General features: G+C 38.2%; 1 protein-coding gene across 3 annotated transcripts; it reads right to left on the reverse strand.

Moving 5' to 3' along the window:
• Positions 1-15,009: 15,009 nt before the first annotated feature.
• TAB2 (TGF-beta activated kinase 1 (MAP3K7) binding protein 2) lies at positions 15,010-80,692 on the reverse strand. 3 transcript variants are annotated; one of them, XM_044917439.1, is made up of 7 exons: positions 79,693-80,692; positions 60,714-60,904; positions 48,783-50,283; positions 27,765-27,925; positions 27,460-27,553; positions 26,085-26,165; positions 15,010-15,541 (listed from the first exon to the last, which is right to left on the reverse strand). In XM_044917439.1, exons 2-7 carry the CDS (start codon positions 60,813-60,815, stop codon positions 15,399-15,401), a joined length of 2,082 nt encoding a protein of 693 aa, XP_044773374.1. In that variant the 5' UTR covers positions 60,816-60,904; positions 79,693-80,692; the 3' UTR covers positions 15,010-15,398. The 3 variants fall into 3 exon arrangements, with proteins under 3 accessions (XP_044773374.1, XP_021549065.1, XP_021549067.1); XM_021693390.1 differs by lacking the exon at positions 79,693-80,692 and adding an exon at positions 72,797-72,859; XM_021693392.1 differs by lacking the exon at positions 79,693-80,692 and adding an exon at positions 61,826-61,883.
• Between the last annotated feature and the right edge of the window lie 63,487 nt (positions 80,693-144,179).

Below are 144,179 nucleotides of genomic sequence, written 5' to 3' on the forward strand. Positions count from 1 at the left end.
GGGTTTGATTAAGGGAGCTAGGATTTAAGACTGGATAAGTAGAATTTATTGATTGGAGGCGCTTTATTGGACACATTTAACACCCTAGCAAGGCCTCCAGAGGAGGAGGCCAAGTCCTGCTGAGTGGCTGTTAGGAGCGGCCAACTCTGAGTGAAGTGAAAATGCCTGAGTTGCCCCAGATGGTAAAGGAAGGAATACAGAGACAGAGGGAACTGGTCATGCTGGAAAGCCTATCTTATGTGAGGCCGGAAGACCTGCCAGAGACAATGTTCACGGGAGGGCTCTGGGGTTCCCCAAGGCCATCAGGAATGCCCTGGTGACAGGGACTCAGCGTCACGAGGAAGTTCAGTGGTGGCTTTCCTCTGCAGCCTAGGGTGGATGGCAAAAGGGCTGGGCTCATTAGTATTCATTTTCCAGCCCCATGAAGTAATAGAGGTCAATGGCAGCACTTAACCACCAGAAGCTGGGAGTTTGCAATGACTACAATGACCAGCAAGAGGGAAGGGGTGGCCATGGGGACTTGGCCAGCAAGGAATCATGGAGATGGCTGGTAGAGCACAATGACCCTACAGCCAACAGGGTTGCTGCTCAACATCTGTAAGAGAAAAAGTCAAGAATGGAAGAGCAGAAAGCTAAGGGAAGTTGCCTAAATAAAGCCGTGGCCCCTTCTTCAGTTCCTGGAACAGAGTCTATTTTCAGATTTTCAACCCACTAACTGAAGAAGTGGCCATGTCCCTAGGAAGAAGGATCCTCTACAACCATGACAAATATATACAGTAATATTCTCCTGGTCCTTCCCTAAAGGGACCTGTAGCCATTTACTCAGGTGACTGTATACTGGGAAAGAACAATACCCAGACATTTTGAGAACTATGGACACAGGATCTGAGTTAACTTTAATACGCATGATCTGAAGTGTCATTGTGACCCTCTGTTAGAGATGTGACTCACTGAGGTCAGATAATTAGTGAAGTTCTGGCTAAAGTCTGGTCTACGGACCTATCCAGGGATCATTTCCCCAGGCCCTGAGTATATAATTGGAATCGATACACTTGGTGGTTGAAGTCACCACCATATTGGGTCCTTGGCCTGTGGGACTCGCCCCTCTCATCCTCACCACCTCCACTCCCGGCCAAGAAAGTAAATAAAACACAATATTGCATCCTGGGGGAAATGGTGGAGATTAGTAAAGCCATTAAAGACTTAGAGTGCAGAGATGGTGGTCCCCATCCTAGCTGCATTTCCTTAGCAGTCTGGTTCCTGCAGACACTGGCTGGATCCTGGAGTCTGACTGGAGACAACTATAGTTTCAACTGAGTGCTAGCCCTAATGTCAACTGTTGTGTCACATACAATACTCCGCCATAGCAATACAGGTTAATAAGGTCTCAAGGACATGGTATGCAGTCCCTGAGCTGGCCATGCATTCTTTCCTATTCCAGTTAGGAAAGAGGATCAGAAACAATTTGTAGTCATGTTGGATGGAAAATACTTATTTACGTTTTGCCTAAGGGCTATGTGAGCTCTCCTGCCTTCTGTCATGATTCAGTCGAAAGGAATCTGAGACGCTGATCCACTGCACTGATGATGTCATCCTGATCAGAGGGGAAGAGCAAGAGGTGACCAGTAAGCAGAAACCTCGGTAAGACAGGCTCCCCAGAGGTGGGAGATAAACCCTATGAAGTTTCAGGGACTTACCACTTCAGTGAAGTTTTTCGTACTGGCCAGGGGCATGATCAGATGTCTCCTTCAAAACAGGGGACAAACTGCTGTATTTTACTTCATCTATTCCCAAGAAAACGCCGTGCCTGATGGGCTCCTTTGGGTTTTGGAGGCAGCACATTCCACACAAAGACTCCCCCAGTCCGTACACCAGGTGACATGAAAAGCTGTCAGCTTGAGTCGGGTTAGGAGTGGGAAAGGGCTTTGTAGCAGGCCTAGGAGGCAGTGTAAGCAACCCTGCTGCCTGGACCATAAGATCTACGAGACCCTGCGGTGTTGAAGGTGTCAGTGGTGGAACGAGACGCAAGGTAGAGCTGATGGCAAGCCGCAGCGGGAGACTCCCAACACAGACCCCCAGACTTTGGAGCAAGCAGAGAATTATACCTCTTTTGAGAAATAGCATGGGGCCTTGGTTGTGGGGCACCAACCTACCATGCATCTAGAACTGTCCATTATAAGCTGGGTTCTGTCAGACCCATCAAATCGTAAAATCGGACGGGCCCGCCATCCGTCCATTTTTAGGTGGAAGCAATCCATCCAGGATCAAGGCCAAGCAGGACCAGAGGACACGTGTAGGCTACATGAGCAGGTAGCCAGGCCCCATGACACCACCAGGAGCCCTTCCCCAGCTCACCCTTAGGGCCTTAAAATGGGGATGGGTCCTATATGACCAGCAAAGGAGGAAGAAAAAGCCCAAGCTTGGTTTATGAATGGGGTCCGTTTGGTATGTGGGCGTGAGCTGAAAATGCCGGGTGGCTACTTTACAGCTGCACTCAGGGTGACCTTGAAAGACAGAGGAGAGGGAAAATCTTCCAGTGTGTGGAACTGTGAGCAGTGCAGCTGGCCATCCACTTTGAGTGGAAGGAGACTCATACTGATCGCTGGGCAGTAGCCAATGGCCTGGCTGTCTCATCAGGTGCTTGGAAAGAAAAGAACTGGACGATGGGAGAGAAGGGGATGTGGGGTAGAGGCATGTGATAGCTACATGGGAGGGGGCACGAAATAAGATTTCTGCATCACACATTATGTCCACTGGAAAGCATCACTACAGAAGAGGCATTGAACGACCACAGAGACAAAACGACTTAGTTGACATGGTCAGATGTTGTTATGGACCCCTCGGAACTGCCATGAGGGGCACACGAATGGAGTGGCTATGGCGGCAATGATGGAGGTTACGCACATGCGCAGCAGAGAAACTGTCACCAAGGCCAATGGAGTTACTGACTGCCTCTTTCTAACCTGTCAGCACTGGAGGCCAAAGTCGATCCCCTGATGTGGTCTGGTCCTTTTCCTTAAGGACGACAACCAACCCCTTGGTAGCAAGTCAACTACATCTGGCCCATTCTGTCATGGAGGGGCCAGCGTTCTTCATAAAGATAGATACGCAGTCTTGGTGTGGGTTTGCCTTTCCTTCCTGCCCACAGAGCTTCAGCCGGCATCACTGCTGGGGGCTTCCTGAATGCCTTACCCATGAGCACAGAACCCACACAGCCAACATAAGACAAGGGGCTCCTCGTCTGGAGAAAGGGGTGCAGGAGCGAGCCTGGAGCATGTGCTCCGCAGGGCGGTCACGTACTGCACCCGGCGGAAGCAGGGGGCCCGGGAGAAGCCTGTGGAAGCCCCCCCACCCCACCCCCCGGCAGCCCCGCTAACACACTGGCTGAGCAATAGTGTTCGGAAGGGACAGGGGCCACCCTTCGGGAAGCAGCTCAGGCGTTAAGTCAGAAACCTCGACCGGCAGTGTCCCCAGCAAGAGCAGCTGGGGCTAGGAAACGGGGGGGGGGGGGGAACACAAGTGGCTCCAACTCACCATCCCCACCCACGACCCGCCGGGAGGTTGCGTGCTACTCTTCCCCCAACTTTGGGCCCTTCGGGGTTGCAGGTCCTAGCAAGTCCCACTGACCTGCAAGGTACTGCGGTGGCCCAGCGGGTGAGGGGGCACCCTCCTGATCCGCGGGGGGAAGAGGGGCCCAGGGAGGTCATGTGCGTGGGGCCCGGATGATCCCCGCGGCCGCCTCGGGGCCCTCTCCCGCAGCGCGGCGCCGGTTCGCGCACGTCCGCCGCCCGCGGAGAGGAGGTGCGGGTCGCGCCGCCGGGGCCCCCTCACGAAGACCTGCCGGCGGCGGAGGAGGGAGGCGGCAGCCCTGGTTGCGGCCCCCGCGGCCTCCGCAGGGACGGGCGCCGACCTCGTGCTCGGAGCCAGGGGACGGCGGACTGCGGCGCTCACGGCCGGCCGGTGACGGCGGCAGGCGCTCCGGCCCCTCTGCGCCCCGCCGCCCCGTCCGCAGGGACGCTTCCCGCCGCCGCTCTCCGGCCCCCCGGTCTCCCGGCTCCTCAGGCCCAGCCCACGGGGGCGCGGGGCTCCTCGGACGCTCCTCCAGCGGCGGCGGCGGGCGGCCTCCCCGCGGCCCCGCCTGGAACGTGCGCAGGTCCCCTCCCGGCGCTCCCGGCCCCGGCCTCCCGCAGCCCCGCCGGCCTCCCCGCGCCTAGGAGGCTGGGGGCTAACCCGGGCGCCCCGGGCTGGGAAAGCTCTCCTCTTCGGCCACTTCTCAAGGGGCTGACGGTCTATAAAGAAGTTTATGGATGTTAGAACAAAAAGCAGACTTTGAACCGAAATCGATTTTGCTTTATGCAAATTCAGCACATTGTTCTCGTTTTTTCTCGGTGCTCCGGATCCCTGAAAGAGTCGGTGATGGATTGGGGGAGCGCGGTGGCGGGGGAGGAGAGCTCGGAGCTTGGCATCTGGTGTTCCTTGGCCTCTCCTGGACGGGATGCGGGCCCTCAGCGGGGCTTGCTTTGCTGCAGTTGCTATTGTTCGCGAGGATGGTGGGGAGGGGTCTGACTCAAGTTTAAGGCCCCAGCACAGCTAACATCAGTGGTGGGTGGATGCCCCCCGCCGGAAGGCCTGTATTCGCACGCCGTGGAGGTGACGACTTCACGTGGGTTTTCAAGCAGTCCCTCCTGGGATGGAATTGAGAGGGGCCGCTGCGGGGCGGTGGGGGGTATGCTGACGGCTCCGCTGGGGCCCAGGACCCTTCCCCCCACCCCCCAACCAACCGTGGCTTCCTCCGCTCGGCATTCGTGGCCGGTGATCAACATCAGGTGCTTTGGAGCCCACCAGACCATGCTTGTGCCGTCTTTTGGAATTAATCAAAACTTGAATCCTCTGCTCTACTAGTTTCTTTAGAGCAATGGAACTATCAGCCCTGTAAGAGAATAGTTCTGAAGGGAAAACTGAAAACAGCTTAAACTTCTCTCTGTAAAGTTTTTTCCGGGTGAGCAATGTTTTCAACTTAAAAATGTTCCCTTGTAATTATGCCTCTGTTTATTCAGCAGTTAGGAACGGTGCCACATAGGGCTCAGCTGATGAGAGACGCCCTCATGATGTGCTTAGAAAGCAAGAACGTGGAGCCCAAGGAAAGAAACCACACGTGTGCTTTTCCCAATGCGGCATTAGGTGGGCAGGAATCCACTTTTTGAGATACCCTCCACACTCCCTTCCTTATTAAAGAGAATATTGATTGAAAGACAGAGAGAAAGAAAAAAAACAAAAACAAAAACTGATGTCAGATTTAGGAATCCATCCAACTTAAAAAAAAGAAAATCAGATGCTGCTCAGCATACCACAAATGCAAGATACAAAGAGTGCACTATTTAGAGGAAAATGTACCAGCTTTTAGGGAACTATAAGGTCAATGCTCCTTACTTGCCCATTTCCCTTTCCCTCCCACTTCACCAATATACCACTAAAACCAGTTCTGAAGTGATTAAAAGCTAATGTTCTGGGCATTTAGTAACATCCCTTGACTGATGAGGTCTCTCTTATATCACAAAAGCAGAAGCCAGAGAGCATTAAAGTGTGTAGTTTTCAATAAAGGTAATGCTTGCTCACTTACAGAAATTTATTCTTCTGAATTTCAGCATATGCTATTTAAGAGGGAATCTGAAAACAAAATATAACAAGACCACTCTCAAAACAAGTGGGTAACATATACAAAAGGGACATAATGAGGCAGATGGCATGACAGTCCAGAGCCTTGGGAGATCCCAAGGGTAACACTGGGTCTTGTTCACTCTTACATACCAAAACCCAGTATGTTTGGCACATAGGACTGCATTTTTTGAATGAATAAAAAAGAAATTAAATTTCTAAATCAAGGTTTAACTTGAGAAAGTCGGAACGCCTGATAGTTGCTTGGGCTTTGTCCGCATAAGATGCTTCATAGTGAGTGTAAGCAGAGGCATTAACTTTACATATAAGAGAATTACTAGAATTAAACATATTTTAATGAAAACACACTTAAGACTGGGAAAACTAAAGGTGGGTAGCTCCCTGGAGAATTCTATTTGTACTGCAGAATTCAAGCCACAAGAAGGCCTCTTCACAGTACATAAGTGTGCACCAATTTCACACTGAGCTCCCTAGAAGAATAAGATGACAACACAATGCTCCTAAACCCAGGATGACCTCACGCAGTTACCTTAATTCAATAGTATTACAGTTTGAGAAGAAAACCAACCAGATATACTGGTCACCAGGTATATAGTGGTGATAGAAGAGGAATTGGTATATATACTACTAATAGGAAGTTGTCAAATACTAGTTAGCAACAGTGTGGATAATGGAAATTCCCCAGTAGGATGATGCTTTAGATATGACAAGGTTTTACCTTACACCTGATAATTACTAAGGGAGCATCTAGTTGGTAATTTGTTTTGTGTTTCTGCTTTTCCACTTACTTGCCTCTCTCATGGGTGTTTGTTCATCAGAATGGGGGAAAGGTATTGAAATATGTATCAGATGCTTCCCCTCCTAAAGCTTCTTTTAAAACAAATTTGTTATTTTAATTTACATACAATAAAATACATTGATATAAATTGCATAATTCTTATGTAACAAATGCATCCATTTATTTTTTTTAATTTAAATTTTGTTAGTTAAAATATAGTGCAATATTGGTTTCCAGAATAGAATTCAGGGATTCGTCACTTACATACAACACCCAGTGCTCATCATAACAAGTGCCCTCCTTAATGCCCATCCCCCATCTAGCCCATCCCCCAGCCACCTCCCTCCATCAACCCTCAGTTTGTTCCCTATCGTTGGCATTTAAGGCTTGTTTCCCTCTCTTCTTTTTTTCTTTTCCCCCTTCCCATATGTTTATGTTTTCTTTCTCCCTCCCTCCCTTCCTTCCTCTTTCTCTGTCTTTTTAGAGATTTATCCATTTCAGAGAGAGAGAGAGAGACTGCACGAGCGAGGGTGGGGTTGGGGGGGAAAGGGGAATCCTAGGCAAGCTCCACACTCAGCACAGAGCCCAACGCGGTGTGCGGTGTTTGATTTCACCACCCTGAGATCATGATCTGAGCTGAAATCAAGAGTGGGATGCTTAACAGACTGAGCCACCCAGGCACCCCCAAATGCATCCATTTTTCAAGGTTCTGACAAACGCAGACACCCATGGAGGCTTGCCATAATCAAGATGCAGAACATATGTGTCACCCCAAGAAAGTTGCCTTGTGCCCCTTTTCAGGGAATCCTATCCTACCGCTCCTGGGGGCACTATAGTTTTGCCCATTCTATAATGTTATGCACATGAGGTCATGCAGATGTTCTCCTGTGTCTCGCTTCTTTCACCCAGCAGAAGGCATTGAGAGTCATTGATACCATTGCACAGTGTTTGTTGCTTTTTAATGCTGAGTATTCCCAACATAGAGGCCGTAATCTGTTCATCCCTTCACCTATTCGTGGATATGTGGGTTGTCTCCACTGTTGGGCTACTAGGAATACAGCCACTCTCAGCTTCATGGACTTCCATTTTCATTTCTCTTGGGCCAGTTACTCAAATTATTTTCATGGCTCTTTTTACTTATCAAATCAAGCACACACTTACTCTTGCTTCACGGAATGGTTCAAATGACCCTTCCCTCCTGTACTCACTCCCCTTTCAGCCAAGTGAGCCTGCGGATCTCTGTGGGGCCCCTGTGGTTTCTGGGCTCTGCCAGGGCTCAGACGGTTTTCTGCCCTGTGGAGCATCTTCCCCCCTCTATCGATTCTCACCCGCCATTTGAGACCCCTCTCAAATGCCTCCCTTTCATGAATTGTCCTGGACTCAACCATTGGAAGTCATCTGTCACTCCACGGAGCTTTGACCCTCTGTGTTCAGCCCTTGCCTTATGTTCCATACACCCTATAAAGTCCTGTGAAGTCATCACAGGGAAAAATGCCCCGATAGGTAGAGAAGGATTGGTTCAGGATGGATTGTTAACACTGAGGGAGAAACTAAAGTTTAATCTCAAACATTAGAAAAAATGGTTCTATAAAAAGAACTGAATGAGCAAGTCCTAAACCACTGCTCCTAGGGCAAATAGAGGGTGAGGTTCCCACAGCCTCTGGTCACGTTTTCATCAGCCAGTCGATACATGACCTTGCTTTATATGTGTTTCTGTTTAAAAAAGATTATTGATTCACTAACACTGAACTCACAGGCCACGACACTAGGATTTGGGCTGAACAAAGCGCATTTTCCCCGGAAGACACATGGCAGCCTGCTCGCCCTTGGGAGCACTACACAGCACCTCGGCGCTGTGCTTGGGGACCGTTTTAAACAGCAAAATCGCCAGCAAGCAGCACGCCAATGCGGAAAGCGCGGCACCGACGAGACCGTAAACACGGACCCTTGTTTACAGCAGGAAAAGCTGCAGCAGGAAGGCAGAGCGTTGGCACTCGGTCTAACCTCAGCCCGGAACGTGAGGGGCAGGGGCCCCGGATGTTGCCCGCCCCGCACACGTCCACGAATGGCTATAGTGAGCAGGCAAATTCACAAGCCACAGAATCCGAGAACAGTGAGGACTGACCGTGCGTGCACACCTATTTCCCCTTGGTGAGCTCCAAGGTGGCGGCTTTCCCTCCCTTGTGTGACAGGCCATCTGGCCGTGGCAGGAATGCGCTCCTGAGAAGCATTTGGGGGAAGTAACAGAAAAATGAAGTTACACTAGGTCGCTGAATGTATAAGGTGAACTTAAAACTTATTGTGCGTCTGGTGCATGCCACGTCCACGTTGGGAGCAGGCTGCACGGAGGTGAACACGGAGGAGGGACCTCGGCCTCACCCGTCCGAATAAGATTAGGAAGACTGGCAAAGGAGGGAGAAAGGTGAAATGTCTCCTAAAATAGGAAGACGATTCCAGAGACTGAGAACTCATCGCTCACTGTAGCCACCTTGGAATAAGTAGGAATAAACATCCATTTCGTTGAAAGCAGGACTGGAGTGAGACTGCCCGATGTGGAATTCTGGTCCCGCGTCTTACCGGCTGTGTGACCCTGGGCAAGTCACTTACTCTCCCTCTGCCTCAGGTCCTTGTCTGTGGAATGGGGATACCATAACATCTACCACTTGGGCTCTTCTGAGGATCACACGAGCTCATATCTGTAAAGCACTGAGGAGCGTGCCTCATGTAGCAGGCGCGTGTTGGTCATATCTAAAAAGATGCATAGCATCCAATTTATCTGCTGAAGCAGCAGGTCCTGTCAGATCAATTTGTTTGTGAGAGAAACAGAGAAGTGGAATGTGAGATAGTTACTTCTGTGTGGCTAGGAAAATGCGGTCTTGGCCACTCAACGGTGTGCCGAGATGTTCTGACCCCACGGGAGTGAACCACGGTTGGTCCTGAGGCGAGAATCAGCACAGCCATTCTGCTCAGCGCTCTGGTGAGTGAGGTACAAACCTACTGGAAAAAATGCCCAGATACGTAGAGAAGGACTGATTTAGGATGGATTGTTAACACTGAAAGAGAAATTAAAGTTAATAAAAGTTTACGTTAATTTAAGTTTTTTATAGAGCCATTACAAAAAATGGTTCTATAAAAACAATGTAAAGTCAACAGTCAGGAGATACGAGCACTGATGGGTTGAAAACAGACAACAAGAGCAAAGAGCAGAGGGAGTGACCGGAGAGCATCATCCCAAGGTCAGCGAGGTTCCATGGAATCACTCTGAAATGCGCACGCAGGGTGCTGTGCTGAGTACCACGGTAGGAAACCTCCCGTGTGCCCCCAACACATCCGCAAAAGCACATGACATGCAAGTGCCAGGAGACAAGTGTGAAGCCCGTTCCCTACGTGCATCAGGATGCCAAAGGCCCCATGTCCCACCGGAGTTCATAAAACATGGTTAGAGGAGGCTCGCCGCTATGTGAACGTGTATGAGGAACGAGGAACGGCTGGAGGTAGTTAGTCTGTCTAGAGAAGACGAAGCCGAAATGTTACTAAACCGCACTTTTTGAGAATGACAGGGAATTTCTTTCTCAGCGTCATGCCTATAGAAAACTGAGAACGAAGAATCAGTGAGACTCATTACAGTAACAAAATCCTTTTATTTGTGGATGGAGGAGTCTGTCAAAATGCTATGAAAATGAGAGCCTTGTACAACTCCAAGGGGGTCTCAAGATCTCCGCACTGCAGCAAATGTAGATTCCACAGCACAGATGCTCAGAAAAAAAAAATGACAGTTGGTCTAAAGTTTTCAGCGAGTCCTCCTTATTCTTTATTTCACTTGCCTTAGAATGTGGGGGCCATTTGTTTCATGTAATGTGAACCCATTGCATTTAACTGTAGGTTATTAATGGTTATGAACGGTAGGAGAGAGAGGTTGTGGTGGAGAGAGAAATACAAGTGGCAAGGTTCAGAAACTTAGCTGTATGTTCTTGCCATTTGATATTATACTTTGGGATACTTCACGATCTTAAGAATTACCTATTATGCACTGCAATGAGGTTGCACGGCTTGCTTCTCATTCAGTCGCTTAGTAGAGCTTGGTTGCTTAGGTTAGTGGCCTTCTAAGAATGTCTAGACTGTTCTGTGATATGTATCTGGTTCTTCAGCATGTGGGCTTGTGAAATAATTCTATTAAAAGCCAAAAAGGTAGTCATCATTAGGCTCCAAGCCGAATTGTATAAAATGTATGCTTGTTTCATGGTGTGCATCACACAGGAAGTCTTGGTCTCTATTATTCCTTTAGTCAGAGGCTGCCTTCTCACCTTTCTTGCTAAAGGGGAGGAGAGGGTTATTACACTGTTTGCATTTAATTTTCTTTTTTCCTTCTTCTCTTGACTTTTTTTTTTTTAAAGATTTTATTTGACAGAGAGAGACACAGTTTAGAGAGGAACACAAGCAGGGGGAGTGGGAGAGGGAGAGGGAGAAGCAGACTCCCCGCTGAGCAGGGAGCCCAATGGGGGGCTCGATCCCAGGACCTGGAGATCATGACCTGAGCCGAAGGCAGATGCTTAACCGACTGAGCCACCCAGGCGCCCCTCTTGACCAGTTTTCTCAGGAAAAAATATTCTCCCATATCCCTCTGCTTCAATTGGGAGATTAAAAAAAATTTGAGAGGTGCCTTTGAAGAAATTATTTATTTTCCTGGAGAAATAATTTGTTATACTCCATCATAAAATGTACATTCTTTAGATAGCTGGACATACAACAGAAATATAAACACACCTGATCTTCAGGTCAGCCTTTGATAATTTTATAATCTTTGCAAAGCAACTAACCTTTTCACATTAAAAGGCAAGAATTTAATCGCAGTGACTGAAATACCAAATTCTGATCCACTGAGATGTCCCTAGCCCAATTCAGAGAAATAATTGCAAACTTACCGTTTCATTTACTGATACTGTTGAGAAAAATGCATCAAAGTCCATTCATTCAAAAACATAACCCAGTTTAAGGACAACAAAATTCCTAGTGAGAAGGGGTTGGCTCAGCTAGTTTCACATTCAGTGCCACAGTGAGGCGGGTTAAACATAATTAATATAATTATCTTCATTTAACAAGGCCGAGAAATAAAAGCAACGAACTAATCTAGGGTTACAGGATAAATCTAGGGAGATGCCCGAATTGGACTTCAACTGTCCTGATTCTTACGATTTGAGTGGTCTATCTAGGGAACAAGGTGCCATGGTGTTAAAAATGCAAACACATTGAGTATAGAATTGATGAATCACTGTATTATACATCTGAAACTAATATAACACCATATGTTAACTCCACTGGAATTTAAAAAATTAATAAAAAAATGCAAGTGCTTTCATAAACTTTCTAAATAACTAGGCAAGTCAGTGAACTATTATAATGTAACACGGCAGTTCTATTTTTGAACATATAATATAGGAAAAAATTTATAGTTGCAAAGACAATGCATTACCAAGCATTTTTGTATGATTACACTCCCTTAAAACAAAACTACCAAAACACACTGGGGTAGGGTGGGGGAATCCCACTTTAACAAATATAAAGCTACAAAATTCTGTTTTCTTTAAAAGTCTTTTCTCTCAAGTTGCCTTATTTTCAGATGGAAGTAATAAAAATTAAAATGCAGCCCTAAACCATTTCATCTTCAAATAATATGGCTATAATAATTGTAGCTTCTAAAAACTGGAGCCAAAAATATGTTCATTTGTCATAGAGAAATGTAAGTATTTTGTTAATATTATAAGGGAAACTATGCTAATACCCAGCATGAAGATACTAAATCTGGAATGGCCCTTGGTGCCACTACAGATCCAACAGTCTTTTCTAAGGCAATTCAGCCGACTTCAATTACTCATGGACTGGACATTACACCTTACACCACTCACTTCTTAAACCCATCATTGCTCACTGGACGGTCCCATCAACGCTCACTGGACTGTCCCATCAACATTCAGCTGGGATAGAGGTAATTGATGAAATGTCAGTGAAGTCTGCTATTTATAACGCTTCAATTGAAATACGTTTGAAGTTAACAGCTAATATGGTTTTGACTGTCCATGGATTTGATTTTCTGCACAATTTCAATTCTCTAATATAAAGTCAATTAATATTGGGCTACAGACTGGTCTAGATCAGTCATTTAAAAAAGTAAGTGGAAATTTTAAAAGAAAAATTAATTTTCGTATTTCCCACAAAAATCTGCAATACAACATGCGTCTTTGTAGGACGTATTAGTTATAATAGCAATACTGGCCACTGTGCTGTGAATATAAAAGTTTTCCTGAGAAGTCCAGGTTACATGAACTGCTAATTGCCCACCTCACCTTTAAATATAGAGAATGTCAGCACCCAAGGATAATTAGTGATGAGAAACAGAAGTCTATCGTTCTGAGGTTCTTCGTACCTGTAATTCTATTTTAGTGCAATAATTCCTGAAGGTGGTTTCCAGACCACCAGCCTCATATTCCTTGGCAAAGAATATTTCTGTCCCACTAAGTTTAAAAGACCAACGGAGGCAAGGCAGGGCTTTCCACAGTTATAACAAAGAAATCAGTGAATGCTACTTTGCCGTTTTCAAGCTCAGAAAAGCTGAGTGATGTTTTCTGAAAATTCTTAATATAAAGGTTCTCTCCAAAAGAAGCACCACTGAGATCCCCAGCACCTACACATTATGGAATAAAACAGATCTTAACTGAATGACTCCCCAGGCCAAATGGCCCAAGATATCCTGTTTTCAACGAGGTAAACTTTAAAACCCCCAAAAGAAACTAAAGGAAAAGCAGTAACTATGAAAAAGCAACATTCATTATTTTTGGCTCAGTTTGAAACACGGTCGCTCTCTTTCATTAGTTAAAAAGCTTGGGGGAACTGAGAACAATAATCCAAGAAATGCAGCTGAATGCCATGATGTCACGAGAAGACTCTAGAGAAGAATGAGTTTTCTCTGATTTCAATTAGCTATCAAATGTGCTGCTGGGGTATAAATTGTCTTCTATCCCACAAACTTTAAAAACAAGTCACAAAATCCACATTAGAATATAAGTTTTTTAATTTTTATAAATAACTTATCTGTTACAAAGATAGTTTACCCAGCTAAATCACAAAACCATCAACTCAAGATATCCAAATTACGTTTTATTAATAAAACAAGTAAAAACTGATTTATCAATCTTCACATAGAACTGCAGATGAAGCTGAAAAACAAGGCCTAGTTTTAAAACAAAATGCATCAAATGTAAGGGCTTTGGGTCTATGGTCTAATTAACTAGGATTGTCATATTTCTTCCCATATACAAGATGCAAAGCCCGGAAGTCAAGGCTTTGACATTCATATAGATCACCTGTAATAATCCTGCTTATTTAAAAAATATCCATTTGCAGACATTTACAATGGGTGACAGTCAACATTATCTCCTACCTTTTGCTATATTTCAGCACTTCCCTTAGCCCCATTCTAAGCACTGATATATAATTTCATAATTCTGTTTTTTAAATGCATACTGTTATTTCTTTTTCTTGATTTCATTTAGTTATATACATTCCCGATCATCTGAATATTTATTTTCCTTATAAAAATATATCATCAAAATAAAGAGATGCTTGAGGTTGCTTCAGTGTTCAAGTTTGCTTTTCTTTTTTCCAGCTTTCCTTCAGTTGTCCTAAATATGACTAGCCTCGTTTTATAAATACACATGATACTGCCACCAAGTCAGGTTTAGAAATGGACTGCCCCGACAGTAAAGCAATTACGCTTCTCCCCACACCAGGGCTGTAGGTTCTGCTGCTGTGGCTGGTTTTGAAAACTGTACTTTCCCCATAGTAATCTCTTGTGACAGTTCTGTGGGACACCAGGCAGATGAAGCAAGCTTAACCTTGTTGCTCTGTCAGTGGGTTAAAAATACCTTTCGTTTTAAGCTTCCCTGTGGAAGATCAGTGTGCTGTGTGACCCACTGCTGAAGTTGGCAGATATAGTGTGACTTAGAGAGACGCAAGTCTTGTAGTACATTTCCTGCAAGTCAGTGTGCAGCATCCCCACGTCTTCACAGAACATCGGCACTCATGAGGACAGAGTAGAGTAAGTAGAGGAAAGTTATTTTGTGCATAGTTTCATTGCATTAATGCTTTTTTATTTTAAGGCATTGCTTCTCTCAGGTAAGGCTTAAAAAGGGACATGATCGTGCTTAATCACTAAAAGGAGAAAAGAAAATTAGTTAACAAAAGACTATTACACTATACATATAGAAATATAAGAAAATAATAAAGAAATCACTGAAAGCAGACTCGAGAGATCTGTACAGTAGGAAAAGCTTTGGGATATCTCACTGCACGTTTGTACAGACAACGCATGCTGCTTTCCTTTTCATCTTTAGACCCCAGATGCTGGCTTCACAGAGTGGAGACGTTTCAGGGAAGACAAAGACGAGGCCACGAGTACCACAGATTCATGAAGTTCTTCCCCTACTCATTGGCACCGTGCGGCAGCAAACAGTTTTTAAATAGTTACATCTTGTTCCTTTTCTTCATGTTTGTAGTGTTTCACCGAAAGCTTTAAAAAAAAAAGCCATCGTTCTATTCCTTCCTCCTGTCAAAATTCAGTAGTGACATGAGGGGGAAAAGGTCCTGGGCACACCTAGGCATTAGTATATTGAGAGTTATCCACAATGGGCTACTGGTAACACTGTACGTGCTTAGGCAGCAGGCAACCGGCTCTCTCAGCAGATCCCCTTTCATGTGATGAATTTCAACTGCCCATGACATTAGACTGAGGTATCACTAGCTCTGTGGGCTGACATTTAACATTAGCACAACACCATCTCGTCACACCTTCAATTTGACAAAATCCTATGTAGCAGTGAAACTTTTCCCCTGATGACAGACTCGTTTCTTGAACTTCCAATGTGGTTTTAGAGCTACAGGGCCTTTTGGCTCAGAAATGCCTTGGCATCTCACACTGTTCACAGCGGATTAAGGCTGGATGGTTCAAAAAAGTACAGGCGGTACAATTCCACTGAGCCCCCTCATCATCTTCTGTGTCTTGAGTCTTTGGTGTTTTGACGGTAGACCTTTGATCTGTAAGGAAGCAAATGAATTGTCTTAGAAGCAAAAAAAAATGGCAAAGTCATAAATGACTGGCAATGTGAAGCACCATCTGGACTGCACAGCACGGAGCAGCCTGTTAACCAAATGACACGTGCGCTCGGGTCCCCCACCTCCAGCAAGCCGGTGCTTCTCTGCTGGGGAACACCAACACGGACACGATGGCATCACCTCACTGTCTCCTTTAGGGGGAGGAGAGCGTCATTTTCTCCAGTTGAGAACCGGAGAAAAGGGAAATCAATTCATAGGGGACCCAACAGCAAAGATTCCCGTAATGTCATTGCAGGACTGTGAAAAGGTGTCCTACCACCATACTGACAGTGAGCCTGTGTCTCATTAAAGTTAGATTTGCGTTCCCCACTGAAGAAGTACTTATATTTCTGTTTTCTACCAGGAATGGACATTTTTGTCAAATGTTCCCTGTTTGCTAAAAATGTAAGCCGTGAACACCACAAATAAAAACAGAAAGATGAGCTAATTTCTAAAAACCTTAACTATATATCAACAATAGATTTGGAGAAGCAAATCAGTGTAAAGATTCTACCACTCTTTATTTCTCAGTTTATTTTAAAACCATATTTATTACAGAACACTTAGAAAGAACACTAGATTGAGGGCTGCGAGAATGGAGTTCCGGAGCTGGCTCTGCTGCTCACTCATGACTTCTCTGTTCTGTGATCTTAGATAAACCCACATACCGTTCAGGTCTGAACTCTCCTATAAAGTGAAGCCACTGCAGCCTTAAGAGGCCAATGTTCTAGAGTGTTTGAAAGGATTAATGTATGTTAAATATAAGGAATAATTACATTCCTTCAAGGCTGTGTCTAAGATGAAATTACATTTATGAAACTACTTTTTTTTGAGGGGGGATCCCATTAGAAATTTAGGATAATATTCCTACAAATTAGTTTGGGGAGGCTTAAAGTAAAAGGAGCATGCATTGTTGGAGCTCTCTTGTCAAGGTTTACAATATAAAGATTCAAACTATGTTAAAACACTGTATACTAATTTGCAAATTCCACCTACTCTACTGAGTTGGTAACTAAATGGTATCTTTTCTGATAATTTAAAAGATAAACTTACTGTATCTAGTAGGCAAAATAGAGGAAATCAAGCTTTTATAACAAATCTAAAATAATTAAGTGATGTTTGGTATTCTGCCCTCTTTATTTTTTAAAATATATATTTTAAAGATTTTATTTGAGAGAAAGAGCACGTGTGCATGTGCACACAACTGGGGGGGTGGGAGACAGAGAAGGAGACTCCCCGTTGAGCAGGAAGCCCAACTTGGGGCTCTTGGTGCTCGATCCCAGGACCTGATCCCAGGACCCGGAGATCAACGACCTGAACCGAAGGCAGACGCTTAACCGACAGAGCCACCCAGTCGGTCCTGCCCCCCTTTAGCAGCATCTTATTTACTGATTAGTCTTTTTTTTTTTTTTAAATATTTTATTTACTTATTCATGAGAGTCAGAGAGAGAGAGAGAGAGAGAGAGGCAGAGGCAGAGGGAGAAGCAGGCTCCCCGCCTAGCAGGAAGCCTGATGTGGGACTCGATCCCAGGATCCTGGGATCATGACCTGAGCCGAAGGCAGACGCTTAACCATCTGAGCCACCCAGGCGCCCCATCTTATTTACTGATTAGTCTTAAGGAACACTTTATTGCAAAACTATCAACTTTAGGCATTGGTCATAATTTTTAGGCATCATGACACTTTTTGCCACATTCAAGAGCAACTTGAGAATGCTATTTATAGAACAAATACTTTCTTTAATTGGGTAATATAATTGAGTAATAAATTTTCTTTATATTGAGTAATTTAAAAATATCTAAGGCTTATGTAAGTTAAAATATTTGAAAAATTGAGGATCTGACAATACTAGGTAATATTTCTTAAACCACATTAAAATAAATACTTAAAGGGGCGCCTGGGTGGCTCAGTCGTTAAGCATCTGCCTTCGGCTCGGGTCGTGGTCCCAGCATCCTGGGATCGAGCCCTGCATCAGGCACCCTGCTCGGCGGGAAGCCTGCTTCTCCCTCTCCCACTCCCCCTGCTTGTGTTCCCTCTCTCGCTGTGTCTCTCTGTCAAATAAACAAAATCTTTAAAAAAAAAAAAAAGTTAAAATTTTGACTTTTTACCATAGAAAATGATTTTACACTTCATACCTGGGAAACATTTTATCGAATGATTGTTTTAATCTGGGGATCCACCCTACTTAATAGAATTTTGGTCTCACTTAGGTGTTAGAAAACATTCCCACCTGACACATTTAAAAAACTTTGTCTATCCTTTTTAACTACAAACGTTTTTAGGAAAGTGGACTATTTGTATTAACACTTTAATCTATTATTAAATACTAGCACCTTCTTCGTTATTTAAGTAGTATCTAAGGTAATCAACAGGGGACCTACATTTTTTTTTTTTAAATGAAAAATCTCCAATGGTTTTCTTATATCTGCACAATTGCATTTGGTACTTAAACTTACAAATCTTTTTATTAGAAGTATTTGGAAACCAGAATTTAAAGAGGAAGTTAGACTGCAAAGGATGGCTTGTGATTTCCACACTAATTTTAGCTGTTAAAAACAAAACAAAACAAAACACTGCAGTGTAAAGCAGAAGTGCAAAATTTTTTCTAACTAAATAAATCTCTATAAATGAAACTAATAATTCTCTATTTTAGCTGAAGGCAAAAATGTTTGATTCTCTATTTCTCCAAAATAGCATAAATAGATAGAAGCACACAAAAGCTTCTATCTTTTGTGAGAAAACTTTTAATAGATTTTTTCTTTTTTCCCTTTTTTTGGGTAATAATTGCCATATTTCATATTTGACATATTATAAACTTTTTAAATTGTAGTATAGTTGACATACAATGTTATATTAGTTTCAGGTGTACTGCAGAGTGATTCAACAATTTTATACATTATACAATGCTCACCACGATGTAGTTACTATGTCACCGTACAGAGTTATTATAATATTGACTATATGCCCTATGCTGTACCTTTCATCCCTGTGAATTACCTATTTTATAACTGGAAGTCTGTACTGCTTACTCCCCTTCACCTATTTTGCTCATCTCTTCCTACCCCAGTTACCATTAGTTTGTTCTCTGCGTTTATTAGTTTCCATCTGTTTTGTTGTGTTTGTGTTTTTTGGATTCCACATGTAAGTGAAATCATATGGTATATTATCTCTCTTATTTCACTTAGCATAATACTGTCTAGGTTCATCCATGCTGTTAAGAATGGCAAGATTTCATTCTTCATTATGGCCGAATAATATTCCATTGCGTGCGCACACACCCCACATCTTCTTTATTCATTCATTTATCAATGGACACTTAGGTTGCTTCCGTGTTTTGGTTATTGTAAATAATGCTGCAATAAACACAGGCATGCATGTATCTTTTCAAGCTAGTGTTTTCATTTTCTTTGGGTAAATACCCAGCAGTGGAATTACTGGACTGTGTGGGATTTCTAATTTTTGAGGAACTTCCATACTGTTTTCCATAGCAGCTACACAAATTTAAATTCCCACAAACAGTACACAAGGATTCCCTTTTTCTCCATATCCTCATCAATACTTGTTATTCCTTGTCTTTTTTTAATTAAGTTTAAAATTTTTGTCTTTTTGATACTAGCCACTCTGACTGGTGTGAGGTGATATCTCATTGTAGTTTTGAGATTGACATTTCCCTCATGATGAGTGATACTGAGCATCTTTTCATGTTGCCATCTGCATGTCTTCGCTGGAAAAATGTCTATTCAGGTCCTCTGCCCATTTAAAAATTGGATTATTTGGGGTTTTTTTTGGTGTTGAGTTGTATGAGTTCTTTATATATTTAAAATATTAATCTCTTATCAGATATATCGTTTGTGAATTATCTTCTCCCATTCAGTAGTTGCCTGTTTGTTTTGTTGATGATTTCCTTGCTGTGCAAAAGCTTTTTAGTTTGATAATTGCTTTTGTTTTCCTTGCCTGAGGAGACATATCTAGAAAAATGTCCCTAAGGCCAATGTCCAAGAGATGACTGCCTGTGTTTTAAGAGTTTTATGGTTTCAGGTCTTACATATAGGTCTTTAATCCATTTTGAGCTTATTTTTGTGTATGATATAAATGGTCCAGTTTCATTCTTTTGCCTGTAGCAGTCTAATATTCTCAATTTATTGAAGAGACTTTTTTTTTTCTCCATTGTATATTCTTGCCTTTGTTTTAAATTAATTGATGGGCACTCTATTCTGTTTCATTGGTCTATGTGTCTATTTTTGTGCCAGTACCATATCTTGAAATCTGGGATTGTGATACTTCCAGCTTTGTCCTTTCTCAAGGTTGCTTTGGCTGTTTGGGGTCTTTTGGGTTCCATGCAAATTTTAGGCTTATTCTAGTTCTGTGAAAAATACCATTGGTATTTTGGTAGGGACTACATTGAATCTCAATGTAGATTGCTTTGGTAGTACAGACATTTAACAGTATCAATTCTTGCAATTCATGAGCATGGTGTATCTTTCCATTTGTTTATGTTGTCTTCAATTTCTTTCATCAATGTCTTATAGTTTTCAGAGTACAGGTATTTTTCCTCCTTGGTTAAATTTATTCACAGGTATTTTAGTTTTCTTTGATACAACTATGAATGGGATTGTTCTCTTAATTTCTCTTCTGCTACACTGTTGTTAGTGTATAGAAATGCAACAGACTACTGCATATTAATTTTGTATATATAATAAAATTCAACTTCACTGAATTCATTTATTAGTTCTAATAGTTTTTTTGGTGGAGTCTTCAGGGTTTTCTATATATAGTATCATGTCATCTGCAAATAGTGACAGTTTTACTCTTTATCAATTTGGGTACTTTCCTTTTTCTTGTCTGATTGTTGCAGCTAGGAACTACCAGTTGAATAAATGTTGAATAAAAATGGCAAAAGTGGGCATCCTTGTCTTGCTCCTGATCTTAGAGGAAAAGCTTTCAGTTTTTCACCAATGATTATAATGTTAGCTACCGGTCTGTCATATATGGCCTTTATTTTGTTGAGGTATGTTCCCTACAAACCCACTTTGTTGAGTTTTTATCATGAAGAGATGTTGAGTTTTGTCAAATGCTTTTTCTGCATCACATTGTTAATGTGGTGTATCATGCTGATTGATTTGTAGATATTAAGCCATCCCTGCATCCCTGGAATAAATCCCACTTGATTGTGGCGAATGAGTGTATTGTTGAATTGCATTTGCTAATATTTTGTTGAAGATTTTTTGCATCTATGTTCATTTGGGATACTGGCCTGTAATTTTCTTTTTTTTGTAGTGTCTTTGTCTGGTTTTGTTTATCAGGGTAATGCTGGCCCTAAAGAACAAATTTGGAAGTTTTCCTTCCTCCTATTTTTTGGAATAGTTTGAGAAGGATACTAACTCTTCTTTGAATGTTTGGCAGAATTCACCTGTGGAGCCATCTGGTCCTGGACTTTGGTTTGTTAAGAGTTTTTTGATTCTGGATTCAATTTTGTTACTAGTAATCGGTCTGTTCAGATTTTCTGTTTCTTCCTGATTCAGTCCTGGAATAGTGTTTATTTCTAGGAATTTATCCATTTCTTCTAGGTTGTTGAAATCCTGGCATAAAACTTTTCATAATCCTTTGTAACACTGTAGTGTTGGTTGTTACTTCTCTTTCATTTCTGATTTTATTTATTTGAGCCCTCTCTTTTTTCCTGATGTGTCTGGTTAAAGGTTTATCAATTTTGCTTATGTTTTCAAAGAACTAGATCTTGGTTTCATTGCTCTTTTCTATTTTTCTTAGACTCTATTTTGTTTATTTCTACTCTGATCTTTATTATTTCCTTTCTTCCACTAACTTTGGGATTTGTTCTTTTTCTAGTTCTTGTAGGTGTAAAGTTAGATTATCTGAGATTTTTCTTGTTTCTTGAGGTAGGCCTCTATCACCATAAACTTCCCTCTTAGTACTACTTTTACTGCATTCAAAAGAATTTGAACCTGTGCTTCCATTTTCATTTGTCTCCAGGTTTTTCCTCTGTGATTTCTTCACTGATGCATTGGGTTGTTTAGTATGTTGTTCAGCCTCCACATATTTGTGTGTTTTCCCAATTGTTCCCTTGTAATGACTTCTAGTTTTATAGCATTGTGGTTGGAAAGATGCTGGACATGATTTCAGTCTTCTTAAGTTCATTGAGACTTGTTCTGTGGCCTAACATGTGATCTATCCTGGAGAATGTCCCATGTGTACTTGACAATATGTATTCTGCTGTTTTTGGATGAAATGTTCTCTATTTATCTGTTAAGTCCATGTATTCTAATGGGTTGCTCATAAGCCACTGTTTCCTTTTTTTTTCTGTGTGGAAGATCTCTCCATTGATATAAGTGTACTGTTAAAGTTCCCTACTATTATTGTATTACTGTCAATTTTTCTCTTTATGTCTGTTAATATTTGCTTCATATATTTAGGTCCTCCTTTGTTGGGTGCATAAATATTTACAATTGTAATATCCTTTTGTTGATCTCTTTATCATTACATAATGCCCTTTTTTTGTCTCGTTAGTCTTTGTTTTAAAGTCTACTTTGTCTGATATAAGTACTACCCAGTTTGTTTGCTTCTATTTGCATGTTTTTTTCCATCCCTTTCTTTTCAGTCAGTATCTTTAGGTCTGAAGTGAGTCTCTCGTAGGGAGCCTATAAATGGGCCTTGCTATTTTACCATCCAGTCACCCTATCTCTTTTGACGGGAGGATTCAGACCATTTACATTTAAATTTTTTTTTTTTTTTTAAGATTTATTATTTGAGAGAGAGTGAGCGAGGGCGAGCACACAGAGGGAGAGGGAGAGGGAGAAGCAGACTCCCCACTGAGCAGGGAGCCCGATATCTGAGCCGAAGGCAGACGCTTAACCGACTGAGCCACCCAGGCGCCTAGACCATTTACATTTAAAGTAAAGTATCAGTAGATAGGTATGTACTTATTGCCATTTTGTTGTTTTCTGGTTGTTTCTGTAGTTCTTCTGTGTTCCTTTCTTGTGCTGATGACTTTCTTTAATGTTATGCTTAGATTCCTTTCTCTTTATTTTTTGTGTATCTATTATAGGTTTTTGGTTGGTGGTTACCATTAAGTTCATATGTAACACCCTAAGTATATAGCAGTCCATATGAAGTTGATGATCCCTGCAGTAAAAACACATTCTAAAAGCACTACATTTTTACTTTCTCCTCTATGTTTTATGTATAATGTCATATTTTATGTCTTTTTATTTTGTGAGTCCCTTAACTAATTTTTTTTTTTTTTAGATATAGCTGATTTTACTACTTTTGTCTTTTAACCCTTCATACTAAGCTTTATAAGCAACTGATCAACTATCTTTACACCATATGTTTGCTCTCACCTGGGAAATTTTTTCATTTCATTATTTTCTTATTTCTAGTTATGGCCTTTTCTTGTCCCTTTAACATTTCTTATGAGGCTGGATTAGTGGTGATGAACTCTAACTTTTGTTTGTCTGGGAAATTCTAGCTCTCCAATTCTAAATGATAATCTTGCCAAGTAGTATGTTGGTTGTAGGTTTTTTCCTCTCGCACTTTGAATATATCATGCCACTCCCTTCTGGCTGCAGTTTCTGTCCCAAAATCAGCTGACAGTCTCATGGGGTTCTTCCTTATATATAACTAGTTCCTGTTCTCTTACTGCTTTTTAAGATTGTCTATCTTTAATATTTGACATTTTATCTTGGTGTGGTCCTATCTGGGCTCATTTTATTTGGGACTCTCTGTGCTTCCTGAACCTGGATGTATGTTTCCTTTCCCAGGTTAGGAAAGTTTTCAACTATCATCTCTTAAAGTAAGTTTCTGCCCCTTTCTTTCTCTCTCCTCCTTCTGAGACCTCTGTAACGTGAATGTTATTATTCTTAATGTCCCAGAGATCCCTTAACCTATCCTCATTTTTTAATATTCCTTTTTCTTTTTGCTGTTCAGCTCGGGTGCCTTCCATTACCCTGGCTCTAGATGGTTGATCCGTTCTTCTGCATCCTCTAATCTGCTGCTGATTCCCTCTAGTGTATTTTTCATTTCACTAATTGTATTCTTCAGCTCTGATTCTTTTTATATTTTATATCTCTTAGGTTCTCACTGAACTCACCCACTTGTCTCTCAAGTTTGATGAGCATCTTTATGACCATTACTTTGAATTCTTTATCAAGTAGATTGTTTATTTCTGTTTCATTTAGTTCTTTTTCTGAATTTTTTTGTTTGTTTGGAGCACATTCCTCTCTCTCATTTTGTTTGACTTTCTGTATTTGTTTCTATGAATTAGGCAACAGAGCTACCTCTCCCAGTCATGAAGGAGAGGCTCTGTGTAGGAATGTCCCTGTATAGACTACATGTGCCTGGCAGCTCTGGCTGGCTGGTGGTAGCTGTAACAAGTGTGAGCTGAGTCCTAGGGTACGCCATGCAGGGATGCCCTGGTAGGATGGCTGGAGCTGTAGTGGGTATAGGCTGAGCATGCACTAGTGTGCGCTGCACTGTGGGCCACCTTGCTGGGATGGCCGGAGCTCAGGTGGGCACAGGTGCAGGGGGCTCTTTTGGAAGAATGGCTGGAGCTGACAGAGGGGAAGAGGTGCAATTCTTGCTGAGAGGGCAGGCTGGCTAGAGTGGCTAGACTCTGCTCCCATTTATGCTATCAAGGAGGTGGGACAAAGTAAACATAGCGCTTTGCACTTCTGACCCCAGAGAGAGTTCCAGCAGTTTTCCCACCATTTGGTAGATACCCTAGAGTTGGTATATGGGTTTTCTTCACTTATATTCTAGTTGCCCTTTATTTTATTTTTTAAAAAGATTTTTATTTATTTATTTGAGAGAGAGAGTAGGGGTGGGGCAGAGGGAGAGGGAGAAGACGACTCCTCACTGAGCAGGGAGCCCAGTGTGGAGCTTAATCCTAGGACCCCAGGACCATGACCGAACTGAAGGCAGACGCTTAACTGACTGAGCCACCCCGGCACCCCACTAGTTGCCCTTTAAATCACAGCTTTTTTGTGGGGGGTGGGCAAATCTGTGCATGGGTCCCTCAATGCTCTCTCTCCCCTCTGCAGTTCACAGTGTAGGGGGTGGGGGTCCCATGGTTACTGTGTCTCCATCTCTCCTTCCAATCTCTATGTGGTCCTTCTATCCTTTGTTGTGCAAAAGCTGTTCAATCAGCCCTCAGTGCTTCAGGAGGAATTGCTCTATATGTAGGTGTAGATATGGTATGTCCATGGGAAGAGGTGAGTTTAGGTTCTTCCTATGACACCATCTTGGATCCCTTCCCTTGACACACTAAATTTAAGGAAAGGCTTCCATCTGTGCGTTCTACTGTTCTACCTTTCCTTACTTTTTATCTCCATGAAAAATTTCAAATTTATATAGAGAGAATAGTAAAATAAACCCTCATGTTCTTATCCTGCTTCAAATTGTCAAGACCAATCTTATTTCATCTATTCTCCACCTACCCTCCATCTATATACTCCTTCCTACACTCAACACATAAGTACTGGATTATGCTGAAGTAAAACAGGAATCTTTTTATAAGAAAAATTCTAGTTTTTGAGAGACTGAAAAGGTTATATTAAAGCAACTCATTCAGAGTCTGGAAATACCCACTTCGCTTATTTTAAGGAGCTAGGCTATGCCATTGTTTTCTTTATTCCTTTACTCAATTAACATCCAAATGGCATCCAGTATTTTAACCACTGCTTACTGTGACAAATGCCCTAATCTCACTTTGGCTCTGCTGTAATAATAGTTCACTGCATTCCAGCTAACTATGTTTAGGAACATTTAAATTAAAAAACAAACAAACAAACAAACAAACCCATGAAGATACAGTTAGTCCTAATCACTTTATATTTAAACAAAAATGAGGGAGTGAGGAGAAAAGGATACTGAGACTGTGCAAAGTCTTTTAACGAACCAAAGAGTTAGTAACATACCTATTCTTTCTTGTTCTCATTTCTCTCTATATTTTAATTCCTAGAGTAAAAAAATCCACACACATATTTTGACATACCTTAGTTTCACGTGCATACAAATCTGATTATCAATGATATAAAATGATAGTAGGTAATAATTTTCAAAAATCATTCGTTTGAAATTCAGAGTATTGTGATTATACAGAATTATGCATAAATTAAACAGAAGGCTCACGAAAAATAAATTTTCCTAAGGTATTGTTCTCATCAGTTACCTAAATTTTAAAGAGTACAGATTTTTGCACCTGATTATTTTTTCCTAAGACTTGCTATTTTAGGAGTATATAATGAATCCTAAGGACATGCATATTACTTTTAAAGAGCTAAGTACATTAGACTTTTGCATCCTCCCCCATCCCCAGCATTTAAGTGAAAATAAGCAACTATCTTCCTAATGAATTCATCCACGAATGCCAAAGTTTGAAGCACTTCTAGAGTGGAAGGTTGCTAAAAACAGAATTTTCTAAAATCTTGCTTTTTAAAATGTAATGGTTTTCACACTTAATGAGTACACTAACCTTTGGGTTTTGGTGGCACAGGACCTACAAATCCAATATTGTCATAAAAGTTATGAATAGCGCTGGGATTAAAATGTGGTCCTGAAATATATAAAAAGTAAATATATCAATGTTTATAGCTCAAAAATATTTAATTTTATTTTTTAAAAAGCTAATATTTTCTTTCTAAAAAAGATCACAGTATAAATAGAAGAAATGCTTTTATTTATTTTGCACCTCTAATCTTAAATTACATGTAAAGATGTCAAAACAGCTGAGGTAGGTATAATACAGTACTCACAACAGAAGTCTAAGTGGTAAATGGAGGAAGAGGTCAAATTAAACTGTTAGTAACACAGTAACAGAATTACAACTAGACCACTGTTCTATGTGACAAGTTAAAATAACTTAAAATTTAACAATTTAAAATATAATTTCAAATGATCAAACATGGTCTTAAGCAACTAAATACCTTGGCCCCAAATAAGTATTAAAAACCTTGCACTAATTTAATATAATGGTTCAGATGACAAAAGGAACAAGTTCAAGAACTGTAGTTGCTAGACCAATACTTTTAAACTATGGCATCTTCAGTGAATGTTTCAAGATACATGATTTATTAAGGTTTTAAAAGAAAATACAACATTATAATCTTTCAGTTTGATGGACTTTCGGCACACACTTAAAAGAGTAATTAAGGACTTCTTTTTTGTTGGCTTCCTTCTCTTATCCTGTCTTTTCTATTTCATATATTTCTATTATTTCCCTAACTTCAGAATTAGGTGTAAGTTATAAAATTTCCTTTTAGTTGTCTGTGGAACTGAATTAAATTGTCAAGATTTTTTGCTACAATAACCAAGTACTGCTTATCACTAATAGCTCAAGCTTCCTAATAAGCTATCATTGTTCTAAAAAATGTATAAGCCATATTTTTATTCCCTTCTCTCTTTTATCAATTAAGATAGTGCCATTAGGGTGGGGATGTCTTTTAGCTATGATCTTAAAAGCATGATTCTTGAAAGGTAAAAGGAAAGAAGGGAAATAGGAAAAAGACATGAGTACCTATATTTTAACCTTATTAAATATTATACATGCTACTAATATATTACAGCAATACTTTTGACAATACAGCCATACTAATCATATTGTCTTTCCTTAACATGAGACTAAAGCAGGTTTGAATAATACAAATTTTATCAAATTATTCATAAACCAAATACATAGTTTCTTCTGGAAGAGGGGGCAGGGAGAAAAACCCAATAGTTTTTTAGTACTTTCTGGCTCCAAAGTCAAATCTGAGACAATAAGATTATAACTGATAAGTTTGTTTTCAGCCACAGGAAAAGAGTTGATAAATTAATACAATGATTTCAGTTGAAAATGCACTGAACTTTACCTCGGGCTTGAAAAAGATCAATTTCTTTGGTTAAGCAGTCAATGTCAATCTGGAGTTGTCTATTACAACTTCTCAACTGCTGCATTTCTTCGAGCTGAAAAATAATTCCATGTGAGAAGGATCTACGTTGAATTCTCTTGTCATTAGTTAAGAAAGAGTGGAGTTTGGCAGGGGAGGGTAAGGGCAAAGAAACAAGTGTGAATTAAGAGCATTTCTAGAAAACCAGATCAACCTTTTACACTTATGACAGACTGCCTATTCTCATGTTCAAGCACAGAGGTCACAAGAGTTATAGAAAGACTTACTGAAGGTATTTGGGATATGGAATTTGATCTTTTCAGGCGCCTTCTAGTGAGATTATTTTCCATTTCATTGACCTCAGATTTTAGTTTATCCAGCTTTTTCTTTTGAATCTCAAGTTCTCTTTGAAGTCGTTCCATTCTGGCCTTCTGGTGTACCAACAGAGCTGCAACACATATTAGTAAACATGAGGACCCACCCACTTTAGTCAATTAACCTTTAAGCAGCCTTGGTAAAACAAAACAAGTAAATATTTCTGCTACAAACAAGAGCATGTCAAGATACCTTAAAACAAACTATTCTGAGTATAAATGTTTACAGTTTCAAAATTTTTAACTTGAAAATTATTTTAATTATTCAAGCAGACAAATGTTGCTACTTGTTTAAAATATTTTTTAAAAAGTGTTCAGATAAACTCACTTTATGGCTAAGGACAGTATTTTTAGTAGCCTATTACTTCTCTGAAGTAATAGGTAGTAGTCTAGTCAACTAATCTACTAACTATTATTTAATTCACATCTGACCCTCTGAAAGGATAAGAAGCCTGACGTGTTTGGACTCTGCATAAGGTATTCTAATATGGACACTTTATAGACATTTCACAAGGGAATGTGGGTTAAGCTAAATCCATTCTGATGTATGCAACAAATAAAACAGACTGATTTCAATCCACATGAATGTTAACATTAAATTGTTAATTTTTTTTTAAGAGAGAAAGAATGCAACCATGTGAGCAGGGGTGGGGGAGGAGAGGAGGCAGAGGGAGAGAGAGAATATTAAGTAGGTTCCACACTCAGTACAGAGCCCAATGTGGGGCTCAATCGCAAGACCCCAAGATCATGACCCTAGCCAAAATCAAGAGTTGGACACTTGGGGCACCTGGGTGGCTCAGTCGTTAAGCGTCTGCCTTCGGCTCGGGTCATGATCCCCGGGTCCAGGGATCGAGCCCTGCATAGGGCTCTCTGCTCCGCGGAAGCCTGCTTCTCCCTCTCCCACTCCCCCTGCTTGTGTTCCCTCTCTCGCTGTGTCTCTCTCTGTCAAATAAATAAATAAAATCTTAAAAAAAAAAAAAAAAAAGAGTTGGACACTTACCCAACTGAGCTACCCAGGCTCTCCAAATTGTGAAAAATCACAAAGTAAAAATGATACCACTTAGAGAAATCACTTATATTTTATGAAAATATTTTCCTAAGATTTGTTTTTGTTTTTTTTTAGAAAGAGAGAGAGAGAGCACAGGGTAGGGAGGGGCAGAGGGAGAGGGAGAGAATCTTAAGCAGGCTCCATGCTCAGCGCAGAGCATGACATGGACCTCGATCTCACGACCCTGAGGATCATGATCTGAGCTGAAATCAAGAGTTGGATGCTTAACCGACACCCAGGTGTCCTTATTTTCCTAAGATTTTTAAAGAAAGAAATTATGCAATCAATCTTATAGCATGAATGATAAACTGCTTAGGAAACCTTATTAAGCCATAAAAATCAGTGTATGTTCTTGTGATTAATCCTTGGACAATGTAGGCCTCTTTTTTAGTATACTGAACTGGAAGTGAGGATACCTGTATCTACTTCTATAAAAAGTCAGCGTGGGATGATTTTACCATGAGAAAACAGGTGGATTTAGAAAAGTACAATTAACAACCTTTAAAAATGAAAACTAGTTATTAAAATGTAAAACTCAAGTAGATTAAACAGATTAGGTTAATGCTGAACAGTCAGATGAATCTAAAAAATAAGAAAAAGGCTATGGCATATTAAGGTATATTTGGGCCATTCAATCTAGTAATGTATTCTAGAACCAGAATTAGGGTATGGAGTGGGAGAGGCTGTTAGGCTCAAGTACTTAAAAACTAACCTTAAATAGTAGATAATTTTTCCCAACAAAATCTGACACTGTTATAATCCATAGATGCTTCCCTCTGTAATTCTCCTTTCTTATTTATTAGAAAAAATAAATACTAGGGCATAAATTAACCTTTCTCCCATTTTAATATATATTATGTGACTGCAGAGAGGTGTTTTTGGAGATAAACATGTTCCTGGTTGAAAACTCGCTGTGTCTTTGTTACTTTCCTATCAAGCTTGTTTTGTCAAGCTTTAATCAATTTGGCTTATTTATCTGAACTGCAGTTTTATCCCTCTATTTCCAAAATATAAGAATTCTACATTAGGGTTTGTTCATTCTTCTAAAAGAAGATGAGGATGTGGGCTGTTATTTTTTGAGTGGGACACAAAGAGAAGAAAAGCTGGAGGCAGGACTGCAGTAAGAATGAAGGACAAGGCAAAGGAAGATGAAGAATAATATACTTCCCTTCATTTCTAAACTCCAAGCATCTACCAACAATGTGTCTCAAGTGGCATTACTTAGAAATTTGTTCGAATTTGTGATTTTATTTAAAAGTAGCATTTCTTAAAATTAATACTCAAGATTTTCTCCCTAATGACTAAATTCAATATTCTCTAATGACTAAATGATGGTTTATATTTATGCTGAAATTATAAAACAAGATATACATTTGTGGTACTATTCAATATTATATTATGAAGCAGGGATCAGAACAGATTTCCCGAGAAACTGAAATCCAACTTATAACACATCTGAGTGATCAAAATTTATATTGTGAGGGCAAAGAGAGAACCTCAGGGTGAGAAATTATTATGACAATTATCCCAGGCTAGTGATTTCCTTGGAGTGCCTGGCAGAAGCAAATGCAAACTGCTCTGTCAACCCACTTCCACTACCAGGGAGCTATTACTATGGGATCCATACAGAAAAAATCTCAATGAAGAGAAGCTCTCAATAGAAAAGTATGACCAAAAAAGAAAATGATCTACCATGAGAATCAGTGGCCCAGAAAGAGCCCCCCAAACTTAAACTAAAAGGTAGCTTACAGAATAGGAAAAGATATTTGCAAATGGTGTATATGATAAAGGGTTAGTATCTAAAAACTACAATGAACTTATAAAACTCAACACCCAAAAAACAAATAATTCATCCAGTTAAGAAATGGGCAGAAGACATGAATAGACATTTTTCCAAAGAAGACATCCAGATGGCTAACAGACACATGAAAAGATGCTCAACATCACTCATCATCAGGAAAATACAAATCAAACCACATTGAGATACCACCCCCACACCTGTCAGAATGGCTAAAACTAACACAGGAAACAACAGATGTTGGGGAGGATGCAAAGAAAGGGGAACCCTCTTACACTGTTGCTGGGAATGCAAACTGGTGCAGTCACTCTGGAAAACAGAATGGAAGTTCCTCAAAAAGGTAGAACTGCCCTACAATCCAGCAAATTGCACTAGTAGGTATTTACCCAAAGGATACAAAAATACAGATTCGAAGGGGGTACATGCACCCTGATGTTTAAAGCGCATTATCAACAATAGCCAAACTATGGAAAGAACCCAAGTGTCCATCGACTATTGAATGGATAAAGAAGCTGTGGTATATATATATGTATGTGTACACACACACACACACACACACACACACACACACACACACGGAATATTACTCAGCCATCAAAAAGAATGAAATCTTGCCTTTTGCAATGATTTGGATGGAGCTAGAGTGGATATGCTAAGCAAAATAAGTCAGTCAGAGAAAGACAAATACCATATTTCACTTAATGTGGAATTTAGGAAACAAACAGATGAACATATGAGAGAGAAGAGGGTAGTAAAAAAGAGAGAGAAAGAGGGTAGCAAACCATAAGAGACCCTTAACTACAGAGAACAAACAGAGAAAGGCTGATGGAGGGAGGTAGGTGGGGGATGGGCTAAGTGGGTGATGGGCATTAAGGAGGGCATTTGTGATGAGCACTGGGTGTTGTATGTAAGTGATGAATCACTAAATTCTACTCCTGAAGCCAATATTACACTATGTATTAAACTAATAGAATTTAAATAAAAATGCGGGAAGAAAAAAAAAAGGAAAAGTACCACAAACAACCTCTAGAAATGAAAAATAGTCAGTGAAATGAAAAAGTCAAACAGATTAAGCAGCAGATTAGACATAGTCAAAGACACAGTTAGTGACCTGGAAGATAAATCTAAGATCATTACCCAGACACATAGAGATAAAGCGACAGCAAACATGAAAGGGGTTAAAAAAATCTCACATAAATCTAAAAAGAAGTTCCAAAAGGAGACAACAGAGGCAAAGGAGGAGAGGCGAAATTCAAAGAGATGCTTGCTGAAAATTTTCCAAAACTAAAGAAATAACAGAATCCAGAAGATCATGGCATAATTTGATCTAACTAGATTATCAGAGCATGGATGAATAAATACATTTTTAGATAAAGTTTGGGGGAATCTATCAACCACAGATTGCTGCTGAAAGAACTACTAAAGATGTTTTTGGTAAGAAGGAAATTAATACAAAAGGGAAGAATAGATGGATAAATCCAAATAAAGTTCTAACTCTAAAACAAAGGAGAAAGACCACGGCAGTGGGTGGGGTGGCATAAATTGCTTAGAAAAAAGTAAAACTGAAACATCAGAAAATAACAAGAAACTGGAAATATGAAGATCAGAGAAGCATTTTTTTTTTTTTTTAAGATTTTATTTATTTATTTGAGAGAGAGAGAATGAGAGAGAACACATGAGAGGAGATAGGGTCAGAGGGCAAAGCAGACTCCCTGCCGAGCAGGGAGCCCGATGCGGGACTCGATCCAGGGACTCCAGGATCATGACCTGAGCCGAAGGCAGTCGCTTAACCAACTGAGCCACCCAGGCGCCCGATCAGAGAAGCATTCTAAGGTCTTAAAAGTATTTAGGAAGAATACTCTCAAATGTTGCTAAACCAAATATACATGTTAGGGGCGCGTGGCTGGCTCAGTCAGTGGGGCATGTGACTCTTGATCTTGGGGTTGTTGAGTTCAAGCCCCATGTTGGGTGTGGAGCCTACTTAAAAAAAAAAATACACACACACACACACGTTAAGTATTTAGGAATCACTACTAGAGAAAGCTAAATAGAATGCAGTTTCTAAATTAAAAGACCAAACAAAAGGAGAAATAATAAAGATCTGATTAAACTTAGATGGCAGGAAAGGAAGAAAAAAGAAATAGAAAATAAAAAAATTATGACAAGAATAATTCCAAATATATCAGTAATCACAACTGCAATTTAGTTAAATGTATTTGTTTAGATACAAGAGATTTGCACATTAGATTTTTAAAATTTAGCTATATGCTGTTCATAAGAAACACATTTAAAACAATTCACTCACACATGCTTTTAATATATCGAGAGCCTACTTGTGAAATCAATGAACAGGCAAAAATCCTTGCCCTTGTGGAGCTTACATTATAGAGGTAGGAGAGATGGGTATGTGTGTGTGTGTGCATGCAAGAACAAGGCTCTAAACAAGTGGTCAGCAGACTATGGACCACTGGACAAAAACGGCCCACTGTCTGTTCTGTGAAAACAGTTTTACTGGAGTACAGCCAAGCTCACTTGTTTACTTATTGTCTGTGGCTGTTTTTGTGTTACAAGAGCAGAACTGAATAGCTGTGACAGAAATTGCATGGCTTGCAAAATCATACATAGTTTATTTACTATTTGGCCCTCTATCAGATCATGTGGAGACTTGATCATATTAGGAAGTTTGAGTAAAAAGGGACCCATCGTAGCACAGAAAGGTCAGGAGTAAAGGACTAAAGTAAAATATTTTGCGCTTCGGGTACCACTCTCAGAGACACAAAGTAAGAGCAGCCAATTGCTGGGGATATTCAACGTTTGTGGTACACTAAAGGCAGTATCAAAACCTGAACCCAGCTCCGCTCTTGACTAAACAGACCCAGCCCTTTAATAACCCGCAGAAAAGAGATGTGTTCTTGTTTCTGGGTGTAAATACTACTTATCCTAGTCTCTTCTGGTTTGTTTGTTTGTTTTTTTTTTTTACGCACAGTAATTGGCATTCAACAAGAAATCATGAGACACACAGAAAAGCAAGAGAAAAATCCAACTTATCACCAAGAGATATGGCAATCAATAGAACCATACTAAAAGATGACCCAGATGCTAGAACCACCTGACAGGGAATTTAAAAATAACTGTGATTAATATGTTAAAGGATCTAGTTAAAAAGGTGGACAACAGGCAGGAACAAAGAGATAATTTGAGAAATGGAAATTATAAAAAAGAGTCAAATGCTAGAAGGTAAATACGGCATCAGAGATAAAGAATTCCTTCAACAGACTTACCAGCACACTGGACACAGAAGACTCAGTGAACCTGAAAGACAGAAATTACCCAAACCACAAAGATAAAAGTGAAAAAAAGAACAAAGCATCCAAGAGATGCAGGAAATATCAAACAGTCTAATATACATGTATTCAGTGAAAAACAAGTCAGAAGAAATATCTGAAGAGATAATGGGTAAATATCTGATAAAATTAAGGAAAGACAATAAATCACAGATCAAAGAAGCCCAGAGATCTTCAAGTAGTATTAAAACAAAACAAACTAGACATATAGTCAAACTACTAAAAACCAAAGATACAAAGAAAATCTTGAAGGCCACTAGACAAGTGTTTTTTCTTCTCTTTCTTTCTTTTTTTTTTTTAAAGATTTATTTATTTTAGAAAGAGAGAGAGAGCGCATGTATGCGATTTGGAGGGGGACAGAGGAAGAGGGAGAGAGAGAATCCTCAAGTAGACTCCCTGCTGAGTGCAGAGCCTGACAGGGAGTTTGATCCCAGGACCCAGAGATCACGACCTATGCTGAAATCAAAAGCCAGCCACCCAACTGAGTGACCAGGTGCCCCACTAGACAAGTCTTGAAAGTGACATACCAGGTGAATATAAAATTGAAATAAAGCAAGTGTAGTAATACTCATTTCAGAAAAAAAAGCTGACTTTAGGGCAAAATATGTTATGAGATAAAAAGGCTTCTTTACTTAATGAAAAAAGGGTGGGGGGGGGAAGCTAGATCCAACTTAGTTTTGAAAACCATAGAAGAACATTCAAATTTATTTTCCAATGAAGGCATCTCAGAACATACATTCCAGGACAGGGGCTGAACACTCCCAGTCACAGAGAGCTCCATCAGTAATCCCCAATATGATATTTTCAATGTTTCTATCAAAATAGGAAAGTAAACCACAGAGTTGAGAGCTACACAGAAGAACAATATTAGCAGGAGATATCCTTTAACAACAGGCAGAAATCTGATTCAAAAAAGACTTAAGAGAAAAGAAGGAGCCAGAGCTGCTGAAGGTTGTGGGATATTTTGAAGTTAAAGAGTAAATTCTTCAAAATGTTTCTGAAATAAGAAAAATACTACATCCCTGGGAATTTACAAAGAGAGGAGTTTTTACAATGGCTAAAGATATGGCCTGCCTTTGGAAAATGGCAAGATATATCCTATGATTAGACTGAAGCCCTAAAGTAAAATACTGTGAATCCATGGTCTCAGAATTTATGAGATTTCTTTCCAGTGAAAACAAACTCTTAGAGCAGAGCTATAATGACTATATTACTTAGAAATGACAAATGTAATTTACAGACTATTCAGGATTTCTTAAGTATGTCTGTTAATTATAAAATAAAAAGTGCTCTGAAGATAGTAGGAAAGAGGTATGACCCTCTATTTCTTAGCAATTCTTTCTTCTAAGTGCCTGGATTTTTATGTGTCTAGTTCACTTTCATTTGTGGCTTGAGATTTTTAGATAGAAATCTGAGAAAGATGAATGACAAAGAAAAGAGGGGTGTCAAGGTGAATCACTATGAAAATACAGCTAGAGCCAATGAACTCTTTTTCTCTAGTTGTGGTCTCCCAATTTTAACCTTTACCATATAAACCATATACAGTACGTATCCATTAAGAACCATTATTAGACTCAAAATGAAGAAACATAATTACAGTGTTTTTATAAAGACACTTTTGCTCTGAATCAGGCTCCACCTAATGAGTTAGCTTTCAGTCCTTCATTCTTACATATGAACCAATAGCCATGGATCACAATACATTTCAGGAACACCTGACATGTAAAAGATCTAGATAAAGAGAAAGACTAAAACCAGATTAAGCACAGATAATTCAGGAGATAGACAAAAACTTAAATCCTAATTAGCTTCATTAAGAGATCTGAGATATTCATACACCCATAAAACAATCTCTCTGAGAAAGGAATTAGAGAACTGGCTCTTAGAAATTAAAAACATTATTGCTGAAATGAAAATTTCATACATGGGTTGGAACAAAAATTAAGGAAGTATACTCAATTACAGAATAAGAACGATAAGGAGGTAGAATATTTGAGGATATAATGATGGGAAATAGAAGGCTGGTCTAGGATGTCAAATAGCTGAATAAGAGAGGTTCTAGAAAGAGACAATGGAGAAACTGGGAATCAGGAGGGGATTTCCAGAACTGAAGGGAGACACTAGCCTTTAAACTGAAGGAGTTCACTGAATGTGGAACAAGGATAATTTAAAGAAAAACCTAAACCTAGATAATAATTGTGTCTATATATAGAAGATACATATATATTTTATATCTATTATAAAATGTTATGTATTTATTATTTATATATCTGTTATATATAATATATAGATGTTAAATATATTTTATAATATACAGATGTTATAAAATATATATAAATGTATGTATATAAGTATGTATACCTTGATAAAATAGTATCATCATATACGAGTAAACTATAATAAGGCATCGGTAAAGACTGTGCTTTAATTTTATTTGTGATATTTGCCTTGTAACAGTATTTCATTCAGCCAAAAGTACATTAATTAAATTTTTACTATTCTGGAATCCAAGATTTTCTGGATTGGATGTGGAGCCCAGTGCAGGGCTTGAACTTACAACCCTGAGATGAAGACCTGGGCTGAAGAGTCAGATGCTTTAACCAACTGAGCCACCCAGGCACTCCCAAGATAATTGTAATAGTAAAGGAGCTTAAGTTAATTTCTATACTACCTGTTCAAAGGGCATTAAATAATACCATGAGTAAAGTGTGAAGGAAGGAAACAAAGTTGAACTATTTCAAGAGATTATATTTTATTACTTTGTATTTATAAATCAGTATCCCACTAAAGGAGAAACTTTGTTAGATGAGTTCATTTCATTTCACACTTGGAAATATTCAGCATTTTAGATTTTTCATTAAGTACATCTCTCAACTAAACCTCAAGCTCCTTGAGAGTAAACACTGAATGCAATTTTGTACCACAGGGTATCTAGTATTAAACCCTGACAATTGTAGGCACTTGATAAATATCTGTTAAATGTAAAATAACGACAACAATTTGACTTTTAGTGAATGACAGAGTAAAATGCTAATTTTTGGTCCAAGAAATAGAAATATTGATAAAACAAAAACGTGAAATTTATTTTAGAGTCTCCTTGTTTAGTTTTAGTATTTATCACTTAGCACAACTGAATACATTTTGAAATATGGCAAGACTTTTAGGTTGCTCACAAGGCAGAAAGGTGGCTTTTTTTAGTATATGTGCTGCCGAAGAGAGCACGAAAGGTGGCTTTTTTTAGTATATGTGCTGCTGAAGCGAGCACGAAAGGTGGCTTTTTTTAATATGCTAGTTCTACCAAGGAAATAAAATAACTGATGTATTTAACATCTCGATCACACACTTTGTTTTCTAAACCTACCTATCCACTTTACCTTTGAAATACACAAAAAGGAAGGACGAATAATGGAGAAAAAAAAATTCAGTACCTTTTAAATCCTCTTTCAGTCAAAATTACATTTTAATAGATAAAGGTAATTTAAGCATGCAACTCCCTCTTGTGGTTGTTAAAATAAACATTAGTTAATTCGAATACTAGGGCCCTTAAACCACTCCTCTAGGCATTTTTTTTTAAGCCACAGTTTGAGAAAGCTTAGTCTTTACCCAGCTTTTGTCAACTTCCAGTGAACGATGGAAACAATTTCTTACTCAACTTTATTTGTAATTAGAAAAACACACTTCAAGTTTCAGATGGTGTTAGCTTTACTAATTTTAGGTATTTTATAGTGTAAATAACATCTGATTTCTCCAAAAGTTAAAAAAAAAGGGGGAGGATGCAGTGTGCATATTAAAAATACCTTTGCCACTGGAAAATGAACAGTTATTTATGGATACAAAGATCTTGGGCTTATTATAAAGAGAGAGAGAGAGAGAGAGAGGAATTTGCCATTGGAAACATAATAGGTATTTATTTCTAATGTCTTTTATACTTTTGTCTGTCGTGACAATTTTATATGCCTAAGTCAGATACATGCCTAAGTCACTGTACCTAACAAGGTACAATGTTAGCTTCTAAAATAAATCAGGACTTTTCTAGACTGTAACTGTTGACAGCAGGGGTATTTGTTTTATACGCCAATGTGTAATTATTGTCACTTATTTAGTGATGGAGTCACAAAGGATTCAGAGATGGCAATTACTCATTAAAGTAAACATCCTGATGTTTTCATCTATTTTGTCATTTTTAAGGAGAGTTTGAAATCAGATCTTTCAACAGTGCTGCAACTGGGCCTGTAATCTGGGCAAGAGAAATAACAAAACTATGAGGAATGATGCTTAACTCCTGTAATTATTTTTAAGAAACTTAAATTATTTATACTTCATATTAATAATAGGTGAGTATGAGGCTTCTGCTAGATAAACACCTTGTTGGCCTAATTTGTATATAAGTAAGATTCTAAATGCAATCTTATAGCATTAAGATATAGATACTGTCTAAAATTTTTGTGTTAGAGAAAAAGAAAACCAGGCCCTAGAGATACCAAAAGAGCCTCCAAGAAATACAACTGGATGAACCATTAAAGGAACTGGGGACATTTGTAGCTTAGAAAGGCTTATCCTTTTAAAGGGGTATATGGTAATTATTTTCAAGTTTTTGAAGGGTTGCCAGAGGAAAGAGAAATGAAGGCCAGTTCAATATAGTTTCAAAGAATATTGCTATAATTTAAGAGAAGATATGTGCAAGATTTCTGGTCTTTTGAAAACTTGGAATGTTGTGAAGGGCTAGTTTCTAAATAAGACATAAAACCCAGAAACCAGAAAGAAAAAAAAGACTTATCAAAGTCTGAATATATAAAAGTAAAAAATTATAAAACAAAAAAATTTATCAAGTTAAAAGTAATAAAAAAAACCCAGATATCCCACAACAGGCAAGTTCACAAAATACAAACGGCTTAAAAATTAATACATGAAAAGATGCTCAACCTCACTCATATTTAAAGATGCAAATTTTTAAAATCCAAAACAATACATTTTTGCCTACCAGACTGACAAAGATGTATTCTTTTTTTCAATCACCTACACAGTGATGAATAGAGGAGGGAAGAAGGAAAAGAACATTCTTATAAATGCTGCCAAAAGTGTTCCCTATTTACAAATATGAGAGTATAAACTGGTAGACAAAGAGTCTCAAAACTGGCAACATGTTCTGTGGTAGTCATCAGTGTCCTTCACCAAATATTTCTGGCTCTCTGCCTTCCAGGTATGTATGGTAGAATTATGCCTCCCCATTCTCTAGCAATCAGATGTGGTTAGGTGTGGTTCTGTAACTTGCTTTACTAAAGAGTAACATGTCAGGGTAGAAGCTTAAGGAGTCAGTACTGATTTGCTGTATTTCTTTTGTCTTGCCTGAACAATCATGGAGGCATGGAATGGAGCTTCCCTCAACCTGGGTCCTTAAGTGAGGATGATAAAGAACAAAGCCCATCAGCTATCTATAGTGGCAAGTGAGCTAGAGATAAATCTTGGTTGTTAAAGACAGTTTGTTACTGAAGCATAACCAAGCCTAAATGATGTATCTATCAAAATTAAAAATACACATATCCTTTGACACAGCAGTTCCACTCCTGGTAATCTCTTCTGCAAACATACTTGGACATGGGCATAAATATGAATGTATAGGATTTTTACTGCAGCAGTTTGTAAAAACAAGAACTTAAGGTCTATCTATCAAGAAAGGCCTGGTTACGGATTATGGTACAAAACACCATGCAGCCATTTTTTAAGAAAAGAGATCTATCTGCACCTGCTGACATGGAATACTCTCAAAGAGATAGAGACAAAAAAAATGATAAAAACAAAAAGCAAAATGCCGAATTTCATTTATATAAAAAGAGATGGAAATATATATATATGCTTGTATATAAATATATGCTTATATATAAATACATATATATATATATATATATACTTGATATACAGTTTCAGTTTTTAGAAGAATAGAAAATGAAATATTTGTGAATAGCTCTTGGTTGTCTCTGGTGAGGGGAACTTTTCACTATACAACCTTTTGTTCTGATTGCTTTTTTCTTTTTTAAATCAAGTACATGTAGGGGGCGCCTGGGTGGCTCAGATGGTTAAGCATCTGCCTTTGGCTCGGGTCATGATCCCAGGGTCCTGGGATTGAGCCCCATGCCTGGCTCCTGGCTCAGCGGGGAGCCTGCTTCTCCCTCTGCCTCTCCCCCTGCTCGTGCTTGTGCTCTCTCTCTCTCTCTCTGTCTCTGTGTCTCGAATGAATAAAATCTTCAAAAAAAAATTAAAAAAAAAATCAAGTATATGTAGAAAAATATTTTAGTGGAATTCCTACCAGAATCCCAGCTGACTTCTCTGTAGAAATTGACAAGTTAATTCTAGAATTTATAAATTATTATTATAAATTTATATGTTCTTGAAAAAGAACAATGTAGAATTTACATGTCTCAATTTCAAAACCTACTACAAAGTAACAATAATCAAGACAGTGTGGAATAAAGGCAGACATACAGATCAATGAAAAATAATTAAGAGTCCAGAAATAAACCCATGTGCTTATCGTCAACTGATTTTCTATGAGGGTGCCAAGACCATTCAATGAGGAAATAAAAGTCTTTTCAACAGATGGTGCTGGGATATCTGGATAAGCCGCATGTGAAAGAATAAAGTTAGGTCCTTACCTCATACTATTATATAGAAATTAACTCAAAATACATCAAAGACCAAAATATGAGCATTAAAACTATAGAACTCTTCAGAGAAAACATAGGAGTAATTCTCATGACCTCTGATTTGGCAACTGATTCTTAGATATGACACCAAAAACATGAGCAATGAAAGGAGAAACAGCAAAATAAGTTGGACTGCAGCTAAATTAAAAACTTTTGTGCTTCAAAGAGCACTATCAAGAAAATGGAAAGACATGGGGCGCCTGGGTGGCTCAGTAGGTTAAGTGCCTGCCTTCAGCTCAGGTCATGATCCCAGAGTCCTGGGATCGAGCCCTGCATTGGGCTCCCTGCTCAGCGGGGAGTCTGCTTCTCCCTCTCCCTCTGCCTGCCACTCTACCTACTTGTGCTCTCTATCTCTCTGTCAAATAAATAAATAAAATCTTAAAAAAAAAAAAAAAAAAGAAAATGGAAAGACAGGGGTGCCTGGTTGGCTCAGTTGGTAGAGCATGCAACTCTTGATTGCAGGGGTCGTAAGTTCGAGCCCCACACTGGGCGTAGAGCTTACTTAAAAAAAAAAAAAAGAAAAAAAGAAAGTTCACGGAATGGGAAAAATAGTTACCAATCATATAAGAGACTTACACTTAGAATATACAAAGAATTCATACAACTCAATAATAAAAAGACAAATTACCCAATTTAAAAGGGGCACAGGATATAGACATTTCTCCAAAGAAAATACATAAATGGCCAATAAACACATGTAGTTATCCTCAATGTCATTAGCCATCAGAGAAATGCAACTCAAAACCACAATGAGATACCACTTTATAGTTACTAGGATGGCAAGATTCAAAGTCAAACAATGGCAAATATTGTTGATGATGTAGAGAAATCAAAATCCTCATATACAGCTGGTGGAATCTGCCAAAAGGTGCAGTCACTTTTGAAAACAGTCCGGCAGTTCCTCAATGGTTAAACATAGAATTACTATGTGAATCAGGAATTCCACTCCCAGAGAGCGTATGTTCAAGAGAAATAAAAACAAATGTCCACAAAAAAGTGTAATGAATGTTTATAGTAGTATTCATAATAGCCAAAAGATGGAAACAACCAAATGTCCATCAAATGAGGAACAAACAAATAGTATATATCTATATAATAGCACATTATTCGGCTATAAAAAGGAATGAAGTACTAACACATGCTACAACATGAACGAACTTCTAAAACATTATGCTAGGTGAAAAAAGCCAGTCACAGAAAACTATTATGTAATTCCATTTATATGAAGTGTCTAGAAGATGTAAATCTAGAAGTAGATGAGTGGTTGCTTAGGACTAAGGCTGGGGGTACTGGGATAGGCAGGTGATGGCTAAAGGGTGTGGAGTTTCTGAGGTGACAAAAATGTTTAATATTGTGTTTATGGTGGCATGTAAGTAACTATACCAAAAATCATTGATTTGTACACTGTAAATAAGTGAACTTCATGGGATTAACTCTATTTTATTAAAGCTATTAAAATAATGACTAAACTTTTTAATTGACTGAGCCACCGAGGTGCCCCACGACTAAACTTTTTTTTTTTTTTTTTTTTTAAGATTTTATTTATTTATTTGAGACAGAGAGAATGAGAGAGACAGAGAGCACATGAGAGGGGGGAGGGTCAGAGGGAGAAGCAGGCTCCCCGCCGAGCAGGGAGCCCGATGCGGGACTCGATCCAGGGACTCCAGGATCATGACCTGAGCCGAAGGCAGTCGCTTAACCAACTGAGCCACCCAGGCGCCCCACGACTAAACTTTTTAAAAAAGAATGAAATAGATTTGTACATGCTGAAATGCAATGATCTTAAGATGTTAAGCAAAACCTGTGTATGTCTCTCTACAATGTTCATTATATATACCATAGGGTATGTATAGATTATAAAACCCTGCATATGTGTATTTACATATGCCCGTATATGGACAGTGTATCTGCATTATAGAAGGGGTGTGTGCATGTGATTATGACGACAAGGAGGATAAAGATGGCTAACTCTCAGGTTACCTCTGAGAGTTTAGTAGTGGGAGGGTTGGTGGGAAGATATAGGCAGGGGCTGAAAGGAGACACATTTTTATTCTATCTTCCTTTTTTGGGGGGTTGAAATTTCTTTCATCATATGCGTATGTTGCATAATACTTTTTAAAGAGATCAGTTTAATACAGGAAATAACTTGCTAGGAGGCAGAGTGTGGAGTGTGCTTCTTCAGGTATGCAAGCATGTACAGAATGGATTTACACTTACTAGGGACCTTGTAGGACCAAGTGTTGGATGGGCAAATGGCCTGGATAACCTTCGCAGAATTTGAGATCACTTTTAAAGTCTCTTCCAACCCTGAGATTTATTTCAAATTAAAAAAGGTAGTTAGTCTTGAGATTGGGAAGAACCTATGAAAATTCTGTACAGGTTTGATATCAATTAAGCTTAATTTTGATTTAATTACTTAACACAATCTCAAGGTCAACATAGTAAGTCAACATTCTAAAAAAAGGCATTTCCAACCAGCAGATGCATAAAATAAAGGCAAAATGCAAATTTAAAAATTTGAACTAACTGAAGTTTATATCTCCTCTTGAAAAGAATATTTAGCCCTCTCAATTTTTGTCATGATTAAGCATGTTTATTAAATCTTGCTAGATAGGAAGGTGTTGTGATTCGGAGAGAAGCACTGGTAAAAAAAAAAAAAAAATGACAAGGAATGAGAAACACAAAGTCCAAGAAGCTAATTTTCATGTCGTAAGTTTTCCTATTTATTTTCCTAATTTAGGTTCAAAGTCAAGGCTACTGCTTAACAATACGATAGGACCATAAATATAACTGGAAAAAAAGTACTGAGGTATCATTAAAAATGTTTATGACCTTATGTAATTTTTAACACTGCACAGATGGATTTCTGTAGAAATAACAGAGAAGAAATCATTTTTGGCAGCAGTGGTAGTTTGTAAGAGCTTCTGGCATAGAAAGCAGGCCCTTTCCCTCCCCTGCCATGAAAACTGGTTTGAATGAGTGAAGCATTTGTTCTCCATATCCATAGAAATTGCCAGTGTTACTAAAAGCATACTTCTATGAACAGAAAACACCAGAGAGTCTCAGAATACAGTGAATGATCAGGTATTTACTGGTACTTTCAGAAGTTAGGTAGAGTCAGGTAGTATGACTCAAGGGGGGGGGGGGATTGCGGGAGACGTAGCTATTTGGCCACACAGTAACCTTTACTACTGCTGAGAAATTTTCGCTTCAATATTTGTTCTTCTTGGCAGGTAAAATAAGAGTCTTCTTCATATCCATAGACTATGAAATGGAATTTCTCTCTAACCTGAATTTGTCTTTTCTATTGGGTACTCATTGGTGTCTCTGATTCCTGTGGTAGTTTAAAGACTCAAATGTAATTTATTTCCTTTCGCAGTGGTGGTGGGAGACTTGGTGACGAAATGAGCAGGAGAGTGGTAGAAGTTTCATTAATTTACCTTTTTCCTCTGCTCATTCTATAGCAGAGAGCATATCCAACAATGTATCTTTTATAAACATAAATTCTCATTTTTGAAATGTTTTATTGTAGATTTTAAATGTTAGATGAAATATAAATGAAAAATACTGCATTTTGTTTACCAAATTTATTTATGTATGTTCCCTCCTCAGTTTTTGAGAAAAATATTTTCCTAGGACTCTATATCTGGCACAGCTTCTTTTCCTACTCGGGAACAGTATGTTCCAGGAGCTTTGGAAAGATCAATTTCACTGCAGGAGGCAGAGAGATTTCTTTTCTCTTTATTACCCACACCACACAAATCAGAGTTGAGAAAAGATGCTTGCTTAAATATCAGTATTATTTGGGTTGCCACATGAAGTACGGTAGTGAGTGCTATATAAACTGTAGAGCATCACACACATGTAAGGTAACATCATAAAAGATGCATTTTCAGAAAAGAACAGTCCTTTGATCTTAATAGAACCAAGTCAAAGAAACACTCCATCAAGACTGTCACTGGATATGCATAAATCTGAGTCAACAACAGCAGTTCCATACGAAACAGAAGGAAACAAGATGAAAGGCTGCAAAACAGGACCTCCCCCAATACAGAGTGCACGCAGAGAGATAATACAAGGATGCACAGCCACATGAAAGTTATGGAATTCCATAGGTATGTAGATATGTTTAAAGAAAGTGAGTGTAGTTGTTTAAACTGTCTGAAGGCTGTTAGGGAAGAGAAGTAATTTGAGTGGCAGATTCTGAGGAACCCTGCTATTTGCTATTTGGGTAGGCTTTGAGCTCTCAAACCAGAGGCTTCACTCATCAGCGGTTTTTTTTTTTTTTTTTTTCACCTTTAGGTGCCTTTGGAAGGTGCTCCCCATACCACTCCAGGGTATTACTTTATTTTTCAAGTTGTTTTCCTAATTACATCTGTATGTTGTGATTTCTTTCCCTATAGCTGCCTGTTCTTGTTTTACTTTTTATTGAGTGATCTTTTAGCTTCACACTTCTTAAACTGGGGAACATGTGGCCCCCACAATGATGTACCAGGGGTTATGTGAAGCTATAAGACAAACTTAAACATCCTTCCAGAGGGCTTATTTTGCAAATGTGGGAAGATGTTACAGTGCTGCGGTTAAGAGTGTGGGCTCCATTGGCAACTTCCTAGGTTAGAATCTTTGACTCTGCTATTTGTCCTTTGGCAAGGTTCTTACTTACCCAGTCTGTTCATAAGTATTTTATTTATTTATTTATTTATTTATTTATTTGGGTGGGGGGGAGAGAGAGTGGGAGAGAGAGCAGGGGGAGGGGCAGAGGGAGAAGAGAATCCTAAGTGGGCTCCATGCTCAGTGTGGAACCCAGTGTGGGGCTCGATCTCATAACCCCGAGATCATGACCTGAGCTGAAATCAAGAGTTGGATGCTTAACTGACTGAGCCACCCAGGTAGCCCCTGTTCCTAAATATTTTAATCTGAAAATAGTAATAATACTAGTGTCTACATTATAGTTGGTTGTGAGAAATAAATGGGCATTCAGAAAATTGCCTAGCACATAGTAAGCTTTCAGTGTATTATGTATTAGTTATTATATGTCTTAATATTAAATTATTCATTTCCCCCCTCTCTAAGTAAATATAAGCAAAAATGGAGATAGGAATGCTGGGTGGAGATTAAGACACGAAGACCAGAGATAATCTCATGGAAAAGGTGAAGGTGACGTTTGAGTAAAGATCTGAAGGGAGTTAATTGTGGATTCTGGGAGAAGAGAATTTCGGACAGAGAAAACAGCAAATACGAAGATCCTAAGGCATGCCTTCCATGTTTAAGGAATAGCAAGAAGGCCAATAGGGCTGGTAAGCAGAAGGAAAAGAGCTGAGGGATGGGCAGTGGGTCATGCAAGGCTTCACAGCTTTTACTCTGAACGAAAAAGCCATCATATGCAGAGGAATTATGTTTTTTAACAGTGTCTCTCTGGCTGCTTATTTGAAAGAAGACCATAAGGAAGCAAGAGTGAAAGCAGGTAGGCTACTGCAATAATCCACTTGAGATGATGGTAGCTCAGACCAGAGTGGTGGCCATAGGTGGTAAGAAGAGAGAGAACTCTTAATACACCTTGAAGGTTAGAGGTGACAGATTTTACTGTCAAATTAGATGTGAAATATGAAAGAAAGGAGGAGTCAAGGGTGTTTCTGAAGTATCTGGCCTAAGCACTAAAAAAATTAAGTTGCCATTAACTGAGATGGGAGGACTGATCATAGGAAGAGTAAGCTGGGGGAACGTCAGAATGTATTTCAGATACAGAAAATTCGAGATGCCTAGTAAACATTCAAATGGAGATGTTAAACTGGCTTGAAATTTGGGGAATAAGTCTAGGTTAGAGTTACAAATTTGGGAATCATTAGCACATAATATTTATTTATTTATTTATTTATACTGTTTTTAAAAGATTTTATTTATCTAGAGAGAGAGAGAAAGAGAGCACACGCGCATGTGTGCGCAGGGAAGGGCAGAGGGAGAGGGAGAGAGAGAATCTAGGCAGATTGCGCTGAGCGTGGAGCCTGACATGGGGTTTGATCCCATGATCCTGAGATCATGACCTGAGCAGAAATCAAGAATGGGACGCTTAACTGAGCCACCCATGCACTCTGGCATTAGCATCTAATATTTAGAGTCATGAGGCTGAATGAGATCACCTACAGAATGGTACAGACAGAAAAGAGAAAAGGCCCAAGGATTAAGCTTTGAGGCTTTGATCTCATTTCTTTGAGAAGTGGAAGGATAAAGAGGTAAGAGATGAGGGAGGGAGAACCAGCTAAGAATAAAAAGAGAGGTGGAAATTCTAGAGTAGTATCCTAGAAGTCAAATGAACAAAATGTTTCACAGTGAAGAGGGTGCTTGACTGGTAAATGCTGCTGATACATACATCAAGGAAGATGAAGGCCGAAAGGAGACTGTGGGTTTTGTAACAATGCTGTCACTCATGACCTTGACAAGAGCAGTTCTGGGTGACTATAGTGGATAAAATCCTGACTGGATTAGATTCAAAAGAGAATGAGAGAAACTGGAGATAGCAAGTTTAAGCAACACTTTATATTCACACTCCAGTTAAAGGTGATTATGTCTATTTCAACTGAAAATTCCCTTTATCAAATTATCTTCATACAACAATTTACTCTCCATTTAAGAAACAGCAACTACCTAAATACAGGAAATCTGCTATTTGCTGGAAGGAGAGAAGGAGAAGAGGACTGTGGGAGAAGAACAGGAATTAAGTATCAGTGAAATAAATAATGGTATATTAAAATTCATGTATTGCCTGAAACTAAACAAAAACAAGTCCAGTTTTAGCACAATTTCTAGTGCAATTGGAATCACCCACGGACCTTTAAAACACACATGCACACCTAGACCTCACCATTCAGAGATTCTAACTGAGCAAGTTTGGGATGAGCCCTGGGCATCCTAATTTGAAAGCTCCATAGGTGTTTATGAAATCTGAAAGCATCACAGCCCAGCTTGAGTTGAGAAGCACAAGAATATAGTAGTTTAAACATAACAATCAGGCTCCTCTGAGAAACTCAGCAGTAAAATCACTATTTTAAGAAATTTTTAAAAGAACAAGTGGTACTAGTGGTCGTACAGGGCTGCATGTTGCAAGGGGGTGATAATCTATTCTTTTCCAACCTACAATACTTGGAACAGCTCACTGCGGATACAAAGATGACTACGATATGTTGTTGCTCTAAAGGACTCTCAGCCAATCTACAAACCTGCATCAATATTCAAGAAAACAAACACTTAACCTCCACTTTCATATCTGAAGGAGTTTAATGGTTTCTTACTGGAGATTAAGTAACTTAAGGGACCAAATAAAACACATATGACAGAAATTATCTCTACTTGAATTAATACAGATATAATTTAGTATTATGCCAATATCAACTAGTCTATTTCAGAAGAGGATAATCAAATGAGATAGACTAACTAATGTTTTTATCCACAATTCCAAATAAAGATAAAGGCTGCATTAACTGATGTTTAAGGGAGGCTGAAAGAAACAAATATTGAGAACAGAACTCAAAATCTCTCTTAGAGGTAAATTATTCTAGGACTTGTAAGAAGTTAGATTTTGATATAAAATAAGACTAACAATGTTATATTAGAAAAACGAAAATACTTGAAGAACAGAGAAATCGCCTGGTCAAAGAAGGCAGATTTACCGACTATACGAGGCCACTAATATCTTACTAAGATGTGTTTTTATGAATTTTTATTCACAAAAATTTTAAAGAGCAAGTCAACATCACCACAGAGAAGAGAATTAACTGAAAAGAAAGGGTTAAAACATTAAGAAAGTAAGCATACCAGGATGGATTATGCTGAAGATGTAATAACCCTATCCTTCAAACTTTTAAGTTATATGATAGTAAAAATGAAATTCACAATTTGTATGAATACTCTGAGGTTTTAAAAGTAGTATGATTTGACACTTAAAAAAAGATGAAATAATAATACTGATAGCCATTTCTACAAGTAAAATCAAATGTACACCAATAAGCCCAGCATGGAAAGTGACCCCACCTTCAGGATTATTACCTTGAGTGTAGGCAGCATCATCAGATCCCATACTCAACTTCCGTGCTTCACTTATTCTATCCACATGTGCTAAAGTAGGGTCCGTGAGGTGCTGAATATTCTCTGTTTCTACATAATGATCAGGATGGTTTAGAAGATTTGTAAGTTCAAAGGTAGGGGACACCACCCCTGGTGAAACTGCAGGGGGTTTATTAGGAGAAACTGTAATTTTGAAAGTATATTTTGTATTGGGTTGAGTGACCACGACTCGAGGAGAAGTTGCAGAGTTATTGCCTATTGCTCGACTTTTGGGAGGGTGGTGATGAATAAAGGCAGGACCCATGCTCACTTGCCCAGACATATTCCTGGAGGCAGCAGATGCTCCAGAGTTTGTGGATATGAAGAGGGTGGGCTGATTCCGCATGATCTGTTCATCTCCTGGGGCGGCATTAGCTGAAATATAGACCTTGGGTTGACTACGGGACATCACCTCATCAGTATTTGGGGGACTGGCAGCTATGTAAACAGTGGGCTGATTTCTATTTAAGGTCTGGCTGTTGACTGAAGAGGAACTGCTGGAGGTTCGAGGTCCAGAAGAACGCAATTTTGAAGAGCTGTTTCTTTGTGGGGGTTCAAGTTTGATTTCAATCTGGTTTTTTCGAGGTCCTGTTGAAATATTCTGAATGTTATATTGGCTATGGGCAGAAGACTGTGAGCTACCAGATGAATGAATTGTTGGTGGCTGTGGAGTAGTAGGTGAACTGATGGGCATGTAGACATGAGAGGTCTGGTGGCCTTGCTGGTTTGGCTGCTGGGCTGAGGTATGTGACATAGGATTAGATGCAGGATAAGTAGTCCAGGGACCAGGTTGTGAAGGTTGATAGACTTGTTGAGGGTTCATAGGATTAAACTGAGATACCCAGCCAGAATGCTGTTGCGTCTGTCGAGCTGTACCACTAGGAGTTGTGATGTAAGGCCTAATATAGATAGAATTTCCCTGTGGACTGTTAAGTACAGGTGGAGGGACACCATGTATGTGCAAAGATGTGGGAGTATTACGACCAGTCTGGATATTTGGGGCTAAAGTTACCATAATGGGATTAAATCTGGGAGTTTGCTGAGAAAGGTTAGATGTTCCTTTGCTGCCTAACTGAAATCCAAGATGTGGTGCTGAATTTGAAGCACCAGATGTACTAGACATTCCAAAAACATTAAAGCCTTGAGGAACTTGAGCTGGTGCTGTCTGTGGCTCCTGCTGAAAGAGTTCATTATTGGACTGACCACCTTGAAGTTGTCCATCACTAATGCTGTGCGTCAGAGTCCTGCTTCCATTCATTCTATTTCCTTCTCTTCCATGGTGGTAAACATTCTGTGACTGCAAGTCCAAGTTGAGAGAAGTCATGTGATTTCGGAGGCCAGAAATTCCAGAGTCATCCGAGAAATTCAAGTCTCCTTCACCATAAAGATACCTTGTACTCTCTTGAGAGAGAACAGCACAGCAAGCATCCAGGTTATTATTATTCTATAAAACAAAATAAAAAAGCTTGATGTTAACCACCTTCTGGTTGTTACACTCTCATCACTACTAAAATAGTACGTGATTAACGAGTGATTAGTTAATACAATTCTAACAGACATATTTGAACCTTTTTATTGAGAAGAACTATTTTTTTGTGCAAATGCTTGAATTACAAATCCTCACTACTAACACAGTGGAAAAGCTCTCTAACTAGCAACAGCTGACAGCAAACCAAGTCACTGTTCTGTTTAAGGAGCTATTTTACAGTAAAATGGATTCATGCAAATACAGTAAAAATTATAACCTAATTAAAAACATGATTTGAATGCTGAACAAAACATAACCATTAAGTATTATATTCATTAGGCATATAATACTATATACTTAAATGTTTTGCACATTCAAGTGCTATATGAATTGTTTTAAATTAATGACCTTTTAAAAAATGATATGTAGGGAGCGCCTGGGTGGCCCAGTCAGTTAAGTGTCCAACTCTTGATTTCAGCTCAGGTCATAATCTCAGGTTTGTGAGATCAGGCCCTGTGTCGGGCTCCACACTCAGCACAGCGTCTGTTTAGGATTCTCTCTCCCTCTCTCTCTGCCCCTCCCCCTGTTCGTGAATGCTCTCACTCTCTAAATAAACTCTTTAAAAAATTATATATGTGGTATTTAAATAGAAAAAGTCCTAAAATAACACAACAAAGTCATCTCAATTCATTATATGCTTCCTCTAAACTCAAGGTAGCACCTAGAGCAACTGAGCTCCTATCTCTGCCTTTAGATAGCACCATATAAATCTACTCCACAGAAATGAAAACAAAAACAAAAAAGCAACCAGATTATTTCTAAAGAATCCTCAAGAGACTGACCAATCACCAGTCATAAATCATCCATAAAAATATTTACTGAACATCTAAATTATGCATAGTACTCTGAGACTGTGGAAGACTCAATGACATGTGGAAGACTCAATGACATATAGAAACAAAATTTTCCCTAGAAAAGTTTTGCAACTCAATTAGACAAAACATGGATTTATGAAAAGGTAACACTATTAAAACATGACCTTGTGCCAAATAATAAGTGGTTTCTAAGTTCAACAGAAAGTTAGTATTGTAGACTACCGTACACAGAACTGTGTTAATAAGGGAGGCATAGTCTGATGGGCTTCATACACAGTAGTATATGCAGGACTTGAAGAGGGAAAAAGGACTCATAGTGAAGGGAACGGCATGAGTAAAGACAGATATTAGTGTGATAATAAGTAAAAGCATATTCTAAACAAGGTTAACTGGAACAGATTTAGTTGGAGTTAAAGGTTTGTATCGGAGATTTTGTGGAACAAATATTAATAAAGCAGATTGGGATTAAATACAGGTATACCTCATTTTATTGCGCTTTGCAGATACTGTGTTTTTTACACATTTAAAGTTCGTGATACCCTGCATTGAGTGAATTTTTTTTTTTTTTTTTTTGCATTGAGCGAATTTATTGGCACCATTTTTCCAACAGCATTTGCTCACTTCATGTCTCTGTGCCACATTTTGGTAACTGTTAGAATATTTCAAACCTTTTCATTACTATTGTATTTGTTAGGGCAATCCATGGTCCACTGATCTTTTTTTTTAAAGGTTTACTTGTTTATATGAGAAAGAGAGAGAGCATGCAGGAGAGCGCGAGTGGGGGGACGGGCAGAGGGAGACAGAGCCTGACTTGGGGCTCGATCCCATGACTCCGAGATCATGACCTGAGCTGAAATCCAAGAGTTGGATGCTCAACTGACTGAGCCATCTAGGCGCCCAATCCAGTGATCTTCGATGTTATTACCCTAATTGTTTTGGGGTGCTATGAACCATATCCATGAAGATGGTGAACTTCATTGATAAATGTTGTGTGTATTCTGACTATTCCACTGACTGTTTCCCCATCTCTTTCCCTCTCCTTGGACTTCCCTATTTTCTGTGACACAACAATACTGAAATGACCCTAATTAATAATAATAATGATGATGATGATGATGATAACCCTACAATGGCTTCTAAGTGTTCAAGTGAAAGGAAGAGCTGTACCTATCTCAACTGTCAATCAAAGGCTAGAACTGATTAAACTTAGTGAGGCATGTCAAAATCCAAGATAGGCCAGAGCCTGTTGTAAATGCAAAGGATTTTAGGTTCTTGAAGGAAATTAAAAGCGCTACTCCAGTGAGCACATGAATGATAAGAAAGCAAAGCTGTCTTATTGTTGATAGGAGAAAGTTTTAGTGGTCTGCATAGAAGATCAAACCAGTTTCACCATTCCCTTGAGCCAAAGCCTAATCCAGAGCAAGGCTCTAACCTCTCTTCAATACTGTGAAGGCTGAGAGAGGTGAGGAAGCTGCAGAAGAGAAGTCTAAAGCTAGCAGAGGCTGGTTTATGAGGTTTAAGGAGAGAAGCCATCTCCATAACATCAAGTGCAACGCGAAGCAGCAAGTGCTGATATAGAAACTGCAGCAAGTTACCCAGAAGATCCAGCTAAGATAATTAGTGAAGGTGGCTACACTAAGTAACAAATTTTCAATGTAGATGCAATAGCCTTATATTGGAAGAAGATTCCATCTATGACTTTCATAGCTATAGAGAAGAAGTCAATGCCTGGCTTCAAAGGACAGGCTCACTCTCTTGTTAGAGGCTAACGCAGCTGGTGACTTTAAATTGAAGCCAGTGCTCATTTACGATTCCAAAAATCATAGGGCCCTTAACAATTATGCTAAATCTACTGTTTTTGCTCTATAAAGGGAACAACAAAGGCTGGATGACAGCACATCTGTTTACAACGTGATTCACTGAATATTTTAAGCCCATTATTGAGACCTACTGCTCAGAAAAAAAGATTCCTTTCAAAATATTACTGCTTACTGACAATGCACCTGATCACCCAGGGAGCTTTGATGGAGATGTACAATGAGATTTATCTTGTTTTCATCCCTGCTAACACAATATCCATTTGACAGCCCATGGATCAAGGGGTCATTTAGACTTTCAAGTCTTGTTATTTAAGAAACAAATTTTGTAAGGTTATAGCTGCCATACACAGTGATTTCTCTGATAGATCCAGGCAAAGTAAACTGAAAACCTTCAGAGCATTTGATTCATGGGAAGAGGTCAAAATAGCAACATTAACAGAAGTGAGGAAGGAGATGATTCCAACCCTCATGGATGACTTTGAGGGGTTCAGGACTTCAGTGGAGGACGTAACTGCAGATGTGGTGGAAAGAGCAACAGAATTAGAAGTGGAGCCTGAAGATATGATTGAGTTGTGTAATCTCATGATAAAACTTTAATGAATGAGGAGTTACTTCTCACAAATGAACAAAAAAAAAGTGGTCTTTTTGAGATGGAATCTACTGCTGAAGATGCTGTGAAGATTGTTGAAATGACAAGAAAGGATTCAGAATATTACATAAACTTAGTTGAGAAAGCAGTGGCAGGATTTGACTGATTCCCATTTAGAAGTTCTCCTGTGGGTAAGATGCCATCAGATAGCATTGCATGCTATAGAGAAATCGCTTGTGAAAGAGTCAGTTGATGTAGCAAAGTTCATTGTTGTCTTATTTTAAGAAACTGCCACAGCCACCCAACCTTCAGCAACCACTATCCTCATCAGTCAGCAGCCATCAACATGGAGGCAAGACCCTCCACCAGCAAACAGATTGCTACTCACTGAAAGCTCAGATGATGGTTAGCATTTTTTAGCAATAAAGTATTTTTTAATTAAGGTATGTTCATTGTCTTTTTAGACATAATGCTATTGCACTATCAACAGACTATAGTATAGTGTAAACATAATTTTTATATGCACTGGGAAACCAAAATATTCACTTGACTGGCTTTGTTACGATATTCGTTTTATTGTAGTGGTCTGGAACCAAACCCACAATATTTCCAAGGTATGCCTATAATTAAGGATTTTGAAAAATGAGTCACACTAACGTCTGGACTCTGACATAGGCAATGGGGAGAAGCCACTTAACATGAATGAACCGAGAAGTAAAGACACAAGGACATTTTGGGGAGGCAGTCTGTTGATACTCGAGATGAATGGGAAAGGGAAAATTTCTTGACAAGACCACCACTGGAAGACATGAAATTATGACTGTTTGATAGTGGACACAAATTATGAAAGACTACAAATAAACAATGGATACAATTTGGCTATGAGAGAGAAAGAGACTTCAAAGAGGGTCGGAAGATTAGAAGTCTGACAGAAAGAGGTCAGTTTTAGACATAAAAAAGATGAATAACCAAGTTAAAATGTCTATAGGTGGTTTGATAGGAGATGAAATCTAATTAAAGGAAACTGAACTACAAAAGGCATCTTGAAGTCTTGTTAAGAAATGATAGTCCGCAGTTCGAATGGGTAATGCAAAAACAAAGTTAGTAAGGTTTGACTTTTTTCCTCCCAACCTAACAGTTCAAATCTCTCATGCTATAAAAATTCTCTTACCCTATTCCTCTGAATTGATATATATTAGTTTTTGAAATAAAATTTAAAAATTCACCACAATCTTTATCAACCAATTACTGTTATTACAGTTAGACTCTTGCCAAACCTAATTGGTGCTTTTTGCTTCAAGCTAACTTTATTGCTATTTCTGTAAATTCTCCCTACTAAACCAAAGCTCACAAAGACCCCATCTTCTCACCTCCTCTCAGCCAACATCCCCAAATTAAAATGTGTATTGTCTACTTAATCCAATCCCACACTTCCTTTTTGAAAGCAGATACTCATATTTACAAAGTCTTCCTCCTTAATTCTCTTGAGCTCTCAAAAATCCCTTCAATCCTTTATAAAATCTGATTTATAAAATCTAATATGTTCTAGTCTCAGTTATGCTAGTAACTCACATGGCCTTAGGTTATTTACCCTCTACAGACATCACTTTCTTAGCCACAATAGGATAAAAGAAAATGTACTTTTTATTAAATTTATTTAAAAAATTTAAAACATATTCAAAAATAAAGAGTAAACATGATAAACTCACCTATATTCATCATCCAGCTTTAACAAATATCAATATATGGCAAATCTTTTTTCATCTAATGGATGTGCCCCAGCTTCTCCCCCCACCAAGCTAGATCAAGTCTCTGACATTATTTCATTTTTATCTGTGAATACTTCAGTATGTATCTTTTAAAAATAGGGACCTATAAAAACATAACCACAATGACAATATCATACCTTAAAATATTCAATACTTAATGTCAGCTAATATCTAAATAGTGTTGAAATTCCGATTGTGTCATAAATGTCTTTTTAGTTAGTCTGAAAGAGGATCTAAGGAAGGTCCACATATTTAATTTGGCTGATATGTCTCTTAAATTTCCAATAATAATTAATCTTCCCCTCTTCTAAAAACTTTCTGGTCATTTGTTGAAAAACTTGATCACTTGTGCAGCAGAATTTCCCATCTAGACTGGATAGGTGCACTCTGTGGTGTCAATATCGGCTGTATTTCATTGTGAACTAGTAGTTGTAACTCTAAGTGTCAGCAGGTTCATGTATGAATTTTTGGCAAGACTCTTTATAGGGTCTGTTTCTTACTGCATCACACAAGGAGACACAATGTCTGTCTGTCCTTTTCTGATCTTAAAGCTGACGAGCAGATTCTGATGTTATCAGCCTGATCCAGCTAATGATTTCAAGCAGTTACTGATGATCACTTTAGAATCTTTATTTCATTAGGGGTTGCAAAATGGTGATATTGGTGATATCCCAATTATAAGATTCCTTCTTTGTGTATGAGCTGCAGTTCTTCCTCAAAGAACTTGCTCTCTTCAACTATTTAGTACTCTTTGCACAGAAGAAAAAGGATAAATAAATTCTCTCTACTGGTTTTTTAGAATAACGAATTGATGCCCTTAGCAACCTCTAAAAGTTACTAAGATTTATTTTCAGTATCCTCATAAACTCCAGTTATCTTTAACATTTTGATGTGTATCAACTGATTATGGTCATTATATCCTATCTTTAGGCTAGTGGGAATGATTTCAAGTTGGCTCATGTGTACATATGACATGAACCTAGTAGTCTTTCATAGCTTCTTTGTTTTCTGATATGACAAGAAGTCCAAAATCATCTTGTACACTTCTTACCCTAGACCTGGAATCATCTATTTCTCAAAGACACCCCAATTACTTTCAGTGAGACTCCCTTTAAGTGTAACAAAAGGCGTGGGATAAGTTTCTAAAAGGTTGAAAATCATTGCTTTTTTTGTATATATGCAAATCTGCATTCATTCTCTTCAAAGCTACAAAAGGTCTGACTCATTATTTCCAGTTCCTCTTGCATTTTTCCCCAAGCTTCTTGCACAGACACAGAGATTACAGATAGTATCAAGATATCTCCTAGGATCATTCTTCTCTAACTCTGATTCATTCACTCCTTCAACCAATTTACTGAGCTTCCATTAGGCAAGTAGGAAGGAAAACAACTGCTGCTAAGGATCTCATGGTCTAGTAGAGGACATTAATGTGTTCACAAATAAATATAATACAGACTGACAGGTGTTTTAATAAGAATATGGATAAGGAGTATGGGTGGAGGTCATCTGAAAAGGTCTCAACTAAGGATATGGTACTTAAATACTAAGTCTTACAAATACTGAATGAACACAACTAACACATTGCTTTGAAAAGGAATAGCAAATTTTAAACTTACAGATTAAATTGTCACTTTAAGAGAATTGAAAAATTCAGTTAAAAAAAGGGAAAAAAGTCAGAGTGTCAACTATGCAATATTTTTACACTATTCTAAGATTCAATTATCAAATATAAATAAAATTTAAAGATATGAGTTACACCTGCTGATATTATTGCCGTCTTAGAGAATCCACAGCACAAGGAAATGATATAAGTAGTTCCAAACAAGAATCTAAGCAGTAAATAAAGTCAAGAAGAGAACAGAGGGTAGATACTTCTGTTCTTCTCTTAGGAAGCAAGATATTTAAGAGCAAATATATAAAGTGGCAGCACAGCATGATCCTTTGATGACTAAATTTCTTATATTTTCTATACCACAGTTTTTTCATCTAGAAAAGTTCGGAACCAGTATTTTATAGGGAGGCTCTCTCCAGAGAAAGGACAGAAGCCTACCCAACTGAGGAAGGGAGAGCAGCTCCCAAAAGAAAAGTCCGTCACCAAGTAAGAGATGTTTGGAAGTACATTTAGAGGTAGCTAAATTTACTTTTACTTTAAAAATATCTCCCCAAATTTGGGAAGATGTACACCCTAGCTGTATTCCCAGAGGAGCCTTCCCCATTCCTTTCTTTAACATTTCTTGTTATATCAGCTAAAACCCACATTACTTAGATGCCCAGAATGATTATCAACTCAATTTAAAAGAATGGTAATGTGCAAGCAAAATGGATTTCATTTTAGTTATCACTAGATGCTGGGAAGCATGCCTTAGGGAGGTCTGTCTTTGTAAAACCAGATAAACATGGTGAAAGTGTTATTACCAGGTACCCAAAAGAAATTCAAAATCATTTATTTTCTTTTTTGGTAAAACTGAACACATGCTTACTTATTACATTTTTAAAAAGTAGGTAATTCATTTATACAGATCAAAACAATAGAGAAAGATATATGTTGAGATGTCTCACTTCTATCTCCATCCCCATCTGGCCTTTTCCCTCTTGCTCACTATGGATGACTATCTTTTATTAATTTTGTTTTTAATCCTTCTGGTATTTCTTTATGCAAACAAGGGCAAATATACATGTGAATATTTACTCCCCCATCCTCATTTATTATTTTTTTATTTTTAAAAGATTTTACTTGAAAGAGAGAGAGAATCTGTGTGCGTGCACACACACGAAGCAGGGGGCAGAGGGAGAGGGAGAAGCAGACTCCTCGCCAAGCAGGGAGCCCCTTGTGGGGCTTGATCCCAGGACCCTGAGATCAGGAGCAGACCCTTAACCGACTGAGCCACCCAGGCGCACCCCCATCCTCCTTTATACATACTACCCTGCATTTTGTTTTAATTTAATACACCCTGAAAACCATACTGCAGCACTCTATTTTTTTGAAAATAATTTAAATAATTATACAAAATGCTCCCAGTTAAGGTTCTTCAAAATCTCTACAGCTGTGCTACTGGGAAAGTGTTCTGGACAGTTCTTTCATATCAAGTCTTATAACATTTTATTGAAGAACCTATATTATTTTTCTATTTTTCAGTGACTCACTGAACTCTCTCGGTATAATGTTATTTTATTTTAAAGTCTATTTGGAAAGTTAGAAAGAGGTACCTGGGTTCTACGGGGAAAACACCCCCCACCCCCCAACTATCTCTGCTCCTCCCCATACTTCTGACTCCAGTCATTACTTTTTTTTTTAACTTTTCATTTTTTCTTTTACATACTGTATCAACTAATGTGGACTACTGATTCATTCACCAAATATTTATTATAGGTCTTCTACTATTATTATTGTTATTAGTAATGGCTGCTAACATTTACTGAGCACTCATTATGAATCAGGTATCCTACCAGTTGTTTTATCTGCATCATATTTAATTCACTGTGAAGTTTTTTATTCCCACTATACAGATGAGGAAAATGAGAGTCAGAGAGGTTAATTAAATTACTGCTAGTAACTGTTAAAACTTGAACTCCAGTCTGTTTATCACCAAAACATATGCTATTTATTATTTAATTTTTAAATTTTACTTTTACTTATTTATTTCTCCCCAGTTTTACTAAGGTAATGATTGACAAAAACGGTATATATTTAGGCTGTACAATGTGATTCTTTAAAGGTAAATACAATGTTACAACTTAATATATTTATACATTGTGAAATGATCACTAAAATCAAGTTAATCAATGCATCCACCACTTTACAGTCTTCCCCCACCCCCAAGTGTTTTTTCAGTGGTGGTGAGAACACTTAAGATCCACTTTTTGTGAATTTCAAGGACACAATACAGTATTATTAACTCAAAACATATTCTCTTAAACACTATACTATAGAAAAAGCCAGGCATATTCAGAGAATTCCAGTCAGTTGAGGACGTCTGCAGCACAGGGTGTGAAGAGGAAGGACTAGGCAAGAGACCAGGCTGCAGAAGAAGGCAGGATTCCAGATCACAGACCTAGTATGCCCTAGTCACGATATATGAACTTTATTCTGAAGGGTACGGAAAACAATCATGAGGTTTTTAGGCAGGTAAAAACATGACAAAATCTGCATTTAGAAAGACACCTTGGCAGAAGTGAGGTGGATAGACTGGAGAGACCAAAACTGGATTAGACTAAAGGCAGGTAATTAAAATGTACAGATAAAAGGTGGTAAGGGTGTGAACAAAATGTAGTCACTTGGCATCAAGTACAGGTGTTGAGCCTTTAAAAATTTCATATAATTTCAAACTTTAAAAACAATTTGTCAAGTAAATATATCTGAGCCCAAATTACCTTTTTATATCTCTATTTTAACAAGCTGAAAGATAGTTTTTTTCTTTTTTTTTTTTTTTTTTAAGATTTTATTTATTTATTTGAGAGAGAGAGAATGAGAGAGAGCAAGCACATGAGAGGGGGGAGGGTCAGAGGGAGAAGCAGACTCCCTGCCGAGCAGGGAGCCCGATGCGGGACTTGATCCAGGGACTCCAGGATCATGACCTGAGCCGAAGGCAGTCGCTTAACCAACTGAGCCACCCAGGCGCCCTGAAAGATAGTTTTTGATGGAAAGATTTCTAGTTTATCAAATGAGAAGGCACAACTATCACTAAATATTTAGAATTATGGATTTCTAAAATTGTACAGACAAGAAAAAAGTAAAAATTTATTAGATGGTTAGTGACAGTATTTGGAAAACCTACAGATTAAATTAAAAAATATAAAAACAAACTTTTTTCTTTAGAATTGGGACCTGAGGCATTGTCGAAGTCAAATTCCTCTGTTTTCCAGACAAGCAAACTAGAGTATAAAGAAGGCATATTACTCGCCAAATCAGCTTGGGGTGCTCATTTGGGATTAGAACCCATGTTTCCTGACTCCTTATTTAATGATTTTCTCACTTTCATATGAAGATGTGGAATTTAAAAACATTCTGGCAAAACAGGTGGGGGAAAAGTGAAGCAAGCTCACAGTAAGTATGGACCACGTACCAACACTTTCTATTGGGCTCCTGTTTAGTCCTCATACCTACTTTACAAGGTAGTTTCTGGGAACCATCACTGGATCGGTGGTTCTGAACCCAGTTCTGGCATATTATCTGTATGCCAGAGAGCCGAAATACCTCGTTTAAGTAGGCCACCTAACTATGAGACACCAAAGTTCATTTCTTTTCATCACAGCACACTAATGCCAACAAGAAGGTAAAAGAGTTTTCTTCCAATATGAAAAAAACCACCACCCAGGTTTACATGAATGAGTTCAGAAATCGATGCACACTGACCTGTAACATGCACCTGGATACAACAACTTCAGGTACTTCAGGGAATTTTTGTCGCAGGTCATGTAAAACCTGAAAATCAATTTGGTGGCTTCCTTGGGCCATTCGTATATTGCCTGATCAGGACTATTTGTACAGTAGGCAATTCTAGGCCTTAGTGGAAATAGTACTCATCTCTTCTGTCCAAGCATTTTCTGTGAAAGAAAGAAAAAAAATTTTAATGACAACTGATTAGAGAATGAATATTGTTGTGAATTTAAAATTTCAATACATAGGGTACGTGCTTTAGTAACTAACATTTAACATAAGTTATCAAAAAATTATTTAGTCCTATAATGCCTTCCAGATAGTTATGTCTTTTCGATTTATAACTCTTGCTGGCAAACTTTTAGACTAATTCCTATCTATTTGTATGCTTTATGATGGCTGTTCCAAAAGGCTTTTAAGAAATTATTATCAAGGATGTCTTCCCTCATTCTTCTAAAAGGGGAAAATGAATAACTTTCTGACATTTTTCTTAATAATCTGAGGACAGCCTGAGGTGCATAATCTTACTCTACTTAACATTTTTAAAGTCTGGATCCTGATAAAGTCTGGTTTTACAAATGACTTTGCATGCTTTGTCTAAAAATGATCTATAACCCAGTATGTTTGATACCTTAACTTTCAGATATACTTAATCCTTAAATATGCAATGAATTCATCCTCAGGAGATTAGTAGCATTTTACTCCCTGTTTTTAATAGAATTAATATTTAAAAAATACTAACGCTTGAGCCTCAACCCCAAAGGTCCTGATTTATTGGTTGGGGAGTAGCCTGGGCATATGGATTTTTAAAACTTCCCCAAGTAATTCTCATGTGTGGCCAAAGTTGAGACCTACCTAACTTGTTTTTATTCTTAATGCAAACCATGTTTAATCTTGAAAGCCTCTTTGGGATATAAACAGTATGTAAGTATATTAAACCTAAATAACATTAAAATATTTAACTATCATGCTATTTTCTTAATCATTTCAGTTTATGATAAATTTAACAATAAGACAATCTCTTTCAAACAGATTTCTTATGTGTAGTATTCTAATTTTGCTAACATAAGCTTAAAAAAAACACAGACCTGTAAACTCCATGAATACAGGCATCAGGCCCTCTGTCCCTTCTTGTGTAGCTAGCACTGTGTCGGCAGTATTCAGTGCAACACTATATACGAAAGTATTTTTTACCAAATTTAGTTATGGCAGAACTCCTGAATCCTCAACAGAATAGAAGCTCATTTAGATATGCATAGTAAAGCCTTTCAGCTTTTTATTATTATTTAATTAAATTCCTTGATTCGTTCATCTATGTGACTTTTCATAGGTAAGAGCTACAATGGGTTAGAGGAAAAAAGAGAAGTACTGAAAATTAGTACATGATACTTAAAAATAACTGAAGGCTGTTCAACTTGAGAAAGCCACCCTTGACTCCACCTCAGCTATCAGCTCATTTCTCTGCCCCTTCCCTCTTCTGGGCTACAACTACTTGAAAGGGTTGTTTATACGTAAGTATCTTCCCTTCCTCCCTTCTAATCTCTTTTAAACCTACCCCAGTCAGGCTTTCCCAGTTTTTGTCCACTGAAACTATACTTATCAAAGCTGTCGGAGAACTTCAGGTCGTCAGACCTAACGAGTAGTCCTCAGTCCTCATCCAGTGATAGCTTAGGACTCGGTCAACCAATCCCTCTTTAAACAAGGGCTTCACTTGGCTTCCGAGATTTATACTCTTCTGGTGTTTCTCCCACCCACCGGGAGCTCCTTCTCAGTTCTGTCAGATCTTCCTTTTCTGGACATCTAAATGTTGGCGGACAATGGAGTTCAGATCTAGGGTTTCTTTTCAACTATACCTACATTCCTCTGCAGGGTCAGCTCATCCAAATATACTGCTTTACACAGAGGCTTTGCAAATTTATTTCTGCAAGGCCAAGGGAGCTCTCTCCCTTGAGTTCCACACCAATATAGCCAGTTACCTGCCTGACATCTCAAACTCACTTCAAACTTAGCATGTCCAAAATTAAACTCTTAATTCCCCCCATCCAAACCAATCCCCCCCCAGTCTTTCTCATCCCGGTAAATGGTGCCATCATTTATCCCGTTGATCCTTCTTTCACATCCCGTATCTAATCCAGCATCAAGTCTTGTTCACTGTATCTGCAAACAATATTCCAAATCTGACCACTTTCTCCCACCTGTTACTGCTCTCGTCTGAGCCAGCACTGTAAGTCACCTAGAATGCCGCTGCAAAGGTCTCTTAACTGGTTTCCTCCCTGCCTTCACTTTCTGCTCCACTCCCGCCCCTCACTCTGTTGAGCAAAGTGATCTCTGTGAAAAGTAAATCAGGGCAAAATCCCCTGCTCAAAATCCTACAACACAAGGCCCCTGGCTAACTCCCACCCCTCAGACTTTTCACTTCTGTCATTCTCCTAGTTCCCTCAGTTCTGGCTAGTTCTCAAAAAAGCCACTCTGTCCTCCCTTAGTGTTTTTACACTTGTTGCTCCTTCTGCCTGGGACATTTTATCCTCAGATACTTGCATGGCCCCCCTCTCTTACTTCATTAAGATCTCTGATCATGTTACTTCCTCAGAAACAGCTTCCTTGACCCATCTCCCTAAAATAATGCCACAATGGTCTCCCCCCATCACATCCTCATACCCTGCTTTTCCTCACAGCAGTTGTCAATACCTGATATGTATTTATTTTTTACCTATCTATCTATTCCCAAAACGTTAACTCCATAGGATCAAGAACTCTGAAGTTCACTGCTACATCCCCAGGACCTACCTAGGTCAAAGATGCAACATTTGTTGGATGAAAAGGTTTTACTGTTTCTTTACATGGTTTCTTCATATTATTTTGCTTCTAAAACACATTTCAAATGATCTAGATTTGGAAATTTTTACACAATTTGAGGGAGAGGCAAATAAATTTTCACTCTAATTGAGTTAGACCACCTTTACTAGAGGAGGATGAACCATGAATATAAATTTCAACTGATTCCATCATTAAAACAAATTTCCAAGATTCTTTGTTCAAATGTACAACTGTATTTTAGGGATTCCACTTCCTGTAATGGCTGGGTAGCTCCTACTAGATCAATTCTCTCATAAACAACTATAAACATTAGACAAAGTATAAAAACAACTACTTGAGGGCAGAAAGCATAAACAGCAACAGAGGGATGGTGGGGAGGAGAAGGGAGTCAGTACTTAGAAGGTAACAGCATGGGGTGATTTTCCCTTTTTTAAATGGCATTTAGCCAGAGAGCAGGCCCCAGCTGGTTTGGTAGCTGAAACCTAGACAGAAAACCTACAGCCCTACTTGCTTAATGAACCAAAGGATAGACTTTGGCATAACCACACCAGCTGAAAACCTAGTAAGGTAAATCACAGGAAGAGAGGAGCACCAAATCCTATGTATAAATTCTGCACACATCTCTGATCCCCAAACTACACATATGTGAGATTCCAAGCAGCCCGGCCAAAGCTAAAATAACTGAGATTTCAGAGTTTGTAGTTGGGAGTTCAGCCAAGTTAACTGCCTACCTAAATGCAAGCAAGCAAGCAAGCAAACCAACCAAACATCAATGCTCACTACTGGAGGAACACAATAGAATCCAGAGTTTCTACACGTCCTTTTCTTAAGACACACGTAAGGAACGGGAAAAACTGACCCATACTCAAGAGAGAAGGCAACCAAGGGAGAGCAAGCCCAAGATGACCCAGATGGTAGAATGATTAGCACATAAGGATTCTAAAGCAGCTACTTTATGCTTAAAGCTGTGAGGGCAAATATGCTTGGATCTCAGATAAAAAAAAGCAAATGAACAGAAACTATATTTTAAAAAAAGAGAGAGAACCAAACTCAAATCAAAAGTGAAAAATAAAATGTCTGAGATAAAAAATTCCCTGGATGGATTTAACTGCATATTGGAAATGACAGAATAGTCAGTGAACTTGAAGATAAAGCAATAGAAATTGTTCCAACCTGAAGAATGGAGAAAAAAAAAAAAATGACCGGGGGTGGGGTGGGTGAGGGGAGGAAGAGAATCTCAGGAACCTGTGGGAAAATATCACAAAGTCTAAAGTACTTGTAATTGGAGATCCAGAAGGATAGGGGAGGGACAATGGGGTAGAAAAGAACTATTTGAAGAAATACTGACTAAAAATTTCCCCAAGTTAGTAAAAGATATAAATTTACAGATCAAGAAGATCTTGATCACCTCCCCAGACACCTTGGTGACTGCTTTTGGTTGGGGATCATCCCACACATAAGGCAGAAGATGGTGGCTGCAAAGACAACAAAAAAGTTGCTGGAGTCAATCAACTCTAGGCTCTAACTTCTCATGAAAAGTGGAAAGTCCTTGCTGGGGCAGGAGCAGACTCTAAAGATGATCAGCAAGGCAAAGCAAAACTGGTCGCCATCTGTAACAACTGCCCAAGCCTTGAGGAAATCTGAAACAGTACTAAGCCGCACAGGCCAAAAATGGTGTCCGTCACTACAGTGGCAATACTACTGGATTGGGCATAGCATGTGGAACATTCTGCGAGTATGCGCTGGCCATCACTGATCCAGGTGATTCTGATATCACTAGAAGCATGTGAGAACACACTGGTGAAAAGTAAATCATGCAAAATGTTTAATAAAACCAGCCAGAGCTTGTATGAAACAACAACAACACAAAAACAAACAAAGATCCTACTGAAGAATATCAAAACCTAAACAGGTTAGACTCAAACCTTAAACAGGAAAAGCCCGGAAAACCACACATAGGCATAACTGTCCAACTGCTGAAAATCAAAGAAAATGTTGAAAGCAGCAAAAGAAATGACAGAGGGGAACAATTCCAATGTCGACTTGTCATCAGAAACTGTGGAGGCCAGGAGACAGTCAAATGACAAAATGTAAGTGTTGAAAGAAAAAACATCAACCCACATTCAATATCCAGCAAAGGAAACTTTAAGGACATGGCAAGGTAACTGTTTTTAATGTAGCCTTTGTGGTGAGTAAATAAACTTTACAAATAAATTCATTGCTGAAACAAACAAACAGCAGGTGGTATTTGATTTCAAAAGGAAAACCATGCAATATAACTTAATCTGGAAAATTATTTCTAATAATAAATGGAAACATATTTTCTTTTTTTTTCTTTAAAGATTTTATTTATTTATTTGACAGAGAGACAGACAGCGAGAGCAGGAACACAAGCAGGAGGAGTGGGAGAGGGAGAAGCAGGCTTCCTGCCAAGCAGGGAGCCCGATGTGGGACTTGATCCCAGGACCCTGGGACCATGACCTGAGCTGAAGGCAGACGCTTAACGACTGAGCCACCCAGGCGCCCTGAAACATATTTTCTATAGTTAAGATGCAACATGACTGCTCTTTTGAGAAAATAAAGAAATCATATTTGCTAGAAATGTTTCTAGCATCAGGTGCAAACTTTTGGCACCTAAACTGTCACCACCTCAAATGATGTAGGAAGATTAATTTCTTAAGAATTCTAAATAGTAGCAGAATATATACACTACTACAGAATCTAACAGTAAATATACTGGAAAGCCTTATAAAATGTGCCTTATTCTTTCCTTTCTTAAAGAATACGTAAACAATTTATTTCTGACCCCTCAATAATTATCATGACAGTGCAGAGTACCAAATATGGGAACATGGCTCACTGACACCTCAAGCTCTGAGAGTTAGCAAGTCTTCACATTCACCATCATTTGTCATGGTGATTTTTTCCAGGACTGTAAGAGTATGTAACACAGCTGTTTAACTGTACCCAGAGTTTGTAGTTGGGAGTTCCCAATTAAAAAAACAACAAAGAGAAAAGCAACAGGACTTACAGGTCTGATCAAAATTTGGGCATTTATGAGGCAACTAGATATGGAGAGTATTTAAAATCGGACAATCATCCTCTAATTATCCACAACCCATACATTTAAGGAGTGCCTAGAATACAGCAGATAACTGTGCTGAAGATACAAGTAGGAGTCGTGCCCTTGCTCTCCAGGTCACAGAGGTTCCTAGGTTAGAGGCATACCGACCCAAGTTTTTAATTCAGATAGCTATTTGAACTTGCGCACTAATTTACCTTCTGTCTGCCTCCTGCTGCTAGCTCAGTCTAGCTTGTTGCTACCGTATTTGTTTCGCCTCTTTCATATTCAGCAAGAGATTGGAAGGGAGCATGGTACATGAGGAAAAATTGTAGAGAGCAGACAGCAAGAAAAATGTGGGGCCCAAGTCATGATGTGCCTTAGAGGCCATTAAAATTTGGAAGTTTTATTTTCAGAGTAATGGGAAGCCACTGCAGATTTAGGCTCAGAGGCAGGAAGGAGACCTGATCTAGAAATCATGTATGTATGAAGAATGGCTACACTATGGAGAAAAGGGTAAAATATAGGAGAAGCCCCGTTAGAAACCACTGCCGTAGGCTAGCCAGGAAATGCTAATAGCTCATCCCTGTAGAAACAGCAGTGGAGGCTGAGAAGGAAAAACTGAAGGGTTATTTAGGAAGTAAAAATTAATAGAACTTGTTGATGGATTAAATATTGGGGTGAAGAAGTTGGTGTCACGACCGGTTTCTGATGTGTAAATGATAGAACAGGACCGAGAAAACAAAGGGGTAGGTTACAGATTTGGTTTTGAATGCGTTGAGTCTCGGGCACCTTTAAAATATCTAAATAGATGTATCACAGAAGGAGTAGAGATTGATGGGTCTAGGGCTCAGAGAGCAGGTCTGGGCTGCAGATAAACATTTGATAGGCATCTCTGGTGCTGACATTAATTAAAACCTGAGTGCAGATAATCCTACCATATAATTTAAGAACACTTGAAGAAAAATACTGTTGGTTATATTAAGTATAAAACATTATACAGTCATTAATTTTTCCCTAAAGGCCAACATTCCTTCCAGCCTAAACAACTAAACAGTATATACAAAAAAATGATTTTAAAAAATCTTAATCATCATTTGTCCAGGCAATATTTTAACATGACATATCCTATAATGAAAAATTTAAATAAAATTGTAAAGACAAAAACATGTACACAGTTTAAAAGCCAAAGAGTACTACAAAATTTATCAGGGAAACCAGCAACTTCCCTACGTCATGCCTTCCTACTCTTATTCTACTCTATAGAGTAACCACTGTCAACACTGGGCTGTTTCTCCACATTCCTACACAAGGTGATTATAGGATTATTTCTTGATTTTCCAATTTTACACATTATCTATGGATTTCCTATTGTGGAAAATGAAGATTTAGCTTTGTAATTCAGTTCCCATATACACACACACAACCGTGCTTCTCGAATCCTATGCCCATCTGCCCAATTACTTATTTCACAATTTTTGCTTAAATCCGTATTTAGTGTTTCTATTACTTTTTTTGGTAAGTAGTGTTAGCCTAGCCACTTGGTCTATTATGGAGGATGAGCTCTATCTCCAAGGTGCTTTCCCACACTAGCATTTGGGGAAGAAAAGTGTGAGAGTTCTTAATGAAAAAACCGTAGAATATTAATCATATGTGACCAAAAGCTAGTTTTCCATCAAATACAATAAACAAAGCTTTTGCAATTCTCACCCCACAGGAAATGAGGAAAAGGGGGTGAAATGGGGTGAGGTGGGATGAAGGGGAGACACTACCATTCTACTGAAGTTACAGATTTACATGAGATATGTTACTTTCTAGCAAGCAAACTGCCTTGATAAGATAAACAAAAACCCTAAAGCAATGACTATGGAGATACGAAAAAGTGTATCAAAGATTAAGGTTGACTGTTCCTGACCAGGAGGTACCAAAGTAAATGATGGAGCAAACTTTTAAAATGAAAGGAACAAATGATGAGATCCAACTTTTAAAATGAGTAACTCGTAATGTACCTTGTATAAGCTTGACAATCAAAGTACTGGCTTTTACTATTAAAGTCTTATCAAAAAAAGATATCAGTGAATAAATTAAATGTCACTCTGAGATAGGCTTAAAATTTTCCCAAAAAGTAGAATTTCAAGAAACCGTATTCTACACTTTAGCCATTTGTTTCCAAAATTTTCAGGCAAAAGAGCATGTTAATGGTTAAAGGCAGAGATAACACTGCTAAATATTTCAACCTGAATTCTGTATTAGTGGGCACTGTCCATTTAATGAGATAAACAAATGAGATAATGTACATAAAGTGCACAGCATTTGACACATAGTGGTGGCTGCTTAAGTATAAATTCCAGGATGCTATAATTTGTGCTCACTTACTTATGAAACTGAATCTGCCACTTACGCACAGTGTCTTCTTGGGCAAATCATTTAACTTCTCTGTGTCTCAGTCTCCTCATCTATAAAATGGTGATGATGGAGTAGCTATCTCATATTATTATGAAATTAAATGAATAATACATGTAAAATAATTAAAAATAGCACAGAGTAAGTGCACAATAAAGTAGCCTATGTAAGTGCTAGTCACTAATACTATCATTTCTTCTTTGTAAAATGGGGAAAACAGCTCAAGGAATTTTAAGGATTTCACACAGTGAAAGTAAATTGCATTGCACCTGCCTGACCTGTAGCAAACAATACACACTGGTAGTAATTTTCATTCTAAATACCATGAATTCCCACAAAGTACAAAGGAACAAAACCTCAGCAAAAACACGGCTGCATGCTACCCTGGCTGTAGAATATCGAGAAAGCTGACTGAACCTTTGAAGCCTTCCCCTTCCATGTATATGGACAAATACCTTGTGTAACTAAAACTCAGGCAAAGCTCCCTGAGAAAGCAAACAGTACTAGGCTGTACATGAGTGCCAGATAAGTGGTATAAACTGTGCTGTATGTGTTTAAAGGGCTCTCTGGGCTGAGGGAGAGAATGGGAGGCTCTAGAATCATGGGTACTTAACAAGTTTAAGAACATAAAAAAGAATGAAGTGTTGCCATTTGCAACAACATGGAGGGATCTGGAGGGTATAATACTAAATGAAGTCAGTCAGTCAGAGAAAGACAAACACCAAATGATTTCACTCATATGTGTAAATTAAGAAACCAAAGAACAAAGAAAAAAAGAGAGAAACCAGAAAACAGACTCTTAACAATATAGAACAAACTGCTAATTACCAGAAGGGCAGTGGGGAGGGGGAGGGGTGAAATAGGTGAAGGGGATTAAGAGTACAGTTATTGTGAGGAGCACTGAGTAATGTACAGAACTGCTGAATCACTGTATTGTACACCTGAAACTAATCCAACTGTATGTTAACTAAACGGAAATTAACATTTTTTTAAAAAGTTAAAGTATGAGGCAAGACAACCAAATAGGAGGCAGATCCTGGAGATGGTGAATCAGTCACCTATCTGACTAGAAGAAAGGAGGGATAGAGGGAAGAAGGGGATTTTGAAGCACGAGTTTGGGGTGGGGAGTAGTTACAGGAGAAGACGAGAAAGGCCTTTATAATAGATGACCTTCCTTGAGAGACAATAACACTAAAGTTTTAATATTATTATATAAAACTATATACATATTTTATCTTTGCCCCATTCTTACATGATTGAGTTTTATTGGAACAAATTTAATTATTCTAACAAAGAAGAATATAGTTTATGTTGAATATCAAAAAGAAACAGAATGAAATATATACAACTACAATTCACTTCTCAATTGCATTAGGATTCTCCTTTAGCTTATGGACCAGAAGATAAGGAGGTCTTCCCATTTTAACATATGTACCATCTCAAAATTTAATTCTGCTTAATAACCTCAAGAGATGGTAATTTTTTCTGTAAACAACGGAATCTTGAGTGGGAGAGGATCCCAGGAAATTATCTTGTAAAAGTATACAATTTAAAAAGTTAGAGGAAAGCCTGTTGCCCTGTAGACTCCTTTATTAGACTTCTCTTTCATCTACCTAATTTTATTTCTTAAAACCAAACCTTGATGACAAACAAAATTCTTTACACAAGTCCCGTTAGTCCCAAAGTGGAAAGACGACCTTGTTCACTGCTGTATCCTAAATACTTAAAAAGTGTAGGCCAAATAGTAGACGCTCAGTAAATATTTGCTGCAATAAATCTCCGTCCATCAGAAAATGCCTAGATTTTGAAGACTACCATAAAAAGTGCATCTGTCTGTCCAAACAAGTGTTTCCCTTACTCTCAGCTGTAAGTTCATGCTGCTGTACTTGTTTGGAAATTCAGAATTTGTTCTAATGCAACTGATATAATAGGGAACAATTTGAGCATTAAGTGAATTTTGCTGTGATTTCGCAAGAAACACTAGCTGAACACAGAAAAACCACACTCAGCTGAAACAAGTTGTGTGTGAATAAACAAAATGTAAATATGAACACACTTTAAACATCTGCCAGCCACCTCAGTTCACCCTATCTCCGCATGGTCCCACCTATCCACATCTTGTGTTACAACTTTCCTTCTGATTTCAGAAAACCCTTCCTTGACCACTTCACAATAAAAAGCTGCCACATCTACGCTCATTTCCATAAGCAAACTTCAGAACTTTTTCAAAGTACAACATTTGTTTGTATATTGTATACGAGTACATATTTCTTAATCATTTAACATGTGTAAAACTATTCCGTCATTTTTTAAAGGTTCCTATCTTTTTTAATTGTTCTCTGATAAAGTTTTTGAGTGTTGCATCCCAAATTCTGCTTTTTCCATAAGCCCTGTGGTTTCTTCCCCATGATTTGCATAGCATGGTGATTTTTAGAAACACATATGTTAAATTTTAACAGAACTGTCTGTACTGCAAAGCCCCTCTGACCTCAACAACTGTGAATACTAACTTCCCCAGGATGCCTACTGGAAAGGCAGAATGTTTCAACTTATCTCTTTGTTGTCAAAATGATATTAATAGGTTCTCATAACTAATGACAATTTGTGTGTCTTCTGTGGATTGGCTGACATTATCAGACTGTGCAGTGAGTTATTCTTAAAGAGTATCTTCATCAGAGAAAGAAGCACTGATAGGCAGTAATAGCTGAAAGATGCTATAATTTTTAAAATCAAAGCAGATTTTGAAACCTTTTAGCCTCAATATGATTTCAGAATTAAACCTTAAAAATATATATATATATATATATATTCCCTGCCTAATTACATACACTATTTTAAATACCTTTTACTTTAGTGATACATTACCTAAGCATCTCATCAAATGCTAGTTAGGTAACAGTTGATGCACTTCACATCTGATTAAACTCAAAAGAATTTGCAAATGCCACTAACTGAACATGAAAAATTTAAAAAAAATTTTAACAGCAAATTATTAGAATTCTATTTCTTGGAACATGATGTTACAACTTTACTAAGGCAAAGCAGACCCCACCCCCAACCAAATATATAATATCAAGTTATTTTCCTAATAGTTAAAATGCAGTAACTATAGGGGCGCCTGGGGTGGCTCGGTCGTTAAGCGTCTGCCTTCAGCTCAGGTCATGATCCTGGGGTCCTGGGATCGGGCCCCGTATCGGGCTCCCTGCTCCGTGGGAAGCCTGCTTCTCCCTCTCCCACTCCCCCTGCTTGTGTTCCCTCTCTCACTGTGTCTCTCTCTGTCAAATAAATAAATAAATAAATAAATCTTTAAAAAAAAAAACAATAACTATAGCTATGTAATTAAAAATCTAAAATTCAAATACTATCACCATTTAAGCCTAAAAACAAGATAATTATAATCCATCTTTAGCATAAATTTCAGCATGAAACAGTGGTAATATTGAATCATTTTACACAGCCAGTTATTTACAAAAATAAAGTAACAGAAACATACCAAATCAGTCATCTAAATGCTACTACTTTAAATTAGCTATCATGTTCAGCTTTTGTGTTATTTAAAAGCTTGAAAGGAGCAAAGAATCATGTTAGCAGAAAATCGATTCCTCAACTTTATACCCCTGCAATAATTTACTTTGTAAAGCAAAAATAAACATCAAAGGCTAAAGTACATAATGATCCACACTACCTCCTCCTAAAAAGAAAACTTCCCAGTTTTTTCATTTAATACATTGCATCAAGTCCATGAATGTTGGCCATTTCTTATGGTTAAAAGGCTTACCAGTTATAAGTTCTTCTAAAGGAATGTGAAAGTCAGCCACACTTGGCAATTTATGTATTGTGGTTTTGTGGTGAGTGCTACCATTTTCTAAGGATCAAGAAAAGCACAATAAATCTAAGACAGAATGGTTATAATTCATCAAAACATATTATATAACTAACTACCTTGGGTGTATTTTCCAATTCATATCTAATTTTTCCCAATACATTAGGACTTTGATGGGAGACACAAAGTTATTTTTCAGTGCCCCCCTTTTACTGTAATTTTTGGATAATCCATCCTGTGCATAAATATCTTTAAAAGAAAACATGATATAAATAAATGATATGACAATAAGTTCCTATTATGGGTAAGAGGGAAAAAGAGAGGATAAAAGAAAATGAAAGCACTTGGAAGGACCGGTTAGCATCTTATATCAACCATAAACATTTGTAATGAACCAGTGAACTCAATGGCATGTGAAGATTATAATAATCTGGTTAAAATATTAATCTAAAATGGCATCTTAATATGAAGATTCAGAGAAAGTTATGAGAAGTTTCATCAACTAATCCCCATGCAGTTCCAAACACTTACTTGGCCCCATGTTTTTGTGGTACATCGCATATAACATCACCCATCTTCCTTCTAATGTCATGGCCCTCAACTGACTTCTCCCCAGAGTGGACTCCTGACCAGGTGCTAGATGTCTGTGTGTGTTATAGCATTGGGTGTGTGTCAATTATGTTCATGAATTACACATAGTGTAAATAGATAGGTATCAGTGATCTCTTAATAACAAAAAATTTTAAGAACTAACAATAAGTTAAACTGGCAATTTTAAAATTATACACATACACTTGATTGGTAATACAACTGCGCTGAATGGAGATTGCTAAGCCTGCTAATGGAGAAAATACATAAAAATTTATTTGTAGGGCGCCTGGGTGGCTCAGTCGTTAAGTGTCTGCCTTCGGCTCAGGTCATGATCCCGGGGTCCTGGGATCGAGGCCTGCATCGGGCTCCCTGCTCCGCGGGAAGCCTGCTTCTCCCTCTCCCACTCCCCTGGCTTGTGTTCCCTCTCTCGCTATCTCTCTGTCAAATAAATAAATTTAAAAAATCTTAAAAAAAAAAATGTATTTGTAAAGAACATTTAAATAAAATATTTCATTACTATAACAGTACTCAGAACCTTAAAAAGAAATTACAGAGAATTCAAAATGAGCAAATGTGAAATTGGTAAAACAGTATTAAATTGAATCAAGTCTCTAAAAGACAACACAATGCAATAATTTTGTTTAGTATATGCCCGTCTTTCAAATATTACACTTTGAAACTGTTGTATATAGTTGGCTATTAGTCTTGTTATAGTAATGGTGAATGAATTTTTTAATTAGATAGTCAAGAATAATCTCAGGGGGCGCCTGGTGGCTTAGTCGGTTAAGCGTCTGCATTCGGCTCAGGTCATGATCCTAGGGTCCTGGAATCAAGTCCCACATCAGGCTCCCTGCTGAGTGGGGAGTCTGCTTCTCCCTCTCCCTCTGCCCCTCCCCCCTGCTCATGTGCTCTCTCTCTCTCAAATAAGATCTTTAAAAAAAAAAAAGAATAATCTCAGAACTGTACGGAAACTTTTATCAGCAAATTTATTATATATAAATCTATTTCACAATTCTCCAATTTAGATACTCTTAGAGAATATTCAATATTTTAAATTGTATAATGTAATTAAATAAAGAACGAGAAATCTCATCCTACAAATACTTATCCATAAATCAACAAAGACTTTCCTAATAGGAAATTTGAACTGAAAAATATATAAAAGTGACGATCCACTTAACATTTTTATTTATGATAACCCATTTTCTAATTTATCATTTTTATATTTTTTCATATGTACTATATACTGCTTACTTAAGCTTTGTTGAGTGCCTGCTCTACACTATAGTGGGTGAAAATATTAAAATTAATAAAAGCACAGTTGCCTATGTTCAAGAAATTTACATTTTAGTAGGGGAAGATAAACATTCAATAAATAAATGTAATAACTTGAATGGTTACAGATACAATGTGCAGTAAACAGGGGAGACAAAGGAGGGGCAGGTCAATTTTGAGGGAAGGGGAGGATTTAAGGAAAGGATTCATTAAACAAGGGGATACCTAAGCTGGGTCTTAGAAGATAAAATGTGTTCACTAGGTAGACAGGTGAGAGGGAAAGGTATTTCAGGCATAGGTAGTTGCCTAGGGAAGGACTTAAAGGAGTGAAATGGCGTGGCAAGTTCAGGAAGCCATAGGTAGCTGGCTAACATTGAAGTGCAGGGAGAAAGACTCACAGACCATGTGATGAAAGATGAGGCTGAAGAAGTAGGGTAAGGAGGGGCATATCACACAAGATTTTAATGGCCCTCCTCTGCATCATACACGCTGCATCCCACAAGTCAGCAAAAACAACATGCCTCTCATTTTCTCGATGCAGGTGATTTATCTCTGAAGTTCCAGGCCCTGCCATGCCCCAGGGGCAGGTATGTCTTCAGACAGCAACAAACACTGTGCCATTTACAGGTGTATAAGCTGCAGTGAAGGTTAAGGGGAAGAAGTGCCTAAAACTTAGACACTAAGGAAAGGCAGGAGAAACATCACAAAGAATGTTGTGCTTGAGTTTGGTCATTAGGAATAATAAAGGTCTTACAGGATATCTCTGACAACTGTTTGTGTTGGGGGAAAGGCCATGAAAGAACATGACAAATCTGAAGAATTATGGCTTAGTGGAGCAGAAAAATAAGATAAGGTTGAAGAGGTGGGTAATTTTCAGTGAAAACTGTACAGATTCCTAGTAATGTAGAAAATACATCTAAGAAAATTCTACTGGCCCGAACCACTTTTTGGTCACGTTCATGTCTGGGATCCACTCCACAAAAACTGCCCACGACATGCCAGGCACTGTGCTCTAAATATGCAAAGATGAATAAAATACAGCCCCTGCTTTTGAGAAGATTATAATCTAGTAGAATTCAGATTTATACTGGATTTCCCATAAGCACATATCCATTATCTCACTTTATCCTTCCCACATGTGAGGGAGAGAGGACAATTGTTAATACCGTTCCTTTTAACGGAAGAGAATCATGGATATACACACGGTTCCCACTAAGTCAGTTGCAGATCAGTATTCTAAGCCAGCAGTTCACAACTGGGGTGTCACCACCATTGCTACTGCAATCAGCTGTGAGGTGGGCTGAATGAAATCTGTTACACATAATAAAGTATGTGAGGTCTAGCTCTTTATCTATATAAATTAAAGCATTTAATCTAGAGACAAACACATGCTTAAAGAGGAGCATACAGTCACCTTAGTGTGTATTACTAAAAAAACCTTTACTGAGGCATGAATAAGTACATTACTGCAGAGCAATATGAAGGAATACCATGCAGCTTTTTTTTTTTTTTTAAAGATTTTATTTATTTGACAGAGAGAGAGACACAGCGAGAGAGGGAACACAAGCAGGGGGAGTGGGAGTGGGAAAGGGAGAAGCAGGCCTCCCGCGGAGCAGGGAGCCCGATGTGGGGCTCGATCGCAGGACCCTGGGATCATGACCTGAGCCGAAGGCAGACGCTTAACGACTGAGCCACCCAGGTGCCCGTGTTTTGGTTTTTTTAAAGTGGAGTAAGATTTCCAAACAATTAAATGGAAAGACCTTTAAGACTTTAACGAATGAAAAAAGAAAGATGCAGAATCCATGTACAGGGATACCCTTTGTGGTTAGGAAAAAAAAAGATATAAAATAGATTAAAAAAGATTATTATATGAATGCATAGGAAAGGTTCTGAAAGAACACACACTAATTGGGGGCGCCTGGTGGCTCAGTTGGTTAAGCGTCTGCCTTTGGCTCAGGTCATGATCCCAGGATCCTGGGATAAAGTCCCATCTAAGGGCTCCCTGCTGAGCGGGGAGTCTGCTTCTCCCTCTCCCTCTGTCCCTCCCCCCTGCTCATGCTCTCTCTCACTCTCTAAATAAATTAATTAAAAAAAAGAACACACACTAATTATTTTGGAGAGGGGGCCAGGTAAAGGGACACATGAATGGAAGACGATCCATCACTACTTGTATTCCTACATGGGTAGGAGAGTAAGAGTGAGTAGAATAATTTGAAAGTAACTGTACTTAGCCAACCATATATACTTCCAAATAACTTCGAGCCTATGTTATCTATGCTAAAACTGTTACCGTTATAGTTAACAGCTGCAACAATTATCACTTTTCCAGACGCTTGACAGATGAGATCTACAGTTACATTTTTTTTTTTTTTAAAGATTTTATTTATTTGACAGAGAGAGACACAGCGAGAGAGGGAACACAAGCAGGGGGAGGGGGAGAGGGAGAAGCAGGCTTCCCGCGGAGCAGGGAGCCCAATGCGGGGCTCGATCCCAGGACCCTGGGATCATGACCTGAGCCGAAGGCAGATGCTTAACAACTGAGCCACCCAGGCGCCCCTACAGTTACATTTTGATTTAAACCTTATGTATGGGCTTTATGTTTAGGTGCATGACTATCTCTATGCTCAGTCCTGTTAAAACAAAAAAGTCAGACCCTCCCCCCCTCCACTTTTTTTTTTGACCAAAGGCTAACTCAATGTCAACTAATGATCAGCTCTCAAACCGGGTAAGAAGTATTCATCCACCAATGGGATAGTTTAATTGTTTAAAAGAAAGAGGTAGGGGGTAGTAAAAAAAAAAAGAGGTTTATTGTTACTTTGTTAAGAGTCCCTCAATAAACACAACACTCTTGTAGAAAGTTTTCACACATAAAGGTGGACAAGAACACTTTTCTCTGAGTTTATAGTATAATCACTATGGTTTAGCATTACTGGGCCAGGTCCTGTGCTAAATGCCTAGCATTTATTATTTCAGTTACTTCTCACATTCCCGTAATAAGGATTAAATGAGAAATTACAGGTAAAACTCTTCACACATAGTGTCTGGTACACATAACAATAAATGTTGTCCTTAATTAGGTATTATTACTGCCTAATCTGACTTCAAGTCAACCCTTACTCTACCAGTCAGCTTTTCAAAAGACTCACCTACTTAAGTGCACCAATGCTAAGAAATCTTCAATAGATTCCCATTACCTACTACTGAAGTCCCAACTCTTTCACCTGACATTTGAAAGCATGCATGCCATAGATCCAACTTCTATCATATCCCGTACACTGTTGTCTAGGCACACTGGACTGCTCACAATTTCTAGAACATGTTATATACTTTCATTTCCATAACTGAGAAATATTCTTGCCATTCTCTCGAAAGAATTCTATCTATTCTTCAAGGCTTGGTAGAAATGTTTCCTTCCCCACAAAGTTGATTCTTTCTGGTATTCTCCAGTACATGGTTCATACCACTATTATGGTACTTTTTTGGTATTACTTGTCTGTAAGGTAACTGAAAACCAGGTTTATTCATTTCTGCATACTTACTGTACCTAGTACAGTGTTTTATACAAAAATTGCATTCAGGAATGTAGAAAAATTTCACCATTACTAATAGCCCTAGTGATAACTAATAAGACTTGAAATTCGAATGCAGTTCTCTCTTGAATTTCCCCTCCAATTCCCCTGACAGCAGTAATGATCCTATAGTAACTCTGGCAGTAGCTCCCTTTCCAGTCCTAATTCAACACTCCATGAGATACAATCCTTTCAATACCAAACAAATCATGTGGGACATAATCAGTGACCCAATGCTGAATACACTGGCTGATATTAAATTCATTATACATTAACAATGGAGGAGAGAATTTTTAAAGCACAAGTTAGGATATTAGAATCATCTTTCAAAATCACAGTTGGGATATAAAATTCCTCTGTTCAATTCCTCTGAATTGAACTTTAAAAACAAAAGATATGGGGGGCCGCCTGGGTGGCTCAGTTGGTTAATCGTCCAACTCTTGGTTTCAGCTGGGTCATGATCTCGTGGGTCATGGGATTGAGCCCCATGTCAGGCTCCACGCTTGGTGGGGAGTCTGCTTGGAGATTCTCTCCCTCTGCCCCCCACCTCAAATTAAGTCTTTAGAAAAAATAAAAAAAATAAAAACAAAAGGTATGTATGGCTATCCACCCATTTAGTAAATAAAGTCACCTTTTATGGATTAATCCTGTTTCTAAATCTATACAAATGGGTAAAAGCAGTAAAAGCCTTTAAAAGCTAACTGCCCTCTGACCTCTAACCACCCATAAGTAGTTTTTACTCCGTTAAAATCTAAGGCAACAGGAAACCTCAGTTTTTGGTTGTGTTGTTATATTCCAGGACAATTCCAACTACTATGACTTTCTTATCTGGTTAATTTTGAACAATTAAATAAAAATACAGCAAATATTAGTTATATACTTACATTTAAAATTCTTCAGGTAAAAAGTACTATATAATACATTATCTGGTTCTATTCAGAAATCCTATGATTTCCAATTACTGAAGAATATATTAACTCTATGTGAAGGTGTTTGTAGTGTAGAATAGTTGAGAGAACTAGGATCATTTATTTAATTCCCTGTACTACTTATACTATATGTGAACCTCTTAAAGGAAGACAGTTTTGTTGTCATTAATGTTTACTTTTCAATGAAGACCAGAGTATTTTTTGTACATTTACAGGGCCTAACTCAATAGCATTTCAAATTTATTTTTCTTAAATTTTTTTTCATTACTTTGCTACTACTAGCAAACAAGTTAAATTAGAAATAGTCAGGCAAAAAAAGGTATGTTAAAGTCAAGAGTAGCTGCATGTTACCTAGATGTTAGGAATGTTACTAAACTTGAAAGCAAGAGGACCACAGATGTTGAAAGTAAAGTTTTGGTTATTATAGATGTCATAGTAAGGCAGTTATGCAGGCTAAGCTTGACTGGTGCCATGGGCTTTAGCATACCTGGAAATAGAAAAATTCAAATTGTAGCTGTTCCTGGTTGGCCCATTGCCATTTTTGTAGCTTACAAATTTTTAATTAAGTAACTGCAGTGAGCTCATCTCTACTGGATACTTCTTTTCCAGGGCAGGTCCAGGAACTGGGTCTGGAGCCTTGAAAGCAGAAGAGAAACTAGAGTAAACTAGAGGTAGGCAGAATAAGAAATGTGACCAGATAACATTATGAGATCTAATAGCAGTGAGGTAGTCCCCAGTGTGTCTCACATAAAATATTCTGAGGTGGAAAAAGGATCTCTTAAGTTCCAAGATACCAGAAGATGCTATTTACATTAGTTAAGTCATTGTCTTACTTTACCCAATTCTACTCTATAGACTCCCAGTTCCAGATACTCAAACAGTGGCCTATATGAAATCTATAATGGCTTTTTGCAACAGACTGTCCAATATGGGACCACAGAGTATAACAGAAAGAGAAAAACAACAAATCCACTTTCACTGGTAAAATTAAAATTGTAAAGTCCTCATTTTCAGGTCATTTTGCTCTTCTCTCACTATCTTATTTCCAATCATCTTCTAACTGCTCCCCTAATTTCCTACAATCAATTCTCAGAGGTTTCTTAAGAAATGCATCCAAGCAATGAACTGAATTTCAGGTTCCAATTTTTAAAAATACTTGGTAATTCTTAAAGTGGGAGGCAAAGAACAGCTCATAAGATGTGGTTCGTAACCACACTGGAAATTCTTTTTTCCATTACCAAAATAGATTCAATTTTTTTTTTTCCGTATAAATTCGTTAGGTCCATATTAAAAAAAAAAGGACACTGTAACTACAAAGATTACAGAAATGGTAAGATATTAGAAATAGTAGACTGTTGTACGAGGGCCTGGAAACGATGTCCTTATGCTTGGTGAATTGGCATTCGCAGGAATTTCTCTAAGAAACAAATGTCATAGCAGTCGAAATAAACTGAATGCCTCTGCTACTGTCAAATGATGGCAGACTGTGAGAACTGTAACAGGACAAAAAAAAAAAACAGTGAAGAGGAGGATTCAAAGAACTTAACTCCCTGCATTTCTTGTGACTAGCAACACAACAAAGTGAAACAGAATCGAAGTAGTTTTTAAGAAAAATGTAAATTTCCCATCTTTTGTGATGGCGTGTTGTCAGTGAAAACTGGAAGGGACAGATCCAGGTTCAAATCTGGTTTCAGGATGGCCTTGGACTAAACTCTAAACAAATTTCTTTTCTATTAAGTGAGATACCACACCCTACCTTACTGGACTGTCAAGAGAATTAGCTAAAGTATAGAAGTACCTAACAACCCGGCACATAGTGGGTATTCAATACATTTTTCTGCATTACTACAGAATGAAACACATTTTTTTATTCTAAACATATGGGTATACTTAAGTTTTCATTTTTATATATGCTAAAGCAACAGCTATGTAAAACGCTGTAGGTTTAAATAACAGCATCACATCCAAAGAGATATAACTGATTTATCAACATTGATTTCAGAACAGCTATAAAGGAGATGTGTGAGAGAGCTCAAGTCAAGAGCTGATGATGAATAAAAATGAAACAATTTACTTTTAGGATATAAACAGAATCAGTGGTAAAGAAGGAGACATGTAATTCTTCTCCCTACAAGTAAAGTAGAAAATATCTTTGTCCACACACTCTTGTTAAAAAGTTACAGATCTGGAATATGCTATACTTTAAAAAACAAAACAATTTCCATGCATGATATAACTTGGTCTTTAAGTCAGGAAATGCTTTAAGGGCAAAGAAAAGCTTACATCTGGGCAATAATTTTCCTCTTACTGATAGAACTGTGGGTTCCATACAAAATTATTATTTACCAAATATGGCTCAAAGATCAGATTACACCTTCCCTAGCATTACCAAGTAATATAGCAAGTATCAAAGTAACAAGGATTTAAAAAAAGATTTCCTTAAAATCACTCTATTCACTGCTACAACTTTATTTCAAAACAGTTTTTAAAAGTTAACATGGAGGGGCGCCTGGGTGGCTCAGTCAGTTAAGCATCTGCCTTCGGCTAAGGTCACGATCTCCGGGTCCTGGGATCGAGCCCCACATTGGGCTCCCTGCTCAGCAGGAAGTCTGCTTCTCTCTCTCTCTCTCAAATAAATAAAATCTTCAAAAAAATAGTTAACATGTAAAGTATCTCATTCAAAACACACTACAATCTACTTAAGAGATGATAAGATTAAATTCAGTCTGTGTATTCCCTAGAAGGCAAAAAAAAAAAAAAAAGTATTTAAGAATGAGGATTCCCATTCATTAATCCATATAGATGGACTTTCATTTTAAAGACCATCAAGAAAAATACTTCAAACAATTACTGTTTTTATAACTAGCTGTCATAATGAAATCTCATTACTCACAGTAATGTAAGTAGATTACACAGTAGTGTAAGTAGATTCTTTTTGTCTTTTCCAGATATACAATGTCATCTATAAATAAATTTGCCTCCTCCCTTTCAATATTTATTTTGTTTTTTGGTCTAATTACGTTGGACAGTATTCCAAAGACAATGTTATAGAATAGTTAATGCCGGCCAGATCTTTTTGATTCATGACTTTTAAAAAGGAATTTAGTATTTCATCATTTCTAATAACAAAATGTAGACTTCTGGTCTGAGACATGCAAAATCTTACATCTATTCATTTATTCCTGTTTCACAAAGGATTATTAGGAATAAATGCTGATCTTCCCCTTTTTGTTAACCCTCAAGATATTCATAACCCAGTTCCTCACCTACTAACATATGAAGTTATTAATACAGTTCTACATTTATACATTGAATTCTACTTCATTACAGTATTATTCTGTTAATGTAATGGTAGTTTCTATCTGATAGTTTTATTAAGCATTTTTTGAACCAACTTTTGTGAGATTGGTGTGTAATCTTTTACGCTCATATTTTATTATCATGTTATGCTGGCTTTGTAAAAAGAACTGGGAATCTTACCTTTTCTTCTCTACACTCTGAAATAGTTATCTAGGGCTTGAAGTTTTAAGAATTCAATGGTAAAACCTCCTGGGTCTGGTGCTTTTTGCAGGGAATAGTCCGTTACTAGTAAGACCATCATTTTCATCTATGGCTCCAGATGCTATCCCCCTTCGCTCACATCTTGAGGAAACCCACACCTTTCTTTTCAATCTCTCCCTTCAACCTATGAACGTGTTTAAGTCTTAACCATCTTAAACATACATCCATGTATATACTCATACCACAAAGTATTTCCTTACCAGTTAAGTCTTGTCCAGCAAGTATTTATTCACAAAGCTATTTATGAAAATAGCTACTTTATTCAAGGCACTGAGGAAAGAGAATGAGCTGTAGTTCCTGCCCTCTGCCTCTTCCTCATCAACTGAGAAACACAAACATACAAAAAACTGCAATAGCAATGTAAGGAATGAATATGCTATGCTAGGCCATCTGTCTCTTACCATTCATGCCTTGAGAAACTTCTCTATTGAGTAGTTATACTATGGCTTCAATTTTGTTTTAATCTGCCTCCAAGTTTCCTCCCTTGATAATCGTTTTATTCAGATCATCAAATACAATAATCTTTTCAGGATCCTCATCCACCATTTTGCAGTAACTCCATAGAATATCTTAAGTTTTATTGGGTACTTTCTAATTCATCGTATCATTTGATCTTCATGAAAAACCACTGAGAAGGCTAGGTAGTTATTCCTCTTACTCTGCAAGGTTCAGAAAATTAAGTAATACACTAATTATCAAAAACTTCAATCAGTGGCAGAGTGAGGGCCAGAAATGTATTTGTGGCTTTCTAATTTCTGGTCCAGAGTTCCCTCCTCTATGTTGTATTAACCTGATTGACTGATTACTAACTTGAATGATTACTGATCATTGTTTTCTTGAAAATTTTTTCTGGTCAACAGTGTACACATTCTTCTAGTTTCCTAGGATTGTTATTTCTAGGCTTCTTAACGTTTGTCAAAAGGATGCAGGTGCAGTGGGACACTCATCCTCGCTTGTCTTCCTCAGGCATCTCAGCTGCACTCACAGCAGAATTGAAGGACAATCTCCTTTAAGTTCTAGTTTAATCTTTCTCTTCTACTTGATGAAACCTAAACATTCAGAATCGCACTGACAGCAGAATCGAAGGAGAATCTCCTTTAAGTTCTAGTTTAATCTTTCTCTTCTACTTGATGAAACCTAAACATTCAGAATCGTAGAGATTGACACTGAAAGGAGCCTTATGTATTATCTAGTCCGACATCCTTATTTAATAAAAACACGAAGTTCGAATTATCTAAGTCAGAGCAGAATCTGAATAAAGGCTGAAGACAAAATTTGCCTTTTAAAACTATGAACCATAAAGTAAATGTATACATTTATACACAATAGATTTAAAGTAATTAAACTAATTTTAAGAGTAATTATTGAACCTTATTTCATTTTTGTTAGACTTCTGTCCCTATTTCTAAGAGATTTTACTTACATAACAATAATATGAGTCCATTTATCAAAGTAGATTTAAAAAAAATCACAGAATGGCAATAGTTACAACCTACTCAATTCTATATATTCATGAATTATCTATATTCCAGATTTTTTTTTTTTTAAAGATTTTATTTATTTATTTGAGAGAGAGAGAATGAGAGAGAGCGAGTACATGAGAGGGGGGAGGGTCAGAGGGAGAAGCAGACTCCCTGCCGAGCAGGGAGCCCGATGCGGGACTCGATCCAGGGACTCCAGGATCATGACCTGAGCTGAAGGCAGTCGCTTAACCAACTGAGCCACCCAGGCGCCCTTTATTCCAGATTTTTAAAGTGAACTGGGAATCAAAATCATACCTCTGCCTATGCTAATGCTTCCCTCCTAGTTGCGGTCATGACCCAGTCTACGAGGAAGGAAGACCCCACTAGGCTGCTTGCTGCAGAGCATTTAGAACAGTGCCAGGCATGTGAAAAGCATTCAAACAAAACACGTCCGCTACCACCGCTGCTGTAACAGTTACTACTACTGTATATAGTCACATCATTAGAAACATGGCCCTACCAATGATTCAACCACATGCGGGACAAGTACCTCACTCTACTTCTTTCGGTCTATTTTCCAGGTTTTGTTTTGGTGAGCAGGGCCACAACCCTTAAATATCTAGGAACATCTCTTCAACCACTCTCAACCTTGAAGTACTTTCATGTCTCAACACCACAGTCATAGGTTGTGAAAATTAAGAGATCATTTTAAAAGGAAATTTTATATTCCACTTGTAAGCTTTGAATACTTGAAAAATAAAAGGGAAGTTTAAACTTAAACTCCTCACCAAAATAGTTTCCTTCTTTAACTTCCCATTTTTATCAGAAATAGTAATTCTCTTTTTAGCCTGGAAACTAGTCTAAATTCTTCTCCTGCCTTTCTATACCCCTCTTTCTTTCCAATCTTAACCATTTCATAATCAACATTCCTCAAAACACAACTCCTAAGACTCTCCTCACTGATGTATTAGTCAATACAGTCTACAATCACTTCCATAGTTCTGAAATCTAAAAAGCTCTTAAAAGATTTTTTTCATGAAACTTCATGTCAAAACTCATCTGGACAGGGTGACTGGCGTCGGAGGAACATGTGACTCCTGATCTCGGGGTTGTAAGTTTGAGCCCCAGGTTGGGTGTGGAGATTACTTAAAATCTTAAAAAAACAAACAAACAACAAAACCTCATCTGGTAGTGGCAAAAAACCTGCTTTGAGCTGACTTGGGGCTACTTACAGGCTTTAGTTAGCCTACTGACTGTGACTATTTCCATGTTTCACTGCAGAAATATTAGTGTTTAATTACTGGGCGATGCCTCAGACCTTGCTGGGGGGGTGTTACAATAATATACAATAGAAATACCATGCTTCCTTTCTAAAATCCAAAAAAATTTTGAATTCCAAAACACAAATGGCCTCGGGTTACAGATAAAGTATTGTGAACCTATACAGTATTATTTCAGGAATCCTGATTTAGGTACTCTATTCTTAACTTTGTTACTTTCCCTTACTCCACTCCATGCATTTCAGCTCCCATGTTTACCACCAAGCCCTTTAAGTTCTTTCTTAATACCTCTTGGTATCGCCAATTCTACTCCACCTTTACCGCTACCCAATCATCCCACATCTAAATGACCAGACCCATAGCTTACCTCCCTGCCACCACAGTCTTCCTGCTTGACCCATCAAGTATAGTACAGCAGATTAAAAATGCTCCTATATAACCACTTTAATAAATATTTCACTCTTTGGCATAACAACTTAATAAACTGGAACAGACACATGAAGAGTATAAGGGTAACGAATGTGGGATTATAGACAAGTTTTTGTTACCTTGTAAACTTTATCAATAGCTGTAAAATAAAGAACTTCCTCTCTTTTTTAAACTTAGTGAAATTAAAAAATTTTTCAAGTTAACTTGTATTTATTCTGTAATTAAAACAAACAAATGAAAAACTTATTAGACTCCTTCTCTACTTACCATTTCAACTAAAACTCTTTGGTATGGTTTTCAAGGCCTTTTCCCATTTGGTTTCACTAGATCTGGTGTCACTGACCCCTTTGGCAGTCTGAAGAAGGCTACAGATATCCTCTCAGAATATTTTTAAATGCATTAAATACAGTATACAGGATTACAAAGAAAGTCAATTTTACTAAAAATATATTTTTAAAAAATATGAATGGTTTTAAATGCATAAATGATTACAAAGAAAAGTAATTATACTGAAAATTACCAAGTTTCTTTTAAAACCTATATTTGTGATATGTTAATATATATGCTGCTTTATTAGCACTCAACAAAATAAAATCTAGCAGGTCTAATAACCATAATTTTGAAGTAGTAATCTACATAAACTATATTCAGAAATATCAACAATTATAAAGTAATATGAAAATACCTGTGCTTTACTAAATTAGTACATAGGCACTGCTAATACTACTGTGCTTTACCGCTTAAAATCCTAATACAGATCTTCCTTTAGTTATGATGGGGTTGCGTCCCAACCCATTGTAAACTGAAAACATTGTAAGTCAAAAATGCATCGAATGCACTTAACCTACAAACATCACAGGTTAGCTTAGCCTACCTTGAATGTGCTCAGAACACTTACAAAAGGGCGAAATCATCTAATACAAAGCCTATTTTATAATAAAGTATTGAGTATCTCATGTAATTTATTGAATAGTGTACTGAATTGTGAAAAACAGAATGGCTGTTTGGGAGCAGAATGGTTTTGTAAGCATATTGGTGGTTCACCCTCATGATTTTGTGGCTGACTGGGGGCTGTGGGTCGCTGCCGCTGCCCAGCATACAAGAGTCCGGTACTGCATATTGCTAGCCAAGGAAAAGATCTAAATTCAAATTTTGAAGTATTATTTCTATTGAATGTGTATCTCATTTGCACCATCAGAAAGTTGAAAATTTTTAAGTTGAACCATTTTAAATAGGGACTATCAGTAGAAGGAAATGCTAAATTTCAGTTACAGGTTCCTGTTAGTGAAAACATAAAGACGATTTTTTTTTTCTCATCTAAACAGAGGGATTCCGTTAAATTCTATCCTCAGACCCCTTTAGTTTCATGGAGCCTGGAATAAAACTCGTACTAACTGCATCTACTTTCATTTCCCACTAGTCCTCACACCCATAGGAATCCTGTCAGGCTTGTCTGAACATGTTTAACCCAGCTTTCTTTCCTGATTACGCTATTGCCCCGGCTTAGAATGTCATTTCTCCATCTTGATGCTTATCAAAATCTTAACTACTCTCCAAAACCAATTCAAGTTTCATCTCCTTCTTGAATTCTTTTGCTACTGCTTCAGCCCACATGGATTGCTCTATTCCTAGAATTCCCACTGTACCTGTGGGTCAACGCTTCACGATCCAACATTTTTCTCTTACAGTTTCACTTCTATGTCTCTTTATCTAGGTTATAAGATCCCTGGGGACATGGGATATGTCCTTGTAATAGGATATATCCTTGTAAGTAAGACACTGCTTACATATAATAAAGGCACATAGAATGTACTCAGTAAGGAGACTATTCTCAATACATCATTAGATCATTTGTTTGAAAATTTAAGTATACAAGAAAATACATCAAGAAGGCCAAAAATTCCACTAAGCAGCTAAAAGACAACATAAATTAAGTTTAATAGTTCACTTCAATCAAAACCTAGATACCCCTACTACATTAAAAACTCAGAAGCTTATTTACTAAGTAGTAATGAAGCCCAAGTCATAAATCAGAAAAGGAGTGCTAAAGTAGACATAAAACAATGATTTGTTTCAAAAATATTTGCTAAGCACCTACTACATGCCAGGCACTATTCCAGATTCCACAGATTCAATGGTAAAAAAACAAAGTATCTCACGTAGGAATTTACTGTTAGACCTTGGACTAGAACCTAGGGCTCCTGACTCTCATTCTGAAGCTCTGAAACAAAAAGCTACTTCTATCTTTCAGAAGAGGTTAAGTGTGGAGCAAGGGGAATGTTCCCTATTTCAGAAGGTAGTAAATCATATAAAACATTATAAAGAAACATATTTAGAGCTATTAAATGTATACACAAACACATATGTAAGTAAAACTATGTAGTGTATATATAAATAATATAAAAATCTCTGTACATAAAATCTATAAAAATATTTTGGGTTAAGTTTCAATTATCTTATGTAGCATATTTATTACCTAATGAAACCAGATGAGGTGTTACTCTACTCATTGATTAATGTTTTATTCACAAACACTTCATAAAGTTTTGTTTTTCTTCAAAGATCTCTACCAAGTTGACTACTTATTTCAAAAAATATAAAAACTTATGTACCAATATCCAAGAGGTTGGGTGGATGTGGGGTAAGGTGGTAGTAGTGCTGGTGGTAAATATAATTCTAAGTAATTTTTTCATTGGAGGGAAGGGTCAAAAGATGAGGATAATGGGAATGTGGGTAGGAAACAAGGAATTGCTTTCCACACACTACAAATTCTCTTGTTGATTATAACCAAAAAGAAATTACTTTTCCTAAAGGGAAGGTCGTAGGCCAATAGTAGTGGAATGCAGAGTGAGTGAGGGCGAAGGCTAGCAAGAGCCAGGTGCGGAAGGACTGGAACAAGTAAAACTAACAGCCTGACAGTGCCATGCTAGGCACCCAGAGTTATCCCGTCCAAAACTTAGCTCACTGCCTTCCACCCAATAACGTACCTCTATGTCAATTCTTAATAACAGAGCATGATTCTGAAGCTGGCAATTTCAGGGTCTTCAATTGTTTTCCTCCCTGTATACAATCAATAGCAAAGTTCCACTGATTACTCCCACAAATATTTCTTGCATTCATCCCCCTCTCTATATCCGCAGTGTCCTTGTTCAGGTGTCTGATACCTGGACAATCACAGTAACACAACAGTCTCTTATCTGATGGCTTATTCTATTCTTAGACCTTGCTAAGCTGTATTTCATAGTGGTAACAAACTTTCTAGCTCTTAAAACATAACTGGATTACTCACATTCCTCCCCAAGAGAGGTTAACAGGTTTTGTAGAATTAGACAGTATTGAGTTTCAGTAGAAGGTGGTGACACTGATCTAGGGAATTATGGAAAACGTGCTAACCAGGAAAAGAGACTTGAAGACCAAGAACTTACAACTAAAGAGTCAGAAGAGTTAGATAAAATTCAGGAAGGAGTGGGGTCAAGAAAGCCAAATGAAAATAAGCATAACAATAATGATTATAGAGTTTTAATATTTTTTTGATAATAATTTTTTGGTTAATTTATAATGTAAAAATCTTCTATAAACAGCCAACATTTATTAAGCACTTATTGCATCAACAATATCAGAGAAAGCTTCTTCCTATAAACTTTATTAATTTGTTACGAACTAACATGACATATATATGTATATATAGATACATACATACATATATATACACGTACATGTACAAACACACTATGGATCTGGAAATAAAATACATCACTGCAAAAATAAATATCCTCAGGGTACTTAAATCTGTATTGGAACAATAAAGGCTCAGGGTATTTTTGTCTGGTAAAGCTTAAAGGAATAAAAGTATATGAAAATGCTTTTGAAAGTATAATTCCTACTGAAGAGAAAGTTGGCCTATAAATCTACCATCTACCTGGAAATGGGGAGAAGGACTAGTAAAAGACAGATTTTTTAAATGTGTGCAGGGAATTTCCTATGAGACATGCTACTTTGGGTTAAACTCTAAGCTCAGCCTACTGTTCGCAATGTGTGCCCCATTCAATACAAGAAGTCTGGGCCAAAACTGAGATGATTTTGCATAAATCCATTACCACAAGGAAAAGAAGAACAGATAATAATAGGCAAATTTGTGCCTCACTAACTTTAGTTAGTATTGTTGCTATGTGCATTCTGTAGGAGTATAACGTTCGTTTGAAAGCATCAACTCAAAATGTGGTACTCGGACGAGACCTATGACCATAACCTATACTCTGGAAACTCAAAAACTCATTTACTTTCAAAAGCAAGCAAGATTACTAGCTCTAAACTTTAGTCGTGTGTATGTGTGTTCACTTATTCATTCACAAATACTTACAGAAAGCTTAAGTGCCAAGGCACTGTGCTAATGCTGTAAAAACTTATATTTAGTGGGAGAAACTGAAAAGTAAACAGAATATTATAACACAATATGGTAAATCCTACAATAGAGGAACTAAAACAAAGTGCTAGAAATATATGTTATCGATAAGAAAATATTAAGTTAATTAGTTACAGAAAAGACTGTGACATTTAAGAAGTATTTTCTGAAATACCTTTATATGAAGTCAACACATCTGAATGGAACTCAGAAGATCTGTCTTTTTACCAGTTCTGTAAATTGAGGCTCACCCTCTCCCTTTACCGATTTATTTTTGGGTCTAAGTCAGAAATCGAAGTCTCTTCCTTGCTAGCTATTTTGCATCCCTGTTTTCAATTTTTGTTTTTGATCTGTCTCTCTGGCTGTCCTGTTTTTACCTACAAGAGAAATATTGCCACAGAAAGCCTATAAGGCATTTAAATAATAGTGTCAAACCTTTTTCACAATACACATAGACGTATTTCCTTTTATAAAGGTTCAGGACAAACCTCTGAAAATAAGTAAGACACATGTGTCTATACTGCTACTACAGTCATCTTCCTATCAAATAAGCACGGTTAAATACATCATTACAGGAAATAAATAGCCCAATCACATAATAACGTCAGATACACAACAGCAGGCTGATAAATAGAACCAATCCATACTGAAACTTGGTAAAAGTTCTTCATGTGGTAGGAAAATATGGCATTTTGCAAATAAACCTTAGATAACAGACAGTAAAAAGAAAAAGGTTACTGGTACAGTTTTTAATAAATATGACTATAAATTTCTCATACATCAACTCAATTGATAACTCTCAAATTTCTATTTCTAGTCTGGATCTCTTGCTGGAATTCTATTTTATATACCGAATCACTTACTTGATATTTACAAGTCAAAAGGCCTTTCAAGTTAATATGTCCAAAAACAAACTCTTACTGCCCAGCCCAAACCTGCTACTTCACTGTCTCCTCCAAGTCAGTAAACAGCGACTCCACAGTTCCAATTACTTGGGCCAAAAATCTTAGGAGTCATCCTTGACTTCTCTTTTATGCCTCAGATCCAATTCATCACCAATTCCTGCCCACACAAGGTTTGAAACATATCCAAAATCTGACCTCTTCTCACCCTTTCCTGTTACTACTCTGGTCCAAGCCACTATCATCTTTCATCTGGACTACTGTAATAATTTCCAATATGGCTTCCCTGCTTATAACTTTGCCCCACTCCCACAGTTTATTCCACACAGCAGCCTCAGTGAATCTTTAGAAAGAAAAGTCACCATCAGTTTAACAGTTTAATGAAGAAAAATATGATCCTATTAATTGATGTAGAAAGAGCACTTTATAAAATTCAATACCCAGTCATGATAGAAATTCTTGAAATAGAAAGGAAACTTTCTCAATCTGATAAACAGCATCCACAAAAAACCTACAGTTAACATATACTTAATGGTGAAAGACTGAATGCATTACCTCTAAGATCAGGCACAAGACAAGGCTGTCTGATCTCACTACTCCTATTAAACACAGTACTGGCAGTACTAGCCAAAGCAATAAGACAAGAAAAGCAAATAAAAGGCACACAGATTGGAAAGAAGAAATAAAACTGTCTCTGTTCACAGACACATTAGAAAACCCATGGAATCTACAAAAAAAACCTTCTAAAATTGTTTAGTTTACCAAGGTCTAAGGAAACAAGGTCAACTAACAGAAATCAATCTGTTATAAACTAGCAATGAACAACTAGAAACCAAAATTAAAAACACTATCACTTATAAATGCTCCAAAAAAATGTACATAGGTATAAGTCTAACAAAACATGTACAAGGTTTCAGGTTAACATGTCCAAAAACAAACTCTTGACTGCCCAGCCCAAACCTGCTACTTCACTGTCTCCTCCAATTCAGTAAACAGCGACTCCATAGTTCCAATTGCTTGGGCCAAAAATCTTAGGAGTCATCCCTGACTTCTCTTTTATGCCTACACAATGCTGAAATGAAAGAAATCAAAGACCACCTAGATGTAAGGATAGATATACTGTGTTCACAGATTGAAAGGCTCAACAAAGTAAAAATGCAAATTTTCTTCAAATTGATCTATAGATTTAATGGAGTTCTGACCAAAATCCCAGGATTTTTGGCAGGATTTTTGTAAAATTTTATAAATTTTACATGGGAAGGAACTGGAATAGCTAAAAAAAAATCTGAAAAAAGGCAAATTAAACTGAAGAAATTTTACCATCTGATTTTAAGACTTACTATATATAGTGACAGTAATCAAGATAATTACTGATGGAGATACAGACACAAAGATCAATGGAACGGAACAGAGAATCCAGAAATAGACCCTTACAAATACAACCATCTGATTTTTGACACAGGTACAAAAGCAATTCAATGGAGGAAGGATATAATTTTTCAACAAATGGTGCTGGAACAACCTGGACATCCATAGACAAAAATGAACCTGAATCTAAACTTCATCTTAGGGGTGCCTAGGTGGCTCAGTTGGTTTGGTTAAGCACCTGCCTTCGGCTCAGGTCATGACCCTCGGGTCCTGGGATCAAGTCCCACATTGGGCTCCCTGCTCAGCAGAGTCTCCTTCTCCCTCTGCCCTTCCCCCTCCCCCTGCTTGTGTGCTCTCTCTCTCAAATAAAATCTTTTGTTAAAAACAAAATTCTTGAAGAAAAAAACCACATCTTAAATAAAAATTAAGTCAAAATGGGTCATAGATCTATATATCCAAAATGTAAAGGTTTCAGAAAACTTAGAGAAGAAAATTTGGGATCTAAGGTTAAGCAATGAGTTCTTAGCCTTGACAACAAATGCACAATCCACAAAAGGAAAAAGGGTAAGTTCGACTTCATCAAGATTAATTTTTTTTTGCTCTGCAAAGGCTAACCAAGAAGATAAAAAGATAAGCCACAGACCAGGAGAAAGTATTTACACTCATATACTTGACAAAGCATTTGTATCCAGAATATTTAAAGAACTCGCTAGATTAAACAAGAAGAAAAAAAAAATCCCATTAAAATATGAGCAAAAGACGTAACAGACACTTTACTGCAGAGGATATATAGAGAGCAAAGCACATGAAAATATGTTCAAAATCATTTACCATTAAGGAGATGCAAATTGATGCTTTGATAAGCTGCCACTACAAACCTAGTAGAATTTCTGAAATAAAAAATACTGACAATACCAAATACTGATAAGGATGTGGAGAAACTGGATCTTTCATATATTGCTAATGGGAATGTAAAATGGTATAGCCACTGTGGAAAAGTGGCAGTTTCTTATAAAGGTAAACATGTATTTACCACACAACCCAGCAAATGCATTCCTGGGGACTTACTCTAGAGATGAAAACGTATTTTCACAAAAACCTGTAGAGTTTTATTTTTATAAACAAGAAACTCAAAAGCCCTTCTATCAATCAATGGTTAAACAAATTGTGGTAGATCCATACAATGGTATACTTCTTTGGCATTAAAATAGAATCAACTATTGATACACACATTAACTTGGATGGATCAAGAGCATAATGCTAAGTAAAAAAAAAAAAATCTCAAAAGATAATATAATGGATGATTCCATTTATACAACACTCTTGAAGCACCAAAATTATAGTGATTGAGAACAGATGAGTGGTTGCCAGGGTTAAGGTTGGGGAAAAGGTATAACTATGTAAGGGTAACACAAAGGAGTTTCTTTATGGTGATGGAACAGTTCTAGTTCTATATCCTGACTGCGATGGCTACACGAATCTTACATATGATAAATGATATACAGCCATACATATACAACGTGAACAAATAAACATGTTCTAAAAAATGAGGGTAAAAAAGGCAAATAGATCATGTCTTAAAACCCTTCAGGGCTTCCTATCACATCCTGAATAAAATCTAAACTCTTTATTACAATCTAAAGATACTACATGAAATACATCCTTGGATCTCATCTACCCTTCCCCTCTCTCTCAGCTCCAACTACAGTGGCCGCCTTGCTCTTGGAACTTGGCAAGTATGCCCCCACCTAAAGGCCTCTGCACTTGCTATTGCCTCTCTTTGGAAAGCTCTTTCTCTTTATCACATCATCAGGTACCTACTCAAATGTCATCTAATCAGAGAAGTCTTCCCAGTCTTTCCCCAATAAAGTGGTATCTTCCTTCTCTTTTCTCTCCATAGGAACCTTGAAACGAACAAAAAGAACTCAAATATGTTCCTCACCTGTTATTGCCCTGGTATGTTATTACGCTGGTAAACGACAGGCATTACACTATGCACGCAGGTACTCAAGCCAGGGCATCTGTGACCATTACCTTGTTTTACTTCACACTCAGTATTCTCTTCTCAAATTCATTACCTACTCCTCTCTTTAATCATTGCCTTAATTCATTAATCCAGTTCCTTATCCAAATACGTATAAGGCCTGCCCCTCCCTTCCAAGCCTGGCTCTTTTCTAAATATTCTGTACACTACGGCCAGAAATATCTTTTTAGAATGTTAATTTAAGCACTTGCCTTCCATCATTTTTAGACTAAGGCAAATCTACCTTACAGAGCATACAGGTATTTTCATGCTCTGTCTTCTAAGTTTCCACCTCATTTCCAAATAACACCTCACTAGTGCCTATGCATGGTGAAACTACTCAGTTACTAAAGGTGTGGGGACTTTCCTCCCTCCATCCTTCACACATGTTGTTTTCTCTGACAGAAATGGCCTCTCTTCTCCCAGCTCGTATTCCTTGTCTGACATACGCTCAGATTAAGCATCACCTTTCCTATGAAGATTTCATTGTCGTATCCCTTTATCCGTCACTGAGTCAAACACTCCTCCCATAGATTCCTTAAGGGTTTTATGTTTAACACTACCACTGCATTTGTTACAGGACAGCCTATCAGCTTGTATACATGTCTACTGAAGGCAAGACCTCTATATCTTATTCATCTTTCCATCTCTGTCACCTAGCAAAGTACCTAGCACATAGCAGAAACTCAAAACTATCGGATAAGTGAATTAGGTTGACTAATAAACAATGAAGAGATGAGACACAGTGGGAGAATGAGTCAGGCAAGATTCCCTGGGTTAGCCAACTATTCTGCACAGGTGTGTCATAGAAGGCATCTGAAACAAATTCTGTGGAGTGTCTGTCTGTCTTTGATCACGTGACAGCCTATAAAAGTTGGAAGTACTAATCGTGTAGCTTGGTTTGGCTAAGATCACCAGTTCAATTTTCCCATGAACCAGCTACCTTCCTCAAAAGAGTACTTCTTGTTCCACTTGCAGACCTATAGGAATGGCTCTGAACAGCAATCCTGTAAACTCATGCCATTGTTCATGAGGGGAAAATCTCCTGAAGAGAATGAGGATGTCTCACTCAGGCTGACCAATTACTTCACCTACAAAAACCCTGAAAAAGAAAAAAACAAAAAAACCAAAAACCCAAAAATCAAACCTCAAAGAAAGAAAGGAAGAAGGAAGGAAAAGGCAAGCTGGCCAGCTTAACCATACATGTGAATACATTTTCCTATGTAAAAAAGCAGAATTGTCCATGTGCAAATGGAAGTTTATTTTTCCATTTCCTTAGAAAATCATCATAAAGTGGCAAACAGTACTTAGTTAAGTACCATTTAGGTAAATGCTAGTTATAAGGTAAACAGCAAGTTGCTCTTAGTATCTGTATTTCCACCAACTTTTGTTTGACAATGATATCTTAGGTTATCTCCTTAAGTACTTTTTCTCTTCAATTCTAGCAACTACTTAACTGTGATGCTTACATACATCTGCTTCAGTTCATGTTTATCAGGTCACTAATTGCAACTATACAATCTGTGCTCAATGGATTAAAATGGAACATACACTGTGTTCTGAATTCCTTTCAAAAAACAAGTGGTTTTTTTGCCTATATTACTGTCTTCTCTAGAACTATTTTCTAGGGATGACTTAGCACCAGTAAAAACCTATGATCAGGAAATGCTAGTATGAGAGACAGAACCGTCCAGAGAAAGTCGAGAATACATATGGAAGCAAGTGTCTTATCTTTATACCATAGATTGGAATGTAATTTTTAAAGGTAGACTTCTTCAATTTAAATTCTTATGGAATTATTGATCTGCTACATGTAAGATGAACTCTGTTGCAAAGGGCAAAAAAGCAAAATTAATTTGCTGACCTAATTATTACTGGCATTAGGTGACCCAGTAGGTGAAAGGTTCTGAAAATGTTAAATTTTTAAAATAATGGTATTTGAGCAAAACAAAAATGGTCTTTGAGGAAAACAAAAAGTATATAAATAATCCTACACACTACATATTGACTTTGCTAAAATAAAAACTATTTAGCTATAAAAACAATACTGAAAAGACCTATACTTCATAATCCTCTCTGCAATAATGTTATTTATCTAATGATTAATGGTTAGGTTTCCATTATTCTTCGTGCTTCTGGCTTTATTATACAGACTGCACAAAAACTACATGTGTGTAAGAGTAAAGTGTATTTATTACCTCTAGGGTTAGAGATTTCATATACACACTACAAAATGTTCTAAACATACTTTTTATTCATTCATTCATTCATACTGTTTAACTGTAACCACAGCAGCTGGATTTACATTTTAGTAATAAGTTATTTGTATTACTTATAATACCAGGAAAAGTTCTGAAGTTTACTGGGTGATTGATAAACAAATGGTATTTATTAGTATGTTAAAATATTATTTATGCAGATAGCACTTAATACTAATTAGGAGAGCAAAATATTCTACAACATTCACATTAATTCACTCAATAGATTAAGATAAAAAACTTTTAGGAAAAATCAAAGCAAAAAGTCACAGTTAATCCAGTAATAAACATCAGGAAAATTAGCACTATATTCCTTTTGAATGTGAAATACAGACACAGAAAAGTATTATCAAAGTAACTAAAAAAAATATTAACTAGGAACTTAAAACGGAAAAGGTACAAAGATCATTTTACGTAAAGTAGCATCAGTTTTATGGTATTATATTTAACCTCATATTTAAGGTGTTTTCAAATATAATCCATGCCAATTTTCTAATTAGAAAGAACTTAATTATGAGCACGGACTACTTTCAAATAGAAAATGTACGCTTCTTCAGAGGAAAGGGTAAGGAAAATACAAAGAAATCACATGTTTACTTTGTGATTAAAAATGATGATGCTTTGTTTATTTCATCCTTGGTCTAAAGAGGAATAGTAAATTAAACAGAAGAGAAATTATTTCCTTTTCATTCTACTTGTTGAGGAAAAATAAAGTAAGTACCCCCAAGGAAAAACCTAACAAAGCAAAATTCCAAATGTAAAATTACTACCAATTATTTAAGCTATATGTCTAATGTAACTACAACAAGAATCTGCCTTGTTCTATTTGAAAGATTAATACTTCAAAAAATTAAACTTGACTAAAGAGAAGGTGCTCAATATGAAGCTAACATGAAAAAGTTACAGGGAAGAAAAGCTACCTTGAAAAGCACAGGATATCATAGGATATATTTTGCATTTTGACTATTTATTGACGCCTACTAGGTTCCATGTCGGTACAGTACTAACATAAGAAATACAGATAATGTAGTTAAAACTACCATTCAAGACATGTATTAGTATACGTTATTTTTCTAAAGAAAAGTCCTAGGCTCAAAGAGTTTGAGTGATTAATCTAAGGCCGCATACTTATAGCCAGCAATACAAGCCAGCAGTTGAACTTGGGCTCATCTGACTTTAAAGCCCAGGTCTTTTCTTACTAAGCCTCAGTGAACCTCACCATGGTAATCTTAAGATATTTAGTTAAAGGGGTAGAGATTGACAAGTTGACAAGTTAAGAGAGACCAACTCAAAATCAAAAGTAGTATTTTCTTCAGTTGCTGACAGAATTAAAACTAAGTAAACTCCCCTCATCTCCTCTTTCTCCAGTTCATATCAGAATTACTGTTTTTGTTGATTTGTCTGACTAAGCCAAACTTGCCTGGTGTGAGAACCATGTTCTCTGCAAGGTCAAGTTGCTGATTTCAAGTTTTTGTTTGTATTGGCAAGTATTTTCTCTCATTGATAGGGAATGGAAAATCATTCACTGAACTGCCATTGGCTCTACACTGATGAAACAGGCAGTATCTCCGGCCTGCCCAGCTGGCAAAATGACAAGAAGCAAACCTGTGACGTGCTCAGTTTTGCTAACACCTAAAAGGTAAACATTAAGATAGGCCAAAAGAAATTTTCCTTAATATAAGCGTTAAGAGTAAAACTTTAAGCTAAAACTCAAAATAATATTTTCTATTAATTCAGATAGAAGTATGGTTAATAAACCAGGGAATAAGTAGAATTTAGTAATCAAAAGGACTCCTTCACACACTTTTTTTGGGGAGGGGGCAATAATTTGCTGTCATTCTCCCAGAACCTGTCTTCTGCACCAGCCAAACAGGCAGGTTAAATGGTCCGAATTACCCCCCCAGAAATGTTCAAGACTTTCCTGGTAGCACTAATCTCTGTAATTTATCTAGGAATGTGGCACTGCTTTGACTTACTGTTTTGGCAAGATTGGGTGGGGGGACCGGTTGCAGGCATCACACACTTTGATGGATTAATTCTTTTTTTTTATTTTTTTATTTATTTGAGAGAGAGAGAAACAGCATGAGAGGGGATAGGGTCAGAGGGAGAAGCAGGCTGCTGAGCCGGGAGCCCGATGTGGGACTCGAGCCAAGGACTCCGGGATCATGACCTGAGCCGAAGGCAGTCGCTTAACCGACTGAGCCACCCAGGCGCCCGGGATGGATTAATTCTTTTGAATAATTTATTAGTTACAACCAGCATTCATATATTTCCACCAAAATCTTTGTTAAATTCTACATTACTCTTGCTTCTCTCCTGTCTCTTTCTCTGCAGGACTTTCCCAACCTCTATTATTTGACTTCTGTGACTTATACTAGGACTGTTTTTGTTTTTCTTAAGTGAAACAATGATGCTACTTTCTTTAACAACACAATTAAAATACTATAAATTCTTACAACGCCCTCATCTATGTTCTCCCTGTTTCTGGATAAATCAGACTTTCTTTCTGAAGCCACTCAAACTGACACTCTGTAGGAATATTCCTTTTTAGTGCCAGTGGTAGGTTGTTACAGTTCAAAACAAGCAAACAAAAAACCACAAGAATATCGAAATACTCAATTGTATGTATTTCTAAAACAGTATTGTAACACATCAAATTTGAATATAAAGCAATTTGCTCCTACGTATCTTTGAAGAACATTTTTTAAAAAGCCAAGAAATATTTTATATAAATGACTGCATGTCTTAGAACTTGAGGAAATCTTAGGTTTTAAGAAAGCTAAAATTACTATTCATTAGGCAGAGGATAACTTGCCACAGAACAGGAAAAAGCTGGCTGATGCTAAGATTTAAACATGAAAAATGGTTACTGTTAAAGTAGGGTGGGGTGGGATGTTTTTTCTGTGAAAACACCAATATTCCCCACATCATAAGAATGTAACAACGTGACTGAGCCATTTAATTCATAAAGCCAGTATAATTCTATAGTTTCACAGAAAGTGCCTTAAAGAGAAAGATAAACTTGTCTTTTAACAGTTAAGGGCATATAATTATGCGTGAATTTTTTTTCTATTCTTTTTATAAACAGTGCTATTCACTTTTTCACTTGAATTTCAACAACTTCAAAGGAATAGGTTAATAAATGCCAATCTAGCTGCAAATAACGTATTTCTTCCTTTCAATTTCTATGGTATTTTTCTAATTTCTGGTTAGATTAAAAAAAATGGCATTCAGGAGACCTTGCCTGACACCTCAGTCTCCGCCTAAACTAGAGATTCAAAGACTTAAGCCCAGTAGTCACTTTTCAAACTCAGAAGTGGCTTACCACCAAAATGAGTTGTGATACACAGAAAAACTAAGAACCATTCAACAATTAACACACAATATTTTTTGAGCTCTTAAGCAGAGACCAACCACTGAAGATATGGTGAAGTCAAGACTGAAATGAAAATAAGCCATGGTCTGTCCCTGAGAAGCTCAGTTAGTAATCTTCCAGAATAAAAATGAAAAACAAATACTTCAATTTGATTGGCTACTCTCCCCTCAAAAAAACTCATCAACAATTTGCACTTTTATCTTTGTAAAAGTTTTCCTTAATACTTTGTGAATTCTTTGGATTACCCCCTTCACACAAGAGAGTAATAAATAATGAAAAGAGCATTTATCGAATGCTTACAATATGCCAGGCTGTACTAAATGTTTCACAACTATTTGCATAAATTGCAATCTTAATACACTATTGTGTGTATTTGTCAAGACGCTGAGATCCAGCTCATCAACCTTAATAAGCTATATCACAATGTTGTCACCAGAAAAACACTGTAGATTTACACCTGATATCACATTGACTAGGCAAGTGTACCAATTTCCCAGACAGTACTAGTGACTATAAGTTACAGGTGCATTTTAATTAACCTTATGCTATCAGACAAGAATGTTTTAGTTTAAGTGAAATATATATTAAACAATGACCCACAGTGTTAGGAGAGCTTCTTGGAAGGGTCACCAACTTTAACTATGTTTGTTTGACAGAACTTTCTGAGAAGCAGTAAACAAAAATGTTACAACTTACCCAAACCTTTCTATATAGCAGATAATTGATACAAAATGTATAATTTGTAATCACATCAACCTTATTGATATTACACTCCTTTTAGAGAGAAGAAAACAAGTTCAGAGAGGCTACAACATTGTAATCCTCTGCAAATCACAAAGCTAGTCAGTGGCAAAACCAGGATAGCGGACTCGATTTTCTATTGAGGGACAAAGCAGTTTTCTGAAGTACTAACAATAGGAAACTGCTATCATTGGAAACTATAACTCTAAAGTACAAACACGGCTGTGTTCCCAAGTTATAAAGTATATTCTTAAAGAAAAAACTTATGTAAGTTTTTGTTTTTGAAATCAAGGATAGTATCAGTCAGTTCTGAAAACAGCAAATAAACAATGTCCATTCTCCAACCCACTTTTCTGTTTTTCTCCACAGTATTTTTCATCCCAGACATACTACATTTTACTCATTTGTTTTTCACTACTAAGTGTAAACTAAACAAAGGACAAAAATTTTGTCTATGTCAGTCACTGCTGCCATCTCCAACATCGCAAAGGTCCCTGGCACATAGTAAGTGCTCAATAAATATTTGTGAAGTGAATGAAAGCTTGGCACCCAGTAGGCATTTGGTACATATTAGTGTCTTTTTCTTTCCTTTACTATGAAAGAAACACTAAAAAGATATTAAGTTCTTGAAGGTCAAAAAAAATTCATTGCTCCCTTGATAACCAAATTTTGAACTGAAACAGGTGATTAGAAATACAATAGATTAAAATTTTACATTAAAAATATTAAGAAGCAAATAGAAAAGACATTCAGCAATTTATCAAGCATCAAGAGATAAGGGGGGGTCTACATAAATTGTATTTTGAAAAAATGCACTTTTAAGTATTTAGACTTTAATCTATTTTCATAGGTATGTTTTGTTGATATTAACATCTATGATTTTAGTTTGTGGCAATTCTGACTTGGATCTCCTGAAATATCAACTTGTCAGCTGACACTTTTTACTGTGCTTTTAACAGTAGCTCATTCCTTTTTTGAGGATTAAGAAATTAGAAACTAAGCATATTCTGTAAAGTGACTCAGTAAAAATCAGAGTGAAAAGTGTAAATGAAATGCTTAAATTTAATGCTAGAAGGTCAGTAGTATTACTTGATATTAAACATTGTGTTTTGAGGAATGGAATATTTAGAAAACAAAGAAAAAGAAAGCCATTCTTAATCTATGACTCCATCAAGATCACAGTCAGGTTTAGTGGTCAACAAAAGAGAATGTTGAAAGTACAATACTAGCTACCCTAAGAGTACTTTCTCAGGTTTTTTAGCTTTCTGATTAAGCAAGTGTCCTTGGTTTTAAAGGACCAGAATCATAAGAAATGAAATATTAAACTACTGTAAAGTGTTTTCAAAATATGAGCCAGAGGTAAATAATATGAACATACATACATTTATATTTCACATAATTTCCTTACCACTTTGATACAGGTTTATTTCATTTTTTAATAAAGATTTTATTTATTTGTTTGTCAGAGAAAGAGAGAGAGCACAAGCAGGGGGAGCAGCAGGCAGAGGGAGAAGCGGGCTCCCTGCGGAATTCAACCCCAGGACCCTGGGATCATGACCTGAGCCACAGGCAGGCGCTTAACCAACTGAGCCACCCAGGCATCCCTTGATACAGAAGGCTTCAAATAAGATGACATACATATGGTCAGAGTCTTTCAAAAGATTCAGAGCAAATCTCCTTAGTACAGTTCAGCATGATCATTTTCCTATGCTTGGCAGCCACCACTACCCACATCTACATATTTCTAGCTACCTAAAACTGTTCATCTAATAATCCCTTATCTTCTCATTACTATTTTGCCCCAATCTTCACATTTGCCTCTGTAATTACCTCAAAATCCTTCTATTACAGAGAGTCCCAATCTCAGATGGATCAAATAAAGATGACATAAGTGAAACAAAGGAAAAGTGCTACCACTGTTCTCTGGGTCATGGGAGGCTGGCCAGGTAGAGATATAACAGAATTGAAGCCTTTCTGAATTACAGTTTAATTTACAAACTTTACATACTGGAAAGATTATCAGATACTTTTTTCTAAACGATCTATAAAAGACAAAAATTCCCGCTTAAAGTTATGTTGATGATTGTAAAAAAAAATAAACTTTTAGTCTTAATCAGTTTATGTATCTTAAAAAATGTTTAGAAAATTCAGACATCCCTCAAGGAATTTTTGGCATGAAATGCTTAGTTTCATGTAAATGATCTACATTATACCTATTTTTCAAAATGCAGTGTGTTCACAGATATATGTGTACATTTCATCCTGAACAGTATTTTGAGAAAAGAATTTTCCTTACAGAGAAAATGACAAATAGAATAAACTTTCATTTGTATCATGTTAAGACAATTACCCATGTTACTAATACTAACGAAGGAATACTCATTAACATAATTGGGGATCTGGTTGGTGTCTACCTAACTCTGCAGAGTTTAAAAGCCTCATCTCATTAGATGTAATAATTGTATGCAAGTCTTAAAACAATCCTTAGTTGAAGGCAAATCCTTCTTTTCACTACAGAGAGGACCAAATATAGATGTTATTTCAATCAAACAGGATTGATTTAAGTCAAAATGTATTTTTCGGGAAACTGGTTATCAGATGAGACTCCCATCATTTACTTTTTTTTTTTTTTTTTTAAAGATTTTATTTATTTGACAGAGAACACAAGCAGGCAGAGTGGCAGGCAGAGGGAGAGGGAGAAGCAGACTCTCCACTGAGCAGAGAGCCTGATGCGGGACTTGATCCCAAGACCCTGGGATCATGACCTGAGCCAAGGCAGCTACTTAACCGACTGAGCTACCCAGGTGCCCCTTACCCACTTCGTCATGAGTTACAAAAGCACAAACTCTACTACTGGACAGTTCACTAAAGAGGGGTGAATAACTGCAGTTCATCAGTGTCCTCTGAGAATATTTTTAAACTCAGAATGTTATTCCATGTACCCAAGAGAAGAAATGAAATAATGGTGTATATTCAGTGAATGACTTACTCATCTAATGAACACATTCAACTTTCAGTTGATTCTTTAAAGATTTAAATCATAAGACCCTATATTAGAAACTGATTAGATTAAAAAAAAAAAACAAAAAACCCCAACAGAAGTTCTGAATCACTGGAATTTTTGTTCTATTTCCTGTTAACACACTGATGGTACCATCACTCAATATATTTGTTCCATACACGTTTTTAAATGCTTCAGGATCCCTTTTAAACTAACTTGGCCCTAATTTAATTTGTAGCTCATTTATCTGACAATTCCTTCCATTGTTTCTAATTTAAGTGCTCAGCCAAAACGTACAATAAGATGAAAAGCATGTCTTCCTTTATTAGAAAATGCAATGCTTTCAAACTAAAGTTTCAAACTGCAGGGTTTATTAAAACCAATCACTCACTGTCACAAAAAAAGGGTGCCAATACTCTGCTACTGTATGAAGAAAAGTGTGGCAACCAGTTAATACTGTAAAAACTGAAAGCAAAAATTCTATTCCATGCCCACCAAAATTCCCAGCCAAATCTGATATTGCATAATGAGCAACATTCTCTTCTGAGTGAGCTAAAGCACAGACCAGTTCCTTTTATAAAAAGTGAATCAACCTGACCCTAAAATTTTACACTTTACAAACTTACCTAAAACAGACAAAATGGATGCAAAATTATACTACCTCACTGTTGCCTCGAATAGGACCTTAGCGTTCAAGAACTTTCCAGTGAATAAAAAGCTCTTGAAAACAGCCTCGCACTGGGGACCTGAATTTCATGAACTACTCAGAAACCCCTGTGAAGCTGCAAATTCCCTCCGCTCTCCTGGAAACCCCTCTTATCAGAAACATTTGAAGAATTTCTCCACAACAATTAAGCGGACTTGAAGAATGGAAACCTAACATCTCAAATATACTATATATGGAATGAAACGTGGCCAAACACATAAATACAAACTCACACGGTCTCAGACTTTGGTATACAACTCTGCCCGGGCAATCCGACAGCATCAGCAACAGAAAGATACACCTGTCACCTGTTCAGCAATATCCAGACCCTTTCAGCCTCCCTGCTACAACCACAATCTTAGGGTTGGAGGTCGTATGGACAGAACACTAGAATTATCCAGTGAAATCGAGGGGGCCACATAATCACAGCGGGGCTTGCTCCCCATTTCAAGAAGGCTGCAGAAAACCAACACTGCAAAGGGAACGAAGTTCTCCCCTCGTCCCCGCACAACTCTTTCAGTGTCTCCCCCCAACACCCTCGCTAAGTCATCTTTATCTGGACCACGGCTCCCCAAAAAGGAGTTTTCCTTTCCCCCACCCCCATCTCACACATGCCTGAGGGGCGGGCCGGGGGCACCGGTGCAGGCAGGGGCCCTCCCCACCCCCTGGCACCCTCCCCTACCCGGGGCTCTCCCCAGCTCCCGACTCCAATGAATGCCCCCCTCCCCCTACACACATACTCCCCGGAGCCCAGGCCCGGCCCGAGGCTCCCCACCCCCACCCCGTCGGGAGGACTTGGGGGGCCTCCCACTCTGCCTCGCCACTGGGGGAGGAAGGAGGCGGAGGGAGGAAGAGTGAGAGGAAGAAGCGGACGCCCCGCAAGGGCCCTGCGAGTCAGCAGAGCCCCTTCCAGACGAAAGGGGGGGTGCGGGGAGCTGAGGGGAGAGCCGGGACTGGGGATCCCGCCGAGGCCCGGCAGTGCTGTCCGTTTACCCTTCGCCGCCGCCGCTTCCCCCTCCTCCTCCTCGGCCGCCGCCGCCGCCTCTCCCACTAGGGCAGCCGTCTCCACCGTCGCCGCTGCCGCCTCCACCACCACTGCTGCCGCCAGCGCCGCCGCCGCCTCCGATTCCACCCGGCAGGGGGGACACCTCAGCCCTCCCTCCCTCCCCGCTCAGCCCCTCCGATCGGCCGCCGCCGCCAACTCCCTCCGGCCGCTGCCGCCGCTGCTCGTGGCTGAGGGGGAGGGGAGGAGAGGGGGTCGGGCTGGGTCGCCCCGCCGGCGGCTGCTGCAGATCAAAAACGCTGGCTGGGTGGCGTCGCCGCTCCCCGCTCCTCGGCTCCGGCTCGCTCGGCCTCCCTACCTCCCTCTGCCCCCACCCCCCTCGCGCTCGCCTGCCCTCCCCCCACCCCCCCAGCTCTCGCTCGCTCTCGCCGCGGCTCCGCCAGCCCAGTGCAAATCAAAATACTGTCACACAATATGGCGGCACAGCCGCCGGCAAACACCGCGAGATCTGTGGCCGCTGCTGAGGCGGCGGCTGTGACGAGGCCTCCCCCAGCCGGCCGGCGGTGGCGGCAGCGGCGGCGTGGGGATGCTCTTTCTCCGCCCTGCACCCCTCCCCCGACACTCGCAGACTCCACGCCCGCCTAGGGAAGGCCGGAGGGAGAACCCTGCTTCGCGACGCGAATTGGCGCTGGCCGCCGCCGGGGCAGTGCAAGAGGGGACGCTGGCTCAAAGAGCTCGGGGAGGGCCCGGGATCCTACGTTTTTAAATCCCGACCTCCCATACTTTGGAGGGCTGTGTGTGTGTGTGTGTGTGCGCGCGCGGAGAAAGTGCAAATTCCCCCACTCCACGGGGGCCGGTAGCAGTTCGCGCTGAAAGGCGAAAGGAGCTCCGATTCCGCCTGCACGGCCCGTCCGGAAGCGGGCGGCGGAGCCGGCGCCCGCCGGGTGGGGGCCTTGTGCTCGGGGCCGCGGGCGGCCCCGGCGCAACGGTCGCTCCGCGCCTCCCGTGGGCCCGGGCCGCCGGGGCAGCAGGTGGGCCCGCGGCGGAGGCGGCGTCCGGCCGCCGTTGTGCCGGGACACACCCCCTTGGAGCCCGGCGGCGCCGAGGCTGCCGGCTGACGGGGGTGACTGGGGCCGGAGCCCCGAGTCTCTAGAGTATGTGGGAGAAGTCCTGGAAGCCTCGGCACTCCCACCGTCGAGACTTGAAAAGAGTCGGACTTTAAATTTTCTAGAGAGCTTAAAAAAAAAAAAAAAATCTAAATGCTGCAAGGGTTTTGTTGTTTCGATTTTATTTTAATTGCACGTTCCTAGAAGTCCTAGAAGCAGAGCCAAAGACACTTTAACTTGGGGGGAGAAGGGGAGACTTGTTTCTATCTTCTTAAAGAAATATTTGTTTAATTTCCCCTGGGGGGGGGGGAAACGTGTTTAACACTCAGACATTTCTCACAATGTAAAATATTTATTTAAAGATTCTAGTGCTTTCATGGTGTCCAAAACACTACGGCATTTTTCTGTCCCTGTCCAAAATGTCCACATCCCTGCCAGTTTCTTCCTTGAAACAATTCTTACTTATTCCCCAGAAAAATCCTGAAGGACCATTTTTATTTTTGTTTCCAGAATGAGCGCTATAGCTGTAGTGAAATTTTTTTAAAATATTTTTTAAGAAGTACGGGTTTCTATACAGTTAAGGGACTTTTCCCAGTTCCTTTTTCCCCACTCATCATTTAAAAATACCTGTAATCTTGGAATAAAGAACCAACTCAAAACCTTTACCATGTCAAAAGCCAAAAGTACTTGTTATTTACAATATCAGAATTCAAGTATTTTCTCTCCTGTTGATATCATTAAGAGATGTAGAAATAAAAAATGGAAATACTATAGGTTTAATTTATTCACTGGTGGGTAATAAAAAAATCACCAAACCTTGATACTTTTAGTAGTCCTGTCTGATGAATTATTTCCATACTTAATGTTAAAGTAATTGAATAAATGAGTTTAGAGAAATTGGATCTATTATTAAGTAAATTTCACTTGAAAGCACTAAAAAGCACAAAGCCAACAACCTCTTGAAATAGTAGAATTGTGTGTTTTATACAAAAATATTTTTAGAAACTTAATGAAATAAATGTGTATTTTAATAGAAACAGAATGCTTTATAAACTTATGATAGGTGTGAACATACATTGAAGAGCTTTAACCTGGATCTAATTATGAGGAAGCATCAGACAAACCCCAAAAGAAGAAAGTTTTATAAAATAACTGGCCTGTATCCTTAAAACATTGTCAATGTCATAAAAGACAAAACAAAACAAGGCCGCAGATTAAATGAAACTAAAGAAACATGGCAATTAAATGCAAAATGTGACCCCGAACTGGATCCTCTCCTGGAGCAGAAAATTGCTATAAAGGAATTATTGGGATAATTGGTGCAGTTGGAATATGGACTGCAGAGTAGATAAAACTACTGTATCAATGTTAAATTTCCTGAATATGGTATGTCCGAGAATATCCTTATTCCTAAGAAAACACACTGAAATATTAAAGGGTAAGTGGGCATTATGTATGGGATTTTCTCCCAACTGGTTCAGAAAAAAGAAATTACACACATACACACACACATGCACACAGACACATCTCTCATGTCTCCCATACACATACACAATCTTTAAAAAAAAATTTAAAGATTGGTGAATCTAGGTTATTATTTTTATTAAAGAATCAATTGTATTTCTATTGAGGTTGGAATATGATGAAAAAGGGGTTCCCTTATAAAATAAGGAATTTAAAATGAGCCATAGGGAATTTGAAAATACAAGGATTTGAAAACACAAAACAGATTGATTTCTGGAGGATAAAAGAAAAGATATTTTCTTTTTGGGGGTCTATAATAGAATTATAACTTATTTTTCAAAGATGGTTTAACTGTTCTCGTGCTTGAAGGTGGTGGAGTGTATTGTCTGTGTGTGTGGTAAAAACACCATATAACATAAAACTTACCATCTTAACCATTTTTAAGTGTGTAGTTCAATAGTGTTAAGTATATTCACATTATCGTACAACAGAGTTGTAAAACTTTTTCATCTTGCAACATTGAAACTCTGCACCCAACTAAACACTAAATCCCTCTCCCCTCCCCCAGCCCTTGGCAACTGCAGGAGTATTTTTAAATTCTAAGAAATGTTTAAATATTTTAAAAACCTGGTGAATATGGAGATTTATGTGCTGTTCTTGGAAATTTCTCACTAAGTTTGAAATTACTGCAAAATTAAAAGTTTTCAAAAACAAAGAGCTTTAAACTACAGAGTTCTGCTTGACGAAGAGAGTAAAGTTGGAAGGTAGACAGGTCAATAGAAACAGATCCTTTTAGTATGGGCTAGACATTGTATCTCAGTAACAGGTGAGAGTTTTGTCCATTCAGCTTACCCTTCTCCCCCATTTAATCTACTTGAATTTAGAACAAGAATAGTTCGGAACCCTTACTTATATACTGTATTTGGTAAATGTGATTTCCAAATTTAACGATCTAATAAATATTCAGTGTCTATTGGCCACAAAGCTCTGTGGAGAAAATAAGAGAGAATAAAATATACTGTGCCTTTCCAATGCTCTTTGTAGTGATTAGAGAGAAAAGAGACAAAATCCCTGTGCTACATTCAAGAGCCTCTTAGTCTAGGACTATGCTGTCTGATACAGTGGCCACTACGTACTTGTAGCTATTTATATTCAAAGTAATTAATTGAAACAAAATGAAAAATTCAGGCCATCAGTTGCACTAACCACATTTCAAGTGCTCATTAACCATCTTCACAGAAAATTCCATGGAACAGTACTGGTAGTAGAAGAGATTATTCTAGATAAATAATACCAATTCAAGGTAGTAATAAAGACCATAGAAGTTTAGGGGAAGGAGAGATTACTTTTCAGGGGGTGGAAATAGGGAAGGGATAGCTTCAAGAAGAAAATTGTATATGGACAGGAGTAGGTGGAACAAGAGTATTCCAGGGAAAGAAAAGCAGGAAGAAAGCAGGAAAGGGAGAGGTACATTTGAGGGATAGTACTTAATTCTGTGTATCTGTTACACGAGGTATGGAAAGCATAAAACCACAAATGCTGAGCTGCTGAGTCTGAACTATTCTCTAGGCAATAGGAAGTTACTAAAGGTCTTTGGAGAAAACCAAGGACATGATCAAATAGTTCATTAGGAAGGATCATCTAGCAGCAGGTGTATGAAATAGATTAGGTTTGAAGGCATAAGGATCACATAGCACTGCAATAGCCCAAATTAGAGATAATGACGAATTGATATAAAGTGGTCTATCAGTAAGGATGTTCTCACTGGCATGTAACAAATCTCAATTTAAAATGGATTAAGCAATAAGGAAATTAGGTCTTGTAAATTTGGATATTGTAAACTAGAGTAGACTTCAGGTTTAAAAGATCCAGAAGCTTGATAATATCACCAAAGACCAGGTTCTTTCCACCTCTGCTCTGATGTCTTGGGTGTTGGCATCATTGTCTGGCTGATGGCAAGATGGTAATGGCGGTCCCAATGATCATATCTCGAAGTCATAACGTCCAGAGGAAGAGGAGAGGTCTTCTTAAGAAAGGGAAAATGTTTCCCAGAACCACTTTCCCAAGCATACCCCATCTTTTAGGCCATAATTGAATCCCATGCCCATTCATGAAACAGTTCCTGGTTTATATGATGGAACAAGTATTGAGGAGTCAAAGACAGAGAGATGAGAGTCAAAGACGACTCAGGGTTTAAGCCTAAATGACTACGTACATAGGAAGAGGAAAAGTTGTGGAAGGAAAGATGATGAGCTTCGCGATAGTCCTTCTAATTTGAGATGCTAAAGAGATATCTAGATGGAGATGATCAGCATCTGAAAACATGAGACTGGAGTTCAAAAAGAAGATCAGAGTTGGGGATATACACCGGATGTCATCTGCAGAGAGAAAATAAATGAAGCCATGAGATTGTCAAAGGAGAGGAGGAGTGGAGAGGGTCTACAACACAACCCTGAGGATGAGGTAGAAACAGGGAAAGCAAGAGAAGTAGGCAAAATTGGACTATATATAGTACAGAAATTAAGGAGAATGGATGGAGTTTCAAAAAGGCCAAAGTGTTTAGTGCTATGAAGAGATTCAGGATGATGTAGACTTAGAGGCATTGGGTTGCTGACTAGAAGGTCATTGTGACCTTTAAGAGAGGTTTTTTGTTTTTGTTTTTTAAAGATTTTATTTATTTATTTGAGAGAGAGAGAATGAGAGACAGAGAGCACGAGAGGGAAGGGGATCAGAGGGAGAAGCAGACCCCCCGCCGAGCAGGGAGCCCGATGCGGGACTCGATCCCGGGACTCCAGGATCATGACCTGAGCTGAAGGCAGTCGCTTAACCAACTGAGCCACCCAGGCGCCCATGTTTTTTTGTTTTTTTAATAGTAATGTAGGAGCAGGTAGATTTCAGGAGTCAAGGAATGAGCAGATAGGTAGGTTAGAAGTATGAAATACAGACTATTCTTTCCAAAGGCTTGGTAGTCATGAAAGGGAAAGCTACATGAATGAAGATGTTTATAGCAATATTTACTTATATGAATAAAAATTGGAAGGAACAAAAATTTCTGAATATACTATAGTTTTAAGAATCAGGATTTGTGTAATCAATTGTGTGTGATGCAGTTATTTAAAGTAATTATTATGATTATGGAACAGTATGGAAAAATTTTTATAATATTAAGTGAAGGAAGAAGATAGAAGACTTTTAAAAAACACACATAGATTACAACACCCAAAAGCATACATGCATATGTATATAAAGATACTATGAAATCATCATAATTGTCTTGGAGTGGTTGAACAATTAGTTTTCCAGATTTTGTATAATGTTACAGTGTTTTATAATTAAAGCTGTATATGCATATATTTAAAAATATTAGATGGCAAAGACAGTACAGTAAATGGGGGAAATGTAAGGTTGAAAAACATTTGTTTTTGCTTGTTTGTTTTGCTTTGGTAGGAAATAAGAGACATTTAACTGTGTTTATCTGCTGAAGGGAACAATTCAAAGAACAGTGAAAGACTGAAGATGGAAGAATGAGGTGATGATGCTTGAGCATGCAAGAGAAGCCTAGGAGATTAACACTGAGGGCACAAAAGGAGAGTGTGAACTTTTTAGGAGAAGGGATATTTTCTGAGACAAAAATAAATAAGAAAGGAAGAAAATTTCCCCCAATGTGTGTGTATGCGTGTGTGTGCATGCAAATTGAAAGTTGATTCTAATATTTATATGGAAATATAAGGGCCTAGAATAACCAAGATAAATTTCAAATAAGAACTAAGTTAAAAGACTTATACTACCAAATTTAAAGACTTATTAAAAGACTCAGTAATTAAGACAGTGTGGTATTCGCACCAGGATACATGAATACACCAAAGGAACATAATAGAGAATCCAGAAATAGAACTTGATTTATGACAAAGGCGCTGCTGCAATTCAGTGAAGAAAGGATAATATTTTCAACAAATGGTGCTGGAGCAATTGGCTACTCATATGGAATAAAAAGATACTTGATTCCTACCTCACACCATATATAAAAATTAATTCAAGATGGATCATAGACCTAAATGGGAAATTAAAAACAAAAAAGCTTCTATTAATCAAAGGACACTATCAAGAGAGTGGTAAGAAAGAGAGAATATGTTTCAGTACATATATTGACAATGGACTCACATTCAGAATATGCAAAAAAAACCCCCAAACTTCTGGGAAAATCGATAAGAAAAACCAAACAATGTAATTTTTTAAATGAAGAAAAGCTCCTGAAGAAGTATACTACAAAGATGACTTCCAAATGGCCAAAAGGGAGGAAAGTGTTTAATATAATTTCTTATAGGGGAAATGCAAATTACAAATCACTACCTGCCTACCAGAATGGCTAAAATTTAGGACTGACAGTGCCCAAGTGTTGACAAAGAAAGATAGAGAGCAACCTGAACTCTCATGCATACAGATGGGAGTGTAGATTGGTTTATCCATGTCGGAAAACTCTTTGGCAGTATCTACTAAAGCTAAACATATGCCCTCTCTATGACCCAACTGTGTTAGTTTATTTTATGTGTCACTTGTCTGGGTCAAACATTATTCTGAGTGTTTCTGGGAGGGTGTTTTTGTATGAGATTAACATTTAAATTGGTGGACTTTAAGTAAAGCAGATTGCCCGCCATAATGTGGATGGGCCTCATCCAATCATTGAACGCTTGAATAGAATAAAAGACCAACTCTCCCCCAAGTAGGAGAAATTCTCCAGCAGATGGCTTTCTGACTTGAACTGGAACATCAGCTCTTTCTGGTTCTCCAGCCTAACGGCTTTTGAACTAAAACTGTGGCATTGGCTCTTCCTGGGTCTTCAGCCTGCCAGCTCATCCTATAGAATTTTGAACTTGACAGCCTCCATAATTACTATTATTTCTTTTGTCACTTATAAAAACAGGTAAATTGGACTTCATAAAAATTAGAAACTTAAGAATATATTCAAGAGAAATGAGAATATATGTCCACACAAAAATGTGTACATAAATATTTATAGCAGCATTATTCATAATAGCCAAAAAGTAGAAACAACTCCAAAGCCCGTAAAAGGATAAACATAATGTGGTATTTCCATCAATGGAATAGCATTTGGCAATAAAAAGGAATGAAGTACTGATACATACTACAACATGGATTAACCTTGAACACGTTATGCTAACTGACAGAAGCCACTCACAAAAGACTGCATACTGTATGATCCTGTTTATATGAACAGTCCACAATAGGCAAATCCATAGACAGAAAGTAGATTAATGGTTACCAGGAGCTGGAGAAAGGGGAGGAATTTGGAGTGACTTAATTGGTATAAGGTTTCTTGTGGGGATGATAAAGATGTTCTAAAATTATATATTGTGATGGTTTCATAACTCTAAATATACCAAAACCCACTGAATTTTGTACTTTGAAAGGGGTAATTTTATGGCATATGAATTATATTTAATAAAGCTGTTACATATGTAAAAAGAATGAATTACTGATTAACAAAATAGGTATCATAGATATTCTGGGAAGAGAAAACAGCTAGACACAAGAGTACACATTGTATGATTCCATACACGTGAAGTTTAAGAACAGGCAAAACTAATTGATGGTGATAAAAGTCAGACTAGTGGTTACCTCTAGAGGACACTGGGTAAGGAGTTTGATTGTGGGGAGTCATGAGGAAGCTTACTGGAGTACAAGAAATGTTCCACATCTTGATCTGGGTTTTTTAACTGGTGATTGTTTGGATTCAAACATATGCAAAAATCTATTGAGCTATACAACTAAAATTAAGTGTGAGTTTGTCACTTTACTGAATATATTTTTTACTTCAATAAAAACATTTACAACAATGAAGAAATATGGATGACAATGTAGAGAACTTAAGCTCAGAAAGAGAGAGACAGGGGAGCCTGGGTGGCAGAGTCGGTTAAGTGTCCGACTCTTGGTTTCTGCTCAGGTTGTGCTCTCAGGGTCGTGAGATCAAGCCCTGTGTTGGGCTCTGTGCTCAGTGTGAAGGTCGCTTCGGATTCTCTCTCCCTCCCCCACTACCCCTCCCGCTCATGCTCTCTCTTTCTAAAATAAATAAATAAATCTTAAAAAAAGAGAGAGAGAGAGAGGAACAGTAGAAAGGTTGTAGGGCTCTCCAACCTTTCAGATATGCGGAAGGCAAGGTCTTTTGCTCCGAGTCAGAGTGTTGGATAAGGGATTACAAATTCATGCAAAGAAGATAGTGATATGAAGGAAGAGAATCACTCATCCATTTTTGTCTTATCTCTTTTAGGATAAATAAGGTGGCTTTATGTGCACATGCTCTTATGTGTATGAAATACGGTATGTATGTGTTGTGTGATGCCACTGTGGGGAGAAGCACCAGACACTGTTACCATGAACAATTTAAAAATTTATTTCAGGAAAATAATAACAATGAAGTCCTGGGAAATCAACAGTCTTCTTCATTTACTCAGCTATTCTTTGCTTCAGGACTAGACCTGAAAACAGGAGTTAGAACGGCTAATCTCATCTTTATCTCTCCCTGTCATCATGTATCATAGACTCTTTAATAGAAATATGTGTCATTCAGAAAGATTTCTGTCAGCATGATTAGCAATTGTTTACAATCTGTAACAACAGTCACCTATCTTTAACGTGGGCATGGGTGCTCAGTATTTTTAAGGCTCTTCTTTACCTTTAATAAAACCAGTGTTTAAAAAGTCTGTTATTTTCTCAACCACTTAATAATGACAGTTTCTATTTTTGAGACTAGATTGTGATGCAAAATCTTATTACAAATTATTCCTACTATCTTATATGGAATATGGCACCTTAATACATTGCGTGATGTGCAAACGGGTAGGAACTCAAGGCACACTAAATGTATCAATTCTAAGCCAATATTTATTATACAGTGCTTTACAATTTACAGTTTTTTTCACATACATTATCTTCTTTGTTCTTCACAGCTTCTTTTGTTATATACATTATTAGTACCACCACCAATTCACAACTAAAGATCTTAAGGTAAGAGTTAAATGACGTACCCCATCTAAAACAATTAGTAAGTGAATAGTGAGGCTTTCAACAGATCCTCTGACCACATATCCCAGGATTTTTTTCATCATATCATCATATAAGACATATTCTCTTTGCTTAAACAATTTATAGTGGTGATAATAATAGGGTGAGTAGTTTAAGAGAAACAAAGTTACTCTGGGAGTTCAGAGGAGTTGGAGATCACAGGAAAGGTTCTTGGAGATGATGTTTCAGAGCCTTGAGGAAACAATGGGTTTGCAAAAAAAAAAAAAAGGAGAGCATTTCCGTGCATGCGATGGCAGAAGAAAAAGTATAGTCAGAAAATCATAGAGAATATTTTGGGAATACTAGGTAGTTTGGTTTTGCTGAGCTGTAGGAAAAAAGTAGGATAGTGGTAGGAGACAAATACAGGAGGCAGTGGTATACCATTCAAATTTTATGAACAACGGAATATAATTGGTCTGCCCTTTGTCTATTCTCTCAGGTACCGGAAGGGGAGAGGGAGGTGGGGAGACCAGAAAGCTGACTATTTCTGGGTAAAGGGATAGAGAAAATGAAGAAACCTGTGGCAATGAAAAGGAAGAGTCAGAAGCAAGAGAAATTGCAACAGTAGATTTTTAAAAATCACTTTAGGCAAATGAGATAAGATGGGGGTGAAGAGGAACAAAGTTATCAAAGAAGGTGATGTGATTCTGAGCCTGAATAACGGAGAATTATCATCCTATTAACAGAAACAGAGAAACAAGGTGGAGAAACTGCATTGTGGGAATGGTGAATTAGATTTTTAATGTGTTGAACAATTATTTTAGTTGTCCTGGGGACCCTCTCAAGCTTTCTCTATAATTCAGATGTATAAGGATGAGAAGTTCAACTTACAGAGACTATAATGATCAATAAATGTATGAAAATGTATTACCTCATTGGTAATAACGTAAATACAAGTTAAAAAAAAACAAAGGAGACATTTTTTTTCGGCCTATCGGATAAAGAAAGATTGAAAAGACCAACTATTCAGAAATAAATGTAAGAAATATATAGGATTTATAAGAAGAAAATTAAAAACTACTGAAGGACACAAAAGAAAATCAGAAAAAAACAGAAATAATATATTCTTGAGTGGGAAGACAATATTTTAAAGATGAAAATTGTCCCCAAGCTTATAAATTTAACTCAATCACGATCAAAAGTTGACAAAGTGATTTTATTTTATTTTTTTGGTTTCTTTATTATTTTTAGTAATCTCTTCACCCAACATGGGGCTCAAACTCATGACCCCGAGATTAAGAGTTGCATGTTCTTCCAAAGGAGCCAGTCAGGTGCCCTGACAAAGTGATTTTAAAGAGGATTTGGATATTTTACTAAGTGAATCAAATAACCAGGATGCAGAATAGTGTGTATATCATGCTACAATTTGTGTAAAGGAAAGGGAAAATCACACACAAGCACTGGGGAGGAAAATGAGGGCAGTTGAAGTAAAGGGGAGTGAGCAAGAAATCTCCTTTTGTCCCTCCTCCTCTTTCTGATTTAGAAAAATGTGAAAGCATTGCTTACTAAAATTAATGAGATCAATTGAGAAGAATAGCCAGAATAGTTTTTAAAAGGATGAGTAATTAGGTGGGGAGCAGATTGGGACATACTCTACTGGACAAAAGACTTGTTCCAAGGATTAAATGAATGAGCATATGTAAAGTGTTTGCAACAGTTCTTGACACATGTAGTGTGTATGTAAATGTTTGTTGTTATTTTTATAATTTTCCTATGGGAAATACATGACTCAAATATTCATCTATCATAAGGAATATATCGATAGATTTTTACTATATGAAGCTTAAAGACTTTCGGATAGAAAAAACATTCTTAAGAAAATATGAAGAGAAACATGAACTGGGAGAATTTACTTACAACATATATGATGGGCAGGGTCTGCCCTGCATCAGGCATCACACTAAAATGCTGGCTGTGTGGTATTGAAGATGGTCTTGGCCCTCACAGAATTTAGAGTCTCTACAGACTAATGTTACTATCCCTAACATACAAAAGGTTATTAGGAATCATAAGGAGAAAACCCCACAGGCCAGCAGGAAATGGACAAAGGTCATAAATAGATTATTTTTAGAAGTATTGCTAATGGTCAATAAATATAAGAAAATAAATTCATTTTCCATAGCCAATTGCACTCAAAAACAATGAGATTTAATTTTTTGTTGTTGATTAATGCTACAATTTAAAAAAAAGAGAAACCCCAGCCTTGGCACAGTGGAGACAGAGGTATTTTTATAGCCTAGGAGTGGGAGTAGAATTGGTATAAGCATCCCACAAGGCTGTTTAACAACATGTATTGGAATTTTAAATACGAAAACTGCTTGACCTAACAATTCTGCTCCTAGGAAGAAATAATTGGACATATATTTGAAGATGTATGTTCAAGGATGTTTACTTCAACCTTCTTTATGATAGTAAAAAAATAGAAAACAACCTTGGTATATGTTAGTAAGTAATGAGCTGGTGCTTTGACACAATAGAATATAATGCAATGATTAAAAAGGATAATGTAGATCTATATACCTTGAAACTAAAAGATGCCACAATATTATAAAGAGTGAAAAAGGTAGATAGACTGCATGCCAGATTATGAAAAATACTCTGATCACATTTAAAACTGTGGGCACATGCCTGAATGTGGGTATGTTTAGAAAAAAATCTGGAAAGATAAACTTCAAAATATAACATTGGGTGGTGACATTAGATACAATCTTCATTTTATTTTTTATACTTTTTTTGGTGGTATTTTTCTAAATTTTAAACAATGAATATGTTACTTATACACATACAAACAAAATAAAACTCTTCAATAAAAACAAACACATTAAACCACGTTTCCTAAATATTTTCCTTCAAAAGTCCTTCAGGAATAATCTTTGCTTAACTAAAGCCATGACAATTGAAATTTTTATTATTGGGACTCTCAGGGTTTGCACATTCATATTTTTTCCTGTCCTAAGTCAGTAGGGAAATCTTTTGTAAATAATAAAATATTTCAAGAATTTGGAACGAAATGACAATCACAGAGTACTGACCTCATTCCACGATGGTGAAAAAGAATTGAAGAAAAAGGAATCTTGACAGGGCAGCAGACAAAAAGTCTGAGCAGCATTGGCCTTAATTTGCAGTAGGTTCTTTGGCAGGGCTGGGGGTGTAGTGGAATGGGAGAGAGGTAGAGAGTTTGCCTCTTCCTTGGTTTGCCATCCTGCCTTAATCTTGCCCAACGTGTGTAAATTTCCACATAAATCAGGATTTAGGGTGCCATAGAATTCCTCCCCTTGCCCCTGTCACTCTTCTCCCATCCTTGCTGAACCTGATCTTATTTGCACTAGTATCTGGACATTAAGTCCTCTCCACTCTGCCGCCATTATTGTACTAAGGTGGCTGAAAATCCTTAATTCAACCCACTCTTTTCTGAGACTCAGGGCCCTAATGCTTATCATATTTGCAACAGAATCGCTCGGTGACTCCCAATGCTTTTCATCAATGAACAGAAAAGACCTGTGTCTCAGCCTCAGAGTTTGGGGCAGGAGGAGGGGATGTCCTCTGGGGACTGTGGGGTGATTGTAAAGAGTCAGTGATTTCACAAAGGTCCCAAGTATGGTCTGAAAATAAAACAGACAAAAGTATAATTGCTGTTGTGTAGAGGGCCACCTTTTAAGACACTTCGATTAAAAAGGAGTTCTTATTCTCAAAAAGTTTACAAATGACAAAATTCAGATAATAAACTTTGTGTGGTCTCTCCGGGCTTCATATGTCTGTGTACGCAGAGTGCGGGCATTCCCTCTCTGCTTCCTTGCCCTGGAGAAGCCCAGAAGAAATGTGACGCCAAGCACATAGTAAGTTTTCAGTAAGACAATTTCGTCCGAATTTTATAGACCTATAGAAGAGTACCCCCTCTTCTTTCCCTTCCTCTTACCTTCTCATCAAGCAAAATTCCTATATAAATTCAAAAACAGAAAGAAAACTAACTTTTGACATTTCAGCGGGGGGTGGTTGTGGGTGAGGAGAGGCCCTAGATGGATACTCTGCATGTTCCTAGACCTAATGATTGGTTTACTTACTAGAAAAATTCACGACATTTTCTAAGCATTTTTTCCAAAATAAACGTTGAAATGCTTGCTATTATAAAATGGAAAACCTTATGAATGCCGAAGAACTTTATAATAATAAGTTTATGTATCTGAATCGGGGGAAAAATGACATGTTAAGGAAATACTTGTAGACTCCAGTTTCAGCTACTATAGCAGTTCTTTAAATAAAATCTAAAAGAATGTTACCTCAGATTTATGAATAACTGCTTTGTCTATGTTACACTCAAAGTCAGCATTTCATTGAACTTTGTGTTCTATTGTTTTTTTCTTCGAACTACTTTCCTTTCCACGTGATGTCAAGATTCTTAGTTTCTAACAGCTCATCTATTAACAACAAAGAACAGGCAGGACGTTGGAGATAAGGAAGTGATTAGGAGGTGCTTTTATACGTTTACTGGTTCCGAGTCTGGACGGTCTTGTGAGATTTGGATAGAACTCTTAGAAAAAGGAAATACATTCAAGGCCACAGGCGATTGCAGTATGTGAATTGCAAACTTGTGGTGAGCCAGAGGGACATTGTGGGCTCAGGTAGCAGAACTTGACGTTGGATGATGTTAGTAATGTACACTCCTGCCCCAACTCCACCCCACTAATCATCAACATTTCAGAACTATACTTGAACAGGAAGAAAGATGTTCTGTTCGTGACAAAATAATTTTCAACATTTTCACGGGTGTTTCCGAATCTGGAAAGACTACCATACTAAGCCACTTTGAAACAAATGAGTCTAGGCCTTTAGGTGAAATGATGAGAAATCTGGTGAGCTCCTGATCATGGTAAAGCTGTGCTGTTTTCCACAGAGAAACCAGGTGCATGTTATTAATTTGTAAAGTCGACTGCTTCCATGAGCTGAAGGTAGAGCACTGGGACCTAGCCTTTTGCTCTTGTGCCTACCATTTTTCCCCATTTTTACTTATCAAAAAGGGACCTGTTTTATAATGTCTGCCTCTGATGTACCAGGATATGCCCAACATTTGAAGCTCCAAAAAGAGAGTTGATCCAACTGAAACAGATACTTGAAGATTGGATGCTCAGACTTCTGTTACTGAAGGAATAGGAAAAGCCAGCAAGAAACTAGGCTGTCTGGTAAAACCCACTGTGCCCATTGGTACAAATGGAGATGTGATCACTTTTTTATAAAAACCAAAAGCATCTTTCGAATTAATGAGATCTTGGGGCACCTGGGTGGCTCAGTTGGTGAAGCGTCTGACTCTTGATCTCAGCTCAGGTCTTGATCTCAGGGTCGTGAGTTCAAGCCCCATGTTTCACTCCACCCTGGGTGTGGAGCCTACTTAAAAAATTAAATTAAATTGAATTAATGAGATCTTCTTTAAGCTGAGAGAAGAATTTGAAGAAACCACACTAGCTGGCCAGAAAACTGAGAGTACAGTAACCTTAGATAATGACTCCTTGATTCAGGTGCAGGCCTGGGCTGGCAAGGAGACCCCTAGAAGGAGAAAGTTGGTGGATGGGAAAAGTGGGGGTGGAAAGTACCATGAACAATGTTACCTGCACCAGGACGTATGAGAGAGTACAAAAAACTGGGGCTCAAACTTTAAAGCACTCCCAAACTGTGATCCAAACAGTTGAGACTGTTTTAATAAAATTCCAAAGTAAAAGAAAAAAAAATTGCCCGTTCCTTCAGGGTCTAGATGAAATGCCACCTCTGTACCAACCTCCCTGGTCCTCCAGACAGGTGTCCTTTCTTCACCATCCTAACACTTGCTTTGTGCCTTTCTCAGGGCACTTCCCAAGGTCCACTCCTCTCCATTCAGATTCCTGCTTCCTTCATTTCGCTGATTCCTCTTTACCCTTGTACCTGCCATGGACCCTAGCACAGGGCTTACACAGAGCAGGCATAGCAAATGTTTCTGTGAAGAAATGAACAAACGGATGGATTCTTTAACCAATCTGGTAAAGTGTAAAATTAGGTATAAATGACTCTGTCACTGATTCAACTGAATTAGTAACAGGTAAAGGTTTGCTTTTTTATATTACACAGTAATACCTACTTATTGTAGAAATTTAAGAAAATACAGACAAGCCAAAAATTGCCCATATATACTCGTTCTATCCCGAGAGAGCCACTCGTCCTACTTTTTTCTATTACAAATACACCTAGATATATGTGTATATACGTAATGTATACACACGTGCACACACATACACATATATGCACATGTGTATTTTTTCTTCAACCAAAATATAATAATGTGCTATATTGTTTTGTAGCCTGTGTTATTTCAGGTTCTGCTAGAAGTAGACACCTAGATAAGATTTTTTTAAAAGATTTTATTTATTTATTTGAGAGAGAGAGAGAGAGAGAGAGCAAGCACAAGTAGGTGGAGGGGCAGAGGTAGAAGCAGACTCCCTGCTGAGCAGGGAGCCTGACACCGGGGCTTGGTCCCAGGACCCTAAGATCATGACCTGAGCCGAAGGCAGATGCTTAACTGACTGAGTCACCCAGGTGCCCCCAGACACCAAGATAGGATTAAATACACATGAATTTCATAGGAAAACACCTCTAAGAGAAAATGGGGGGGGGAGCTGGGAGGAACTGGGCAAGGCATCAGACCGTGGTGTCCAGTGAAGGAGAGAGGGACAGGAGGTTGGGTCTGCCATGCCATGTAGTCTAGGGAAAGTTCAATAAGTGTCTGAGGGAGTCCTTGCATAAAAATTGGCCATCAGAGGAGTCCCATGTCTTTGTCACCCTGTCAGGTTGTCACTGGCTGGGAGCAGACACAGAGAGAGTGGCCTTGGGACAAATGTTACGATATTTCAGAGCACAGCAGGCGAGACCCTTCATCGATTATACTTCCTGAAGTTGAAAGTTTGCTGTCAGAATAGTCACCCTTCATTATGAACATGTTTCCAAACCACAAAATATTCATCTAGAGTGTTTTAATAAATATTTCTATTTCACAAGTAGTACCTGGCCATTTTGGAACACTGGAAAATAAGCTGAAAAAACATAAAATTTACTGAATAATTCTAGACCTAGAATTAGCCACGATTAACATTTTGATGTATGCCTTTTCAGATTAAAAAATGTGTCTTCTTATTTATATGTATATATATAATATATGCCTATATATTTGTGTGTATAATGTATACGTATACACACACATACACACATAAAATATGCACATATACATATGATCATAATTTGCCAGCATTTGTGGGAATGATGGTATCTGCTCTGGAGCCTGTCTTGGGCAGATCTTTGAGTGACTGTATGAAACAGAATAGGCTGCAAATTCAGAGAAGCTGATGGGTTAGCAACATACACAACTTTAAGACATGATATGTGCCAAAATGATTTCCTTCTTGGATTTGAAAATAAGTTTCCTTTTATACGTCTTAGTCAAAACTGTTTTACAAATGGCACTTACAGCTTTGTATTAAATTATATATGAATATAATGGGAAAATATGCCTTAATCCTTGAAAGTTTCTTTCCGTTTTCCCAAACAGTGGCTCAGTGACTACTTCATGTAATAGCTTTATAAAAGTGATTTGTTTTGAAATTGTAAAAATAAGATTTCAAAGAATGTTAATATGTTCAATATAGTGTTTGCTGACAAGTATTTCTTGAATACATAACACTCTTTTTAGTCACAATGTACATGACTGAAGATGGAATATTATATGGAAACATTCAAATAAAGATACAGTTCTTATGACACAGAACAACTTTCAGGTGATAAGGCAAATAAATAAAAGGAGATTTTAAAATGTGGACTGGCATTCATTGAGTTAGGGTTCTTGTAAGAACATGACCATGTTTTCTTGATGAATATTTAAGGGTAATATGCAGAAATGACCATTTCATCCTCTTATTAACTTCCTGCTGGCCTTCATTGTAAGAAATTTCAAAAGTTGAAAACACAATCTATGTAGAGCAGCCTTCAACAACCTCAATGTATAAATAAGATTATAATTACCTTAATACTCTAAATTACAATGGTCCCAAGAACCTGGAACTTCATTAGCAGCCTTCCCCCACTGCCCACGCCCCACCCCCAGATTATTGTAGTTTCCCTGTTACTGTCCACTAGAGGAGAGAGAACTCAAATGCCCTTTGGGGTTAAACTGTAACTGTTGGCTTCTTGCCATGCCTTCTGGTTTTGGTTGTCTCAAATGCCAGAGATTTTTCCACTGGTGTCTTTGGTGATTTTCTATGGTTGCTGACCACCCTGTCAAGAGCCCCCACTGTCCCACAGAGATGTGGCTCTGGCCAACCCCACTGTGGACCTTTGCCAGTTAACCCTACTCATGATGAGTTCGGGAGTGAGGGGAAGGTGGCCTCTTGTCCTCACTCAGTCTCTACCCTGGTTAGCTCATGGCAAAACTTCCCAAGCATGGGTTCATTTTTGCCAAGGTGCATCCAATGTACTTGGGTGACTAAGTCAGGATCTTTCCTTTTCATGCAGCAGGATGCAAAGTCTGGAACATTCCACCCCAATGACGTAGGCCTTGAAGCTAAGGATCCTGGGTCTTGACTCCTTCCACCCTCTTTCAGCCTTCCACCCACTTCTCCCTGTCATTGTCTCCTTAATTCCCTGCCAGAGCCCCTGGTCTGACATTGGGTCTGACTTTTAACCCAAGTCAGTGGAGGGGGTGGAGTGGGATGGGGTGAGTGGGGTGAATGTGGTAGTGGGGGGTGACGTGGTTTCAGACCTGAGACTGACAAACAGTTCTGTTGCATAACAAGAAACTATTCTCAAGGACTAACATTCAGTCAGGAAGAGGTTGAAGGAAAGAGAATGATCCTAAAAAGAGTCACTTTCAGTCCTGTATTGAATTTTAGGATAATCCACAGAACTGCAGAATTTTATAACTGGAAGGGATTTTAAAAACCATTTCATACAACTTCTTCATTTTACCTGTGCAGAAACTAAGCAATTTGCTCAAGGTCAGAGTTATTGGTAGAACCAGTTCTACAATCAAGATTATCTGACTCTAGGCAATCTTGTGTCAATGATTCAGCCAACATGGCTTACTGATCAAAGCTATTCTGTCTGATTTTTCCTAACATGTGAGGGAAATAGTGCATTTTAGTTCCCTCAAGTCAAACATATAGATAAGGGCTTAAAAATTTAATCAGAGTAATTATTAGCACATAGACATTTTAGAATGGATTCCTCTTCCTTGATTCACTCACAAATTATCAGAATTACAGGATCTATCCTCAATTTATTCTCTTCCTAGTTCTATACAAGATACTATTCCTATAATGTTAATACTTAGAGACCAAAATTTTTCAGCAGTAAAAAAAAAAAAATAAAAAAATCCTTCATCTTCATCCAGAAGCTTCATCTTTATCTAGCAAAGACATTATCTAGTTTACTCAGCTTCATTTTTATCTAGCAAAAACCTGGGTATAGGAGATATAATTTCCCTTTAATTTGCACTGCATCATCAGTCTTATTAACTTCCTTTCTGATGTGAATTATAATGGCAGCTGACAATAGACACCAGTGTAATTACTATTTTCTCTTGACCAGAATTAAATATTTCAAACCAATATTATATTCATAGATGAGAATTTCCACTAAAATCAGACAGTCTTAACATAGTTTCTTCCTTCCATTGTGATACTTTTCATTTTCTGTTTTGTGTGAAATACATAAAAATGTTTGGTTTGCTGTTCAGTCAAGGAAAAAAAATCCCTATATTCATTTAGCACGAATTTAGCATGAAAAAAATTCTTTAAGCAAACCCTTAAGGAAAAGTTATGATTGATAGTAATAATGGAGCTAAGCATATTTTTTTAAATTAAAAAACAACATAAGTAGAAGGAGTGTATTTAGCCAGTTATGGAATTAATCCTTCTAGCTGAGATTATCTTCAAAATTCTCAAACAGGCTCTGTCAGGTGGGAGAATATAATATCATTGTATGGGATTTGCTCCTGAAATGAGAAAAATTAGAAATGAGAAAAATTTGCTTTCCTTTGTGTTTGTGTGTGTCCTAGACTTTGTAAAATGTCTTTCACATTTGAATTCTTCCCTAGAATAACCTTGAAGAGTAAATACCATAATCTCCAATTGATAAATAAGAAACATTAAGTTCAAAGAGCTTAAATGACTGTTTCAAGGTTGTACATGTAGTAAGTAGTAGAATCTTGATTTAAAATGATGTCTTTGATTTTAAAACTACATGTCTTACCCCTAAAGAAAATGCATTTCCAAGGAATAACATGCATAATCTCAGAGATATATAGAACAGTGGCTACTTTAGCACAAAATATTAGAGCAGCTATGGACATAATCTCCTGAAGTCCCCTAAAATTGTTTAATTTTGTCTTTCAAATAAATTGTGACTTAGTACCAATGGTTTCTTTGGGTGTTTTAAAAGTTGGTGGCCCTAGTTTTTAGAAAAAACAAAGTAAATTGATAATCATATTGTGAAAGATAAAACAATTGTTTTCAGAATTTCCATTGTCCAATGTATTGCCACAAAAAAGCCACATACATTTAACTAAATAGGGAATATGTAGTATAGTAAGAAAAAATATTAAGCAGAAGTATCATGAATTTCATGAACATCATTAATTATTTAAAAGTGTAGTCCTTCATTAAAAAATATCTTGGTTTAAAAATTATGTAAGTTGTACATGCTCACTGAAAAAAATTAAAACAATGCAGCAGAATATGAACTAAAAAGTTTACGTTCCTATTCACACTCCAAATCATTGTTTGTATGTCTGTATCTGGTCAGATCTTCTCCTAGTCATTCATTTTTAAAATAAAAAGGAACAGACATGACAACCAAATATAATGCATGATCCTTGATTAGATTCTGGATAAGAGAAAAGGATAGCAAGTCTATAAAAAAAAAGCTATAAAAGGTATTATTGGGATGATTAGGAATTTAAAATTGATTCTATATCGATTATGGTATTATATCAGTATTAACTTTCTTCAGAGTGATAATTGTTTCGGATGTGGAAGAAAGTCCTTGTTTTGGGGCACTTGCTTCTCCCTCTCCCACTTCCTCTGCTTGTGTTCCCTCTCCAGCTATCTCTCTGTCTCTGTCAAATAAATAAATAAAATCTTAAAAAAAAAAGTCCTTGTTTTTAGGGGACACATGATGAAGTGTTAGGTGTGAACTGTCAAAATGTCTACAAACTCCCAGCTGAAAACAACTAAAAGGGGATACAATAATTAAAAGATCTACTTGAAACATTGACGAGATGACAGAACAGTAAGAAACGGTCAGGTCAAACATGGAAGGACAATGAAAAGAAAGCAAGAAAGAAGTCAATTTTGCCTGAGGTCATTTTGTGATCCTGGAAAATTAGAACAGACTCATTTTAACAGACTTGAGGACCTGAAAGACAAATGTCAAAGTCTAGAGCTTGCTCAAGATGGGGAGCCAGACCAGTGATGGTACCTACCATAAGCTGAGATCTCAAACTTGGAGCAAACCCCAAGTGAGACAACCAGCTCTATTGAAATCTTCTGGTCAGCTTGAATTCCTTTTGATCTTCAGGAATTTAACATTGAATTTGGTACAAGGTGGTCTTGGGTTGGTAGCATGTCACTCTTAGTAGAAGCAAGCACAAATCCTTCCTGGAGAAAAGTGCCTTCCCTTTAAGCCTCAAATTATTTCTATAAATACAAATGCAGTACATGGTCAAAGATAACCAGGCACAGAGATAACTGAGAAGAGCAATCATGGCAGATTTGAAACTATTAAATATAATTACCAGAAGTAGATGAATTACATAAGTGAAAATTTTAAACTTAGTGGATGGTTTTAATACTAGATCAAAAGCAGCTAAAGATAGAATTGGTAAACTGTATAATAGGTCAAAAGAAATTATCCTGAGACCAACATGGAGAAATAGGAAGAAAGAGAACTAGAAATACAGAGGATGCCTAGAGAAGATCTAACTTGTATTTAATTGGAGTTCTAGAAGGAGAGGAGAAAGACAACAGGAAAGAGTAATATTTAAAGAAATAATGGTTGAGAAGTTCCTAGAGCTGATGAAAGATACAATCTTTCATAGATATAATCCACAGATTATAGATTCCTTAGCCAGGTAAACAAAACCAAACCAAACCTTCACTTAAAGTCATTATAGTGAAACAGCAGAAGACCAGTGACATAAACAAAGTCTTAAAGGCAAGCACAGGGAAGAAAAAAAAAACAGACAGATTATCTTCAAAGGAGAGATAGTTGGGCTAACTAAAGTCTTAGATGGCTTGACTGGCAGCTCTACTAAACATTTATGAAAGACATAAATCAGATCTTTCGTAAATTCATCTAGAGAATCTTGAGTCTATTTTAAGAGTCCACCATAACACTCACTCATGATGAAAATTCTATTCAACATTTTCCTGGAGGTTTTGGCAGCACAATAAAGTGAGAAGGAAAAAATTAAAGTATAATGACTAGAAAGGAAGAAACTAAACTGAAATTTAGATAATATGATTATTCACTTTTCTGTATCTGTGTTACAGTTCAATCTAACAAGGTTAAAAATATCATATACAGTATTTGAATAGCACTTTATGATTTTCAATGCTGTCTTAACATTAATGGTCATAATTTGATCATCCTAATTCTATGAGGAAGGTTCAGAGAGGTCAGGTCACAAGGCTGGTTGGTAATAGAATCTGCGTGACAACTCAGGTCTACCAACTCTTTAAGAGCTTTTCTAGTTTGTAGGCATTTTTACTATGGTATACATTTTATTAACAATTGTCTATAAAGCAATCCACTTATTCCCACGATCCTGAGATCATGACCTGAGCCAAAACCAAGAGTCAGATGCTTAACTGAGTGAGCCACCCAGGCGCCCCTATAGTAGAACACCTTTATGGTGACTTTTTATATTATCAGATGATATAAATGAAGTCATTTTGTCTCTGAAGGGATCTGATAACATTTTGAAAGATATCATAAATTTTTCTTTTTTTTTTTTTTAAAGATTTTATTTATTTATTTGAGAGAGAGAGAATGAGAGACAGAGAGCAGGAGAGGGAGGAGGGTCAGAGGGAGGAGAAGCAGACTCCCCGCCGAGCAGGGAGCCCGATGCGGGACTCGATCCCGGGACTCCAGGATCATGACCTGAGCCGAAGGCAGATGCTTAACCATCTGAGCCACCCAGGCGCCCCATAAATTTTTCTTTAAGAGAACATGTTAAGCTTATATTTAAAGGACAATAAATTTGAAGAGTTGACATGAATACTAATTTATTAACTATCTGAAAAGGTATTGAGGCCCTGCCATATATGCCCTTCTCAACTCAGGCTGAAGGTACCTGGAACATCTGGTCTTTCATTCATTAAATTCAACATTCCAGAGGAAAATGCTATTGGAATGTGCAAAGATTCAAACAACAAGCCAGGACAGCTGCATCTGAGACAAGTTTTATTTTGAAACCAGAAAACCCATGCAAATAAACAACAGCAACACACATAAGAAGTGAATTAATGACAGCCTACTGGAGATGACTCAAAAAAGAAAAAAATCCGATTGCATTTTCCAGACTTCTTCTAGGATTAAAAGAGGTGGGTTAACTCATCATCCTGAAAGAGACGGTAGATTTATACAAAACAAATTTACACTACATTACATATGAGAAAATGTTTCAGAACATTTTATAGTCCATGATTTTTTTCTAAATAAAATGATTCCATTTACTTTTCACCACAAATTTCTCCTCCCCGTCCCCCATCCTCTCTGTCTCCTGTTCTAAATTAAGAGAAAGAAGGACAATTCAGAAGTTTTCAAATGCTGTATTGTCATTAGTAAGCCTCCAAAAGGAGACCCCGCGGTCAGGAAGCCTAGCCTGAGAAGGCAATTTCTGGAGTTCACATGGTTATTTTCATTGGGAAGTACAACTTGGTTGGAAACTCCCAACCTGCCAACTTTTCAATCAGGGAAACTAATAAAGATATGTGCCTGGAAAAATTAATTTATTCATCTGCTCAAAAAAATTATCATTTAATTCTCATATATTGAGTAACAATGAAAACTTTTGTAATTAACTCGAGTTATATGATATTTTTATTAAAGAAAAAGGAATTTAATTAAGGTTAAGAATGTTAAGGAAATAGGTCATATGATTCGCTCTGAAATAACTAACTTTTGAATAAGCTCATTGTTGCTTAATTAAGGTATATTGATTTGTAGAAACTTCAGAGGTGTTCTTGGTCCAAATCAGAAATATGCTGGATTTCTTACTATGTAACTTTTGTGCTTCTTAATTTACCTGTTGGAACACTGTCAATAACAGAGTTTAGTGTTCTTTCAAAAATAAATTTTAATAATTGGTTTTTCCTCTCTTTGAAAGGAACCTACTTGGTTTATTTTATGCTTTTTCTTAAAGTAAGCAAAAATTCTAGAAATGCTACCGGGCATAGTCTCATTGTTTAAACTTGCTACTTTATAGCCAAACCCTTAATAACTTTAACTGCATCAATCACTGGTTCTAAAATTTTGCTCTTTATCTTGACTTGTCCAGTACTCATGGACTCCTGATTAGGAAAGTTTCCTGGGGGTGCCTGGGTGGCTCAGATGGTTAAGCCTCTGCTTTCCCCTCAGGTCATGACCTCCAGGTCCCGGAATCGAGCCCCGCATCCCATGTTGGGCTTCCAGCTCAGCGGAAAGTCCGCTTCTCCCTCTCCCCCTGCTTGTGCTCTCTCTGTCTCTCTCTCAAATGAATAAATAAAATCTTAAAAAAAAAAAGAAGAAAGTTTTCTGATGCCAACGTTGATAGAGTTTAATCTGTGATACAAGGTACTAGGAAGTGAGCTTCATTGGTCCATGCTGTCAAAAATTTACTAAAACCCTCACTCTTTACAGGACATTGTTTTATTTTTATTTTTTTATTTTTTAAAGATTTTATTTATTTATTTGAGAGAGAGAGTGAGAGAGAGAGAGAGAGCACAAGAGGGGGGAGCGGGAGAGGGAGAAGCAGGCTCCCCACTGAGCAGGGAGCCCGACACGGGACTCGATCCCGGGACTCCAGGATCATGACCTGAGCTGAAGGCAGTCACTTAACCAACTGAGCCACCCAGGCGCCCACAGGACGTTGTTTTAATCAGAAGCATCATGCTTCTGTCTAGTAAGTCAATCTGTTTGCCGTCTCTACTCTTTTTTTTTTTCTTTTAAAGATTTTATTTATTTGAGAGAGAGAGAGTGCACAGGTGCCAATGAGCTGGGGGGCGGGGCAAAAGGAGAAGCAGGCTGCCCGCTGAGCGGGGAGCCCAAGGCAGACGCCTAACCGACTGAGCCACCAGGTGCCCCCCATCTCTACTCTTCAATTCCAAAAAACCCAGTTGCCAATCACTTCCTCTGGGAAGGCTGTTGAGATTACCCATTTATGTTCTGGATTTATGTTCTAAATTTATGTAATTTTAAGGAACATTCATTGGTATGTTGCCTTATAACTTGTTTTCTGACGATTTAGTTCTTATGATCTATCTTCATAGTTAGACTGTAGACCTTGATGATAGACCCTGTCTTCCATTGCTCATATGACCAGCAACATCGCTGAGACTAGCACTCATTCACCTAGAAAGCTCAAATAATATTCCCAATGATGATATCAAGTCACACTAAAATTCTGAAGTGGTCTCTGAATTATTAAAGGAAGTTTAAACTGAGCTTCACCCTGTACTCTGATTTTTTGAAATTTGACAGTCTCTGAATGACGAATGTATGCAGTCACTGTCAGTACACAGAGCACGCTATCCCCGATCATTCTGAATAAATGGAAGTTTACTATGTGGTGTTCTGCATAGAAGAGGAACTTAGGGATTGTGCTTGATTTTAATAAAATGGAACGAAACTCCCCCAAAGAAGAACATGCTTTAAATTTGATTCTCATTATTTTATTTTTTAAAGATTTTTATTTATTTATTTGACATAGAGAGAGACACAGTGAGAGAGGGAACACAAGCAGGGGGGGTGGGAGAGGGAGAAGGAGAAGCAGGCTCCCTGCCAAGCAAGGAGCCCGATGCGGGGCTCGGTCCCAGGACCCTGGGATCATGACCTGAGCCGAAGGCAGACGCTTAATGACTGAGCCACCCAGGTACCCCTGGTTCTCATTATTTTAGATTTTGTGATGAGTTGTCAAAAAAGGCCCAGGCTGAAGCTATGAAAATAGGGTTTACCTACTAAATTATTTTCATAAAGAAGTTTTATTTAGTACCTACTGTGTACCATATACTCTTCTAGGATCTTGGGATATATAAGAAAGCAAAACACACAAGTATTCCTGCCCAAATGGAGTTCACATTCTAGTGGAGAGGAGTACAGCAGAAACACAATTAAAAGTTAGCAAATGGGGGTGCCTGGGTGGCTCAGTTAGTTGAGTGTTTGGCTCTTGGTTTCGGCTCAGGTCATGATCTCAGGGGTGTGGGATTGAGCCCCACATTGGGCTCTGCGCTCAGCGAAGAGTCTGCCTGAAGATTCTTTCCCTCTGCCCCCTCCCCACTCTCTCTCTCAAATAAATAAATAAATAAATAAATCTTTAAAAGAATTAGTAAACATATTGGTTAGTCCCAGTTGCTATACAGGAAAATAAAGTCAGGAGGGAGGAGAGAGAAGATGAGAGGGAAGCACAGAGAGGGTGGTTAGGTAAGTGTACCTGCGAAGGTGATGTTTGAACAACGACCTGCAGCAGGTGATGGCTGAGCCATGGGCAAACCTGCATGTGTAAAAAGCAGCAAAGTGTGCTTGATTTTAATAAAATGGAACGAAACCCCCCAAAAGAAGAATATGCTTTAAATTTGATTCTCATTCTGGAACCAGCAAGCAGCCCCGCGGCCTGAAGTGGGTTGGGTGAGGAGGTGAGGGATGGAACACAAAGTCAGATCCTGTAGGACTGTGCTTCTCCACACTGGCTACTCAAAAACTCCCAGATTTGCAGCATGGATATGAATCAGGATTTGAAGGACTCAAGCTTAGGCCTCAACCCAGAGACTCTGGTTTTCTAAGGCTGCCCAGGTGATCCACTGAAGATCCACTGAAGATCCACTGAGAACTTTGGCTTTTTTTTTTTTTTTAACTTTTTCCAGTCTTATTGAGATATAATTGACATGTACTATCTCATAGGTTTAAGATGTGCAACATCATGATTTGACACATACACATACTGTGAAATGATCACAGAAAGTTTACTTAACATCCATTACCTCATATAGTTACACATTATTTTCTTGTGATGAGAACATTTAAGATCTACCGTCTTAGCAACTTTGAAATCTACAATACAGTATTGTTAGCTATAGTTACTGTGCTGTACATTACATCCCGGATCTTATCTTACAACTGGAAGTTTGTACTTTGTGACCACCTTCACCCATTGCCCTTACCCCCCAGCCCCACCTCTGGCCATACCAATCTGTTCTGTTCCTATGAGTTCGGTTTTTTAAAGATTTCTATTTATTTATTTGAGACAGAGAGAATGAGAGAGAGAGAGAGCACATGAGAGGGGGGAGGGTCAGAGGGAGAAGCAGGCTCCTCGCCGAGCAGGGAGCCTGATGCGGGACTCGATCCAGGGACTCCAGGATCATGACCTGAGGCCAAGGCAGTCGCTTAACCAACTGAGCCAGCCAGGCGCCCAAGTTCGGTTTTTTAAAGTTCCATGTGCAAGTGATATCATACAGTATTTGTCTTTCTCTGACTTATTTCACCTCGCACAATGCTCTCAAGGTCCATTCATGCTGTCACAAATGGCGGGGTTTCCTTCTTTCTTGCGGCTGAATAATATTTCTATATATCACACACACTGTATTTTCTTTATCCATTCGTCCCCGGAGGGACACTTGTTTCCATCTTTGGCTTTTATTTAGAGTAAGATGGCATGACCTATCTTCTAAAAAGAATCATTTTGGTTCCTGTGTTGAGGTGCAAGGGCAGAGGCAGGGAAACAATTGACTTAAGAAAAGCAGTCTTACAAAGAACTGTGGTGATTTCAAGATACTCTATCAGCACATTATCAGGCACCGTCTTAGTATTGCTGAGTACAGATAAAGTATATGGCAGGTCCCTTCATGCATAATACAATTGCATCATTCTAAAAGGATGCTGGAAATCATACGTGATTAGCTTTTTCTGCAATGGTCTGGGCTAGAGAGGTTTTGCCGGGCTCAGAGGAGAAGGCCCTTTTCTTTCTCTGGTTATCGTGTCACATCCCTCTCCCTCATGACTCATGTCTCAGGGGCTCTGGAGATGAGCAGGACCAGAGGAAAGGCACTGGTGGGGTGTGATGCAGCCAGGGAGGTGGCTCATGTGCGTGTGTGGGCTGAGCCCTGAGGTGTGCAGAGCCCAGGCTCCGGCCGAGGAGCCCACAGTAGTCTCTGAGTTGGTGACAGTCCCTTTCTTTGCTATTTTGCTGAGAGGTGGGACAAAAAGAAGAGGGAACCAGAAAAATACCCACTCTACTGAGCGGCCAATGGTGTGAGATGGAAATGACACAGGGACCACTTTGTTAGGATCTTTATCCCTCAGGTTCCTCATCTGGAGATAAAGGTACCTACCTCATAAAGTGAGTTTGGGACAAGTGAGATAATCCACATAAGGTGCTTTGCATAGCACCAGACACATAGTAAGGACTTAAAAAATATTTATTGTTATACTATTGGTTTGTTGATTATATGTTTAAACACTGAAATATTTAATGTAATTCATCATAACCATATTTTATTCTTTGGCTTAACGTAATTTGCTGATTGATCCTAAACATGGTACACACTTTTATGACAGCATCAAGGCTCCAAATGTCATCTAGTGAGAAACTACTTTGTGGAGATTTGTGAGATTAGTGCTTAAGACCTCCTTGTAAATAGTACACCCAATACACAGGTTTTTGGGTCTTTTATTTACTATTCCACTTCAGAAAGTGTTCAGGACTAATCTACCTTTTCCCGAATTTCTGTCTATAGGGAATAGTGTTAACTGGCAGTTCAAGCGAACACAATGTCTCTATTTTAACCCATATAGAAAATAAAACCAGGCATACCACCACAATGAAAATGAGTTCAGTAGCAGGCTGAGTGGCCCTGTGCTTGGTGGTTGGCAAAGTGTTTTAACAAGCTCTTCGGGTGATTCAGTTACATTCCCAAGTTTGAGAGTCACTGATTCAGGGCTTAAAAGCAAATCAGTTTGCCCACCTCCCCAACCACCTCCACATGAATCTGTATAGCAACCAGTCAGACGTGTATAGGGGATATTTCTGCCGTACAGGTTGTGCTTATCGACATGTGTTTGAAGATGTCACTCAATGTGCTTATTACATGAGTGTATGTGATTAAGAGGGTATGTAAGTATATACAATGAAATATTTTTCAGTCATAAGAAAGAATGAAATCTTGTCCTTTGCAACAACATGGATGGAGCTAGAGAATATATGCTAAGAGAAATAAGTCAGTCAGAGAAAGATAAACATAACATATGATTTCACCCATATGTGGAATTTAAGAAACAAAATAAACAAGCAAAGGGGGAAAAAAAAAAGGAGAGAGAGAGAGAGTGCAACAAACCAAGAAACAAACTTTAATTATAGAGAACAAACTGATGGTTACCAGGGGGGAAGTAGCTGGGGGGGATGGTTTAAATAGATGATGGGAATTAAGGAGTGTACTTGTTGTTATGAACACTGAGTGAAGTACGTAAGTGTTGAATTACTAAATTCTATACTTGAAAGTAATATAACACTGTATGTTAACTAACTGGGATTAAAATTAAAAACTTAAATAATAAAAAAATAAAAGGGTTTAGAATTGTAGTTACTCTATATACAGTTGGAGAGTGGCTCCAGTAAGATTCAAAGTATTACTACTAACTCCTGGGTAATTCATTAGATAGAATTTTCATTCTACAGATGAGAATAACCCCTAATAAAATGTTGGTTTGTGTACAAAATTAAAAAAAAAAAAAGAGGGTATGTAAGTATATTAAAATACAGGTTTTAGACCTTTTCCCCATTTCTTACCTTATGGAAGGAAAGATTCTTTGTTCCTTCCAGACTTCATATGGTTAATAGGAATAATAGGTGGAAATGCAGAAAAAGTTAAGAAAAGGAGGTGGATTGCTTTGTTTGAGATAGGCTAAGGCTACCCCTGGGAGGTGTGGGAAGCTATTCCTCTGTAAAGAGATTCTGGGAACTGTATGAGACAAGTCTCCAGGCACAATTGAGAAATATTTGAGAGTTGTCTTTAGTGTCTACTGTTTTTCTCTCCCAGGGGTCTTTTGCTCTTGGTTTACCCACTTCGGTTGTGTGGGTGATAACTCACATTAACTGAGAGCCTATCTTGCACCTACTTGAAGAGCTCAATGAGCATTGTACCATTTAATTTCACAATGATCCCAGGAGACTGTGGGCTCTTATAAACAACAAGACTCATGGAGGTAAAATAATCTGTCCAAATCAGAGATAGAAGAGTCAGAGACAAGTCAAACTAGACTTGCCTGATTCCAAAGGTCATGCTCTTTATCTCTGTGCGACAGTGTTTCTGAGAAGTGCCCCAGATTCCAGAACAGTGCCTTCCTCCTCCCTTTAGTCACCTTCCACTCAAATTGTGATCTTGGATGCTCCTGGCTCTGTGGGGTCAGTGTGTGTGGGAAAGTGGCTATCTAAATGGGGTAGCAGCCATAATTCAGCAACCTCTTTTAGGATTGTTTGTGTCTGAAAAGAGAATGCTCAGAGAGGTAGCTTTTTAGATGTGAACAGTTTGGGGTGGCCTCTCTAGCAGTATAGCAGCTGTTGGGGAAAAATTGTCTTCTACCCTTTAAGGTTCTTTTGGCTGGTCTAAGAATTAAATTGACATGAGACAGATTAACAGGAGAAAATACAATTTAATTACATACGTACGGGGAATCCATATAAATATGAGAGATTCCAAAGACAATTAGGCAAAATGAGACATGTATATCATTCTGGACTAAGGAGAAAGGGATAGGGGTTTAGGGCTTCAAAGGGAAGGAAGGTAATTTACAGAAAGAGTAGAAAGAGTAAATGTTTGGTAAACAAATCTTTCCAGGGAGGAATTTTAACAGACAGACTTGGCTAAGTTCCTCCTTGTCTACCACTCCTACTTCATATCATAATGTAGTGATCTATGGTGATAACTCTCTTCCAGGAGTAGGTCCTCTATCTGAATTCTTTAAGGCAGTTAGGGAAAAGGTCAAAGTTTCTTCTTGAGCCTCCTGTTTCTTAAAAATATCAGCCTAAAGTAATCTACATGCCCGAGACACATTTTAGAGTGGCAAATTTTGCTGCCCCGTATAGCTAATGGGATAAGGTATTTTGGAGTGGGTTAAGGGGAACTTCCTAAATCAAACTCTTCAGCCAACTGTCTACCCTGACTATGAGTAAGGACAGAAGTATATATGCTTTGGGGTGTGTGTGTGTGTGTAAAGGGATAGTTCTGTGGCAGGTGCAGATTAATCTAGAATGAAAATTGGACCTAATTTTTTGTTCTATGGTTCCTCTTCTTAATCCTAGTGAGATTAGCATTCTCAGAACTAACTTAAAAAATACTTGTTGAGCATTTACTATGTACTCAGTGATAGGCATTGGGATATAAAAACTGAATTCAAGAAACAGTCTAGTGGGGGAACTAGAGATAGAACATTATAAAACATTGTTGTGGAAGAGTGATGGATATGTTCCCAAAGAACCATGGAACAGAATTACGGAAAACAGGCATCCAACCCAGCTTGGGGGAAGTCAGAGAAGGGTTCCTGCTGGTGAAAGTAACCCGTTGCTTATTCTTAAAGAGTGGATACAAGTCAGAGCGGGGGACGTGGGTTTGTGGGAAGATAAAGCATTTTGGTATTGTTTCAGCATGAAGCTAGTGGGGATTCAGCAGGGGGTAAAAAGACTTCACAGGAGAGGTACAAATTTCTTAAACACTGTTTAGGAGCATTGCCTTTCTGCTGTAGACCATAGGAGGCTATTAAATGCTCTAAGATGGGAAATGACATAGGTCAATTTGCATTTTATGTGTATGATCTGGCAAATGAGGGTTAAGTTTGAGGAAACCAAATGAGAGAGACAGAAGTTGCAGTTAATTGTTGGTAGATCCTAGTGACCACACACCTACAAGATTGTCATTATTTGTGTTCTGAAATCTGGAACTCTTTACCCCATTAATTTTAAGGATTTTTGTTATACTTTAAACATGTTTTTAAAAATCAAAGATACCACACAGTTATTAACCAGCCCCCTGTTGTCCCTTAGTCAACTCTAGTCTTCTTGTACAAAATCCAGCACTTGTCTTCTAGTTATTTCTTCTTGTGGTTACTTCTATACCACGAAATGATGTTCTTCTGCCCCATGTTGTGATTTATCAACTGCAGATATTATCAGTAAACTTCTTGTCATATTACACAAAGATATAACATGTTGTCTCCCCTCCTCTCAGTTCACATTATACCTGTATCACGTTTTTAGTTCCTCTTTTGGTTACCGATCCATTTACATAGGTCATGACCTGAAATCCATGGCTTCTACTACCTACGCCCACTTAGCATCAGCCAAGTGGAGCAAACAGAGCCCAGTGGGAGAAGAGTGGGCTGCAGGTAAAACAACCCAGCCAGGAGGCCTCCCACAATACAGCCACTCAAGACTGTTCATTGGAGAAATGTTTAATTTATCAACATGTTTAATTTATTAAGAGCTGGATGACTCTTTCTATGTGGCCACTTGTCAGACTTTTGTTTATTAAGGTAGAAAATAAAATCTTCACATAACTTTTTCTTTCTCTTTTGCCTCTCCACCCCCAAGATCCCCTAAGTAGTCCCAGTCAGTGGTAACTTACTATGAACCAGCAGTCAAGAATGCTTTTTCTGTGATGTATTATGGCCTTATGTGGGTGGGAAGAGATTTTTTTAAATGCAGGCAATAATTTTTTTTTGTCTGTGCATGGCAAAAGCTGCTTCCTCTAAGAGCAGTGGCAACCAGAACTCCTTCAGTGTGTGACTAATTCACGTGACTCAGACACAGTCTTGGGCTTTGTTGTGGAAAGAGAGTCAATTCCTGCTGAATTTGTATCTGTTTTGATTGTTGTCCTAAAATTTGATCTGAAATGCAGTGAGTAACATTTTAAAATCACACATTTAATACTGACATTTTTTTTGTGCCCCATTTCCTTAATTTCTAACTTAATTCGTTGCAGTCAGAGAATAGACCTGTATGACTTGAGCCTTTTAAATTTTTTTGAGATTTGCTTAGTGGCTCAGATTATAATCTAATTTGGTAGATGTTCCATATGCGCCTCAAAAGAATGTCTGTTTTGTTGTCGTTAGAGGGACTGTGCTATAAATGTCAATTAGATCAAGTTAGTGGATAGTTTTGTTTGAGTGTTCTGTATTCTTACTGATTTTCTATTTGTTATATCATTTATTGAGAGGGATTATTGAATTCTTCAAATATAATTATGAATTTGTCTATTTCTCCTTGCAGTTCTGTCAGTTTTTGCTTCACATATTTTGAAGCTTTGTTATAAGCTATATAAATAGGATTATTATCTTCTCCTGATGAATTGACACCTTTATCATTATTAAATGACTTTTTAAAAAGTCTCTGGTAGGGGTGCCTGGGTGGCTCAGTTGGTTAAGCGTCTGCCTTCGGCTCAGGTCATGGTCCCAGAGTCCTGGGATCGAGCCCCACATTGGGCTCCCTGCTCAGTGGGAAGCCTGCTTCTCCCACTCTCACTCCCCCTACTTGTGTTGTCTCTCTATCTCTGTCAATTAAATAAATAAATAAATAAAATCTTTAAGAAAAAAAAGTGGTAAAATTCTTTAGCAGTGGAATCCCTTAAGTCACCTACTCCATAAGACCTTTGGATGACTGAAGGCAAGAACAACCACCCATAGCAATTCAAGTGCACTGCTATTTACGCCAGATAGAAAATAGTTGGTATGGGGTCCTGGGTGCAAGATTCCACCACACTTTTGAGTTTTAGACTGCGGTCCTTTTTACATTTTGAACAATGGTAATGGCCAAGGGAAACATTATACTTTTAAGACATGAAACTAGTTTGTTAAAGGAGATATAACTTCCTGAAGTTCAAGAATAACATTTTATTTTCTCCAATCACTGTCTTTGACTCCCTTCGGCACATTCTTCTTGTTCTACGAGGCGGCAGGTTTTCAAGAGCTCTGGTACTGGTCTACTTGCTTTCGAGTCACTTCCTATTTATTGAACTTTGTCCACTGTCAATTCTAATCACAGATCTCATTCAAAACCTTCCCTCTCCCCCATCACAGGTCAGACTTCTGGCTTACAAGACCTTCAGCAAGGAAGCTATGTGGTTTGCCTTTCTGTTCCCTTTCCTCATTTCATTTTGAGGGGTAAGGGACAAAGTGGGAGGGTGGGAGCACAACTACTATCTCCTCGTATTGATTGTTGTTGCCCTTTTTGCTAAGATGGGTGGACTGTGGATGCTGTCTTTGTGCCAGGTGCCCAGAGGCTGATTCTCTCATGGAATAATATAAATCAGTTCTTGGGAGACCACTCGAGGCTTCCCCACCACACAATTCCCTTTTTGAAGGTCTGGCCCTGACCCGACCTCTTCCGGCCTCCCTCAGTACCTGCTCCTGGCAGTCCGCCCTCGCTGGTGGAGCTCACTCACTGGGCAGACAGATCTTCAGAGTGTGGCTCTGCAGGGCAGATTCCTCTCAGCACCTTTTGCAAATGCCACTCACCCACAGGACATTCAAGTGTCCATTTTGTGCCAAGAGAAGACACTCATGCTGCTCACTGCCCCCCCTTCTCTAAGACCCACCATTCCCCTCCATTTTCCTTCCCCTGCTCAGGGATGTGGAGAGAAAATCATCAATTTCACCCCCTTAAGATGCCATTCTTGACTTTTTAAGGTACCTCTAATCCAGACTTTTTGAACTTTGGCACTATTGACATTTTGGCCTGGATAATTCTTTGTTGTGAGGGACTGTCTGTCCTGTGTATTATAGGATGTTTAGCAGCATCCCTGCCCTGTATCCACTAGATGACAGTTGTGACAATAAAAAAAAAGAGTCCCCAGATATTGTCATATGTCTCCTGGTGATAGGGTGACCAACTTTCCTGGTGCTAGGGCTGAAAGTCCCATGTCTTGGTATAATACACAGAATACTGTCCCTCTAAAGCAGTCCACATGCAAATCCCCCAAACCTGTGAATGGATTACCTTCCATGGCAAAAGGGTCTTTGCAGATGTTGACTAGTTAAGTATCTTGAAATGGGAAGATTATCTTGCGTGATTTAGATGAGGCCATGGTAATCACAGGGGTCCTTATATGAGGGTGACAGGAATTCCAGAGTCAGAGATGTGACAACAAGAGCTGGGATCAGAGTGATGCAGTTGCTGGCTTTGAAAATGGAAGGGGCTGGGAGCCAAGTAATGCAGTCAGCAGCTAGTAGTTGGGCAAGGTAGGAAAGAGAGTTCCCACGAGCCTCCAGAAGGAACACTCCTGTCAACCTCTTGACTTTATTCTAGGGAGACTTCCGACCTCCAGACCTGTAAGATAATCAGTTTGCATCATTTAAGCCACTACATTTATGCTTCTTTGTTATAGCAGCAATAGGAAACTCAAATGCCTGAAAACTCCTCTGTCCCAACCCAAACCAGGATTGTTGGCCCTCCTATATGGGGGACAAAATTACCTGCGCATGAGACACACTGCTCTGTTTTAGGAGTGGTTTTTCTTGAGCCTTGCTCACTTAGCTTTGAGAAGGGACGTCTCCATTTCCTTTCTCATAGGATGAGGAAGGAATTATCTCTTACCACAGAATATTACATCCCCCACAGGGCGATTGCTCAACAACTTCCTTTAACCTCTCTACTAATTCAGTCTTTGGGAGGTGGGGGGTGGGGCTGGAGGTGTGTGGTGTTGGTTTTGTGGGAGTATCTGACACAATTGATGCTTGGCTTTTTGTCCCCAGCTTTTACCAATCATTTTGCTAATTCCAAGGCAAAAGAAAAATCCCATTCAACTTTCCATTAGCCTCAAAAGTTGCTTTGGGCAAAGCCTTTTGTAGCTTATAAAAAGCAACTTCTTTCTGGTTATCTATGAGTATGAGTAAGAAGATCTGATTTCAGGTACAACAGCTCCATTTGTTACCTCTGGTGGGCTACTAGTTGTCTCCCAATATATGCTCTTCCATAGTAATATAGTTTTAAGGAAAGCACTTGACTGCTTGGCTAATACGTATACTTTCAAGACGTCCTAGCAGCTAGTTGTGGATAAGGACTAAGATCTGACCAAAAGGATGTTAGTAACTTCTGGGTCATGTTCTAAAAAGGAAGTAGCTTGCCCTCTACTTCCTCTTTTCCCAAGGGTAGGAATGCAGATAAAATGATGGTGAATTAGCTTCAACCAAACATGTGAGGACAATATGCCTGTGGATAAAGGAGCCACAAGATAGAAAGAAATTGGGTCCCTGGATGACCCCGTGGAGTAGGGCTACCTACCTATCCTTAATTAAGTAAATTGTGTATGTACAAGCTCATCAACAAAATTATTCACATTCTTGTCCATTTCTGTGTTCTACATAGTAGGGATTCCAAAACACTGTCATATTGATGATGTTCCTGACAATATTTTCAATTGTCCAAGTCTAAATGAAAAAATAAGAATAATGTAGTGGCTAAGAAATTGAAAAGAAAAGCCACAGACTGGAAGATGATATTTGCATATATCTGATAAAGGACTTGTTTCCATAATATATAAAGAACTCTCAAGAATCAATAATAGGAAAACCAAATAAGCCAATTAAAAAATGGGCAAAAGAATTAAACTGACATTTCATTAAACAAGATATATGGATGGCAAATAAGCACATAAAAAGAGGTTTAACATCCTTAATCATTAGGGAAATGCAAATCAAAAGCTGCAAATATCATCAAACATTAGAATAGTTAAAACAAAAATCAACATTGTCAAGCACAGGCTAGGGTAGGAGCATTGAAACTCTCATCTATTGCTGGTGTGAATCAAAACGGGATGGCCACTTTGGAAAACACTTTGGCAGTTTCTTCTAAAGTTAAATACACACTTACTATATGACCTAGCAGTTCCTTTCCTAAGTATTTAACCAAGTGAAATGAAAACCTATGTTCACACAAAAATCTGTATTTGAATAGTTATAGTGGCTTTATTCATTATCACCCCAAATTGGAAACAAACCAGTGTGTTAGGGTTGGAGAAGCTTCAGTCCATATTTGAAGTTCTCCTTAGTTCTTTTTTGGGTGGGAAGGGGCAGAGTGAGAGGGAGAGAGAATCTTAAGCAGGCTCCACACCCAGCATGGAGCCTGATGTTGCAGGGTTTGATCCAAACTAGAAACAAATCAAATGTCTCTCAACTGGCTAACAGGTAAACAGAAAGTGATACATTCATGTAATGGAATACTACCAGCAATAAAAGGAATGAACTACTGATACATGCAACAACATGGCTAAATCTCAAATACATTAAACTAAGTGGAAGAAGCCAGATTCAATAGTCTACCCACTGTATGATTTCACTTATATGATAATCTTGCAAAGGCCAAACTGCAATGACAGAAAACAGATCAGTGGTTGCCAGGGGCCGGTGGTGGCTATGGGGTGAATTGCAAAGGAGCACAAAGGAATTTTTTAGGGTAATGCAATTATTCTATTTAACTGTTTTATTGTGGTGGGGTTATACAACTCTATCCATTTGTCAAAACTTGAGGAACTGTACACTAAAAAGGGTGAAATTTACTATATGTAAACTATAATGAAAAATGGAAAAAAGAATAATGCAGTGCATTTTTAATCAAACTAGTTAAAGATGTTATATATTATACATGCATTATAATTTGTAGCACTGTGTTGATGATAGTAAGTATAACAGTTCTTATTTTTTATTTGGCAGAATAAAAAGTTGGCACCTTTATACTGGAATCCCAGATTTTTGTGGACATCTTCCTGATGTATGTAATCTCAGCCTAGGATTCACTGTCTTAGAAGTCCAAACTCTATAGATTGAATCAGGGATCATTGGTGCAATAAAATAATACCACTGAAATCATATTGAGAAAGGTATTTACTAGGGAGATGTAGAGGACTCTTGTGGAACCCAAATGCAGGAGCTCTTCCTGGTGTGTGGAAACAAGAAAGCCTTGGGCAGCTTTCTCCCTCCCCAACCCCTCATTTTTTCTCTCCTTGGTTACAAGTTCTCTCCTCTGCTGCTCTCTCCATCATGCTCCTCTGCCCTGGCTGCACCCCAGGTACTTCTGCTTGTTCATGGCCCAATTAGGCAGCTACCCCGAGTTCTAAGGGATCCCTGACTCAGTCCCGGTTCACAAGAGACAGAACCAGCGCAGCTAATCATGGGTTAACTCTTCACTTCAGTGCAGGCAGCTGTGGCCAGAGAGAGTTGGGTTATGAAGAACTGAGACATTGGGGCTGTGGGAGGCAATGACTGGTACCTTTACTACAAATGAGTTGTGTTCATAGCCTGCTCTTAGTGAATGCTTGGCAAATGAGTAAAGTAAACCAAAGAATGTTTCCAATCTTCTCTCTCTGTGTCAACCAGAACAGGTCCCGAATTGTGAGATTTTGGCCTACTGAAACTCTGATGCTTACAATATACTCAAAGGACATACCATTTTTCATAGCACAAAGACTAAGGAAAGCGGTTTTTATTTAGGTATCATGCCTCTGGCTCAATTCTCCACCTATCTTAAATGAAAATAATGTGTTATGTCTTCATAGATCTAGTGAATA

This window comes from Neomonachus schauinslandi, chromosome 8, assembly GCF_002201575.2.
Source record: "Neomonachus schauinslandi chromosome 8, ASM220157v2, whole genome shotgun sequence".
Taxonomy (NCBI): Eukaryota; Metazoa; Chordata; class Mammalia; order Carnivora; family Phocidae; genus Neomonachus; species Neomonachus schauinslandi.

Bases quoted from the DNA above. Each gene is read 5' to 3' on its own strand.
- TAB2 (XM_044917439.1), bottom strand. From the start codon at position 60,815: ATGGCCCAAGGAAGCCACCAAATTGATTTTCAGGTTTTACATGACCTG. The intron at 50,284-60,713 runs GTCAGTGTGCAT...TTTGTTTTATAG, and splicing joins TATCCAGGTGCATGTTACAG to AATAATAATAACCTGGATGC. The intron at 26,166-27,459 runs GTAAAGTTCAGT...TATATATTTCAG, and splicing joins TGATCTTTTTCAAGCCCGAG to GACCACATTTTAATCCCAGC.